The sequence below is a fragment of the Macrobrachium nipponense genome, chromosome 22, assembly GCF_015104395.2.
Source record: "Macrobrachium nipponense isolate FS-2020 chromosome 22, ASM1510439v2, whole genome shotgun sequence".
Classification (NCBI taxonomy): domain Eukaryota; kingdom Metazoa; phylum Arthropoda; class Malacostraca; order Decapoda; family Palaemonidae; genus Macrobrachium; species Macrobrachium nipponense.
The window spans coordinates 29,302,894-29,447,072 of NC_087213.1; the positions used below are offsets into that span (position 1 = coordinate 29,302,894).

Below are 144,179 nucleotides of genomic sequence, written 5' to 3' on the forward strand. Positions count from 1 at the left end.
TGGAGTCCACACACCTTAACTGTTCTGAATTATGACTAATTTAATGAAGATCTCACATTTATGGAAAAACATAATCTAAAAGGAAATAGTATCACTCATTATCACCGTTACAAGTACAGTAATCTATAATAATAACAAAATACTTTTTCAGATTGTTGAGCAGTTAACAGAGAAAGCTGTTCAGGGAGCTCGAGCAGTATTACTTTTTCTTACAATAGAAGACATGGAAGTAATGTTAACAGCTGTCCAGAAAGCTGTGAGATTAAATAGGCTCTTGAAGCATCAGATCATCTTTATAGGCACATCTACTTGGGGTGACCATCAAGAGAGAGTAAGTTATGTTATTATTCTTGACCATTTTTATGGAAATAGATTAAATGAAGAGTATTTCACAAACAAATATGCTCAAATTTGAAAGAGTTTAAATCACTAGAACATTTATTGCTTTCTGCCTTGTACAAAGAGTTTAAATCACTAGAACATTTATTGCTTTCTTGCTTGTACAGATTTAAAAATTTTCATTGAATTTGTAAATAATCAAATTGAAGAATTTAAATCTAGTGCTACCTATCAACCCATTAATTTGCATTCTATATTGATGCAAATTGCTAATGTTTGGTCAAATAGAGTTAACTAATTTTTTAGTAGCTGAAAAGTCTTTTTTCTTATATTTTAAGGTCATTCTCAAGACTAAGTTAGCAATGGAATCTTTTTAAGATTACAGTACATATAACATTGGAATGTGAGTACCGTTATGTAATTTTCATTTGGGGCTAATTCAATGAAGCTTTCTTGTTTCAATTTCTCCATGTCATTTCCTTGATACCTACTTTTTCTATTTCAGTTTAACAAATTTGGTGAAGAACTTGGAGGAGCTTTGGTACTGAAAGATGGACAGCAGGATGTGAGAGATTTTATTGCTTATTATCGACTAATGAATCCTGAGAAGAACACTCATAATCCATGGTTCAGACAGTATTGGAAACAGGTACTGATCTTGATGAAGCAATAATAAAACCAATGATAATGTATCATATGGCTATTTATGTTTGTAACCGTGGACATAATTTTTGTATGTGATTTGAAAAATATGAGAATTTTTCATATTTTTGGGGATTCTTATTGGTGGGTCATGTAATCACTTAGAAAATTGTATTACACTGTGCACTGATCACATTAACTGATTACGTAATTGTTAAAAAATACACGCAGGATAGTCAATAACTGATACAGTCTACTCAGAAATTTTTTGATTGTTGTTTGGGAGACATTTCATCAAAAACTTAATCCAAGTTATAATTACGAGATATATGTATCAAGAATCGAGTTTGTTCAGTACTTTACACCATTCACATCCAAGGCATTCAGTTTTGCCATATTTGTATGTTATGTTTCTTGATTATTCTTTTGATCAAAATAGCTAATTTTTTTAATCTATATTTTTGAGGCATCAGGAATGGATCTCAGCGTCAGCCTCAATATTACAGCTCTTATAAAATATATTTTTTACATTTAACTGATGGACTGATGGCTAATTTTTTTGGTGTGAAGAATCATAAATTTAATAAATCTTCAAATGCAATGATCATTACATCTCTATGTTAATTGTATGTATTCCTATCTGCTAGATCACAGTAGTTTTAGATTTTGTCTGTGTATAACACCATTTCCAGAAATAATGCTATTTCTTGTTTTTTCCTTGATTTTACAGCAATTTGGATGCATAGGGGCTTCTTGTGCCTCAAGAGCAGGTCCACTTCCCATAATACCTTATGTATCAGTGCCCTCTACACCAAGAGTAATCCAAGCTGTGTTCTCATTTGGTGCTGCTCTCACACAGCTACTAGAACATCTATGTCCTCATGCAGAAGGGAAGGTTTGCCCTGGTTTAGCTAAGTAAGTTTTGCATCTTGAATATTTCTATTTGCTAGTTAACTGCTTTGATAGTGTGCCATAGATTAGCACGGTAATCACAAAGATCTCCTAATCCAGTGGTATAGAATTTAAGAATTCATACTTCATGCGGGTCACTGCCATACATGCGTACTTCTTTACCTGTTGTAGTAGGTTATATCCAAAACAATATTGCATTATGTATTGTAGAAACTATTCGGTGACTATTAACAAGTGACAAATGGACAACTGATTTTGCGAGTGTATAAGACGACTATTAATAAGAGACAAATGGCCAACTGATTTTTGCAAGTGTTTAAGTCTACTGTTAACAAGAAACAAATGACCAACTGATATTTGCGAGTGTTTAAGTCGACTGTTAACAAGGTAATAAGGGACTAATGGTCAACTGAAACGCGTGTGGGCATTCTCAACAGAGGGCTGTTTTAGACTTCACTTCTAAAAATTCTGATTAACATAGTTCTCAATTGCCCCCCTAAGTCATGATGATCAATGGTCCTACTGCAATGTTTTGAAATTGAGTCTGTGGAGATTATAATGCCTTCATGGAGATGCCTTTCACAAAAAGCATTAAAGAAATAGTGTAAAGAAATAGGAATTTATGGGAGCCTCTGTTACAAAGCTCATTTTCCTTCTGTATTAAAAATAAATTACAGTAAAATATGATCAGACTACATTATATGTCAATTATTAGACCAAGATAAATGCTATTTGACCAAAATAAGGCCAACAGTGTTAAGAAGAATAGAATGGAAATAGTTGGATCTTGAATAACAATAAAAATATCATCATGTGTAGAAAGCAATATTGATAAAATTTTGTTAATGACTAAAATATTGACAAGCTAGAGATAATCATATTTAACTGCTATTAATCTAAAAACAAATTTTAAGAGCCGTACTTAGTTTACAATTGCAGATGTAGGCAGGTCTAGATTATCTTGCAGAATATCATGCATCTTCTTCACCATCATCATTATCATCAATGCTTGTAAAACCTCTGTAACATTCCAGCACTCACGTCTTTTTTGTGCTTTCACTGCTACTCATCTTCAGCCTCCTCACTCATATATCTGATCTAAGTAGATCTGGGTCTTCCAACTCTAACGGTGTCCAGATGTGTCCAGCTGATACAGTACAATTTTCCCAGAAGTGGTGTGACGCTCATGTCCAAACCCTCTACCACTCACCTTAAATTCTTGACAAGGTTTCTTAGGGATGGCTAAAGATGCAAGCTTCAGGTCACACAGGAAGTCTATTACGTTTCATATGAGCATGAATGCTGTAGTTTTTAATGCAACTTCGGTTTGAAAACATCAGACTTTTGATTTGGAGTAACATTCCTTCATTTTTCCACAATTTTGCTTGCTCTGCTAGAAAAAGTTATGCTGCTTGAAAAAAAGAATAAAGATGCTTACGTGCTTACAGCAGGTCCTCCTTGTTTGCTAGTTATACTACCAGGCAAGGGCATTTTAAATTCTGTAATTCATCCAACTATCTGAGGTCAGCTTAAGAACACATTATTTAAGCAATGTTAGATATCTATGAAATGTAGAATTTGTTCAGAGATGTTATTTTAGTTATACTGGATTTGTTTTAAAAGCTCAAAATATATGCAATTAACACGAGCCTTGATATATGGAAATAATGCATTGTCTGTTACTGTAACTTTTTTTCATAGGTGGCGACAAAGGACTGTTCTTAACGAGTTTCTCAGAAATACTGAAGTATCTCGAGTGGATAAGCCATCAGAATATTTCCAGTTTACTGAGAATTTCCATGGTAATGCCCCTTTGGAAGTCTACAATCTCAGAAAAGTTAAAACAGCAAGAGGGAATGAAAAAAAATATGAAAAGGTAAGTGTGTCATCTGACTTGGTATATTGTTGTAGTATTAAGGATGTGGAATTAGATAGGATCTACCTAAAAAATATTGAACTTAAGAAGACTGAACTTTCAATCTCCTTAAGTTCAGTGTTTTTTAAGTTTGGTTACCTGACATCAACAGAATGTGAAACTGAAACGGTAATTCTTGAAAGATATCAGCTATACTGTAGTGTTTCATTTTGTTAATTGATAGAGAACATAAGTAAATGTAAAATCTGGAGTGACAGTGTAAGAATATGCATACGTACTTGAATCTCTTGTAATATTACCATTGCCTACTTTTCATCCAGTTGATGTCCCCACTGAAATAAATCTAAAGGTTAACGCTGAGTGTGAGATTGAATCTTTTTGCCCATTACATTATTTTTATAAACATTTAAACGATTATTTTCAACCTTATGTATATGGTAATGAATATCCCCACTCCACAGTATTAAAAATTGCCCAAGTGAATCAAGTTGTTTCGTTTCGGGATTGCTGTGGTTTTTTCTAATTTATTTGTTATATTATTATTCATGATAATTTAGCATCTCTGTTTCAAAGAAATCGAAAGAAATGAATTGCAAATGTGAAAGTATTAGTTACAATGAGGCTCTTGTATTCATTGTCATTGTTCTGTGTTCATCCGTAGGTGGGACGATACGTCGACAGTGGCTTGACTTTTGCAAATACAATGGCTGAATACCATAATGGCAGCTTAGTTCGGCTGGATACTCTACCTTCTTCTTGCCTGAACAGCTGTGTTGCATGCAAACAGCATGACACCGACTATGTTATTCTTGATTCACCTGATAAGCTGTATGTCATTGCAACTTTCAATGTCCACAAAAAGGGTGAACGTCCTCTTGAATGTGGTCCTCTCGACGGAGACAAGGTAAGAACGATACTGTATCAATAGCTGTGTAGAGTCCTGTAAAAGACGTGATTACTTTGGTTGCCACAATCAACAGGTATATCTCTTCCAATACTTTATTATAGAAATTTTAATCTATAACTCTGTAATGCTTGTGAGATATATTTTGCTATTTATATACCTAAAGGGGTCAACTTTTTAATTTTTTTTTTTTTGCAAATTACACTCCAGGGAATCCAGAGTATTGAGGCATTACTTTGGATGTTAGATGGCATCAACTCGGACCCTGAGATCCTTCCTGGTATAACTCTCGGTGCAATCATTTTGGATGCTTGTAGCAGTAAAGAGAAAATTGTGAGGGATGTCACAAATTTCCTTACAGGAAGAATACCAGACAAGATGAGAGAGAAGGTAGGGGAGCAAGTGTCCATGCTTTTCGTCCCTTATTTACCTCACTGTCGTGAGCTTATATGCATGAAATATTTCATGATCTATTACGTCCAAAAGATCGATTATGATATAATTTTAATTATCCTAATTTTACAAAGCAAAATATCTCGTTCATCCCCGTCATTCACATTTGAAGCCAAACTATCATTGTTCGGAAATATTTCAGAAGATTTTAATTTTGCATAACTCATTTCATCACCTCATGACTACTCATTCTCAGGTACCATCATCCAGCAACATTGTTGGGCTAATTGCTGGAGGGTTTGAAGAGGAAGTCGGCCAGGTGATTGATGTGACTCAGCCTTATGGTATTACAACCATTGCCACCCAAGCCTCAAGCTCTACTTTTTCCAACACACGCCGTTTTCCTGTGTTGTTACGCCTTGCTCCACCTAATGATGTCACAGTAAGTGCCTTTTTTTTATATAAAAGTAGAAGGAATGGATGATTGAAGTTAAAAGGGAAATTTAGAGGAGGGTGGAAAATGGAAAAGGTTTCATTTTCTAAAAATCAATACTAATGCTTTTTAGAAGTTTATAAGAACCAGGAAAAACAGGAGGTAATGAATTCTTGAGAATTAAAGGCGATGGAAAGAAGTACAGTAGTCACATAACTGAGCAATACTTGAATATTGAGGTCTTATACAAATATTGTACTAACCTTTATATTTTGTATTTTTCTTAGTTTGCCAGTATGCCACGAACTAGATCTAAGGCAATAGGTATCTTGTAGGAACCAGCAGCTTAACTGTCAAAGGGGATAGCTGCCTCATTCAAGGGACTGTGTTCTTGGTTGAAGCTGGAAAACACAACAATGGACTTAGCTTCCAAGAAATCAAATGCCCACCTACCCCTCTCCACCCATTGAGCAGCCTTCCTACCCAAGAAAGTCCTTTACCAGCTAACCTCCACTTTCCTCCCTTAACCTTTTCTTTGTAAGCTCATGCCTGTGAACAGTTACTAACACGTCTCTCAGCTTATACAATAGCATTGCCAACTGCTCCCTTTTAATCCTGCCCAGCCTTCCCTCTCCCCAACCCCCCCTGAGAACTCTTTCCCTTGCCTCCCCAAATCCAAAAGCTCTTTGTCAGTGCTGGAACACTGCACTGTTACCAGTGCTTCTTTTTGTCCGTTTAGCGTTACCAGCCAGTGGACTGCAGCTATTAAAATATTTAGAATTTTGTGTACTGTACTATACATATATCTTGAATGTCTGGCAACTGATTTCATGCAGATAATGTCAGGTTGCAGATAATGTGAATACAAATAATCGAGGCATTACTGTATGTTTCTTAATTTCTGAGGTCAACAGGATCTCTGCTAATTGTTTATAAGCCATTGGTCGTACCTTAGCTCCCACCATTGAACCATATGCTTCCTCTCTTTATTCTGATAAGCTACTGGGGATCCCTAAAGATTCTTATAGTCTTTATGCAAGTAGTGCTAATAAAACAATAAATATATCTTTCTCATTTATTGCAGCTTCCTTTTTCTTGGTCTTTATGTTACAGATGTGACCTTAAAGGATGCTGACTGACATCTGCTTAAAGGGATATTTTCAAACCTTAAAATAGTGTGTCATTGTTATTGCATCAACTAGTGTGTAAGAGAGACAGGCAATCACCTCCTTCAAGTGATAGTAGATTTTTCTATCTTTTGGTATACTTTCAGTAATAAAAGACTAATGTGGTAGTTTATGTGACAACATTTCAGCCAACAGTGAGCTTATCTGCAGTTGTTTTTCTGGTATGCCTTGGTGATTACCTTACCAGTGATTGTTGCTTTGACGCCTGGCACATTTTTTGTTCGAGAACTTATTTTTGGATTCAAAGGCTTCCCTTTCAGAGGTGACTGTAGTTCGTTGCCATAACACAAGGCAATCTTTAGATTCTGTTAATATTTTCAACTTAAATATATTAATCCATTTACTCTTCATAATGACTAGAAACGTTTGTTTAAAAGTATTTTACTTTATCATTTTTTTCATCTGCTCTTTATAATTTTTTTTTAGTTTTCCCTTAAAGGTCTCTGTTGGTTAGATTAGTCCACACGAAGCCTATACCCAAAAATGTACAATACCTTATCATATTATTTTTTGTAAGTTGCCTTTAGTCAGGGACCCATGCTGGAATATAAAAAGAGATTAATCTAAACTAGCAAACAATTTTCTTCGTAAGGTAAATGAGAAATGTGAAGTTCAAAATGTGAAGTCCAAAATGGAAAAATTCTTTTTCCCCAATGCTAACAATTTATCAGATCTGCTAATCATGAAATTTTCAGTTGGTTGTAATGGTCGTTAGATTGCTGTATGGTAAGCATAAATTTTGTTGAAAGTTGTTTAGGGTTTCACTTTTCCTGTAAAATTGCTTTCTTTTTAAAGGCTCCATCATTAATTAACCTAAGAAGCAGATCAACTATTGTCTTGTGACAAGGATACGATCTCTATCTATCAGTGTCATACATGAAGTCATTAGTGATAATGTCTGTTTTCTATTATTATCATCCACTACTTTTCTTGTTGTTGTTTTAGATTAAGATGACCTTATGCCAGAACGAGCTCTTGCTCATAGAGCAGCTTGCAATGACTACTTTTACACAAATCCTACTATTCCATACTTTATATCTAATACCCTCCGTAGATCACATAAGCAAGTTTGTTATCAGAACTACTGTGAGTTTTGCGCGCAATCTTTGTGCTTGTAAAATCAGTCCAGAACTTATGTTAGATGTAGGTATATGGGGTACATAGCAAGACCTATAGATCTTGGTAAATAGTATGGCATAGAATTGTAAGGACTGGTGAAGGCTACACTACAGGGGAAGGAAAGAAAACTTTAATTATAATTATACCCATAATTTCAGGGTGCTGCCATCTCCAGTCTGCTTTTGTACTGGCGTTGGGAAGTCTTCAGTGTTGTTTACTCTGATGGAGGAACCTCGGGTGATGTACTGAAGCACCTTTTGAGAGAAACTGAAGCTCACAATCTTAAATACGCCCTAGCCGAGCCAATACCGATGAAGGTACCATCATATATATCTTTGTTATTCTGATAGTAAAAATGAATCTAATGTATGTATTTCATGTCTTCTTTACACCCATGAATGATTTTGACAGATGAAAATTCATTTCATTTTGAGGAATAATTATTTGAATAACTATGGTTTGATAAGCAGTACTGGATAAAAATTACTTTTTTGTCAATTAATCTGTGTAGAATTCACCTACTAAGATTTCCATTTCAGTTGTCGCTTATCTGAGGGGCACCTTTTTTTTTTTTCTTTTAATTAAGCAATCAATTCGGATAACGTTTTTTCCAGGTTGACCAAGTGAATTATATGCTGAATGTCTGGAATAAACTAGCAGAGGCAGCACAAGAGGGAGCACGTGCAGTCGTCCTTCTTCTGGAACCTCACCATGCAGCCTTGTTCTTGCAAGCTGCTGCCAGGCTTCGGGAGGAGGAATTGCTGCACACCGGAGACTTTGTTTTCATAATGGCCGAGTCTCCTTTGCCGTACATCAAGAATGAGTAATTTTCTCTTTTTATATTTTAATGGAGATCGGTCTGTGAGGACTTTGGTAGTACAGATAAAATTGGCACAATTTTGATTATATTATTGCAAATATATACGTTAGGTAATTAAAAGGCAATTTCCCAGTTCAATAGGAAATTGACATAATTTTCTGTAAAATGGCATGGTTATTATTGTTTGGCTGTTACAGGTAATAATCAGCAAATTGATAATAAGATAAACCATACTTATGAAGTAATGCTGGCACAGTTATTAATGGGTTTGGCTGTTACTCGTAATAATGAACAAATTGATAGTAAGATAAACCATAATTATGAAGTAATGCTGAGGATTCTTGTTGCATTGTTTGTAATTGTTGTTGCAAAGCTTTGAATAATTATGACTAATTACAGTATACAGTATGCTAACTGATATAAAATTAGTTTTAGAGTAGTCAAAGTAATTACGGATTTATTATTTACATTGTCATTTTAGTAATTTTGCATTTTTTTTCAATAGAAATGAGGCACTGGGTACATTGGTAGTGCAACCCATCAGCGGAAGTGTCAAGCCATTTCATAATTACTTCAGGAGTCTTTCATTAGCTAACCACACTGTGTATCCATGGTTCCATGAATTCTGGGCCCAGGTAAAGTATTTATGTCTTTGTTCTTCCCTAATTTATATATTAAGATAGATAATCCTCACTAACCGCAATGTTACATCATGAGGCCCCTCTACTGATTTTAAGCTTTTTTTATTCACAAACCTCATTAATGTGGTGCTCTGTTTGCTGTAACTTACTTTGAAATATATCTATGGTTATAATTTATTGTCTATAATGCATGTCTTCCTGAACATTTCATGCTTGACGCATGCATCATTGTGGATGCTGCTCTCTGGAATCACTGTATTGTACATAGTTCTGTACAAGCTCAGATTTTTACATCTTTTCAAGGCAGAAACCTAACAAACAAATCTACTTGCCAGGTATTCAACTGTCGTGGTGCTGCCTGCTTCACAGGAACTGCTCTTAATCTTGCTGGATATAAATATCGGCAGGCTGACAGTGTTGTGAGCACAGCAGATGCCATTTCAGTACTTGCCCGGGGTCTGGAGAGATGGCGAAGAGAAGCATGCTCAGGTACATAAAACTCAGTTGTGTAAATGTGATATTCAAATCTTATTTTGAAATGTTTACTAATGAGATAATCGATTGAGTAAAGTACTCGATAATCAGCTGCATAAAAGAATAATTTTAATAACGGTCAAAATATAAATGTGAGACTTGCTCTCTACACACAAAAATTCAAGGGCAGTGCACTGCGTAAATTGCGATGAATTCGACCTAAACAGAAATCCAGAGATGGGTATAATGTACTTGTATGTATACTTTTCACTCGTCTTTTTAAGGAAAACCTACTGGTTTCTGCAGTGAGCTAACTTCAGATGAAAGGTACCGGGAGAAATTGTTCCAGTACACTCGGTCAGTGACTTACAATGGTGTAGATAACCGACCTATTGCTTTTACTGTTGATGGCCACAATCGTGCTGCTACATTGCAGGTTTGTTATTATTACCTTTTTTCAGTTTCAATTTTGTACATAAAACATCCATTTAACAGGTCTTAGTGTACAATATTTGATCAAAATTTTCACTAAAGCCGAGTGACGTGCATTCATTTGTATGTCGTTCCTCAGTGGACGGATGGGTTGCGTACTCGCCTATCAGTCTAGTAGCCCGAGTTCGCTTCCCGCTGCTGCCAATGAGGAAACAGAGAAATTTATTTCTGGTGATTAGATATTCATTTCGCGATATAATGTAGTTCGGATCTCACAATAAAATGTAGGTCCCGTCGCTAAGTACCAATTAGTTCTAGCCACGTAAATAAAAATCTGATCCTTCGGGCCAGCCCTAGGAGAGTTGTTAATCAGCTCAGTGGTCTAATTAAACTTAGATATACTTAATTTGTATGTATAAAGGGTATATACTGAATCATGAGAGAGCATTATTTTACTATATGTGTATACTGAATTTTTTTCAAGGACTTTGTGATTAAAGTCATTAGGGAAGGATTTATACATTTCATTTGTTACCTCTTCGTGTGACAGGTTATGAATTTCCGTCGTGTCAGATCTCGAAATGATGGTGTCACAGGCTCAGGACTACTTCGTGTGGGAATGTATAATGAGGAGAAAGGCCTTTCATTAAATGGGTCACTGGTTGTTACTTACGATGCTGAAGGTGAAGAAAGGTCAATGTTAGAAGTGAAATCTCAGTGTATTGACTTGGCTGCTTGTGGAGGAGTCGTAGCTGCCCCAAAGCCTACTAAGAAGAAGACCAATCATTTACAGGTACTACATAGTCTACCAAACTATATGTGTTAGCACAAATTACAGATCCTTTTTATCCTGGTTAACCCGTTAATGCCCAGGTAGAACAGGCAAACAGTGCTGAATAATTGTGAAAAAATAAGTGATGCAGTAGTTAGCTGACAGGCGAGACCTGTTCAATTAACTTTCAGTTTATAACTCTGTTCAGTAACAAATGTTTCCTACCTCTTGATTTTCCTTTTACTTCAGAATTGGCAGGAGATAAAAACTGTAATTTTACTCTGTTCTAAACAGCAGTAACATTAAAATACGAAGCTACTTGTAATATTTTGACATAGAGGAAGGTTCTGTTACACCCGCACAAGCAAACATATTCATGTTTACTTTTGTGTGTGTAACTAGTTTCATCCACCAACCGTATTTAAAATGCAATTTAATGAATTTGCCTCTATTTTTATATAATGGACACATTTTACATAGTTCATTCAGCATATTAGTTCCACTATCTATTTTAGGTTTTGTTGAATATAGCATTGCATTTATTTATTTCAAGGCGGGAGCAAGGATGAATTAATGCTACATAGTAAGTATGTTTAAAAGTAATAAGTTCCATGAATTTCACTTAGCTTGCAGATCAAAAGGGAATCACATATACGAGACCGTTCTTCAGTTTTATGACCTTTCGAATTCTTATAAGGATCTGTTTATGATAATAATATATAAACCTTTCGTAATATATAGTCCTCCAGTATATTATATGCTTATTATTTCTTTGAAATATTCACAAGGAAGGAACTTTAACTTTTAGACTCACATACGAAAGTCACTGACATAGGCCCCTGCTCATGCGCATGCTGCGCTTTCATTTTTGCTCTCTATTGCAGTATATAAAGAACTGACTCCGAACTGTTTATGAATGTTTATATATGACATATTTGATCACACGCTACAGTCTATCTGAGAGGCCTTTTGTTGACAACTGATTTCTTACCATCTTGTTTAGAACTGTCTTTGATGGGTACTAATCTTTTTATTTTCTATTTAACAGTAGTTTTACATGTTAGTTTTACATGTTGCTTGAAAAGAAGTTCAAAACATTTTATGCAAAATTCATTCTAAGGCTAGTACTGTGCATTCACAGTAACATTTTATAGTTAATACAACAGCACGATATTTGACTTCATAGTTTCCCTCTAGATTTAGTTTATTTGTTATTTTAATCCTGTTATTACCTGTATATTGCATTACTACATCTGTATTTTGATATAGAGAAATCCTATAACTTCCCTGTTCATGTTTGACATTTTCTTTACTTTTTTTATGCAGATGTTCCCAGAGCAGAGGTTTGGTATCAGTGGTCTTGTGCCATACCATCACCAGGGCCAAACTTTCTTCACTTGTGGGGAATTCTTCAGTGAGGGAATTTTTCAAAATATTGCAGCTGTAGCTTATGCATTGAGCCAAATCAATAGCAACACAGTTGGAGTTGGTCTAGGGGCAATAATGTTCGATTATTGCGACAGAATTGAGCGAGCAAGGGAACGATTCTTCAGCTTCTTCTCAGGAGAGGCTCTCGAAAGTGATGAAAGCATCGTTTTAACTCCAAACAGAATTGTTGCGTCTATCAGTTTTGATGATGCAGCAGCAGAGGCCGTTTCAAACATTCTTTCTTCTAATTATATTCCTCACTTTAGCTCACCTGTTGCTGGCCAAAAGCTTGCTGACAGGGAAGATGAAACTATTCTTACCAGTGTACCTTCTAGAACAGCAGAACTAAGAACAATTCTTAGTATCATTAAGGCTTATAATTGGATGTTTATTAGTGTTATTTATGATAATGATGCAGATGGTAAATTTTTGATGGAGAAATTCCGCTCTTTTGCTCTGAAGGAAGACATATGCATAGGAGATTCTCTTGGCGTTCCAAAAAGAGTATCTGAAGAATATGCCCAGGAAGTCATTGAGACATTAGCAGTATCCTGGAAACCCAAAGTTATAGTATTGTTAATGGATGCATCAGATAACATCAGGACCATACTAAAAGTTGCTGAAAAATTGGGTGAAGCAGAAACTTTCTCTTTCTTGGCTGGCAGTGCTTGGGGAAATAAACCTGGTGTTGCTAAGGATTTGGATAGAATTTCAGCTGGTGCTTTGACCTTTACAATGGAAACCTATGATCTTCCCGATTTTAGAAATTTTGTTGCTAATATGTCCCTAGAAAATCATGAACCTTTCCCAGATGAATGGTTTGAAGAGTTCTTCCAAAATAAATATGAATGTAGGCTGTCATCAAGCGACAGAGTTCAACGACAGTATGTCAAAGAATGTCTCGGAACAGAGAAAACACACCCAGATGACATTGTCCAAGATCCTTATGTGTTTCATACCATTTTAAGTATTAATGCTGTAGCACATGGATTAGATTCTTACATAACTGAACACTGTGTGGATGCTGAAACTATAGATGACTGCAATATTGTCCAAGCTGAACTACTTTTAGAAATATTAAGGCAAAGCGAGCTAACACTGAACAACACAAATGATCCAAATTCCTTTGATCAGGAAGGGGCCTATGGGTATCATATATGGAATTACAGAAAAATTGGTAAAGAATATGGTTATGTTAATGTTGGGAAGTGGGAAAATAGCCTGCTTCGTTTGGAGAAGCCTAGCATAGAGTTCAAGATTGGCACATTCGCCCCAGATTCCTACTGTGATGAAGGAGTTTGTCTTGAGGTTTGTTCTTCCCAGTCAGCTGTCTACGCAGCTAAATCCCTTCCTAAACCTCTCCCAATTGAGCATAATTTTGGCACCGTATACGGCATAGTCACTAGTTCCTTGAGTCTTCTTGGCATTGTACTTATATTAGTAACAATTGTCTATTTTATGATGTCTTTCCCAACAGCAACAGGAACATCAGTCTTAGGATACATGATCCTTATTGGTTGCTTGATGTTATATGCTTCAAATTTTGCCTTCATTTTTCAACCGACTATTGGAACCTGCGGTGTTCGAAGGTTCCTTATGGGAGTTGCATATGCCATTGTGTTCTCTGCCATGCTTGTTAAGGTAATTCATACTTGGAGGGTGATCACTTACACAAACTCCAGTAATGAATCTGATAACTTTACCAAGCCTGGTGGACTTTTACTAGTTGCTTTAGCACTAGTTCTAGTACAGGTTGTACTTGGAGCAGCGTGGCTTATTTTATATCCCCCTAGCATTGATTTGCAGAGTGACCTATGGCGATGTACTCCTACTGAGCATTTTGAAGCAGAACTTGTAATTTCACTTGTATATGTTATGGTCCTCATAGCAGCAACCATTCTCTTCTGCTTTGAGACATGGCACGCAGATGAAAATTCAAGAGAAACCAGGTGGATTCTTTTAGCTTCCCTATTCACCTCTATTGCTTGGGTTGTGTGGACAGTGGTTGCTACCAAAGCTCCCATCCATTTCAGAGATCCTGCCATTGTCATAGGAAACCTTGTGTCAGCTACAGTTGTGTTGCTATTCTTATATGCCCGAAAGATGTATCTTTACAGCCAGTTAAGCAGAGATGTGAAAGATTTGGAGATGAGATCACATTATACTGCTGCGACTTCCTTGTACAATGCATCACTAAGTGCCCAAACTCACAAATTGGCTGATGGTTTGTCAAAAACTGGCACTGTAGACCTAACAGCAGGCATGCCCAATAGACAGTTTGTAGGTAAGTCATTTGTATTCAGATGTGGCATGAAATATATATTTATATAGGTTATATATTTTATTAAACTATTCATTTTTATGTTGATTCTAATAGGCCACATTCTTCACTTGTACATATTTCGATGTACAATAACTTCTGTATTTTTTAATATTTTAATAAATGTGCAAATACTACAGTAAATTCATGTTTCATATAACTTTGAAACTGATATTGTTTTGTATATTGTTTTGTAATTAAGTTTTCAGTATTCAGAAAGGTAACTTGAGTAAAGAAAGTGATTTAACCGAGATGAAACTAATAGTATACATTTTTTTTTCTTATGGGAATCCCGGTTCCTTTTCTACTGATGTTGGCTGTCTTCTGTAAATCCCTGGGCATGGTCTTCTTTCAAATATGTCTACTTTCCACCCTGTTGGAATGGGTTTTGTGGTTATGCCTACAGTAGTGGGAAGTACAGTACGTCTACAACATCATAATGGGCCAGTAGTTGGACGGGTATTGGGGCCCCCACATCCTTTGGTACCACTGCCAGGCATGCGTCCTATGATGAAAGTAGGAGCTGCACGTCCTTTAATGCCTAATGGGGCTCTACATCCTTCAGTTACGCCTAAAGGCATAACTCCTGAATCCTTACTTCCTCCTGGTGCTCGGAAAAAATAGATTCCTTACAACCAGCCAACATCTGCCTCTCTATGTGGTATGATAAGTAATGGGAATTTGGTTTTAATGTACACTTGACTTAATGATGCAACTTGGACACTGTAATGTATTATACAGTCTATTAGTTCTTTATGGAGTATTGGTAAAGGTACTTTTGAGAGAGCTAAGTATTCATTCCTTTAGAAATTCTATAACTGACATCAAGCCAGAAGATTTCATGAATTCCTTTTTCTTCATATTTCACTCCTAAATCCTGACACTCAGGCTTCATTTACATTAATAGCAAGTATTTCTTGTGTCTGTGAATTGGTACAATATGCTATTTTCAAAATGATATTACTAAGATTCATTTACAAAACAGCAAGCTTAAAAAATTTTCTCATAATTATTTCATAAATGTATGTGAATTTATTGATAATTTAAATCAGAATTTGACATAATCCTCATTGATACACTTGTATTACTTTTCAGTCAGAAATCACAGGGAAAAAAAGGAATGCAAATACTACCGTAATTCGTTTTTTCAATCTATATTTTTTTTAAATTCTTTCATTATAGTATTTGTTCATTCTAAAATTACAATTTTGAAAAAGGGTTTGTCTTTAACTTTTAGGATTTGTGATAATGACAAACTGCTAAATAAAAAAAAACAATTATAATGATCAAACGCAAATGTTATCTTGATTTTTAACAATTTGTCCATCATATTAGGTGACCAAGAGGTGAGCTTCAGGACTGTAACTTTGCCGCCAGAAACTCCTCAAAGTCGTAGGTCATCTCGTCATTCTACAACACCTTCGAGGCATTCCTTGAGGCTTTCTCTTTCTGACGAACTACCAGAAGATCTCACCTTTGATGTCTTTGAGTCTTCAGAGGAAGAGTTCCCAGTTGATGCTCATAATCTGAGCGATAATGATGAAGGAGCAGTTGCAAGCTCAGTTGAATGTAACAGGAGTATTGGGTCAGAAAAGAGATTGCCCTCCATCAGACGGGTTGGATCAAGGCAGATGTTGGTATTCCTGACAGATGGTAACACCATAGGTAAGTTTTGTCAATATTACCCAATACATGATACATGAATAACTGGAGGACTTCGAGATGCTCTGGAGTGACTGGTATTAGGATTGTGGAGGGTTTTAACTTTGCTACTTAATGATCTTTAGTTCATAAGAATTCATAGCTTATTAAAAGGAAAAAAAAATGACATTCTCTTAAGCAAGGCACTATGAAGATACTGGGTGAAATTACTAGATTTAATTGATGCTTAATGAAACCAATAAAGATAAGAATATATTAAGCAGTGATCAGAATGTTAACACATCTACAGCTGATTAAGCGTATGATGAGTCGGTGCCATAATGGGAATTGGTCCCAGTTATGTATAACTAAGCAAACAATCTAAACATCGTCCACAAGTGAGGTTTTAAAGGTAAAACTATTTTCACGCCTTCAGTTGCGTGCGTCAAACAAGTTCTCATGAAAACTGGAAAGATTTGAGCTGTAGACGTTCACCAAGGCATTTTGTATCACATGGTGTTGAGGAAATGACGTTTTTGTTGAAATATGGCATAGCTTAGCCAAATAAGAGAACAGATCAACATACTTCAACAGGAAGGCGATAAGGCTAGATGCATCTCTGGAATCAGAGTTAGATTTATCAATTACTGTACTAAACCAAAGGTTTTGCCATCTGAGGTGATAGCTAAGGGACTTTTTCAAGCCTGAAACAAAGATTACTCCCGAGAAGGTAGTAAACACTGCTATCTGCTGGCAGCCCCAGGGGAGGAGCAAGAAAAGTTCTGAATTAAGGTTTGAAGATGTTCATATTTCATAAGTATAAATTAATGTATTTTACTGTGAGTGCCCATCGCCCTACCCCACCGATTAGCCTCTCAAGTTCAGTTGCCAAGACTTAGGATGAATAGTATCGATGTTAGGCAGGGTGACACATGAAGCGGGTGATCTAGACGAGTGGATTGCGTGCTCGCCTTCTAATTTGGTAGCGAGAGTTCGCGCCCCGCTCTCTCAACATGGAATTAAAGGATTTTATTTCTGGTGATTAGAAATTAATATCTCGATATAGTGTGGTTCGGATCCCACAATAAGCTGTATGTCCCGTTGCTAAGTAACCAATTGGCTTGTAGCCATTTAAAAGTATCTAATCCTTCGGGCCAGCCCTAGGAGAGCTGTTAATCAGCTCAGTGGTCTGGATAAACTAAGATATACTTAACTTATCGAAGAACAGGCTATCCTAGCCCTAAAACAAATTTAGATTTAAGGTCAAATGAAACATGATGAAGGGATGACTTGTGTGAGATAATGAATAACATAAGTTAGCCTTCACAGCAGTGATTTTTTTTTTTTAGTTCCCTCTTAGCTTTGGTATGGTGAGAATTTTAGGAAGATGTCGTCACTTGTGGAGCCGAAATATCACTGTATATGGCTCCTTTGTTCATCTCTGTGTATGACTCTCTGGTTCAAAATTGCTAAGACAGGTTGGAGTGTGCTTTAGTTTATAAATTTACCTAATATATGCAGATTTCCTTATTTCTGCAAGAAGACTCTTAGATATAAAGTAATGACTATAGGCATGACTTTATGCTAAACATTGATTAATAAAAAGAACGATGACTTGCTAATTCCAGTGTCATGCATGCCGTTTCTCATGCCTCAATGTGGTACCCTCTGGACAAAGGACTGAGAGAGAAAGAGGCCAGTTTTTGTTATAGAAAGATATGTCTGCTTTGAATATTTTTCCAGATTATTTTGCAACTTACAAAGTAAGATGTCTTTATGAAGATCCAGGTTCCCCTTCTCTTTCCTGTATTTAATATGATTGAAGGAAGCTCGGCAAAACTACCTTTGAATGATAGAGCCATATTTTTTGTGTGCACCCATTTTTTCGGAAGGCAGATGAGCGGTGATCCAGGTGACAAAGTTCCAAATGTCGGAGTCTTCTCTTCACCTATCATAACAATAAGTGAACTTTAATTTGACAACATTCCTTTTGTTTACAAAATTTAAGAGTAAGTGTCAGACGAGAGAGAGAGAGAGAGAGAGAGAGAGAGAGAGAGAGAGAGAGAGAGAGAGAGAGAGAGAGAGAGAGACGGTATCCAAACTTCACATTAACTACTTTTTTTTGTTCCTACAGGTGATGTATCACGAATATAATCCGCAAGGGTGAAGAATAAGCAGTAACATTGTGATACCAGAAAATAAAAGACAAGCAAGATAATTATAATCCTCGTTTTATAGAAAAGTGAAAGAATAAACTTGACCGTTTTTAGTGTGGTAACCCATCGTGTTAGATTTCACCACTTCTTAGGAAAGTTTCGTTCCAACGAATGAAATTCAGTGCGTGTGAATGAGTGTAAATAGTGTATATTTGTTTCTGCATAGTTAAATGCAGATATTTGTATATATTTAAAATAAAATATTAAGATTGTTATTGTCCAGTTATTATTACAACCTTCATAAATGAAATGACTATGGAAATATATAAATGTTAACGTTTCCTTCTTTTAAGGTAAGGAAAATCACCGAATATGATTCAGGTTGAGGTAAATCACAACTTAACGAAGTATGAAATCAGCAGCTGTGAAGATTCTCTGGTAATATCTCATGGTTCATGGATAAAATGTGATGGTTTCCCACAAATGAGACCGATGGATCTCTAATTCGGTACACTCGAAGTCGAGGGTTGCTTGAAAATTGGATTTGAGGAACATTTTGCAAGGAAAATAAACAGATTCAGGTCCTTTCGCTGGTAAGAAGTGGTTATTGATCCATTAATTCTGCTTTGGGGAAGGATATTCAATGTCCTACAAAGCCTTAACTTTTTGTAATCTGAAATGCTGTTTCGATGTCATTCATGGTTGGTTTTCTCCAATAATAACATTATTTCCAGTATTTATTTAAATTAGTTGTCATATCAAATATTTGAAGTGCGCATCAAAGTTTTCCTAAATGTTAAAAATCAAAGTATTTCTAAATTTTAAAAGTATTTTTTGTATATCTTTAGTCTTACAGGTACACTTATTGTAAGGGTAAAATTACCTCTGACGCTAATAGCCCCGCTGCCAACAGATGTCACCACAGTATCTGTGACGTCACACTTTCTGAAAGTATCGCTAAAGACTCCTTGTTTGTTCCTCGGCTGGTCAGACAAAAAGTGCTTGTTTAATAATTATTTTTGTCCGGCACGAGGAAGGTGGTTAACTTTCGGCGGCTGAAAATTTGGAAAAGTTGTTAACAAACATTTATTTAATTCACATCGTCTGTTGAACTTCACATCTCGAAAATCAATGAAGAGGCATTGATATTGACAACACAAATAGAACTCAAGGTAGATCTAGTGTACCTATCCGCGGCGGCCCAGAGTATGGCAGTTGCGGTTTTTCTATGCAGTTTTACCTCCTGAACAAGAATTTGAAGTAATATTTATTCGGACGACTCTAATTTACCTTTGAACTCTATCCTACGGTAAAGGGGATTCCCATTGGGAACCGGGGTTTTGGGTGGGGACAAAACCCCAACTCTATCCTACGGTAAGGGGGACCCCCAGTGGGAACCGGGGTTTTGGGTGGGGAGAAACCACTTGGGGGGAGATTTTGCCGTGTTATTGTGGTATTTCCCACATTTATCACTTTTAAAAACACGAAATACAGGCGGAAATAAGAAATAACAAAACTAGCGATAGTGGAGCCGTTTCACATCCATATTCATCTACTACTACTACTACCACAACACTGAATCCTACTACGCATGCGCTAATGCTACTGCGCATGCGCTAACTGTAAGGGAGCTTTTGGCCTAAACTCAGACTTCTTAGTGAGGAAAGAAATGGGGGTTTACGGGAGGGATATATGTATTTAGCCAAACACGTTACAGTATGACCCCTACATTGCTACCGGACTGAGTGAAGGATTGGGTGGTAACAGGGTTCCCAGATTTGGCAGTTTCTCACCAAATTTGGCTTTTTTTCCTAATTTGGTGGGTAAAAATTCACTTTGGCTGGCTAGTGGTATTTTGGCTCGTTTTCAAACACTTTCTATTTGAGCTAAACACTGATCCCACGTTTGAGGAATCTCTCCCCAGATTGGGAATTTTTTAAGGTTTTCAGGAAAATCTGGGGAATTTCAATAGGTTTTCAGTAAAAAAACTTGTGGTAACATTTAAGCAAAATATGTAGATGGAATTAAAATAAAAATCACACACACACCAGATGACCACAAAACATGGCTGCCGATTCTCAGAGAACGAGCCTCATTTCAAAATTTCAATTCATTCTCGTTTTTTTTTCCTGTATTCTTATATTAGTTTATATTATAACTAATAAAAACTATGATGCCGCTATACAAGCATATATATGATAAAAAAAGATATGCATTTATAAAGATAAATATAACGCACATATATTTGCCGGTTATTTGGGTTGGTTTGGATTTCCATTTGGCGGGATTTTGGCTGGTTTCATGGTAGACTTTGGCTGGTTGGTAGTGGTGTCATCTGGGAACCCTGGCTGGTAACCATACGTTGAGTTACATAAAAGCATTTACTAATTTGTTGTTTATTAAACATGTTTATTGTGAATTCTAGTGTTTATTCCTTTTCCTTTTTCCATAGTATTTGTATAATAACTGTTTTGAAATATCCCCACCTAATCATTTCACCATATATAACTTGAAATATTATGTTATAATTGAGGACAGACACCTAAAAATGCCTACGTGTTGATATAGAACTCAGTTTTAGGACGTTTCGATACCTACCTACCTACCTACCTACCTGTTACGTGAAATTGCACATTGCGTTGCATATTACATACACACTCCCTATATCATTTATACACAAGTCAATCCCTCCCCTTTCCAGTATTCACGACTGGCTCTTTACGTTACACCATTTACAATGCATTTCTCACCGATACCAATACCTAGATTAAAGTTTGCCATTATTATTATAAAACCTACATTTAAATATATAACATATAAATATATAGTTTGCCATTATTATTATAAAACCTACATTTAAATATATTCCATTATACAGTTTTACAGACATTACAATTTACACCTCCCTTCCACTTTCCTTACTATTATGCAGTTATGTTACGTTACTTTTAACATTTTACAACACTTCCACACCCATCACAGTTAGGTTTATATGTCATTTTACCTACTGGGGGCCGAATCCCCTACCCCGGTTAGGCAACATACCCTTAGGTTTAGTTTGTTATATGTTGGTTTACCTACTAGTTTTACTTCCTTGAAGGGGGTTACCTGGTTAGGCTAGGTTGGTTAGTTCTTCAAGGGTGGATACCGGGGGGGGTTGGTTGGTTAGGTTACATTCCCTACTTGGTTACCTACTACGTTAGGTTTGGTTAGGTTACATTCCTTACTAGGTTAGGTTAGGTTAGGCCTTTAAGGGGGGGTACGGGGAGCGAAGCCCCCATGGTCAGGCAATATTCCCTACTAGGTAAGGTTAGGTTGGTTAGGTTACAATTCCTTACTAGGTTAGGTTAGGCCTTTAAGGGGGGGTACGGGGGGCGAAGCCCCCCTAGTCAGACAATATTCCCTACTTTAAGGGGTTAGGTTAGGTAGGTTACATTCCTTACTAGGTTACGTTAGGCCCCCCCCCCCACCCCCCCCCCCCCCCTAAAAATATTTCCCTACTAGGTTTAGTTGGTTACGTTCCTTATAAGTTAGGTTAGGCCTTTAAGGGGGGGAAGGGGGGCGCAGCCCCCTGGTCAGGCATGATTCCTACTAGGTAGGTGAGTTGGTTAGGTTTACTTTTTCTTTTACTAGGTTAGGTTTAGGCCTTTAATGGGGGTACGGGGGCGAAGCCCCCCTGGTCAGTGGCAATATTCCTACTAGGTTTGGTTTAGTAGTTGTTTAGGTTACATTCTTCTAGGTTACGTTAGGCCTAGTAATTCCCCTACTAGGTTAGGTTAGGTTTACGTTCCTTACTAATTTAGTTAGGCCTTTAGGGGGGGTAACGGGGAGGGGGGCGAAGCCCCCTGGTCAGGGCAATGGCTTCCCATATTAGGTTAGGGTTGGGTTAGGTTACATCCTTACCTAGGTTTAGGTTAGGCCTTTAGGAGTTAAGGGGGGGCGAAGCCCCCTGGTCAGGCAATTATTCCCTACTAGGTTAGGTTAGGTTAGGCCTTAGGTTTTACATCCCATTACTAGGTTACGGTTAGGCCAGTATTTCTTACCTTAGGTTAGGTTAGGTTCTAGGTTCTTACCGGAGGGTTAGGTTTAGGCCTTTAAGGGGGGTACGGGGGGCGAAGCCCCCCTGGTCAGGCAATGTTCCCTACTAGGTTAGGTTAGGTTAGGTTACATTCCTTATAGGTTAGGTTAGGCCTTAAGGCCGGGGGGCGAAGCCCCCCTTTGGTTTCAGCAATATTCGGGGCCTAGGCTTAGTTAAGTAGGTTTACATTCCTTACTAGGTTCGTTAGGCCTAGTATTCCCTACTAGGTTAGGTTAGGTTACGGTTCCTTACTGGTTCAGGTTAGGCTTTTTTTTATGGGGGTTTTTACCGGGGGGGCGAAGCCCCCTTGGTTCAGGCAATGTTCCCTACTGGTTAGGTTAGGGTTAACTTCTTACTAGGTTGGTTAGGCCTTTAAGGGGGGGGTACGGGGGCGAACCCCCCCTGGTCCCTGGCAATATTCCCTACTAGGTTAGGTTAGGTTGGTTGGTTTAGGTTTACATTCCTTACTAGGTTCGTTAGGCTAGATTTCCCTACTGGTTAGGTTAGGTTACGTGCCCTTACTAGGTTAGGTTAGGCCTGTAAGGGGGGTACGGGGGGGCGAAGCCCCCTGGTCAGGCAATGTTCCCTACTAGGTAGAGGTTACATTCCTTACTAGGTTAGTTAGGCCTTTAAGGGGGGTATGGGGGGGTGAAGCCCCCCTGGTCAGGCAATATTCCCAACTAGGTTAGGTTACATTCCTTACTAGGTTAGGTTAGGCCTAGTATTTCCCTACTAGGTTAGGTTAGGTTACGTTCCTTACTAGGTTAGGTTAGGCCTTTAAGGGGGGTACGGGGGGGCGAAGCCCCCCTGGTCAGGCAATGTTCCCTACTAGGTTAGGTTACATTCCTTACTAGTTAGGTTAGGCCTTTAAGGGGGGGAGTACGGGGGAAAAAGCCCCTGGTCAGGCAACATTGCCTACTAGGTTAAGTTCCCTACTAGGTAAGGTTCCCATCCCCCTGCTAGGTTAGGTTATGTTAGTTTGGTTTGGTTCTTCAAGGGGGGTTACAGCAGGCCCAACCCCACCCCTGGTCAGGCAACATCCCCTACAAGTTTAATTAGTTTTGTTATATGCTAACCTATGTTTAATTTGGTCTTTTGTATTTATTAAAACAACTATAGGCCCTATTACACATTTACCACCCAGGACTTAAATCCCCCACCCCCTCCTGGGCCCGGTATATATGTATTTGTATTATTTCATATTTTGAACCCATCCCACATTTACATTTAGTTCCTTAACTACCCATTTACTTTTATTACCCTTAACATTGCCAACCTATCTTGTTAAGTGCTTGTTCATTTACCTCAGCCCCACCCTGCCTCAACCAATAGCATCAAAGCATTTTTACTACTCCACCCCACCTCTCCTACCCTGTTTTCTACGGTCTAGCCTCCTGCCACCTCCTAACTGTAGAACTCCAACTCTGTTGAATCTGCCGCCATGACATCCACTGCTGCATCTACTTCACGCTCGCCCCAGCCCCTCACCAGGAACTCTTTGCCAACTTCATGTAACAATTGTTACATGAGTTACAAAGATTTTTCTGCCTTTTACTCAGGTAATTAAGATCGACTAATCGGTTTTTGCCAGGACCACGGCCTCCTGAGAAAGCAGGTCTTTTGCCCCGATTCAGTCGACTCCAAGATACGGGAGGAGAATGTATAACTTCGTCGGGTACTTGGCTGTTGCTTATTTCAAGCTGCATTTTGAGGAACCCAAGACCCGCCTCCACGCATTCCTAAAAGCAGCTGCTGCTTTGTACCCTCCACCCCTTTAAGGTAAGGTCCAAACATTATTCTTAATTATTATGTTTTAGGAAAGTGAGTGTTAGGCTTTCGCCGAAAGTTGCGTCAAGGTATGTTACTATTCAGTGGGGTGCTGCTAAGACAACTCGTACCTTCCACCTTACCCCGCCTACCCCCTGTGCGTTACCCCCCCCCCCTTACCCCCCCCCCCCCTTAGTGAACATATGGCTCCGTGGTGGTTGGGGATTTAAACATGGCGGCTCTGTTTACATTTCCTTCACCGTAACGAATACTTGGTACCTTCCTATAGGACCGTTCTTCGGTGACTTTGACTATGGCAATTGACATTTTCCATGTTATTTTAGTTGTTTTACAAGGGCTGTAAGGAATATTTTTTTCGTTTGGTTGGAACTAAACTTTAATATACCTTTGAGTTTGTTGCGGCTATTATGTAACTTTCAAAGGTCAATTACTGCTTAGTTACAGCCGGCCGAATGGATATTACTTTTAAATCTTGTACAGTAACTCAAATAACATAGGAATCAGTCAATTGCCATAGTCTAAGCCACCGCGGATTGCTTCTGTAGAAATACCGCCAAAGCAATATTAGTGACTTTAGCAGACTTAACTGATAGATCTGGTGAAGAAATTTGTTTCGTTGGCTAATTAGAGAGACGTTTCGTTCGCGAATTTGGGAATCCGTGTGTTGATCCACCTCATTCAAATGTGTAACTCCAGTTTAATTCAAATACACATATGACCGTGCCTCTTACAATGTTACTAGTGGAGTCATGATCTCAAGAACGCTGTAGCTTTTGAGAATGTACAACGTTGGGCAAACTGGATGGGTGCCCTTGTCTCTGCAAGCAAAGGATTTTCTAGAACTAGGAAGGGTACTCGATCAAATCTCACATATACTAGATAAAGAGGGGAATTGGATGAAAATCCAACCGAATGTAATTATTACAGAAATGCCATCAGTAGCATCTTCAAAGGAGAGGTGCCTGATAGTATACAGATCCGCGGACAGATCCTACACTTCCAAAACCATTACCACAAATAAAATGCATAGAATAAAAGTTGTCCAGAATTCTAAAATATACCTGAAAAGTCACTTATCTGACCAATTTACACCAAAATGCCATCCGCTGATATTTCCCGTGAAACGTATATTTTTCTAAGTACCCACTTGATGTGAACGGTGACATGGCAGTCGGAGCTCCCGTAGTTCTCAAGTTGGCCACAGTCAGGCGCTGTACGTTGGCCCGCCCCCAACGAGGGAATTTTAAATAAAACCAATCCTGTATCAGGTTAACCCAGGTCATTCCCAAGGGACAAGAATATGAATCATACACTCATACCTGCACTCACAGAATTCGCTATTTCTGTTGTTCACCACCGACATGGATAGGACACACCAAGTATTGTTCCTAAAGTGTAACAGCAGACGAGTTCGATATCTATACGCATTTGTATATTAGCCTAGTATTCTGATAGTTTCTATGCAACACTGACGAATTTATGAAGTGGTTGTATAGAGAAGGTTTACTTGGGGACTATTCGGGGTTATGTACAACATGCAACATAGGAAACCGGCGGTTCATGAAAGATGGGACAAGCAAGGCCACAGGCCAACCCATTTACATGTGGCGCTGTACAAACAGCAAGTGCGGTAAGAGGGGATCAGTTCGGCACGAGTCATTTTTTGAAAAGTCGCATTTGTGCCTAGAAACTATATTATTTTTTTTTTCACTAAGAAAACCCCACAGTGTGTTGTAAGGGATTTTGTTATGCCTCTAGAACCTAATACCATGGTCGTCGGACAGCAGCGACTTTGAAATTTGAATAAGGTAAGTTCCTAATTTTTGTTATCCTAAACTAGTGTTTTGGTTAGTTCGAAGCCAGTACCGAAGCACAGTGGGCACGTAGGAACATGCATGATGCCGCAATTTGTATGTAAACTAGTTTTTCAGTTAGTTCGAAGCTAGTACCGAAGCACGTGTTCAAACAGATCTATCGGTCCGACGGTGGGCACGTAGGAACATGCGCGATGCCACCATTTGTATGTAAACTAGTTTTTCGGTTAGTTCGAAGCCAGTACTGAAGTATGTGATCGAACAGTAAGGCCGTGGCGAACGAGTAAGGTGTTTAATGTTGCAGTTATGAGGGGATTTATAGCCTAGGCTAGTTGTGTTTTTTGTATGTACTGTGGCTAATTCTCTGTAACCCTTGTGGATAGTGCGCGCAGTGCAACATTACCTCTTGCCAGAACATACCGAGCTTGCCAAGAATCTTTAAATATGTGGATAAGGTACGAAGCGCCATTCCACCACGGCCTTACTGTAACCCATGGCTAGCGCGCGTGCAGCGCAACATTACCTCTTGCCAGAACATACTGAGCTTGCCAAGAATCTTTAAATATGAGGATAAGGTATGAAGCGCTGTTCCGCCACGGCCTTACTAACAGCACACATAAACATATTCACCGTTAACAACTAATTTATCAGTAATGCTGGTTAGTGGTAGCCTAGGCTAGTCTGTCATTTACATGTAAAGTAGTGGCTCAGTTATGTATGCGAAGTAAGGGGTCCTAGCATCTAATTTAATGTCTGTTAGTGGTAGCCTAGGCTAGTGGTTCAAAAGTTCTGCAAAGTAAGGGGTCCTAGGCTAGCCTAGGTCAACCTTGAATGTAGAGTAAGGGGTCAAACTTTTGTATTCAGAGGAAAGGGTCAGCAGTAACAAAACCGTAAATATGTAAATTTGTCTCTCAAAACCGGAAATTGAGAGTTTCGGGTGACATGAAAGTCCGAGGCTGCTTCCCCCCACCCAAAAACCCTGGTTTCCCACTGGGTCCCCGTTTACCATTTGATGTTTTTTAGGCTTTATTTTTATTGGGTCAACTACAAAAACGTTGTTATTAGCAATTATACTGTTCCCCTTCTCATTTCCAAATATGCATTATACATGTAGTTACTTGAGATTTCTTCCCACGAAAATCGATTGTCCGCGGATATGTAGTCGCTCCAAGGTGCCCCAAACTCCAGATTGACACGAATGGAGGATATTCAAAGAAGGAAGGTCCGTTAGAATTTTCTCAACCACACACTGTTTTCGGGTAGAAATTAACTGGAACAACCAGGCTGGGAGTGTAATGGAGGCAAATCCATTAAACCAGTTCAAGATGAGGGTAGATCTAAGCTGTTGTACCACGGCGAACTAGACTATGCCAGGTGACGTTTTCCTATACAGTTTTACCTCTTGAACAAGAATTTAAAGTAACATTTTTTCAGCTGGCTGTAATTAAGCTGTAATTTACCTTTGAACTCTATCCTACGGTAAGGGGGACTGATGGGAATGTGGGGTTCTGGGTGGGGTAAAACACCTGGGAGAATTGCCGTTCAACTCTATCCTACGGTAAGGGGGACCGATGGGAATGCGGGGTTTTTTGTGGGGTGAAACACTTGGGGGGAAGGTTTTGCCGTGTTATTGTGTTATTTCCTCTTATTTATGACATTTGAAACCCGAAATACAAGCTGAAATAAAGCGATAAATAAACCGATAATGGAGCCGTTACATACCCCAAATCCACTGATGATTACTGCTATTACGATGCTGAATTCTTTTACGCATGCGTCAATCCTAGGGCGCATGCACTGTGATATAAGGGAGCTTTTGTTTCGCGCACACAATTCCTAAGGAGATAAATGATGGGGGTTTTGGTGAGGGGCACATGTATTTAACCAATCATGTTGCATTATTAACCCTACACTGCGACAGGAGGTTTTGGGGGGATTCATGCATTGTCCTTTTCCTCATTTGTTTTGTAATTGTGTAATATTTCAAGCTTTTATTTCTGTTCTGTTTATCATAGTATTGTATATGTGCACTGACTTGTTCTCACTTCATAAAGTTGCCCTATATATCTTACAATATTACGTTACAATTGAGGGCATGCCCCTGAAAGTCTCCTGAGGGGTGGGACTAGAAGGAGGTTTTAGGACGTTTCGAGACCTTTTCTGTCAATGACGTGAAAATTGATGGTATTACATTTTTACATTTTAGACATTCCAAATTACACATGCATTTTTTCTCCTTTTTTTTTTTGTATTTACTTTTACTTGCCTTTCTGATCCATAACAATTTCTTGGATAACATTTTACTTATTATATTTACTTTCATATTGTATCGTCTTTCTTAAGTGGGGTATGGGATCCCCCCCCCCCACCCCCTCCGGATCTTGGTTATACATTTTACTAGGTTAGGTATAAGTCCTAACCTATATGCTACACTAATAAGACTGTTTTTATGTAAGAGGGGGTTAGGGGGCAGAGGTCCCCCGGTCAGGTAACATGTTCTATCCAGGCCCCCCCCCCACCCCCCCACCCCCCCCCCCCCCCCCCCCCCCCCCAACCAGTAAAGAGGTAACATGTTTCTACTTAGGTGCAGGTTTGGGTTAGGTTTAGTATCCTTAATCTTTTATGCTTACACTTCTTAGATTGTTTTTATGTAAGAGGGGTACGCGGCCCCCCTGGTCAGGCAAAACATTGTTACTACTAGGTTTAGGGTTGTATCGGTAACCTATTATGTAACACTTCTAAGACTTGTCTTATGTAAGGGGGAGGTACGCCCCCCCCCCCTCCCCCCCACTCCCCTCCCCGGTCAGGTAACATGTTCTACTAGGTTAGGTTAGTATCCTAACCTGTATGTTACACTTCTTCGTGCTTGGAGAGCCTCCTGACAGTCTCCAGGCATGAAGATGAAGCATGTGGAGCCTCTGATGGGACCGATGAAAATGGGGTTGTTTGAGAAGATCTGGTGTCTCTGGAAGACGAATGGGGGGCTCCACCAGTGCTTCCAGTAGGTCGGGAAACCACCCCTTCTGTGTCCAGAAGGGGGCAATCAAGGTGAGATCCAGACGCTTGGTTGCCCTCACTTTGTTGAGGACTGACCACACCAGAGAGAACGGAGGAAATGCCCATAGGCTTGAAGTTCCCTCCAGTCCTGCAAAAAAAGCGTCTGTCCCGGCACTCTGAGGAGTCTGGTAAGGGCGAAAGAATATCTGGCACTGGAAAATTTCGTGGGGGTGGGCAAACGAGATCTGCAATCGAATGTACATATAGCCCACTTGTTTCCTGAGGCTGTTGAAGACTTCCTGGCAGTGTCCATTCCAACCCTTGAACTTCGTTCGGTCTCGACAAGGCGTCTGCTAAGACGTTGTGGTGGCCCAGGATAAACTGAGGGACCAACGTAATCCCCGTCTTCTGCCCAACACAGGATTGATCCGGCTTCTTGAGTGAGAAGATCCGACTGTGTGCCGCCTTGGTTTCTCAAGTACGAGACTGCTGTGGTGTTGTCAACAAAGATCGCGACAACCGACTCCAACAGTTGATCCTGAAATGAAAGAAGGCCTAGGTACACTGCCCTTAGTTCCCTCCAATTTATTGACATGATCCTCTCTTCCTCTAACCAAAGGCCCGAAGCAGCTTCAGAGCCCAGGTGTGCGCCCCAACACTGATCCGAGGCGTCTGACCAAAACATTAGGTCCGGCGGAACCGAAAGAAGAGACGTCCCTGACTTGAGGCTGTGAACTTTCATCCACTAACAGAGATCCTTCCGACATTGTGGAGAAGAGGCGACTATCGTGTCCTCGGACACGAAATCCCACGACTGGCGAAGTGTCGACTGAAGGGACCTCATTCTGAGACGACCTCCTGGAACCAGTTGAATGAGGGATGACAAATGGCCCAGGAGAGTCTTCAAAAATTCTTTGATCAGACTCAGAAGCTTGTCTATCCGTTTCTGAGAGGGAGAAGCTCTCAAAATCTGGGAATTCAAAACAATCCCCAGATAAGTCATGATCTGGCAAGGGATTAGATTGGACTTGTCGAAGTTGACACGAATGCCCAACTCGACACAGAGACAGAACTATCTCCCTCGACCGGAGACATTTCTCTTGAGATTCGGCCTGGATTAGCCAATCGTCCAGATACCGAAGCATCCTTACATTTAACTGATGCAGAATAGCCGAAACGGGAGCCATCACCCGAGAAAAGACATGTGGAGCAGTGGTGAGGCTGAAACAAAGGTCTTGAACTGGAAAACTCCCGAGTCCGTGAAAAACCGAAGGTAAGGTCTGCTTCTTGGATGGATGGGGATTTGCAGATAAGCATCCTGCAGATCGATGGAAATCATCCAGTCCCCCCTCCAGACGGATGAAAGAACAGTCTGGACCGTCTCCATCCTGAAATTGGACTTTTAATGAACTTGTTCAAGACCAGGCACCCGAGGCCTTTAGAACTACAAACACCCATGAGTAAAACCCGGGAGGAGGAGGAGCTCGCTCTATGGCATCCTTCTCCAAGAGGGCCGAAAGCCCCTTCTCCAAGGCTTGACCCCTGATTGAGTGAGGGGAATAACTGCTGAACTCGAGAGGACGATTGGAAAGTGGAGGTCTGGAAACAAAAGGGATCTCGTAACCTTCCTTCAGGACCTCCATCACCCAAGCATCCACTGCTCTCCCCTGCCAAGCTGACCAATGGCGGGAGAGACAAGCTCCTACTGCAGTCTCCAGGCGAGGTGATGACTCCTACTTCCGAAAATTCTTACGCAGAGACAAGGAAGAAGAAGGAGGTTGTCCTGGAGGTTGAGCTCTTCCTCTACCCTTAGAGCCACGCCAAGAACCTCTCCCGCGTTTCAAAGGGTGAGCACCAGAGGATGAAGTAGAGGCACCAGAAACCTGAGATGTACTCTGGAAAAACGAGCCAGGAGGTGGTTGTTGGGCTGGAGCAGAAGGTACAGATCTGGCCCTAAACTTACGCTTACTCCTTGAAGGAACGGGAGGAGGACCAGAGGAAAAAGCTCTTGATAAGGCCCAGTGAGCTTGGGAAAAGGCATCACCTTGATGTTCCTTCAAAACCTCAGAAAGCACAGACATATCGAAAAGGGAATCGCCAAAAGGAGAAGAGGACAACAGACGGGTTCTCTGAATCTGATACAGAGGAGGGTAACTGCGACAAATGCAGGTTACACCTTAGAGAAACAAGAAAGGCCTGCATTTGAAGCAGCAAGCTCGTTCTGATGTACAGAAGCGATTGAAATGGATGAGCAGAATTTCTCAAAAAGAGGAGCATCAGGAGGAACAAACCCGGAGTCCTTGATATACATTAAAAGCCCTCTGAGGACCCACATATTGAAGGATTGAGCTTCTTGTAAGGAGCTCATAACAGACTCCATGGCAATAAAATCTTCAATAGAGAGAGACCGAAACCTTAGAAAGCAAGGGTTGACCCGAAAGTCAGACAAAATCAAGATTTGGTTTGGGGGGGTTGGAAGAATGAAGTATCATCCGCCACCTGATAAACTCCTCTCCAGTGTCGTAGAAGAGAAGAGAGCTTCCTCTTCCCTTCCCCGATCACCTTCGAAAGTTTAGCGGCAACGTCCGCCCTCACTCTCGCGAACCTCTGAGCAAAGGGAAAACGTAACAATTCTCGCGACCGGGAAGGACCATCAAGAAAAATCCCTTCTGTAATACAACGAGGCGGAGGCTGCTTCTGCTCTTTAGGCCTCGCCTGAGGAAGAAAACTCAAAATTAAATAAAAAAGTTTCTTGAACTCTACATCATAACCTCCGTTCAAGAAAACATCATCATCACACCATCTCCACCTCTCGCTACCAACGCCACTAAACAGCACTATCTGACATTGCGGTTTTATTGCCAAGTTTTTCAGTAATATAACTCTGGTCAAGCCAACTCAATCCCGCATATCTTCATTGTAGTCAAACATCGTAGGCTGTACAGATGTTTCCCCGTGCTGTCAGGATTTGCTTTATTTCTGCTTCGAGTTTTCTCTTATAACCTTCCTGTCCTCAGGAGGCGTGTCCCTCGCTAGCTTTAGGGTTAAATCTTGTTGTTTTTCCCAGTTTTGCCATCTTCAGGTCTGGGCTTTTTAAGTTGTATTTCGCTTTGCTTCCAGAAAGATCTAGGCACAAAACTGGACGGAACCTCTGCCCTCAATTCGATGGCAGTGTTCTCTTCACCCAATGGGGAAATTAGTCAATCTTTCGCCCAGTTCTTGGGTGGATGAAGGGACTCCAGCACATATAAAAGGCGAGATAAGATCCTGCAAAATGTCAGAGACAAAAGTTAAGTACCTGGAAGATTTTCGTATTCGAAATTCTTCCATAACGAGAGTGAGACTGTGTGTGTGTGTGTGTGTGTGTGTGTGTGTGTGTGTGTGTGTGTGTGTGTGTGTTGTGAGAGAGAGAGAGAGAGCCGAGAGAGAGAGACGAGAGAGGATGGAGAGAGAGAGAGAGAGAGATAGACGGCCGGAAGAGAGAGAGCGTGAGAGAGAGGGAGGAAAGAAGAGAGAATTGTTTTGTAAATAATACAGCCCAGGGGATTATTAATTTTGACAAATACTGATCACGACTGGAGGAAATATAATCAATGTTAATAGTCTTTCTGTAAAGGTGGCTAAAACATAAGTCATTAGAGTGACTCTTCAAGAACTTAAGCCATAAAGAATGATACCAATAAAATGGATTGTGCGGCATAAGTCGGCAATATTAAGTCTTGAGGGCGAATAAGCATGTTGGGTGACGGAAATTAAATCCCATTACACTGTGAATGTAATCTGGGGAAGGTGGTCTGAAAAGTTTATGATGAATTGTGATATTTTGTTTCTGATTCAATTAAAATTGGGTGAATTTAAGAGTGCACTGTTTATTTCATTTCGCTTATACAGTGCTTACATCGTAAACTGCATATTTACTTGTAATCTAGTCTAATAGTTCTGACAAGAAGTAAAATGTAGGCAATGTTTTCTTGAATCTAATTTGCATGGAAAACTCATTGTATTCGTGGCCGTTGCTTCAAAGTATTCCCGGTCCCGGTAGTGGGGTAGTGCCATCAGTGCACCTCATGCGGTGCATTGTAGGCATTACTTAAGGTTCTTTGCAGCGTGCCTTCGGCCCTTAGTTGCAACCCCTTTCATTCCTTTTACTCTAGCTCCTTTCATATTCGCATTCTTCCATCTTTCTTTCTTCCCTCCTCTAACAATTGATTCATAGTCTAACTGCTAGGTTTTCCTCCCGTTACCGTTTCAAACCTTTTACTGTCAATTTCCGTTTCAGCGCTGAGTGACCTCATAGGTCCCAATGCTTGGCCTATGGCCTAAATTCTATATTCATTTCAATTCGAAGTATTCTGCATTATATATGAAAACTTAAAACTACTATCGTTTCCAGAGGCCGTGTAATAGTGTTTTTCCCAAATATCTAACAAACCGGCTTATGAATTTCCATGAAACTACAGCAATGAATGTTTCAAACATTGACCTAATTTTTGGTGGTACAATGAATTGACAGATGTGCTTAATTAAGCCGTTTACTCTTAGAAAAAAGAGGAACTTCTTCCCCTCCTTCAGAGCGTTTCGAAGAAGTGGTACTTAATGACGTAACTGTGACGCAGAGGTTCCCCCAACCTTCCTTCGGTGTTTACACCTATGGCTATCCTATTACTCCCCCTCCCCCCTTCCTTCTTGCCTTCTTTCCTTCATTCCCATTGTTATTAGGCTACCGAGTAAATCCCTGTTAGGAAAGACTGTGTACTGCACATATAAAATGAGCCGGAAGAGCAATAAAATGTTCTATGGTGGTAGATAATGATTAGATGGTTAACACAAATTATCGAACATAATAGAAGAGGTTTAAAACAGGGGTGTGGAAACGCACTGAGAGATATTCAACTCGGACTCCTACAAATTTTAGATTTGCGACTAAAAAAAAAAAAAAAATAAATAAAATAAAATAAAAACATTAGTAGAAATAGAAAACAATTTTTTTTCTTGAGTTTTATATTTGGAATGATGTTATTGGGGCAAGACTGGAGCAGGATTCAGAAATAATTTCACCGACTTCGACTCCTACCTCAGAGCCCTTTTAGTACATCCAAGGTAATCATCGGCAGCAGTTGTAGTAGTAGCTCTGAACTATTTCATATAGATTCGACTTTAGTCATGGCAAATATGTTGCTTTGTCCTCGCCATTGCAAAACTACAATTGCGCTGAAACTCTTCACCATTTACAACAGAGAGAAAGAAAGAAACCGCCTGAAAATTAGTATAAATCGGTAAGAAAAGTATGACTTTAATAAGTACATGATATATTGCAATATACTGCTAGCCATATATATATATATATATATATTTGTTTATTTAAATGTATTTATTTCTTTTTCCTACAGGCCATGTGAACGAGTTGCTGATGCTATGGGGATGACTCCGAACGCTGTCCGAGTGTTGGTGAGCCTTGGACAGAATCCTCATCCACCTGAAACACCACCTGCATCATCAAATACGTCGCCTCTGGTCTTTGACAACTTCACCGTTGGTTCCATTAGGAGACATGTGCACAGCATGTTTGCTGCTAAGCGATTTTTCACTATTGCCACTTTAGCGGAAAATTTAAAATGCTAAATATCATTCCTGAAGAAACATCTGAGAAGGCAGTATGGCGAATCCTCCATAACATGGGTTTCCAGTACAAAACATCCCAGCGGAAAATGTACCTTAAAAAGAAACTTTGGACGTCGTTTGCCGCCGAAATGATGCTCTACTATCCCTCCAGCAACATCGTGATGAAGGAAGAGAAGTAGTGTATGTCGATGAGACGTGGTTTACGACGAGAATGCAACATAGCAAGGAGTGGGTGGACACCTCTCAATCTGTCACCAGTGCCACCTACAGCCGGCAGGTGCCACTAGGAGAAGGAGAGGTGTTTGTGGTAGTAGCAGGTGGTACAGCTAAAGGTTTTGTAGAAAATTCATTTTTATGCTTCCCTGCGAAAAATAAAACCGGCGACTACCATGGAGAAATGAATTCAGAGATATTTATTCGGTGGCTAACATCACAGCTCCTGCCGTCGCTTGAGGATCCTTCGGTGCTGGTGCTAGACAACGCCCCATACCATAGCCAATTGACAGGAGATAGCCGATGCCCAACAACAGCTACAAAAAAAGGATTTGGTTAACTGGCTCAGGTCTCGAAAAATACAGTATCCAGCTCACGCAACACGCCCTGAGCTTCTAAAGATATGCCGGGGCAACCGGCCGAAACCAATTTACATTGTGGATAATATAATCCGTGAATGGGGCTATGAAGTGGTTCGCTGGCCCCCTGCCCATCCTGAGCTCAACGCCATCGAGCAGGTGTGGGGCTGTATGAAACGACAAGTGCGCTCCTCATTGCAGCGGTTTACCTGTGCTGATCTCTCTGCCAGGCTTGAAGAGGCCAGGCTTGCTGTAACAGGGGAGACGTGGGCTGGCGCTGTCAGGAGATCAAGATATTTTGAAGATGATTACTGGCTTTCAGATAATATTCAAGACAGTATAGATCCGGTCATCATCAACATTGATAGTGACGAGGAAAACGATCTTTTCCTTGAGAGTGATGATGAGTAAAATGTATGTGTCCATTTCTTGTTTTTTTTTTTTTCATCCCTCATATATTTATGCTTTCCAGCAATTGGTGATAACATTATTTTGGAAAAGCAAAGCTAATGAATACTTTGATACGAGTATATCAGCTTGGCATGTAGACAATGCCAATGGATTTCTCAATATAAGGTTGATTGGTTCATTAATTGAAGTCTGGTATAATTCCAGTGACAAAGTCGCAATGATATTTGTCACATACCTTTTAAGTAACAAAAATAGGTACTGGTAATTATAACGTAAATAAATATATAAAACTATAGGTTGAAATATAATAAATCTTATGTATGTATGAACACACACACACACACATATAATATATATATATTATATATATATATTATTATATATATATATATATATATAGATCAAAATTTATCAAATGGCCGATGTCAATGCCCTTGTATGAAACATCTTTTAGAAGTCTACCTTCTAAGGAATTCAAGCTGCTGCTACTCTGGTGAAATTGATATGATAAATTATATCAAACAATGCGCTCTGTCATTTTCTTCCTGGCAATTGATGTATCGAGTAACCTGTGTTGTATGGAAGATGAGTCCTACGGCTTAACCTAAAGAAAACTATATTTCTATTGCTTTACCAACACTCGCTTGAAGTGCGAAGTGTAGGGTTAGCATGGCTTCTTTCGTCTCCTGTCATAAGTCTCATTCTTGATCTTCAATGTAAGTGAGTGGGTAAGATATAAAAGGTTGGTCTTGTGTTTAGGTAAAGTCTAAAGTCACGAATCACATTACCAGGTATGCTGAACTTTTACTGACAAAGAATTTCGTATTGCTTGGGGTAGGTCATATGACAATTATCCATGGAGTTAAACAGGCGTTTAACAATTCGGGGGATGGGAGGTACAGGGGAAGAAACGATATACCAACGTCACTGAGGGACGTCATCACTTTTGCGAATGTGTGGGTGGCTAAGACTGGCTTTAGCCTCATTTTCTTAAGTAAAAAAGTTAATGAAACGTAATTGGCAATGCACAGTATTTCCCAAAATTAAGCCATTGTATGAAGCGCTCCCTGCTTTGATATCATGGAAATCCATCAGTTATTTTAGGAGTTATTTAAAAAAAACACTATTACATGGCCTCTGGAAACGTTTAGTAGTCTGCGTCTTCACTAATCACTGTTGAATCCCCGTGGTGACAGCACTTGTTAAGCTCACTTCAAGATATGTTTCCGATTGGAAGAATTTTGTTTTGTCCTTGTGGGTCTACAGAGGAAGGAGGACCATGTCCATGAGTCTTTCATTTTTATAGTGTTAGATCTTAACTTTAAATATTTTCCCACTTAACCTTAAAATTACTAAAATGAAGGGAGCCTTCAGTTTCGAGGACTAGTGTGAAGGTCTTTCTTTTTGTGTGTCATTCTTACTACATTATTGTATTAGTTTCATGTCTTTCCAACTTTTATTCATTTCATACCTCAGTTTATCTCGCTTGTGGGAATATTGCCGTGCATTTTTCCTCAGTAGGAAAGAAAGGTAGAACTGTTATTCAATTTATGAGGGAGGTGGTTTGATGATAGGTGGAAGGGTCCGTCTCTCAGTTTCTCGCCTAGTCTTTAATCTACCTCAGTTATGTTCTAGTCTTCTCAGGTTATGTTCCAAGGAGTTTCCTTTGTGTACAGGGCCTGCAAAAGCTCGTTATTTTCATTCTGTAAATAAGCAGATAAATAAATGCTTTATTTACCAGAATGTCCGAGGTTTGGAAATTGAATGTATAATTTGGATCCCTCTTTTCAGTTTGGGGTAGTTTTACAATTTGATCCCACACTAAAGGAGAAAATAATCGCGGGTAGCCTTGATATGTTGCTTAATTAGCCTTATCCAATGTAGAGCAGTATTGCTATTCCCAGTAACTTGGACTCCTCGTTTCAGACTGATCAAGAAACAGGAGCCAATGTACAGGATCTGAGTGAAACTTTGAAAATAAACTCAAAGAAATCTTTGATTTCCCTAGCAAGTAAAAAAAAAGAACCATAAAGTGTTTCAGGAACTATAAAACTTTCCAAATTGGTATAGTACTGACTATTGAGGTTGAGAATTTAATTCTGGATTGCGAGTGCTAAGAATGAGTGTTAAGAAGCTTTTACATCGCTTTGTTTTATAACTCTGGTTATGCCGGCATTAGTCGTCAAAGAAAGTAAACAACTTTAGAAATCCATATTAAACTATTTTCTCCTTGTCGCCAGAGACTTCGTTGCCTTTGACAATAAATACAAAGCATGAAATATTCTTAAAAAGAAGTGGGTGGGGAAATAGCATGTGGTCAGCGACATTCGTGCTGACAACCTGGTAATTATTTTAATCTCTGATTTTGACTCGTAGTTTAATGAGTACAATTTTAATGACGTGTGCGTCAAATGAGTTTTCATGCACGGTTAGTAAAAGAAGTGCAAGCCTTAATAGTTGAAATAACTCTTCTCTCTCTCTCTCTCTCTCTCAGTTGTCATATGACTAAATAAACTGAGGTGTAACTTTACTGTGATACTAAGAAAGCTATTTCTATCTTTCAGATAAACACTCCCATTTGCAGTCTCTCTCTCGAAGTTGTTCCCGTCCTTCGACAAACACAGATGAGGAATCCGATTGCAACGAAGTAAGGGCCAAGGGCAATCCTGTAGATGATGATGGTTGTTACAATACATCTAATACATCAATCCTTAGCTTTCTTTTAACCATAGAACCTACTAATACCCTCGTGTGAAACTTCAGTTTTGGTGGCTGGGCAGATTGGAAAAGTTAATATTGACTATTTATAAGATAGTTTAGTTATTAATAGTTTTTATTCCCTTTTAGTTGTAGTTCTCACTAAATTTGAAGATAGTACGCTTGCAAACGTAAAGGTGAATTGATCGAATTCTTATTGTAATGCATTTCAAAAACGCTGAAAATGCCATTCCCTCAGATGCACAAATTTAGGAACTGAAAAAAATCCCAGAATTATTCGATACTTTCTAAGGGGTACAAAATATCAAAGTTGTTTCAATATTGTGAACGTTTTCTATGGGACAGAAACTATTGTTAAGTAGTATGACATATGAACGGAGGGATACCGTTAATCACTTGACCTTGCATCGGGCGGGGGAAGATTCCCCTAGAAATCTACATAAATACAAAGTCTTAATTCTAGATGGCTTTATAAATGTGATCAAAATCATAATATGAAACGAATTTCTGTATTCTGAGTGAAATGAATGGAGGGCACCTGGAAACTGAAAATTTTAAAGGTTGCTAAAACACTGACTGACTTCATGAAAATTTTTTGGGCGCCATTTCAGACGTAGAGAAGAAACATGCAAAGACTAACAGGGCTAAATGACGGCTTTAGTTCGACCATGATATTAGCCATTGTTTGTTTGTTTGTATGGTGTTTTTACTTTGCATGGAACCAGTGGTTATTCAGCAACGGGACCAACGGCTTTACGTGATTTCACTCTGAACCGTGTCGAGAGTGAACTTCTATCACCAGAAATACACATCTAACCCTTAAGTGGAATGCCCGAAAATCGAACTGGCGACCACCGAGGTGGCAGGCCAAGGCCATACCAATCACGTCACTGAGGCGCTCAAAACAGTTATCAAAAATAAGGGCGTGAAATGAGTTGAAGACCGTAATTTGAATAGCTTAGGAATTAGAAAGCGAAATACAATGTCGGAAGAGGAAGAGTTTTATAGCATTTATTCTTAAAAATTGCCGTAGGATATTTTAGGATATGTGAATCAGAACCTGAAAGGATGAGATCTGAAGAGTGGAAAAGCGCGAGAAAATGAATGCTGGCCTTTGAAAGTCACACTGTGAGTTTGCCAGTGATATTTCTTTCTCTTTATTATGGAATTTCTCGCAAGCAGTTAAAGTCGAGTTTGATAGTTATCGTCTTCTCTTAACATTCCTAACAGAAAATCACTAACGTGGCAAGGGTGTACTGTTTTAAGCGTTTTAACCATTCTTACATATGTAACGAGAGTTACAAGCAATGAACGCAGAAAAAAATTCAGTATTCCTCTAATTTACACAGAGCAGTTAGTAAACAGCAGTATCAGAGTCAAGAAAGTACGTGGCTTTTTAGATGAAACTAAAATACGGCTATAGAGAGAAGCAATGCTTTCCTTTTGTTTTTATTAATGCTCAGGATATTCCTACATTGCTATTGCAAGTTTCTCAAACCGTGGCTTAGTTTCGTTCTCCAAAGCAACTCTGATTAAATTAACGTGCTAACGCGAATGAGGTTCATCACCTTTACCGAGGTCGGTAATTGTCACCCAGACAGAAAACACATCATCATTTTATGCAAGCTTTATCCCAGAACACTTTCTTCAAACTGCTTTTCCTTGTGAAACATCCGGCTAAATTCCCATGATGTCTACGTCGTTTTTTCTACTCCTCTGAGATGGTGCGCAGCTGGCCCGTCGCATCCTGCATGCACGCCATATTTGACTGGATAAATTCCTTGAGAATGTGTGTAAATGTTTATCTCTCTCTCTCTCTCTCTCTGTGTGGATAGGGGCCAATTGGCAGCTCCACACGATAACCCAACCGCCCATTTTTCACATTTGATACAGTTTTCTGGCCAAACATGACACACCTGTGCTTCGTCAGGCTCCCTATTCTCCCGACGAGACTCCGTGTGACTTCTGGCTTTTCCTCCGAACTGGAAGTGGTCCTGAAATGGACCAGAATTAAGTCCAGAGAAGTCATCACGCAGAATGCGGCGGATCAGCTGTGAGCCATCTCGAAAGAGGCTCGAGTGCCTCAGTGGCGTGGTCGGTATGGTGTTGGAGTGCCACCTCAGAGGCCGCGAGTTCGATTCTCGGGCATTCAACTGAGGAGTGCGAGATGTGTATTTCTGATGACAGAAGTTCTCACTCGACGTGGTTCGGAAGTCACGTAAAGCCGATGGTCCCGTTGCTGAATAACCACTGATTCCATGCAACGTAAACACACTATTCAATCAAATCTAAAGAGGCTTATTCCTCCAAGGTTCCGGCTGTGCTTCCGGAAGTGCATAACCATTTGGAGAAATGTGTGGCAGCCCAAGGGGACAACTTTGAAGGAGATTGGTGTAAAATTATTGTACATATCTGAATATGAGTATTTTTTACGAATAAAGGTCGGATATTTCTTTAAGACACTTTCCTGACTAGGATCTCCTCATCTCTTATCATATGGACCAATCCATTTCACTCTTTTCCCCAGCCGCTAGACATCACATCTTTTTGTGACTTCATTTTTATTATAATTCATTATGATTCGTATTTTGGCAATGAACCTTGGCATAACGACGCCTTTTCAAAATCTCTACTTCTTTTCTAGCGCTATATATCTGTTGATTTAAAGTGGCATACAGACCCTCTGGAAGGAATAAGCTTTTGCCTTGCCTAATTCTATATTTATATTTAAAATTGGTCGCCGTTCCATCGAGTCTCTCACTCTCTCTCTCTAAAGAACCGCATTGTTTGACCTCTCACAGGACCTGCTCTTCTACCACAACAACATGTTCCACTTCGCTCTCATTCCCATTCTCAATTTGGGCATCAAAAATCTTAATCTGCGTATAGTTCGTAATCACGAGCTTAAAGCTTTTGGAGAACATCACTGAAAACCTGGCTTGAGTTTTTGAAACCTGAATAGAAATGGATAGATTTTGTGCATTGTGTTTTGTGAAGAGTTTGCCTTCTTACCTTTCTGGCAATATGGAACCAGACTACTTGCCTGACAATACATTTTCCTTTCTTTCCAGTCACCATCAGCTTTGTTTTGGATATATTGATTTCCAATTTTCCCATATCCATTTCGTAGAGAAGTGAGAGAGGTGTATTTCTGGTGGTAGTAGTTCACTCTCGACGTGGCTCGGAAGTCACGTTAAGCCGTTGGTCCCGTTGCTGAATAACCCCTGGTTCCATGCAACGTAAAAACACCATACATACATACAAACAAACAAACATATCCATTTCGTTCTTCAATCTTTTAAACTTGTTTAAGCTCCTTTTACCACCACCTTAACTGCATGTAACAGGTCCCAGGAGCCTTTTAATCTGCACTCATATTGTAGCTAATTCCGTCACTCGGATAAACAGGAAGAAAATTACGGTTGAATCTTGGTCAATACAAATCGGTAATTCTTAAAAAAAAAAAAAAAAAAAAAAAAATCAACTCTTCTACTGTGGCACAAGTAAATGGTTACCTCAGGATCTTTACGGTGTCGTCGCCTTAGGAGGATAGTGCCGTCAGTGGGCCTTATGGGGTGCACTGTACACATTACTTAAGGTTCTTTGCAGCGTGCCTTTGGCCCCTAGCTGCAATCACTTTCGTTCCTTTTACTGTACCTCCTTTCGTATTCTCTTTCTTCTTCTTACTCTCCAGCCTCTCCTAATAGTTGATTGATAGTGCAACTGCGAGGTTTTCTTCCTGTTACACCTTTTAAACCTTTTACTGTCAATTTCCATTACAGCGCTGCATGACCTCATAGGTCCTTGTGCTTGGCCTTCAGCCTAAATTCTATATTCAACTCAACTTTTTGATGCATCCCTTTTTTCTTTGTAGGTTATTACTGTCATACTTTTGTTTCTACTCTAAGGATTATATACATTTCTTTATAAAGTTTTCCTATGTTTTGGTCGCCTTACCGCTGAGTGAAATTTTGGCTCTGCATTTGCTCTTGAGTAAATCGCTTGTTATTACAAATGGTCCTGGGATTTCTCCTTTTGAGTTGTTTACAAGGGGCCATGTAAATTTTTATTATAGTATCTTCTGTGTCACGCTATTAGTAAATATTCTCCAATTCGGATCTTTTTTTTCTATTATTAATTTGATTTTCAGAATACTGCCTTGGTCGCTAAAAGTGTGCACGTTTATCTTCTCCATATTAATTTTTCGTAAACATTGCTTATTTCACGTCTTGTCTATTCTGAGATTTTAGTAATTCTTTTTTTATCTTTTGCTGTGAGGGTTTCCATCGTCTCTTCTCTGGTCCGTTTTCTTTGATTCGGCGACCAATACGCTTCCCCCCCCCCCACTCTCTCTCTCTCAATATTCCGTTCCTAATATTGCACCGCATGATAACTGATGTTATATTTTACTGATACTTTCTTGATACAATATGATTTTTTACCGCCATTTTTCATTTTCATGTTTATTATTATTTTGGTGTCTTCAAATCTCCTCATTGTGTGTTGTACTGAGCATACCTAGCATGGTCTAAGCAAAATCCTTTTATTAATACTGATTAAACTCATCCTAATAAAAAATGGGTAGTATTCAGATTCGTCGGCCAGGCCTCGTAACTCCCTCTGCCCGGGCCACCAATCCCTCCGCCAAGGTAAGTAGTTCCACCCAAAGCAGCTGACGTCAACCAAATATTTTCCATATCATTAGGTGCCACTTGATTTTGTGGTAGTTCTTTTCCTTATTTCCTGACAAGTATATAAGCGCTCATATTTATTCTAAACAGCCTCTCTGCCATTTCCTTACACTCTCCTATTGTTCCATCAGGTATGAGCTCAATTTTACTGAAATTACTTTCTATCTGTTTGCCCCTGCAATTAGTCTCAATCTCTGCTTTCTAGAGGAGCAGTTGTGCAGCAGAGAGCAGTTTATCTCTTGAAATAAAAGTGAAGTGAGCAGGACTCGTGACGAGGGATGTCGGAGGTGAGAGGTACCGAGGCTTCAGTAATGTTTGCTCATACTCACAGATAACGAATATCATTGATAAGGACAAGAAAACTAGGATCGTAAGGAGGAGTACGTGGACCATAGAGCTTAAACTCTAAACTCCTGAAAAGAAGTGAAAAGAAGACTGTCATAAAAGGTATTTCTATTTACAAGTAAGATCTAAAGGGCTATATTCCCTCAGCTTTCAAGAGTAAAATATAGCAACCACTAGAAGAAACAGGGCTAATTTTGGAAACTTATAAAATTGTAAGGATTGCTGTGTTTCGTTCTTACTGTGTTTTTTTTTTTTTTTAACAAGAGGCAGGCATTGCTTGCTATATTTGACTTCACTAAAAGGAAATACAAAATTTTAGTTGACTCTATATAAAAAGCATTTATAATAATAATAGAGGGTCCTTTCCCAACTTTGGAGTTTAGAGTCTGTTTCAGGTATTTCTTCTCAAGATCCAAATTTTCTTGTCCTTATCAGTGACATTCATGATTTGAAAATATGGACTTCATTTACAAGATATTTTTCTGACCCTTGACATCCCTGGCCTCGAGTGGTTTTAACCTGTTTTCTTTAAGAATTAAATGAAGGATTTCAATACGGGTTCATTGACTTCCCTAGTTAGTCTGGTCGCCTTTGGAAGCTTAAATTGGTTATTTTAGCTCGAGAAAAATGATTTAAATTCCAGTACACGGTTGAGGGAAATAAGAGATATATTAGATTTTGCCATTCATCACAAAACTTTCAGTGACTTGTTTACTTTTTTAAGAAATATTTGTAAAGGAAAGGTTACCAAGGAATGTATGTTTTGATTAAAAACCTATTCCGCAAGACTTCTAAGAATCACTGCAGGCGTCACTAACACTCGGTATCTTAGAAATCGCCGACGCCGAGGTCCAGAAGGAGTCAAAAAAAAAAAGCCTCAGTGGCGTGGTTGGTATGGGGTTCGCGTACCACCTCGGTGGCCGCGAGTTCGATTCTCGGACATTCCATTGAGGAGTTGGAGATGTGTATTTCTGGTGATAAAGTTCACTCTCGACGTGGTTCGGAAGTCACGTAAAGCCGTTGGTCCCGTTGCTGAATAACCACTGGTTCCATGCAACGTGAAAACCCCATACAAACAAACAGAATGAGTCAACATTCAACAGTGCATTGTAGGCATTACTTGGGGTTCTTTGCATCCTGCCTTCGGCCCTAGCTGCAACCAAGGTCCTTTAAATAGTATATTTAAAGGACCTTGGCTGCAACCACTTTAATTTTCATTACTATTACTGTACCTCATTTCAAATTCTTTTTCTCCAAACATTCAATCTTACTTTTCACCCTCTCCTAACCATTGAATCATAGTGCAACTTCGTTGTTTTATTCCTGTTACATTTCCTGTTACGTTTCAGCGGTGAATGACCTCTTGGGTCCCAGTGCTTGGCCTTTTGTTTAAATTCTCTCTTCAATTTTGTGAGTCGACACTTTACCTATTTAGACATTATGAAAGAATTGTGCATAAATGTTGCGGTATAATGAGTGTGAGATATGGTGGTGGAATAAGTGCCATTAAAAATGCCGAGTGTCTTCCGCAAAGTGAAAATGAAAACTTATGTTAAGATTATAAAAGTGAAATTACTAGTCGGGATTTAGGTTCTTTCGAAAAAGAGAGATACGATACACAGAAACTTTGAGTTTGCGAGGACGACGTAGAAATTTTTCAACGAATAGAAGACTTAGACATTTTTCAACGAATAGAAGACTTAGACATTTTTCAACGAATAGACAATGTAGAAAATTTTCAACGAATAGACAGAGTAGAAAATTTTCAACGAATAGACAACGTAGAAAGTTTTCAACGAATAGACAACGTAGAAAGTTTTCAACGAATAGACAACGTAGAAAGTTTTCAACGAATAGACTACGTAGAAAGTTTTCAACGAATAGACAACGTAGAAATTTTTCAGCGAATAGACAACGTAGAAATTTTTCAGCGAATAGACAACGTAGAAATTTTTCAGCGAATAGACAACTTAGAAAGTTTTCAGCGAATAGACAACGTAGAAAGTTTTCAGCGAATAGACAACGTAGAAAGTTTTCAGCGAATAGACAACGTTGAAAGTTTTCAGCGAATAGACAACGTAGAAATTTTTCAGCCAATAGACAACGTAGAAAGTTTTCAGGGAATAGACAACGTAGAAAGTTTTCAGGGAATAGACAACGTAGAAAATTTTCAGGGAATAGACAACGTAGAAAATTTTCAGGGAATAGACAACGTAGAAAATTTTCAGGGAATAGACAACGTAGAAAATTTTCAGCGAATCGACAACGTATTAAATTTTCAGCGAATAGACAACGTAGAAATTTTCAACTAATAGACAACGTAGAAATGGAGGACATAGGTTAGGTTGATTCTGCAGGATGTCTGTCTGTCCAGTTGTTTACACTATCACCAGATTAATATCGAAAGTTGCTCTTCATATGATGTACACACAATTGCAGCTTAAGTATAGGAATCTTAATGTTGAAATGAGAAGAATCACGTCTTCTTTGGTAGTGGCGATGTAGTGTGTTTAGCATGATAGTTTTATTAACATTAAGTGAAATAGTAACTGATAGCCTGTCGCGTGAAGAGATAGTAATACAGTTTTCTTTCTTTTACTTAAAAATGTTCAGAGCCCAATATACAGTGTCTCCAATTGCAATATTAAATGAGATCTCTTAAAACAATGTTCCTTAAATTGTCTTCTGTGCATCACTTCAAGCCTACCTTAGATTTTTTACTTTTTATTTTTACCTGACCAACCATCATACAACATTTACCATATATTCAATAACAATTTTTTTTTATCTATAGCCATACACAATACTTGGTCAACTCAGTCATTAACTTTCAAAAAATGTTTTTGTAATACAAATGCACCTTACGAAATAAGTTCGTCATTTTTAACTCCCACAACATTTACTTTATATATGTATTAAACAATAAAAATTTTCTTTGATCTGTAAGCATACACAATACTCGGTCGTTAACTTTCAAAATATTTTTTGTAGTATACACCTTAGGAAATAAATTCTTCACCTTTAACTTATAACACATATACGCCTTAGGAAAGTTCTTCACTTGTAATTTATAACACAATTAGTATGTGTAATCCCGCCCCCCCACCCCTCGCTCTCAATCTCTTGACTATAAAGGTTCTACAATGGATGCAGCATTGGAGAAGTACTTTAGAGGAAATAACTTTTGTGAACTGGGGCATAATTCCTATAAGGAACATTAGTAGTGTAGCGTTTAAGTAGTAGTCATTAGGTTTTTCATCCAGTACCACAATGCTTCCGTGGCATCTAAGCATACATATAGCACTCACAGGAAAGGTGAGGAAAATTCGGGAACACAGAGTTTTCGTCTATTTTTCAAGAAAAGATCATATTAAAGAAAGGAGGAAGGGTACTATACTGTTTTTTCATATAAACAAGGCATGATCCGACCTTCAGCTTACTCAGATGCGTGCAAGATTTTCCCCTCGCGTTAGTAGTAAGCATTGTTTCTAACTTTTCATATACATTAAAACATGTTACAATCTACACTCAAAATCTACAATCTACACTTGTTTCAACAACGTAAATTCGAATAAATATGCCATATTTTATTAAAAATATTTTTTTTGTACTGTTTAACATGCACATTTATTTTTCTACATTCTTATTCTAATGAACAAATCATAAGTATCCTATCATAAAATTCCTGTATCTTTAATTTACGTGAAACTCCTTATTCAGACCTTTTTAGGCTCTGCTATAGACTTTTCCTAACCCCCTTTTTTCAGACAGTTTGTTTTTGCCATAGAGCTTTCCTAAGGCCCCACCAACGCAACAACAACAAAGTAGTTGGTAGGCATACTCCCCGAGTAAGCGAAAATGCATAAGTTAAAATCAACTGTACAGTTGCCAGTTTTACAAAAGTAAGTATTACAACAACCAGCCAGTTATTATAATGATCAATTTGCAAATTATAGTAGTTTGTATATAATAGCGGACGTTTTCGTCCTACGAACGTAAAAGTTCTTTAAACTTTTAAGTTTCGTTTTTTATTACATTATCCATAGTATAAATCTCCGGGTTAAGGTTCATATCAAGTATACCAATGAATCCTAATACTTTTATCAGTTTAAAATATGGCCAGATGTATACAATAATACTTTCATCAGTAAAATATAGCTCGATTTATACGATAATACTTTTATCAATCTAAAATATAGCTCGATTTATACAATGTTGTCGTATCTTTCCAGAAGATTGATTGACTACAGTGATGAAAGTGCACATTGCGAAGTTCCAAGGGATCCAGCAGCTAAAGGAAAAACTTTCAACAGCAATAAGAAGAAATTACCTTGATTAAAATCTTCCCATATTTAAAGACGCTAAAAGATAAGACCAACCTGAGAAACCGTTGAGGCCAATCGTAAGCTCCGAGTGGTCATTGTGATATAGCTTCAATAGAAAATAGTGTTGACTTAATTGACAAACTGAGAAACGAAGGTTCTAAGTTTAAACTCATTAGTTTTGACGTGAATTCATTGTTTACAAAAATTCCCAGGTCCCATATCAAAACGTTGCCTAATATCTAGTATAGATATCCTTCGTGCTGGCTGACGAAAGTTGACGATATTCTCGCTCGCTGACTATTCAGTGAAAGGACTTTGGTATTTTTGAAGCGTTTAGATAATTGTTTCTCGTCCATTATATTCAAAATAGAAGAAAACTGTATTCCTTTTCTAATTGTTCTAATAACATTGCAATTTAATAATAAATCCACTCAAATTGTTAGATATGTATAGATTATTTCTCCATCCATCATTCATCCGTTAAATTAACTGTTATTTAATAGTATGTTCCTTACAGTATGATCAGAGTTTTTGGTGGGAGAAATTCCCAGTATTAATGTAGTTGGTAAAAGGTTATGTTACCCAACTTATTTCGTAGACGCTGCATTAAGGAAGACTAGAAAGTATATAAGTGGCGCAGGGGTTAAAAGGTTAAGGAAGCCTTTATACCCTCGTAAGACAACAAAGATAGCAGTTATTTCTAGATTACTGTCGATGAAAACGGGTTGTTTTTAATACATACTTTTCGTTTACTCGGGATTAAGCCTACAAACTGTTATTGTTCTTGTTGGGAGTTAGGAAAGGTCTATAGAAGAGCCTAAAAAGGTCTAAAAAGGGTGTTTCTCGTTGAGTAACTGAAAGTGCTGTTAAGTAGCTGGTCTACCAACCAATTCTGGTAAGTATGCGGTCTACCAACCAACTTCTGGTTAAGTATGCGGTCTACCAACCAACTTCTGGTTAAGTATGCGGTCTACCAACCAACTTCTGGTTAAGTATGCGGTCTACCAACCAACTTCTGGTTAAGTGTGCGGTCTACCAACCAACTTCTGGTTAAGTATGCGGTCTACCAACCAACTTCTGGTTAAGTATGTGGTCATACCAACCAACCAACTTCGGTTAAGTATGGGTGGCGGTCTACCAACCAACTTCGGTTTTAAGTATGGGCGGTCCTAACCAACAAACTTCTGTCAAATCTGTTAATTGGTTTTAAAATTTAAGAAATATAACCTAGATATGGTAACTGGGTAGTAGACCTGCCAACTACGCAAGAACATTCAATGGCTTTAAAATTCACAACTTACCATTTTAGAATACAATTGTTTAGGTAACTACTCGACATCCTTCAGCAGTTCTATTCATTCAGTCATAACAATTACCTTGTTTAGAATAACCTATAATATTTTAAAAGTTTAAAACCTTCCAAAACCTTTATATTTATAGTCAAATGCTTAAATTTTAGTTTACTGCTACTAGAGTCAGAACATTGCTTGGAAGTAACCTCAAGTTTCATCATGGCATGCTAAAGATTTCTACAAGATAATTGAAAGTGAAGAGAGTGCAGTTGATTTTTTAAGAGACCATAATCTGATAAAATCAATACAAGATGCTGATCCGTGTCACAAGTGTGGATCTGTAATGCAGCAAAAGAAAAGAAAAGGGATCGAGTTGGTGATTTTAGACCAATTTTAAGATGCCCAAAGAAAGGATGCCAAACCTCACGCTCTGTCAGGGTCGGAAATTAATTTTTTCATTACACAGATCTTAATAACCGTGTGAACTGCAGGTTAAAATTGTGAAATACTGGAGTTAATTTTCCATTTTATATCAGATACACCTGTGGAAATTACCGTCACTCTAACGGGGCTCTCCCAAGCCTACAATTATAGATTGGTTCAATGTGTCGTGAAGTATGTGGATGTATACTTTCAAAAAGGGAACAAATGATTGGAACAGTAGAGGAGCCAATACAGATCGACGAGGCCCGATTCGCAGGTCGAAGAAAATACAACCGAGGACGACTATTAATCGGTGATGCTGCCCGTCATCAGAAGACACCGATGCTTATATGCAGAATAGAAATCACGGAGCTAGAATTAGTGGACCCTGGGTGTTTGGCCTAAAAAGGGGTTTGGACTGCAGATACTTTCAAGATCATAAGCGCGATGTAAATACTGATACCAATAATTCAGAGGGAGTGCCAGGCTGGATTAGTTATTCATTCAGATGAGTGGCCTGCATATGGCTGCCTAAATACCCTTGGATATATTCATCAAACAGTCAATCACCAAAGACAATATGTGGATCCTACAACTGGTGCGCATACACAGGCAATAGAACGTTCTTGGTTGGATGCTAAAATTGATATTGTAAGAAAGAAAAGTGGTTTTCCTACTCATATGCTTCAATCTCATCTAAACTATTTTTGTTGGAAAGTACTAAGAAAAACTGAAAATTACTTGTTTAAATCCTTCTTTAAAGATATTCGTACGATATATGCTCAATAAATGTTCTTTGTTTTTCTTTCTAGATTTTTTTTAATCGTGCACGATAAATTCTTTTATACTTTATTTATGATGTTCGTACTGTAGACTTTTATATGTCCAATAAATGTTCCTTGTTTTTTTCTAGATTTTTTATGCCCCATAAATGATGTTATTTCTAGACCGCATACTTAACCAGCACCTACATACGGTGGGTAGACCGCATGCAGCAGGTAGACCGCATACTTAACCAGCACCGATGAAGGGATTTTAGGATAGGATATTTTATTTATTTACTAGAATGAACATGTAAAAAATAATGTGCATATTAAAACGGTACAGAAAAATAAACGGAAGCTCGGTGCCTCCGAATTTTTCCTTTCACCTTTCCTGTGAGTACATTGTGTGATTAGCCTTTCTGTTGTAGTGTAGGTAATACGGTTGTGATGTCGGAGGGTATGTACTGAATGTAGAAAATATAACTTATAAAGGGCACATTACTATACTGTGCCTTGGATGTATGTTGTGGCGTACTTTGCGATGGAGAAAACTAAACCTAAACAGTTCACAGAAGTCCCCTTAGCACCAAACATCCCTGAAAGCATAATTATACACAGGTCATGGAATAAATGCGTACTAGGGGAGCTAAAACTTTTTTTTTTTCCCCACATGTAATGGGTCGAGATTTTGTAAAGATTTGAATGGTCATCTTGTTCAAAAGTACTATATAGTACGCGTAACTTAATGTTTTTTTTCTTGTAGTAGTGAATAGCTTTCCTTGTGAATTTAGATAAAAAAAAAAACAGGCGACTGTAACAGGCAAACTGAACTAGGCTAGGTAAAAATTAGCTGGTAACCGTCTTTAATCAATATTTGTCTTTTGTGGTAAGGAAATTTAAGAATGTTCATGATCGATTTTAGAAATATCATTTGACAAAGTATGTTCATACTGATCGATTTTAGAAATATTTGCCAAAATGTTCACGATCAATTTTAGAAATTATTTGACAAGATTTTAGAAATATTACTTGCCAAAGAATGTTCATGATCGATTTTAGAAATTAAGAAAATTATTGATTTTAGAAATTTTAGTTATATCATTTGACAAGTATTACATATTTTTTGACAATGTTTATAATTTATTTCAGAAATTTAACGGTTAAAATATTATTTGCCAAAGTTCATTTCTTTTAAGGGCTTCGAAGTTAATGCTTAAAATATTTGACAGTTCATTTCATTTGCTCACTTCTTTTGAGGACGTCGTCTGTAAACACTAGATTTTACATCTCCGCCCCAGATTGGCCGAAATATTCGGCGGATTTGTCTCCATCCCAAAGTAGATCCCAATCTAAAGGCCTGTCCACACGAGCGGGCCTGATCGGCGTGCTCCGGGACTGACAGGCTTACCTGTGAATGTTGTCCACACGAGTGAGGCGATGGAGAGGTGGGCGTGCCCGACGATGTCAGTAGTGTGTTCAGTGGGGTACGATAAACATGGTGACTACCGCAAAGAAGATGATGATAGCGTAGCATGATAATTGCTTTGTGTGTGATGAAAAAGAAGAAAAAGAAAATATGGTGCAAAGAATGGCTCAGTAGAAGAAATGTATATGATTAACGTACGTCTGCCAGGGTCGAAGCTCAAGCCATCAGGGGGCACCATGGTGGTTTTGCTACTAGACCCATCGGGCAATTTGACGGTTTGCCCGTCAAGGGTGTCCGTTAAGGCCTGTCCACACGATCGGGCCTGATCGGCGGACTTCCCCTCTAACGGGCACACTTGACGGGCAAACCGTCAAATAGCCCGATGGGTCTTGTAGCAAAATCACCATGGTGGTGCCCGATGGCTTGAGCTTCGACCCTGGCAGACGTACGTTAACCATATAAATTTCTTTTACTGAGCCATTCTTTGCACCATATTCTCTTCTTTTTTATCACACACAAAGCAATTATCATGCTACACTATCTTCTTCTTTGCGGTAGGCACCATGTTTATCGTACCGCACTGAACACGCTACTGGCATCGTCGGGCACGCCCACCTCTCCATCGCCTCACCCGTGTGGACAACATTCACGGATAAGTCCGCCAGAATTTGCCCGTCAACCCTAGAGCACGCCGATCAGGCCCGGTCGTGTGGACAGGCCTTTAGAGGGGAGGTCCGCCGATCAGGCCGGTCGTGTGGACTGGCCTTAATAGAAATGGAAATATAGTTTTGATGTATTGGCGGCACCTGGTGACTGACAAAGGAGAATTAACTTGAACGTAAAAAGCCCCTTCCCCACACTAGGCAAATGCACGGCAGGCAGACGACGATCACGAGTATGGTCAAAGTCACAGTCGCTTGCCTGGGGTATGTTTGATCTGATAACACGGTTTAAAACCTAAAAAGAATTGCAGGCATATTCGAGTGCCTTTCGTAGCTTTGCTCATTTTTGAAAATACAACCGGCCACACAATAAGACTTTCCTCTTGAGTTATTTGATAGTTCAGGAGAAGGAAATCTCTAAGCATCTATGCAGTTTATTTATGTTTACATATGGTTGTAAATTTGATTTTATTATACATACATAGATGTAGTATTTGCCAGGAGATCAAGCAGGTTATGCCAACCCCGGCCTACAGAAAAAAAGATTATAATAAAAGTCAGGCGTCCAGAAAGTTTAATATTTTGCCCTGGATTACCAGGCGTCATAATTTCAGAAACACACATTGCTCCGACACAAGCAGGACAACTCATACCCTACCAACAAGTATTTCACCAACTCGTACCTTTACATTATATGAATAAAGATTGATTACAATTTTCAAGGAATATTTTGTGTATTGGTTTAAAAATTTAATGTTTTCATTATAAGAGGTGGCATTATTGCAGATTTTGAACCAGCAGTGTGGCAGGCTCTCCGTCAGGTCTTCCCAGCAAAGATGCTCAATAGACACCAGGAGCTTAGACTACAGGTAAGATATAAGCAATATTTATAAACTGCATTTTGCAGTTACTTGTTAAGGTGCCGATTTACCAGAGGTGCTCTAGCCAAAAGGTCGAGAAAACCAAACATTGTATTAATATCACAGGACAAAAATATATTTAAAATAAAACATGAGCTTACCAACTAACAAACATACGGAAAGATAAGAAAAAGAAAAAAAAAACAGGTTTGTAAAAAATTTCATCTTATTTGATCTTGATATACGTATGACATTTTTTGTTTATGCATATGTATGTATTTAAACGATGCTTAATTAATTTCCGCCTACCCTCAATAGAACGTCATCTTTAAATTCACAAGAAAACTGATGGCTCTTCCATTCTTACCAGGGGAGCATATCCGCCCAGCGTTCAATAAGTTAAGGAACAGACCAGCACTCCATGGGAACCGCTCGTGCAGTACATCAACGACACGTGGATTACTAGTACCGTTTGGCCAGTCGGGTCGTGGACAGTATATATATGCAGCCAACCAGGACTAACAGCGATGTGGAAGGCTGGCATCAACAAGAAAGTGGGTGACGAGAAACAGCCATTCTATCTTCTCATACCAAAACTACACGTAGAGGCCTCCCTCCTGCCAGTACAGATGAACATGGGCTTTGAGGCCAAGTTTACCAGACACCAGAGGTCTTCAACAAAATAGATTAAGGTAAAGATTTTCGATCTGTGGGACCAGTACAGCCGTAAGACAATAACACACAGCAACCTTTTACGTAGTTGTAGCCAGTTAAATGGACCATCTCCAGACCTTTAAAGACACTTCTGTCAACTGACTTTTTGGTATATTTGATATATTAACATTTTAATATATGTTATTATGTTAAAGATGTTAATGATGCAATAAAGATTAAAAACCTTACGCTATCTTTATAATTCATTTCCAATTGGTGGGTTTAAAATTCGAAGTTACTATTATACTGTTATGCCGGTAGACTATGTAAAGGTACGAATTGGTAGAGTACGAGTTGGTGAAGGTACAAGATGACATTGATTCGCTCCGACGATCATCTTTCTTTCATCAGTCCCCCTCGGTACTATTTTTAAACTTCCGACGATCCTCTTGCTTTCATCAGTCCTCCTCGGTACGATTTTTAAACTTCCCACTATACTCATGCATTCATCAGTTTCCCTCGGTTCTCTTTTCAAACTTCCGACAATCTGTTGTATTCATCAGTTTCCCACGGTTCTCTACCTGTAAAATGGGAGAGTTGATTAGTAAAAATGAGTCGCCATAGAATTTAATTAGTAACTACAACATAATACAGCAAAATATAAGTTGTGCTTAAAGTAGGATGGCAAATGAATGAAAGTTTCTTCCTGACAATATATATGTAGATCGAGATTGGATGCGCAACAAGTCAAGGCGACGACGCGACAATGCCTTCCTTCTCCTATCCGCCGTTGAGGACGATTAATGTGGCAGAGCAGTCTATTCTCGTCCGAACTTGAGGCGCTTTTTCATAAACAGATGGAGCTTGAATGCACAAGAAATTCTAAAGAGATGAAGTTTGAATATCCAAGAAAATTCCTTTATAAGGCTTTGATTTTTTCAAAACAAAAACTTTTGAAGAAATGCATTAAAGTGCCAAAATATATTGAATGCAAGAAATTCTAACAGGTGGGAGCTAGAATATCCAAGAAATAGTTCCTTTATAAGTCCTTAAAAAATTGAGGAAACTCATTCAGTGCCAAAATATTTTTCAAGACTAAAAACTTTTAAAGAATCGCATTCGAAGTGCTGAAATGTTATATATATGCATTATACAATGGACAAATACTGAACATAAAACTAAATCTTCCCCCATATGACACAGACAAACTGGTACCCTTCCCTGTTAACTATAAAATCAGCATTTATGACCACACACAAAGGGGCTTTAACGACTGACTGAAATAACGAAGCCTCTTGCAACAGAAAGTGGGCTGTAGCACATTCTCCCTTTGTCTCAAGTTAAAAGGCTGTTTAGTCTATACATATATTATAAAACCAGTACTAGAATTAATATTTATGGACTAAACAGCCTTAAAATTATGATAAACCAAACCGGCAAATGAAAGACTCCTCTACATCAAAAGAATTTTGAATAGCTATACGATTCTTCAACTGTTTATGGGCAGTGGCATGCAAATCCTTCAAAAATCGATGTTACTGGATCTGTTTTACAGGACTAGAACTTAATTCTTCATCTGTTTACCCGGACGAGGCTAATCCTTGTCATCTGTTTGTAACGTACGAGACTAATCCTTCATCTGTTTACGGACGAGACTAATCCTTCATCTGTTTACGGACGAGGCTAATCCTTCATCTGTTTACGGACGAGACTAATCCTTCATCTGTTTACGGACGAGACTAATCCTTCATCTGTTTACGGACGAGACTAATCCTTCATCTGTTTTAGCGGACGGTGACTAATCCTTCATCTTGTTTACGGTCGGGAGACTAATCCTTCATCTGTTTATCGACGAGACTAATCCTTTCATCTGGTTTGACGGACGAACAAGACTAATCCTTCATACTGTTTTACGGACCGGAGACGACTAATCCTTCATCTGTTTTACGGAGCGAGGCTTAATCCTTCATCTGTTTACGGACGAGACTAAAATTCCTTTCATTCTGGTTTAGCTGACCTGAGGCTTAATCTTCTTCTCGTTTACCGGACGAGGACTAATCATTCATACTGTTTACGGACGGAAGACTAACTCCTTGCATCTGTTTTCCGGACGAGGCATAATCCCTTCCATCTGTTTACGGACGAGGCTAATCCTTCATCTGTTTACGGACGAGGCTAATCCTTCATCTGTTTACGGACGAGACTAATCCTTCATCTGTTTACGGACGAGGCTAATCCTTCATCTGTTTACGGACGAGGCTAATCCTTCATCTTTTGTTTAGCTGGACGAGGCTTGGATCCTTCATCTGTTTACGGACGAGGACCTATCCTTCATCTGTTTGACGACTATGGCCTTACTCCTTCATCTGTTTACGGAACGAGACCAATCCTTCATCCTGTTTTAACGGACGAGATCATCTGTTTTACGGACCGAGACTAATCCTTCATTCTGTTTACGGACGCGAGGCTAATCCTTCATCTGTTTGCGACGAGGCTAATCCTTCATCTGGTTTCCGGACGAAGGCTAATCCTTCAGGTCTGTTTACGGACGATGGCAAATCCTTGATTCCTTTTACGGTCGAGGCTAATCCTTCATCTGTTTACGGACGAGGCTAATCCTTCATCTGTTTACGGACGAGACTAATCCTTCATCTGTTTACGGACGAGGCTAATCCTTCATCTGTTTACGGACGAGGCTAATCCTTCATCTGTTTACGGACGAGGCTAATCCTTCATCTGTTTACGGACGAGGACTATCCTTCATCTGTTTACGGGACAGCGACTAATCCTTCATTCTGTTTTACGGACGAGACTAATCCTTTCATCTGTTTCACGGACCTCGGCCCTAATCTTCATCGTTTACGGACGAGGCTAATCCTTCATCTTGTTTACGGACGGGCTAATCCTCATCTGTTTACTGGACGAGACTAATCCTCATCTGTTTAACGGACGGGCTAATCCTTCACTCTAGTTTACGTACGAGCTTAATCCTTCCTCTTTTTAACGGGAACGAGCTAAGCCTTCATCTGTTTACGGACGAGACTAATCCTTCATCTGTTTACGGACGAGACTAATCCTTCATCTGTTTACGGACGAGACTAATCCTTCATCTGTTTACGGACGAGACTAATCCTTCATCTGTTTACCCGTACAGAGCTAATCCTTCATCTTTTACGGACGAGGCTATCCTTCATCTGTTTAAGGACAAGGCTAATCCTGCATCTGTTTAACGACGGCGAATCCTTCTCTTTTTTACGGCCAGGGCTATCCTTCATCTGTTTACGGACAAGGCTAATCCTTCTCTGTTTCGGACTAGGTAATCCTTCTCTTTTTACGGACCAAAGCTAATCCTTCATCGGTTTAACGTACGGTCTAATCCTTCATCTGTTTACCTGACGAGCTAATCCTTCATCGGTTTACGGACGAGACTATCCATCTGTTTCCGGACGAGGCTATCCTTCATCTGTTTTATCGCCCGATGCTGTCCGTCATCTGTTTACGGCCGAGGCTATCCTTCCTCTGTTTACGACGAGGCTAATCCTTCTCTGTTTACGGACGAGCTAATCCTTCAATCGGTACGGACGAGACTACCTCATCGTTTACGGACGCGACTACTCCTTCATCTGTTTACGGCGAGACTAATCCTTCAATCTGTTTAAGGACTAGGGCTAATCCTTCATCTGTTTACGGACGAGGCTAATCCTTCATCTGTTTACGGACGAGGCTAATCCTTCATCTGTTTACGGACGAGGCTAATCCTTCATCTGTTTACGGACGAGACTAATCCTTCATCTGTTTACGGACGAGACTAATCCTTCATCTGTTTACGGACGAGGCTAATCCTTCATCTGTTTACGGACGAGACTAATCCTTCATCTGTTTACGGACGAGACTAATCCTTCATCTGTTTACGGACGAGACTAATCCTTCATCTGTTTACGGACGAGGCTAATCCTTCATCTGTTTACGGACGAGCTATCCTTTTTTTTCATCGGTTTCGGACGAGCTAATCTTCATCGTTTACGGACGAGCTAATCTTTCACTGTTTGGGACGAGACTAACTTTTAATCTGTTTAGGACGAGGCAATCCTTCATTCTGTTTAGGACGAGGCTAATTCCTTATCGGTTTTTACCGGGACGAGGCTAATCCTTCATCTGTTTACGGACGAGGCTAATCCTTCAACTTCTCTGACGTGGCTGTTCGGGTCCTCCCACGTTTTTATAACAGAAAACTTTCTCTCTTATTACAGATATCAAATATTTCCGTTACGCAGAATTCGAAGTCAGTTACAAAAATTCATGATTGATAGTTTTTAATGCAATAACAAGAAACAATCAATTTTCTATCAACATGCCCTCTCATTTTGGTGCTATTGCCGATATTTCAAACATCTCTACGTGCGTTGTTTAAATCCACGGATACGCCGCTTAGATGACCTCCAAGGAGCACTTTCGTAAGTAAAGAATAAATTGGTAAACAAGGAAATGTGAAATAAAGGACGACATAGTGAGAAAATAAACAACCGTATACAGACAGATTCTCTCTCTCTCTCTCTCTCTCTCTCTCTCTCTCTCGTCTGATCTCTCTCTCTCTCTCTCTCTCTCTCTCACACAAAATAGATGGGAAGCAATGACTAAATATTGCTTAAATACGATGTGGCACACAGTTTTGGCCTCTCTCTCTCTCTCTCTCTCTCTCTCTAAAAAGAGAGCTTTGACTTTTACCTCAGTGGTGGTGTGGAAAAAAGTTTTACTGATAAAAACTTTTTTACGGGTATTTTTGTCTTAAAACTTAAGATGGTCGTAACTCGTCGATGAAGATAATATAATATTGGTCGTCACTGCTAGTTGTAGATATAATATAGCCGACAAAGAAATCTTTAATTCGTAATTCGAAAATTGAACAAGAAATATATCTCTTATCTCTAGTATTAATTAAATACTTCTAAAGTGTCATTATGTAATAATGATAAATGTGTCCATCTTAACTATTTTGTCAGTTCTTGTAGATGTTAAAATAAAATAAACCAAGTTTTAAGAGAGAGAGAGAGCGAGCAGGGCGGAATAGGAGGATGATGAAAAGCCCTTAAATCCTAGAAATTATAGCTTCAGGGTTGTCTCAGACATTAAAATGTCTGTCACACGTGTGTCAGTCGTTGCTTTTGTAAAATTGGCAACAGGGCAGATCTTTAAACGTCGGGCCTCGTCGTGGTGGCAAAACTATAAACCGTCAACTGTTTATGTGCGAGGCTAATCCTTCGAGCTACAGAATCTTGGTAAAATAAAAAACCACCTTATGAATAGCTGTCCATAAAAAAAGAAAAACAAAATCTTAAAATTCGTACATATTCAAAACTTACATTGAGGCTATACCATGCCGTCTCCACCCTACCCTTCTCCCTCCCTCCTTATGCATGAGTATTGCGGACTGAACTGCTTTGCAACTGCATGAAGCCCACTTATATAACAGCCTTCTATTTGAGCGACTAATTTTAGTGCTTACATAACAAATGAGAGAGAGAGAGAGAGCATACATATGTAGAGAACATGAAACTTTATCTCAAGATCTTTGTCAAGCAATTGTGCAGGAATCACACTGGAAAACACACTGGAAAAAGCACGGTAAATGAGAACGCAACTAAACCGAAAACAGGTCTTCCGACCTAAAACTATCATCATAATTGCAAAGAGTAGCACAGAACAAACTCCCGTCTTTATCAATAAGTGCCAACTGAGAATACTTTAACGCGGAAGACTTTTTCGGTTTGGGCGAGCAGCGTTTTTGTTGGCTACGTTCACATTAAGGCCCCGTCCACACGGTCGAGCTTTGGTCGACGAACTTTGTCCGATGTGACGTCAGAAGCGGAGAAACAGTAGGAAAAGTCAGAACTTTACCGCAGTTTCTCCGCTTCTGACGTCACATCGATCAAAGTTCGTCGAGCAAAGCTCGGCCGTGTGGACGGGTCCTTAAGGTGCGTCCACACGGTCGAACAATGTCTGACGGACAAACATTGTTACCATATCACAGGCGAAGCAGGATGACGTCATAAGCGTTGAAACGATGGAAGTAGATCTGGCTACAAACAGTGGTACCAGATGAGGTTATTTGCCAATGCTTTTACTCTGCTCACAAGGTAAAGACCGGCAGACAATTGTTAATTGGTAACAATGTTTGTCCGTCGGACATTGTTCGACCGTGTTGTGTTTTCCAGTGTTAGCAATTTAGAATGACTATTAAATAACAAGTGTGTTGCGCTTGAGATTTTGAAAACCCCCTCCAGGAGCTAATAAAAGTTGGCGACTTATTTAGGCGAAAACTCGGAAAGAGTTACTTTTGACTGGAACACTTAAAATCTCTCACATCAGCCGCAATATTTGCAAACAGTTTTTGAAGGCATTAATTAAGCAATCCATGTTGTCTACTTATCCCAAGCCAACTAATAAGACCTCCCCTATTAAAAGCAGACAAGACAAGAGACCCGTCTTCAAGCACATGTAGGCATAATGGTGCTCATTTGTGGCAACTTACTGAAATTTTGTTTGTAGGTTTTCTTACGTTGCATGGAACCAGTGGTTATTCAACAACGGGACCAACGGCTTTACGTGACCTCCGAACCACGTCGAGTGTGAACTTCCATCACCAGAATTACACATCTCTGACCCCTCAACGGAATGCCCGAGAATTGAACTCGCAGCCACCGAGGAGGCAGGCCAAGACTAAACCGACCACGTCACTGAGGCGCTACTTCGACTGAATCCTTCCCACCAAATGTATGAGAAGAAAGATACTATCTATACCCAGGTTTCATCGACAAGGGACTAAGTAATTAAGTGGACCGGATCTGGTACTCGAGTTGTAATTAGATACTACAGGATGTTTTCGTAAAGGGTTATTTACTTCATAATCTTTAACTGGACAAGGAAGTAAACTTACATAATGCCAATAAGCTTTGTTAAGTGTGAAAAAACTGATGTCAAAAGTAATAATTCATGTTTCTTGTACATTTTATGTATGAGGTATTAATCTGTGATTGTTTGGATTGCACCAGATTTGAGTATCTGTAAAGGTACTTCATTTGTGAATGGTTTAGGTAAACTTTTAAGTTTATTAAAGATTTTGATGATTTGACTAAATATGTAAGTTTGATGATTTGACTAAATATAAAAAATTATACATTAATATATGTACTAAACTTTTTTTAAATTTAGTTTAAAATAAAAGAAAAAACTAGTCTATAGACTTCACGACCCTTTTAAGAGCACATAGCACCAATCAATAGAAACTTGTGATACCGAGGTCAATTATGGCTGGTTGATAGCAATTAAGACTAGATACAACAATTCTTGGAACGTACAATACAATTCTGAACAGGCGGCTTATATAAAAACTAAACCTGGTATTTTAAATGGGTAATACATTTTCAAACTTCAACGCTAACGTGCCATTCTTTTTACGAAGCGCACAAGCACACAGAGAGAGAGAGAGAGAGAGAGAGAGAGAGATAGCCAGAGAGAGAGAAGATGAAGGAGAGAAGACCGGAGTGAGAGAGAGAAGAGAGAGAGAGAAGAGAGAGAGAGAGAGAGAGAGAGAGAGAGAGAGAGAGAGAATTTTTTGAAAATAAGGAAGGAGTCGAGAGACAGAGCCTCAGCTTCACACTGTGAAGCTTAGTTGCGAATGACTATGATGAATGTTAAGTCTATTATGGAGTGAAACGGCGCAATACAAAACAACAACACGTATGCCAATAGAAATGATGCAGAGTTGTCGGATATTGCCCAGTCAAGAATGAAGCCAGAAAAAGAGGGGGCAGGTGGGGGGACAGGGCGCTGACCAAGTTACTACTATTCCACACCGTCAAAGTGGAAAGGCAATATGGAAGGGCTTGCCCCAAGGGTAAACTTCCATGAAAACACACGACCTCGCTGGAAAGCCCTTACGAATCCATTATACTTGGTTAGTACTCTGCTTTGATTAGCGAGCACCAATGAAAATCAGACCCTTGAAACTCGCAATAGACCTCAAGACACTAGTATTCGGGTTCGGGGCAGTGCATCACAATATGAGCTATGCAGTGAATTTTGCAGACTCCAAATAGAATTGTTCATAAAAATTCAGCGAAAGTGTTGCTGAAACATGGCCAAAGTAACCCGCAAAGAAATCATGTGGAATAATACACTGGCCATTGAAAAAGCTTGTGTACAGCATCTAGAAAATCACCTTAAGTTTTGGAAAGTTCCAACACCCTTGCAAGCTCACGTAACCTCACAGGAGGATGCTAACTCCAACACATCCACTTCAATATGAAGTTTTCATTATAAAATGATATTGTTATGTTACAATAAAGTTTCATACATACTTACCTGGCAGATATATACATAGCTAAGACTCCGTCGTCCCCGACAGAAATTCAAATTTCGCGCCACTCGCTACAGGTAGGTCAGGTGATCTACCAGCCTGCCCTGGGCGGCAGGACTAGGAACCATTCCCGTTTTCTATCATATTTTCTCTCTTCCACCTGTCTCCTGCGGGGAGGCTGGGTGGGCCTTTAATTGTATATATCTGCCAGGTAAGTATGTATGAAACTTTATTGTAACATAACAATATCATTTTCATACAATCAACTTACCTGTCAGATATATACATAGCTGATTGGCACCCTTTGGTGGAGGGTAAGAGACAGCTACTTTATGGAATAGACAGGTAAACAACATATGTTGTAGGTATAAATAAAACCTTGGTTCCTACCTGATAGGTGTAGACTTCCTGGGTGTTTGCCCAGTAGTCTGCATCACCTCAAGAAACTTTAGCGAGATATATGATCTATGGCCAAGAGTTCTTGTGGGTCTGCCGAAGGGGTCTTATCCGCTTACTCGGCAGAGCCTGAAAGGACTTTGTCAATGGGTGCTGATCCACTTATATGACAATACACCTTATTAAGGAGCACACAACCAATCCCGACCACCTGATCCTAACCACGTTAGAAATAAAGATTGTTCCGAGTTATCCCCGAACTCTTCACAACAACCATAACTCAAAAAACACACTACGCACACATACATAATTTTCTAAAAAAAATTTTTATACTCTTCTAATTAGATATGACAAGTCTCTTACTGAACAACATAGACGGCCGCCCGTGCTAAACCAAGTCCTTCTTGTTAGAAGAGACTCCAGACCATATCTAAAAAGAAGGAAAGTATATACTTAAGGATTGGTGTCGGCTCCCGTACCCAGGATCGTATCCGCCGATACGAAAGGACCCAGAGAAAAACACTTCTCATAGGTCACACGAACGTCTTTCAAGTAATGAGATGCAAATACTGAGTTGCATCTCCAAAATGTCGTATCTATGATGTTTTTAAGCGACATATTCTTATGAAACGATAGAGACGTTGCTACTGCTCTCACTTCATGAGCTTTCACTTTCAACAGTCGAAACTCTTCGTCAGGACAGACCTTATGCGCGTCTGTAATGACGTTCCTCACAAAGAATGCCAGAGCATTCTTGGACATCAGTCTTGTGGGGTCTTTTACCGCGCACCAAAGACCTTGCCTAGAGCCTCCCATCTGATGCTTTCTCTGAAGGTAGAACTTCAGAGCTCTTACAGGGCATAGAGACCTCTCTGCTTCTCTTCCTACGAGACTCGATATGCCTTTGACTTCGAATGACTTAGGCCAGGGATTCGTGGGATTCTCGTTTTTAGCTAAAAACAGGGTCTTAAACGAGCAAATAGCTGAGTCTCCCTTGAATCCTACTTTATCCTGCAGAGCATGTAATTCACTAATTCTCTTTGCCGTAGCTAAAGATAACAGGAATAGGCTTTTTCTGGTGATGTGTCTAAACGATGCCAGATGAGGAGGTTCGAACCTTTCGGATGAAAGGAACTTGAGAACCACGTCTAGGTTCCAGTTAGGAGGGACCGGTTCCTTAGACTTTAAAAGTCTCCAAGGACCTTATGAGATCGTGGAGATCTTTGTTATCTGCCAGATCTAATCCTCTATTCCTGAAGACTGCCGAGAGCATACTTCTGTATCCCTTTATTGTGGATACAGCTAGATGAGATTGCTCTCTCAGGAATAGAAGGAAATCCGCAATTTCCGCTACAGAGGTAGTGGAGGAGGACAACTTCTTAGTTCTACACCACATTCTAAAAACCTCCCACTTGGACTGATATACTTGCCTAGTGGAGGTTCTGCGGGCTCTCGCGATCGCGCTTGCAACTTCGCGAGAAAACCCTCTCGCTCTGACGAGTCTTTCGATAGTCGAAAGGCAGTCAGAGCGAGAGCGGGAAGGTTTTGATGATACCTATTGAAGTGTGGCTGTTTGAGAAGATCCATCCTTCTTGGTAGGGATCTGGGAAAGTCTACAATCCACTCCACCACCTCCGTGAACCAATCTTGAGCCGGCCAAAAGGGGGCTATCAATGTCATCCTCGTCTCCTTTGAAGCCACAAACTTTTTCAGTACTAGTCCCAGGATTTTGAATGGAGGAAAAGCATAGACGTCTACGTGAGACCAGTCCAGCAGGAAGGCATCTACCATAAGAGCTCTGGGTTCTTCCACGACCGAGCAAAAGACTGCCAGCCTTTTGGAGATGAATGTGGCGAAGCGATCCACATGAGGGGTCCCCCACAGAGACCAGAGATCTTGACAACCTCTTCGTGTAGGGTCTCCACTGTATGAAGGACCTGGTTCCTCCTGCTGAGTCTGTCCGCCCTCACATTCTTTACTCCCTGAAACGAACCTTGTAAGAAGGGAGATGTTCCTCTGAGACGTCCAAAGTAAAAGATCTTTCGTCAGTTCGTAAAGGAACGAGGAGTGAGCCCCTCCTTGTTTTCGAATGTAGGCAAGTGCCGTGGTACTGTCCACATTTACTTGCACTACTTTGTTCGAAACAAGAGGTTCTAGACTCTTCAAAGCCAGGTGTACGGCGAAGAGCTCTTTGCAGTTTATGTGCCAAGACACCTGCGCTGTTTCCCAGGTGCCTGACACCTCCTTCGAGCCTAAAGTTGCTCCCCAACCTTTCTCCGACGCGTCTGAGTACAACACTAGGTCTGGGTTCTGGATTTTTAGAGAGATCCCTTTGTTCTCTTTCAGAGGGGGCAACCACCATTCCAAGTGCGATCTTATCTCCACTGGAATGGGAAAGGCGTCTGAAAGTTGTCCAGTTTTCCAACTCCAAGACCTCTTGAGGAAGAATTGAAGCGGACGTAAATGAAGTCTTCCTAGTGGGAAGAACTGTTCGAGCAAGGAAAGGGTCCCTAGAAGGCTCAACCATTCCCTCGCCGACGTCTGTTCCTTCCTTAAGAAGAGAGAGACTTTCTGCAAACCTTTTGCGATTCTCTCTTGCGAAGGAAATACTCGAAAACCCCGAGAATCCATCTGAATCCCCAGATAGACTAAGTTCTGTCTGGGGGTCAGCTGTGACTTTTCGAGGTTCACGAGTAATCCCAACGCTCTGATCAGGTCTAAAGTTAATGTAAGGTCCTCCAAGCACTGTCTCTGATCTGGCCCTGATGAGCCAGTCGTCCAGATACAGAGAGATATTTACTCCTTTGAGGTGAAGAAACCTCGCCACATTCTTCATCAGGCTTGTGAAGACCTGAGGAGCTGTGGAAAGGCCGAAACACAAGGCTCTGAACTGAAAGATCCTTCCCCCCGTCATGAAACGGAGGTACTTCTTCGATGAAGGGTGGATCGGGACGTGAAAATAGGCGTTCTGGAGATCTAGAGACACCATCCAATCTCCTTGTCGCAATGACGCAAGAACTGAGGCAGAAGTCTCCATCGAGAACTTCTCCTTCTGAACAAATTTGTTCAGAGAGCTGACGTCTAGTACTGGTCTCCAGCCTCCCGAGGCCTTCGCAACCAGAAAAAGGCGATTGTAAAACCCTGGGGAGTTAACCCTGGGGAGTTTTGATCCAGTACTAGTTCTATCGCTCTCTTGTCCCACATCTGCTCCACCATCGATCGAAGAGTATCCCTCAGCACAGGATCCTTGTACTTGGCTGTTAGTTCCCGCGGTGTTGACGTCAGGGGAGGAGTGATCAGGAAAGGGATACGATATCCCTTCCTTATTACAGACATCGATGAAGCGTCTGCGTTTATAAGTGCCCAGGCCTCCACAAATCCCAGGAGCCTGGCACCTACTGGTGCTTGGAGGAGAGAAGCATCACTTTCCCTTTTTAAAGGGACGAAAGGCAGACCTACCTCTCTTCTCAGGAGCCTTCCTTCTTGCGGGAGCTCTGGAGGTCGGGCCACCTCGAAAGGGCTGAACTGATGTACTCGGTCCTTTCTTGTCCGTTGCAGTAGCAGGTTTCTTCTTCCTTGCTGACTGCGTCAGAAGGTCTTGAGTCGCCTTCTCAGTTAATGAACGAGAAATGTCTTTCACCAACTGAGAAGGTAACAAAAAGTCTGACAAAGGAGAGTACAGTAGCGCTGCCCTCTGAGAGTGGGACACCGCTTTGGTCAAAAAGGCACTATACACTGTCCTCTTTTTAAGAAGACCTGCTCCAAATAAAGAGGAGATCTCAACCGAGCCATCTTGAACCGCTTTGTCTATACAAGACAAAATACACAGAAGGACTTCTGGTTCGAGTCCTTCAGAATCATGGGCTTTCTTGGACATCACCCCAAGGGACCAATCTAAGAAGTTGAAAACTTCCAATACATGAGAGAGTCCCTTGAGGAGATGGTCCAGTTCTGAAATGCCCCAAGTTATACGGGCAGAGTTTAAACCTTGTCTACGTGAAGCGTCAACTAAGGTCGAAAAGTTCGCTTCTGACGAAGACGGAAGAGAAATACCCATATTCTCTCTCGTCTGATACCAAATGCCTCTTTTACCAGCTAGTCTCGCTGGAGGCATGCAGAAGACCGTTCTTACCAACTCCTTCTTCGACTTCATCCAAGAGTCTAAAGACTGAAGAGCCCTCTTCATCGAAATGGCGGGCTTCATTCTAAGAAAAGACGAAGACTTCTTCGTCTTTGCACTCGAGAAAAGAGAGCGCGGAGAAGGAGGAGAGGCAGGAGTCAAGTCGTCTCCATACTCCTCTAGAAGCAAGGCTGTCAAAACTTTATAGTTCGACAGTCCTTCTCTTCCCTGATACTCCTCCTCCGAGTTTACTTCTAACTCGGGGTCTAGATGAGTCTCCGCTGACAATTCAGTACGTCTTTCCTCTGGGGGAGACAAACTCCTGATAGGAGAGGGGCTAAGGGAATGATATTCCTTCCTCTTCACAGCTTTAATAGTCTTGGAAGGCGCCAAAAGCCTAGGCTTCTCTCCATAAATGGATGACGCTTCCCGCTTGGATGACGCTTCTCGTCCGCCAAGCGTCCTGGCTGACGCCTCCCGCTTGTCTGGCTGCTGACGTCTGGATGACGCCTCGCGCCTGGAAGACGCTTCGTTCTCAACAGGCGTCCTAACTGGCGCCAATACTTTGGTTGGAGCCTCGCGCTTATAAGCCGCTTTAAATGACGCTTCATGCCTAGAAGACGCCTCACGTCTATCTGGCGTTACGTGTCTGCCGTAAGATTTTCCCGATCTCGCTCTCGAAACCGAAGCCTCTGCGATATGTTTGGAAGCTTCACGTCTGCATGACGCCTCTCACTTTGCAGGGGAGAGAGGAAGAGACTTCTTGATTGGAAGAGCAACGTCCTTCCTACGAGGAGGATCCCTCGCTAACACTCCCACCAAAGAGGCTAGTTGCTCCTGTACTGCCAAGAGAATCTTCCTTGAAGCTTCTCCCACGTCATCTTCCATCGGGGGAGAAGTAGGAAAGTGTTCTTCCACGTCCACGTCGGGTGACGCTGACGCCACCTTCGCCTTCTTAATAGACGAGGGTGCTTCATCTGAGAAATGCTCCGGGCTCGAATCTAATTCAGGTTCTTTCAAATGCCGTTTCAGAGGCCTAGATAAATCCGACTCCTTCCACCCTCGTTTAGGAGAGGGAGAGGACGAGAAACACTCACGCAGGACGCTTTTTCTAAAGCGCCCCTGAGCAGCCTGCAACGAAACAGAGCCTGCTGAAGGGATGTCTGACCGTTGGGGATTCCCCACGACCTCCTTAAGGCTTTCGACTTTCCTTCTCCTCTGGGCATGGGAGCTTGGAAGAGGTCTAGGCCTGGGAGCGTCGCAGGGACGATCAAACGCCCCCTCCACAACACTGGGAGAACTCACTTCACTGTAATGCTCACTTTCACTAGCCTTACCTTGTAAGTCCGCCATTTTGGACTTCATCTGCCGAATTGTACCTTTCAGATCGGCGATTTCCGAGGCCGATTCCGAAAGTAAAGCTTGTGAATTAGACAAATAGGGAGAATCCAAATCATCAGGATTAGAATAAGGATCAATAAAAGGCTCAATAGGCCTTGTACTCACACCTTTCAGACGTCTAACCCTATCCCACTCTAACTTCTTCAAATAAGAAGTTAAAGTCTTCCATTCTTCTGCATTTAATCCCTCACATTCATGACAAGTATTAGTAGCAGAACACTGAAACCCCCTACATTTACGACATACAGTGTGAGGATCAACCGAAGCTTTCGGTATCCTCACCCTGCAGCCTACATTCACACACATTCTCACACTCACATTTGAATCAGACATACTGAGAAAAATCCAAAAAGCAAGTCCAAAATCAGTCCACAGTAGCGAATGCCAAAAACACGATCCAGATACGTCACCAAAAAGCCGATAAACGATGATCAAAGGATGAAATAAGAATCTAAGTCAGGAGGTAATAGCAACAATGTTGATACCACCGGCGACAGAGAAAATATGATAGAAAACGGGAATGGTTCCTAGTCCTGCCGCCCAGGGCAGGCCGGTAGATCACCTGACCTACCTGTAGCGAGTGGCGCGAAATTTGAATTTCTGTCGGGGACAATGGAGTCTTAGCTATGTATATATCTGACTGGTAAGTTGATTGTATGAAAACTAATATTGTAATACTTACCTTAACACCTGAATTAGCCCTGGTCACTGACCAGCCCGAACTATATCCCCACAGAATTACCCACAATTGGGTAATTTTTTTTTTTTAACTACCAGCGTTACCAATGCTGCAGGTAAACCCCCTTCTACTGAGTTACCTGGACCTGCCGGCAGAGCGCTCTCCCTTCAATTGCACTAATCACTAATCTTGAAGAGGGGAGGAGGGTGGGAGTCATTCAGGTGTTCAGGTAAGTATCACAATATTAGTTTTAATGAAAACTTCATATTGCAATACATCACCTGAACACCTGAATTGGCCTGATTAACAACATTTAGAAGGAGAGGGGTTCAATCACAATCAGCCCGACCACTTACGCAATCATGCGCAAGGTATCAAGCTTCACCTACGATGCATTATAACTCACCCGTATATTCAGTTCTTTGGACGAGAATGCCGGCGGAGAGAGTACCTTGTGTCAGTTTCATCTCTGTCCAGATGACCTCCCATGTGGCTGCTTGGCCTCTCATGAATGGAGGAGGAGCTGCCTGAGCAGCTCCTTCAGGTTCCTTGTTGATCACCGCTGGCGAAGAAGTACGTCGGGCGCGTCGTCGTCGTCGCCGTTCATCCCTGCTATCTGCCTACCTATTTTTCTCTTTGTAATGTGTGCCGTTAATGAAGAAAAACAAAACTGGAAAAAAATTTTTTTTTGCTAATCTACAGACCTAAGGCAATAATCCCCTCCCCCCTCTGTTCACTAATACTCGATGTACAAACTTATCGAACTACCGCATTAGCGGCTACGAAAGGTCCCAGCGAGTAACCATCCATCGAAGTGAACTGAATGTCCTTAAGATAGAAAGACGTGAAGACAGAAGCTGATTTCCAAGTTGCTGCTTCCAAAATCGATGATACTGAATAGATCCTTAGGAAAGCCGAAGAGAAAGCTATTCCTCTAATGGAATGTGCTCTTGGGTGAGAATCGCTGCTGCTGGGATTGGCAGGAACGTTACCTGAAGCCTGAGTAATAACTTCCCGTAGGAAAAAACTGACCGCATTCTTTGAAATGCCTCTAGGGGGATTCCCCGGTGACACAAATAACGTCCGCGGATGAGGCAAGAGCTTTTCTGTGCGTGCTAAATATGTCTTTAGTGCACGAACCGGACAAATGCGCATTTTCAGTTCGTCGTTCCCAACAAAATCTTCCAGAGAGGAAACTTTAAATGCTCTCGGCAGGGGAATGGTTTCCGATTCTGATTTGGTGACAAATTCCGGTATGTACGAGAGAGATATCCCTACCGGAAAACGATACTGTCCCAGATACTGCTTGTATCTCTCCCACTCTCTTCGCTGTAGCAAGTGAAACCAAGAACTCTGCATATTTAAAACTGCTGCTAAATCCCACAAAGGGGCCCGAAGCGGTACCATAGGGCGTTCAATTTTGAGCGACCTTAGGAGATTGTGCAATACCCTGCTGTTAGACAACTCCGGGAGATGAAACTGGAACGTACTACTCAGCATAGACCTATATCCCGTTATAGTCGAGTATGACAACTTCTTGTGTTTCCTGAGAAACAGGAGGAAATCCGCAACCTTCGCGACGGTAGGAAGAGAGATACTATGTCTTCCTTCCTACACCAGCTCCTGTACATTGCCCACCTAACTTGATAGATTTTTTTAGTAGACTTTCTTAGACATAGTGAAAGCTGGTGAGCCACTTCCTTAGAGCCCCGTACTGCGCGCCGCTCGCTGGATAGTCTCCACACAGCTAGGGTGAGCACGTTTCCCCCGAAGGGGGGAAACGCGTACACGAGTGGAGCATTCACATCTGTAGTGCACGACATGGGATCCGCTACCGGGGAGAAGTAGGTTGGAAGTCGAAAATTCAGTCTTGTGGTGAAAAGGTCTACTGTAGCCGGCCATCTCTTTAGCAAGAGCTGGACTTCCTCTTGTACTAAAGTCCACTTGCCCCCTAGTACTTCTAGACTGACTCAGTGCATCCGCCAACACGTTTAGTTTCCCCGCTATGAACTGGGGAAGGAGAGAAACCTTGTGCGATTCGCACCACCGAAGTATCCTTTGTGCAATCATATTTAGCTTCACCGACCTTGTTTCCCCTTGTTTCTTCAGGTAAGCCAACGCAGTCACGTTGTCCGAGAAAAGCGCTACCGCTTTTCCCCTAACCAACTCTGAAAACCGTGTTAATGCTTTCTCTACTGCTCTCAACTAGCGATAATTTATCGATTCCTCCTGATCCGGATCCCTCCAAAGGCCTGAGTTCCCTCTAAGGTTGCGCCCCAACCTTGATCCGAGGCATCTGTAAATAGATGAACGTCCAGAATCGGGAGGGCCAGACTTACGCCAGCAGTCAGGTGAGATTTGTCTGACCACCACCGAAGATCCTCTAGGCAGGAATCGTCCCAGATTACCACTGCGCTCTCTTCCCAAAAGTCCCAAAGATTCCTGAGACATTCCTGCAGAGCGCGCATCCGGAGAAGAGATCCTGGAACAATAGATTGGGAAGTTTCCATGTGGAATTTCGTCGAGACCACCAGTTGATTGAGACCCGACAAGTCTAAAATCGGTCTCCATGAACCTCCCGTCTTGGCGGTCACGAAAATCCAGCTGTAAAACCCCGGCGAAGGGGAAGCAGGTTCTATTGCTCCCTTCTCTAAAAGTGACCGAATCTCCGCTGCCAAGGCCATACCCTTGATGGAGAGCACGGAATAACTGGCCCGGTGAATAGGAACATTGGATAGGGGAGGTACGGAACAGAATGGACGAGGGCAACATCTAATTGCGAAAACCCCTCTTCGCTGCTGAAGGCTTCAAAGTTACCTTTGTGGAAGCCTTAGCGGAGAACCGCACCTTCTTAGGGGACCTAACAGGAGACCAAGAGCTGGTACACTTACCAGGTGACGGTATACGCGCACCCTTAGGGGATCTGACACCTTGTGCCACAACCTGTATCATCACTTGTTGCGACTCTACTGCTGATGTTGAAGAGACAAAGTTTACCATCGCCGCAACTTCATCCTCTTTGAAGAGTTTGTCGCAGAGTGCGAGGGGCGCCCTGGACAGGGCCCTCTTATGGATATCTGGGAAATGGGCGGGAAGATGGCTCAAGAATAACTCTCTCCTCTTCTTCCCAATAAAGGTAGTACCGGCCGCTGCGACATTTGCTTGACGAGTCAATCCCATCGAAACAGATGTGACCAGATTATCGAAAAGGACCGGGTCCGGTGGAATGAACCCGTCTTTTCAAGAAGCCCATCAAACCTGACAACATCCACATCAAGTGTGAGAGCGCTTTGGACTGGTTCCGAAAGGTGCCCTCCAAAATGGTCACTTCTCTCAAGGTGATTCCTACCTGTCTAGACGACGAGGGAACTCTCGCTAAAAGCGCCTCTACCGATTCATTCAGGGGAACTCTTTTACCCGACGAAGGGTTACCCGTTACTCCATACACATTCTTCCGGGATGAAAATAGGAGAAGAATCCTGTCTACCTGAACCCACTATAGAAGTCAACCTAACATCCGCCTCTCTCAAGGACTGCTCCACCCGACCAAACCAGGTCAACTTACAGGACGTGCGAGGTATTGAAGGTTTTGTGGAATATAATTCCTTGAACATTGCCTGAATAGGGTGTACTGGATCTTTCGCCACTCTCGACTGAGGGAACAAATCGTGAATAAATTGTACTATCCTTTTATATTCACTTTCTCCCGCTTGGGGAAAACTCTCTTTCACGATAGGGACTAATTCTTCCAACGACTTTTCCCTATCTGGATCCTCCGATCGGAGAGGAGCAGGACAAGACAGGATGAACTTCAAACTTAACCGACTGCAAAGAGGGGGAACTTTTGAAAGCACTGTCTAACCAGAACTCTATAATTCTGAGACAAACCTAGAATATTAGCGTTATACTCTGCCAAGTTAAATGTTATTTAATCAAATTGGTTACCACCAGCCCCTGAATCTGTAAAGGGACCCCGCTGGGAAGGAAACTTTCGAAGAAGAAGGGATGGCCTCGAAATTTTCAACAGGTCTCGCTTCTGATACAGACTTAATGGATGACTTAATATCCTACGGAAAACACGAGGACAGAAACAGAACTTCCATCTGATCCAATGCCGATCCTGTAAAGATAGCCGAATCTGAACCCGAAAGGCACTGCTCTGGCAGCTTCTCATCCTTAACCTCTACACTATGATCCATAACAGTCTTGGTCTCACCTATTGCTAATTCACACTTTTTACTTATGCTTTTAGGGGAAAGGGGGAATTCTGCTGCTGATACTGCCTACTCCGCGCCAGGGGGGGCCGGCGGATTCTACCCTTTGGGCTTGCGGTTCCCCATAACCCCCACCACCTGTTAGGGCTTGTTCTGGAACAGGCAGGAGAGCTGAAAAAGAGCGGTTAAAATCCACACTCCTATTATTATCCTTATCCTAATTCAATTTTGTCAACAATTCAGTAAAAAGACTGGTTATACTTGATGACAATTTATCCTCTAATTTCTTGAATAATACAGCTTCTAAACTATCTTCTTCCACTTTCTTAGGTTCTGTCACCTTACGCTTATTCTTCGACTAGAGTTTTCCTATGTTTTAAATATTTCTCCATCTGGTCCAATGACCAGTCCCTACACTCCTGACATCTCTGTTTGACCCCACATTGTACCTCCCTACAACTAATGCAACGTGAATGTCTGTCATGTTTCAGGGTACTCATCTGCTTCTTGCAGGCAATACAAGGTGCAGCAGATGAGGATGACTTTGAAGGTGCAGCCGGGGAAGTTTCTTTCTGAGGCGTGTCCATAATAGAAAAGTCCAATCAACGCTTTAGTCAAATCCAAAATCCAGAAGAGGCCCAAATGAAGTCCAAAACGTAATCCAAGGTTCATCAACAAAACAGCAGGTTAATCTGTGGGTCGGGCTAAAGACCAAAATCTTCGCTTGAGCTGGGAAACTTCCTAACGCTCGATCGAACAAAAAGCAATATAAGGGAGAGCGCTCTACCGGCCGGTCCTGGCAACAGCGTTGCCAACGGTGGTACAGGTAACTCAGTAGAAGGGGGTTTACCTGCAGCGTTGGTAACGCTGGCAGTTTAAAAAAAATTACCCAAATGCGGGTAATTCTGTGGGCATATAGTTCGGGCTGGTCAGTGACCAGGGCTAATTCAGGTGTTCAGGTGATGTATTGCAATATTAAGAGTAGATGAAACTTACAAGTAGTCTCAATAGTTTAGTCTTCATAGAAATTGGCAATAATGACGCCGGAAATCCCATTAACTAAGTTCAAGGCAAGCAATTACATTTTTTTTGCTTGGGTGTCTTGATCACTATTACGCTAGACACACAAGAACTATTAGAAACTTGATTAACGTATGTAGTATGTAGGCATTTTGGGACTCAATAACGATTGCATATAATCCTTGAAAATGAAAAACCAAAATAATTTGAATATTCTGCAAAAAAATTAACTCCTCTCCGTTATATATAGTCAGACACTGAAATGGACTGATGTGTTTGGCCTTTCATACAGTTATTAAATGCTATAGGAAACTACTAAAGTAGTACAGCATTATTTTTCACTGAACTTTCATGATGGCATCAGACTACATTAGCCTTAATTTTGAGTGCGGGGTTGAGTGTTCAATTTTAATTACATGGTGATGTACCCGATTCACTCTTAATAAACTATATACAGTACATGTGTAATCGATCTAGAACTTGTGTTTTCTAATCATGGTACCTTGCTAACAGACAAGACATTCTTCGGCGATACCCTCTAGCTACTAATGGGATCAATGAAGTCATAAAACTATAATTCTTTTGGAAAATGAAGGTAGGAAAACTTCTAAAGCGGGAGGAAACTGTGAGGAAAAATGACTCGGCAGCAAAGAAACTGGTAATCTCTTTCAATATCGTATCTTTACTACACACCCAGCTTCGAAACGCATGTTTAACTTACGTCATCAGAATCTATAGTAAGCGTGAATGTCGTTAAGCCTTCCAGAATGTCGGTGGTATTATTATTATTAACGGCGAGGTAACATTCACTGCTTTGGTCAACTGCTTTCTAAGGAAACAAAAACAGTTCCTCTGAGAGAGAGAGAGAGAGAGAGAGGAGAGAGAGAGAGAGAGAGAGGAGAGAGAGAGAGAGAGAGAAATGTCTGCTTATCATGTTCAAGAGAAAAATAATCACAAGGATTTTGCACAAGGTAGAAACAAATGACCACGAAGCGTTCTTCGTGTTATGAAGTAATTTTCCATAATCCACATAACACTTTCAGACATATGGAAAGCAGAAATGACAATCGTTTACCTGAAAAACTTCAGAGGGACAGAAAAAGGCAACGTCCACGAGCAATGATGTTCAGACCAACAGATCAGAAGAACAGCCAAGAAAACATACCAAGAGAAACCACTCATCAAGCAACTATGTCCACAAGGATACCGGATAAGAAGATTCGTCATTTTGACGTGCTTGCGGTGACCGGTCAGTATTGCTCTTGAAAAATCAATAGCAAAGTTAAAATCAATAAAGTTAATGTACTGAAGTCATACACAAAAGCTAATAAATATACATATAAATATATTATATATATATTTATATATATATATATATAAATTATATTTATATATATTGATATATATATATATATATATATATAATTAATATATAATATATAGATATCTATATATATCATATATATATATATATTATATTAGTATATATATATATATATATATATATATATATTATATATATTATAATATATATATATATATAATATATAATATTATAATATATATATGTGTGTGTGTGTGTGTGTGTGTGTGTGTGTTACAAAAGCCTGACATTACAAATTAACTTAGTACAACAAAAGAGAGCTAATGTAGATTCCTTAAACACAAAACGGGACAAGATTTACCTTTTATTTAAAAGCAAATCTTAGAGAAAACTTAATCAAGATACACTTTAACCAACGAAACCATTCAATTACTATTAAAATTTATAATTAATATATTTTAGGTTAAGTAATAACTCTACGCTCGTGGAAATGACTGAGCTTCGAACTCTTGGTCAAGTTGGAGGGAATGAATGTTTGGGCAAGGCACACGTTTCTATGCAACATAATGAATTGGCAATTATCTGATCAGCTCAAATAGACGTAACCAAATGGTCCACGAAAAGCATACAAGTCACTAAAAGGGCAAAGATTTAGTTGCAATGCTTGCAAATATCACCTCATACTAAAAGGAAGGGGAGGCGGCGATCTTGGCAATGTTCAATCGTGAACGTGAGGCAGCTGTGGTCGTGGAATGCATGTCGCAGCTGCTCTATCTCATCCTGGGAGTCGGCGCAAATGAGTTTACAGGGACCCCGACACTCCTTCCTTAAACATCCCAGAACATGCCCTTCGAGCCCTGCTGGAAATCTGCACTAAGAAGGCCCCTTTTGCTGATCACCGCAACTATATGTTCACCCAGACCGACGGCGTGGCGATGGGATCTCCCCTTGGGGTCCTTTTCGCCAATTTCTATATGGGTACCGTCGAAGAGAGGGTCTTCCAGATTTCCAGGAAACCGAGGATGTACGTGCGCTACATTGATGATACCGTCGTCTGCGTCGACTCCCAGGATGAGATAGAGCAGCTGCGACGTGCATTCCACGACCACAGCTGCCTCACGTTCACGATTGAACATTGCCAAGATCGCCGCTTCCCCTTCCTTGACGTCCTTGTCGAACAGCGAGATTCCGAATTCAGCACGAGGGTGTACACGAAGCCGACGAACCTGGGAATGTGCATGAACGGTGAGAGCGAGTGCCCTGAGAGGTATAAGCGCTCCACCATCAGCGCCTTCGTCAGGAGTGCCCTCTCACACTGCTCCTCCTGGTATGACACATACTGAGTTGGAGCGCGCCGCCCAGGTCCTCGTCGACAACGCACACACCAATCGTGCTGTTGATGAGTCAATAAGGAAAAGTATGGAAGCCTGGTACCACCAGGAACCCCGCCCCGACGTTGCACAGCCCATCAAGCTTTTCTACAACGGGCACTTCCACCGGAGGTACAAGGAGGACGAAGAAGCCCTCAAAAAGATTATCGAGGAAAACGTCAGCCCCGCCGACCCAGACAGAAATATTAGGATAATTATATATTATAAAACGAAGAAGACAAGCAGCCTCGTGATGAGAAACAATCCTTCGGCGCTCTTGCAGGATCCCTTGAGGATGCCTCGGCAAATACGTCGGTATGACCTCCATGCGTTTCTCCAAGCAAATCTCCTGCCTCGCCCAAGGAGGAGCCATATTCAACCACGCCAGGACTGCTCATAAACGGATAAAAAGAAATTATATTATCCCTAATATCAAAATAATAGATCATACAACGGATCCCCGACGTCTGCGCCTGACGTTCATCCCCAGGAACACTACTGTGGCGCTCGCACGAGAGAATCCCTGAGACTTTCGAGGCGAGATCCACGGCTTCGCCCAAGACCGGCCCGACCAATGAGAATGCAACTGTAGGTCCGAGCCGCTATAAATACCGTTCCGCAATCTTTCTTGCTACAGTCTCTTCAACCGAAGATGACCTACGAGAAAGTCGAAACGTCACGTGATACCAGCTATACCAGTCCTTAAACCAAAGACGACCCCGGCCCGAACTGAACTACGCCTACGGAATAATACCGGCACTGACGACGACCCTTGCTTGACCTGGACCTAATATCCTGTTCTAATAAAAGATTTCTTCAGCATTTACAATTTTTGAAAATTCCCAATATGAATATTTGCCAGTTACTCAGAAACATCGCTGAGCCTGAGAAGCGAATTGTAAGGAAAATAGAAAAAACAATATATAAAATCAACTCGCTTAATTCTGCCATCCTTTTTAACAGCATTTGCCTAAAAGAAGGTCTTCTACCAAAATATTATTATTATTATTATTATTATTATTATGCTGAAGAGACCAACACACTAATTTTTGAAGGATGTATTCTTGAATGGTAAGTACAATGCAGAAATCAAGGCATTTGGGGCCAAAGAGATGAACCTGTTCTAGCTAAAAATGCCATTATGTGAACTATGGGGATCAGAGCTTCCCACAGGACTTAAATGGTGCAAATATTCCTAGTCACAATAAAAACAAACCAAAATGATCCTAATCAGTTTAACCAGGTAAACCCCTAAAGTTAATAATCATTATGATATTAACTTCTAGGGCTGGCCAGGAGTGCTTGTGTTTTTATAACATTCATCCATGTAAGCATATAGGAAGACAATGTCAAGTTAAAGCCTTGATGGCCGTGTCCTAACTCAGTGTTGAAGACTGACAAAACAGGAGTCAAACGTCGAGGCCTCAGAAATGCCAACTAAATAAAATAATTTGGTATATAAGAGCAAGATGTCATAACTGGCATTAAACTTAAATAATAATTTAATGATTAGAGGGTCGAACCTAATCGAGTTTGCATTAATCAAGTTGACGCCTACTGATAATTTATGCGTTTTTATGTAACGGTGTTCATTATTATTTGGCTATAAATTTATTCCCTTCATTTTCTCAGCAGAAGTGTAGAGCCGTCAGTGCACCTCATGGGGGTGCACTGTAGGCATTACTTAAGTTCTTTGCAGCTTGCCCTAGCTCCAACCCCCTTTCGTTCCTTTTACTGTTATCTACTTTAATATTCTCTATTCTCTTTCTTCCGTCTTACTTTCCACCCTCTCCTAACAAATGATTCTTAGTGGAACAGAGGTGTTCCTCCTGTTACACATTTCATACATTTTACTGTCAAATGCCCTTTCAGCGCTGAATGACCTCATAAGGCCCAGTGCTTGGCCTTTGGCCTAAATTCTATATTAAATTAAATTCAATTAATCAAATTCATGTTCTTTAGAACTTAAAATTCCCTTTTATTTTCCTTGGCATTGTTGTTGGTTTATTTCTACTCTTGACCTTCTACTTTAGCAATGTCTAATATCTACTACACTGTATTGTGCTTTGTAACTAAACTTCAAAAAAGTCTCCTTATTTCAACCACTAAAAGACTCATTCTGCAATCCCACCATACACTACTTTTATTCCTTGTTCTCCACACCTTTTCACTCCAGATTGGTGATACCTATTCCGGAAACTGGCAATCTGTTAATTTTAGGACTTCAATCGCCTTATTTTCGTGATATAGACACTTCAGCATATTACAAAAATTTGAAAGGCAAAATATTGAATTCTAATAATTTGTTAAGCCACCATGTAATGCTTTATTATTTCAACGAATTTACGAATTAACATTGGTGAATCTTAAAACTAAGGATTCAATAAATTTCACACACACACACAGAGAGAGAGAGAGAGAGAGAGAGAGAGAGAGAGAGAGAGAGAGAGAGAGAGAGAGAGAGAGAGAGAGAGACCTACAAAGGATTAACTTCTAAATATCACGGAAGCTATATCGATTTATAAGGATTCAAACTGAGATAGCTGCGACGATTCTAGGAATATCACGGCATATGTAACAAGAGAAAACTAATAAGCGCTCATTTTAACTCCGCCTCATCCTGAGTTAGAAAAATTCAAACGATACCGCAGTGCTCGTGTACGCTGTGAATGAGCACATGGGTTTATACCAAGACCGTGGATGTGTACCGGTGTTCGCTCGTTCGCTTCCAACTTGCGCTGGTTTAATCCGCCCATTCAAGTCAACGACAATGATGGTGGGTGTACCTAACATTCTTGAAAACGGGTTTTCATGCGCTGAGCTCTGTTACGAGGTAAATCCGGAAATAATCAGTAACGACCACCTAAACCACAGGCACGTGGGTGAACAGGAACCAAGGTCAGGTACAAACACGTATTTATTTCGGAGGTATGCATTTATAAGCAGTCCTTTGTACACTTTTAAAAGCAAATAACTAAATTATCACAAAACCTCATGGTCACGACAAAACCAAGGAACTACAACTTGCCCGAAAAAAAATACTCATATGCTAACTTATAAGTTTCTGACCCTAATTTCCATCCCCCTAGGGAGGTAGAGGATGTCATCGCAGCTCCCCGTCGGACCCTAGCTGAAACCTCTCATTTTATTACTGTACCTCCGTTCATATTCTCTTTCTGCCATCCGACTTTCCACCGTCTCCTAACAACTGCACCATGGTGCAGCTGCGAGGTTTTCCTTCTGTTACACTTTCAAGTCATTTAACTATCAATTTCAGTTTTGGCGCCGAATAACCTCATAGGTCTCAGCGCTTAGACTTTGGCCTCCATATTCTACTATTGTCCTAATTTCTACTGACTTGTTCTTCATCATTATATCACCAAAGATTTTCCAATGTTGCACTGAATCGTAGCTTGTTTGTATGGTGTTTATACGTTGCATGGAACCAGTGGTTATTCAATGGAATGTCCGGGAATCGAAATCGCGGCCACTGAGGTGGCACGCCAACTAATACCTACCACGCCACTGAGGTGATGCAACGAATGGTAGCGGTCTGGGTGCGAAGTACTATTTACATCATTATTGCCTCCACACACACACACACACACACACACAGAGAGAGAGAGAGAGAGAGAGAGAGAGAGAGAGAGAGAGAGAGAGAGAGAGAGATTCCCGTTCACAAACCAGTTTTTCTAAGGGAACTTATAATATCTGGGCAAAGATCGGGTTGTTTGAATAAAAAAAAAGTTAAGTTGTATGGCGACAACGAGTCTAATAATGAGTATTAAAACTGACATACACATGTATCCAAATGTATAAAAACAGAAAACATGTGTATTTATGTACATTTAAGGATATAAAATCATAGTCTGCATATAAATGTACACCAATGTAATAAAATAGAGGTAAAATATCTATTAATGAGGATGAAAAAGTGGTTTATTTTATCATGTGTATTCTTACGAACGATTGAATTTAAAGAGGCAAAATGCCTAAATGCGTAATTAAGGTGGAACCATGTCTTAATGCGCACGAGAGCCCAGAGTTGGGTTATGATGCAAAACCCTGCAATGACCGGAAGGCAAAAGCGAATAACTGTGTCCAATGACATAAAAACGAGAACTGATACACAGAGGGAAACAAATTATTGATACGCATGTTGACAGAAGAGGGACGTGTATTCATATGGATAAGTGGGAAAACGCATTATTGCATAAAATACATTATGAATATGGGAAAATCTTATGAGAGTATAAGTCAAAACGAACATTAACAGCTATAAACTGAACACTACTACTGGATCTTTCCTAGATAAGCTACCTCTATGGCTTGTAACCCTGTATGTGCCCACCTTTGCGGCGTGTTTAGTACAAGACCAAGACCATTGGGAATTACCATAAAAAAAGACTGTAGATATAAAGACAATAGGCCCACAAGAAATATTAGTTAGATAACAACCGCCAAACACCCTTGGGGGTCACTGTCTAGGAAAGATCCCAACTTATATTCATGAGCAATTAAGTTCAGACAGTAAACTTGGCAGAGCAAGAAAAGAATAAGCTATATCAGAAAATTCAACAGAGGTGTTCCTGACGGACCAACTGTCGGTCTCTGAAAAGAGGCAAGTACGGACGACCATCGGGCTCTAATTTTAGACAGACTTCGTCAAGCAAGGAGTTTCGTTTTACACAGAAACGTTCGATGTTTATGACCTTTGAGACTTCGAAAGGTGGCTCTACAAGCAGGAGACAAAATTCTAAACCACAAAATTCACTAAACACTAATTAATGTCAGTTTTGGTCACTTACTTTTCATTTTCTCTACGCTTATGTAGTTCCTCCAAAATAAAAATAAAAAAATCCTGCGATGCTGCCTGAGAGATTTCTCCCAAAGTCGAAACCCTCCCCAATTCTCAAGAGGGGAGCCCAGTAGCTGTTGTTCCCTTAAAACTACTTACACTAATTGCAATGCTTTATCCATTGAGTTAAGTGTGCTGGGGAGGTGAAACGTCCCTATTTTCAATGTAAAAAGAAATGGAAAGTCTCAGGCACAAATGACTTTACATTACAAGTGAATACCCACGTGTGCCTTTTAACTTTTTTCAACTGTGAAATACTTCACCACCTCTCTCTCTCTCTCTGCTTGACTTTTCGCCTGGTACAAATGTGCCACCATCAGCTTCATTTTGGATTCTATTTGTTGCCATGTGTTCTTCAATATCTGTGCAAATTGGTTTGGATTCTATTTGTTACCATGTGTACTTCAATATCTGTGGAATTTGGTTTGGAATTTTCCACGATATCGTAACATAGGCCATCACTGGGGTAACTTTCAAGAGTGTAAAATGAATAAACTTTGTTCACTCATGAATAATGGAGCATTTCCCAACAGGAACAAAGAGATCAATACCCTCATCATTCCCATAAAAATGCACTTTCATCCTCAATAGCACTAAGGGAGGCCACTTTACCAGCTATTCTTTCTGACAAGCCCCAATTGTAACTCATTCAGCAAGCAAAAAGTTTCCTTTCGCTAGAGTCAAGAGACTTGCCGAGCATCATTTCGACATGAACTCTGAGTCTACAAAAGAAATGGCAGGAAGGTGGGTGACTGATGAGCTTCGGGCCGTCAACTTCACCGGCGCACTTTCGGCTTATGAGGTATAAAGAGGGAGTTGGGGTGGTTGGACAGCAAGATTTAAAGAAAGGCAGCGGTAATGTATATAAAGTCTTAGGCTACGGACCGAGGGGACACTGCAAAACTTGAATAGTGCCTACAGTGTACCACGTGAGGTACACTGACTCCTCCCAGGAAGGAAGGACGAATAGTATTACAGTTATTGAAAAATTTTATTTTCAAACCGCATAATTCAAAGGGGAATCAAAGCAAACTTGGAAAGAAGTCCGCTGCATTGGTACTTCATGATATCCATAAAAAATAGGGGAAGCTACAGGATCAAGTTATGACACCTACTTATTGGAACCGTGGGCGAGAGAGGTGGCGGCATGTGTGGGTATCAATATACGTAATTTACTTTACTACTAAATGAAAATTAAAAATGAATGGCTATTCCAAAGGCCTAACTTGTGTGCTTAACTTGAACTACTCATAGGTGTAGCTGCAGTTTTTTTTGTGGTCACAAGTGTTTCAAATGGACTAACAACTCGAGATACATTCATACATTTCACAAAAATGGTCATTTGGACGTTGTTTGCAAATCCCATCATGTTAATGGGTAGAAAAAAAAAACACACTGTTCTCGCTATCAATGTCCTAAGAGCAAACCACATTTCACCGTTTCCAGTGAATACCCAACTTCAACGAAATTCATTAGCCCAGCTCTCTATTTATTGACACTGTAAACAGTAAATTCTGTGATCTAGAAAAAAAAAGAACCCTCTCGGTGATCCTACCCACAGAAAATTCAGTGACCCCCACTAACACCGAAATGGAGAACCAATAAAGCCTCAGTACCCCGTAACTGCTACTACCCAGTCACACATCAAATCTTTCAGACTTGACTCATGATTTCCTGCTAGGGTAATTGTCCAGGAGAAGGCCGCAACCATTTTTCAAGTATTAACGACGAAAAACGGCAAAAAACGACCAGATTGGTGTTGCACATCGCATAGAAACATGAGGAAATGAATAAAAAAGAAACTAAGAGTTACTCTTACACACAAAATCTAAGCATAAACCTACTACTTCAATTATGGGCAGTGGGAAGCGGGTTTTTTTTTTTTTTTTTTTTTTTTTGGGGGGGGGGGGAGGAGAAAAGCGATTTTTGGGGCACTACCGAACCTAATACAACCACCTAACCTAACCTAAGGCCCTGTATCGCCTGTATCCCTACCTAGGCCTAGCGGGGGGGGGGGGGGGGGGGGGTGGGGGGCTGCGACCCCCCTTAAGGCCGCAGTGATTCTCGGAGCACTACCGAACCTAATACAACCACTTAACCTTACCTAGGGCCCTGTACCCCTACCTAGGCCTAGCGGGGGGCTCCGCCCCCCCTTAAGGCCACTACCTAACACATCCATCAAACCAAATCCAAAGTGAAGGTACTGCTGTATACATCGTTATACTACCACCATTATAATATACTCTATAAATTAATGAAGCTTACCTTAAACTGTTGGTTGATAAAGATGTGCTGCTGCTTTGAGGAAAACTTGAAGCCGTTGCAAGGTTCCCTGACATGCAACGTAAAGTAGGAAGCGGCCAGGTACCCGACGAATCCACTAGTTTTTCAGCAGATTATGCACTCTTCATTATCATCATGATAATTCACTGAACGTAAATTTTATTTTTCACTACAAATTACGAGGAAACCACAACAGTGCGGACAGCGTAGTCTCTTTTTGCTACCACAAATTTGCCAAAAGTTTGTCTTGGCTAATGAAAGACCTCCGCCACACGTAACTTACAATCAGTACCTGTCACCATCTCTGAATGGCCGAGTTGCTTGTTTTTCTAGGAAACATTGTTACTTTTGATAATGTATATTTTACCCAGAATTTTACACAAAAATGATTATACCAAATTGGAGTCCCAATGCACCGGTAATTGTTTGTTTGTATGGTGTTTTTACGTTGTATGAAATCAGTGGTTATTAGCAACGGGACCAACGGCTTTACGTGACTTCCGAACCACGTCGAGAGTGAACTTCTATCACCAGAAATACACATCTGCCCTCAGAGGAGTGCCCGAGATATGCAACGGTAATGATTTAGTACAAAGTCATTAATGAAAAACTAAAAAAAAACGAATGGTTCTTACCAAGTCCTAAATCGTCTGCTAACTTAACTATTGATGGGCGTAGCTGCAGCTTTTTGTCCAGTTGCCCAGTTGCGGAATGGTTTATATGACCTAACACTAATTTCACTTTCCTTTCACTAAAATGTTAAATTCTTAAATCCCCTTGTTAAAGCAAATGTTAATAGGAAGAATATTCCCATAATCTAATGTTCTCGTACTCAGTACCTGACAGCAACAGACTTTTCACTGTCTAAACACATTGTGCCTATAACCAATGCCCCATGAGATTTCACATAGCCTACCAACGCGAAATTCATTAACCCAGCTCACAAAATTCAGTGACCCTAAGGAATTTTTTTAAGGTGCCCATGGAAAATTCCCTGACACCACTTACTGACCAAAACTACAGAAAATTCACTGAGCCACACAAAAATGGAGTACCAATTGTCTCGAGAACCAATAACCTACTTTTACCCTATCACATACCAAACTTTTCTGACTTCATCGCGATTTCATGCCAGTTCTGGAATACTATGCACAGGGAATAATAATAAAATTTACCTGACATTTTAATTTATCAGCCTAAACCAATCTCATCCTAAAAAGAAATACATTTGGAAACACTGGTTATCACCCATTTTGACTAAAAATTGAACACACTTACTTGAACTATTCAATCCTGATGATAGATAATGCTGGCTTTACGTTAACAGAAGATTCAACTACTATAAAAAAAAAAAAAAACGAAATTTTGTTTTCCACGATAGGTCACGAGCAAAATCCACCAGCGTAGGGTGTCATGGGTTGTCCAGGACTGAGTCACTGATACCACAAATTTGCCAAGGATTTTCTTGGCCAATCAGAGACCACCAACCCTAACTTGGAAGCAGTTCCTCTCACCTTCTCCGATTGGTTGAAAGTCTCTTGTTTTGGCTAGGATAGTTCTAAGCCAATATCTCATTGGCTGGAATGCTGTTGAACCAATGCTCCTAGTCGTTGGTGAGAACAGCAGTAGGTAATTTCCAAGCATGTTCATTTCTCAGTTGCTTTTTCTATGTTACAGTGTTACCTTCGATAAAGTATGTAAAATTATATATACATATTTTACGCATAAACATCATACTAAATGGGAGAATGAATGAATTCAACAACATGGTAAATGACAAAACAAGAAAATTGACTAGAGAGAAGGATACTTGACTTCCTTAACGAGCGAATAACGGCACATCCAAGTGCATACTGCATCTGTACCTACTTTAGAGACAAACACCTGCTAAGTCGTATATAAACTTTCCGTCTTTTCCGACGTTTAACAAGTTATGTGGTTGTAAATCCATCAAGACTAAAGGACGCATTTTATTCAGTTTTTTGCAACAATAACAGTTGCTTCAAATAGGTCCCCAGTTTTATTTTTGTGTAAAATTTGACATTAAGCCGTTGATCGATGCACGTTTCCCTCAATTATTAATTTTTTCCTTTATATACTAAGAAATTAAACTTTTTTTTGTTTCTTGAATGTCAACAATGGTTGAAATGGCACTCTTACTTCTGTGATTGATTTGAACGAAGTGGTAAAGCATGTCCTGATTAGTCAACGACTGACACGTCACATCCTTGTCAATGTAGATTTAATACTGATATGAAATTCACAAGTTACTCCCCCTAATCCCTATCTCTCTAACACACTCGGTATCGTGTAGGCCTTACTCGATACAAACACTCGTTGAAAATCGGTATTAAAGCTTGGATAAGAAAGGATCCGTCGACCTACTCTACGGTTTCTGCCTCATTACCATGCAGACTGAATACTTTTTGCAGTATAACTCACTATTACCTCGTCTATCTGATACCGATATCGACTTAGTAAAAGTGTTCCAGCAAAGAAAAGAGGCATTACACTATTTCTTAAACAATGCTATTTTAGATTTTTGACTATATATTGCAGTCTGGAGTCTCGTAAGTAACCATTAATACTTTTGTCGTACATTTCGCTATTATTTCGTCTCATCTTATACTGATATTCAGATGGTGAAAAGGTATTAAAATTATGTGAGAGTTGTTACTCAATTATTCCAACAATACTAATTTGAATGACAGACTATTATCGTTTGGACTCTAAATCCGTTTTCTATCGCTATCGGAGCCGCCAAGAAAAAAAATCATTATTTATGGGTAACTTCACTACAATAAACCTACTCTTTCAAGATTAACTACAGGAACCTGTTACCATGATGTATAGTAACTCTGATTAAAAAAATCAACGCTTTAGATTATCAGAAATTTAGTCGATGAACTACCGCACTTAAAATAACAGAAATCAATGCATTTGACTTGGAGATGAAGCACATTCAATTGAGTTTGATCGTGTGGAATTGAAGGCATGAAATGCTCGTTTTCAAAAGGGCCATTAATTGCCATACAAGATTAACTAACTATTGCTATTAGAGACCTACTGCGTAAGTAAGTACTTATTTCTTTAACCACTTTGCTGTAAGCTAACATAGTGTCAGCTTTATCATACAACTGACTTAGACCTAGAGCATAAGGGCTCTTGCAGCCAAATCTATGGAAAGCGGGCAATTGTCCTACACGCTCACCGATCCAATTTACAAACGTATCAACGAAGTGGATAGCATTGAATATTATATTTGGTTAAATGCGCACTGAATGCTCCTTTGATGTGCTTCCAAGGACGTACCAGATCTGTCTAAATGGGGAGTACTAATGAAATTGTCATAGACGGTTGGAAGTAAATTCTTGGGAACATAATTATTAGCAATACATGAATTAGATATAATTTATCTTTATACTTATAAAAAAAAAAAAAAGACTCCTTAAGGCAAGTTGACCAAATATCGAGTTTCAATGCACTTAAATGAATGGGCAGATAGGAAGATATAGTAGCAAGAATTAATTGCTTTTTACAGATAACGATATCACAAAAACTTCAACAAATCATTTATTTTCATGACCTCTATAGTCCATATATTTTGCCATATACACATTTCTTAGTGAAACTTCTCATCTGTTGATAATTATCAGATAACTCGGCACGTTCCAAAATGCATATTTTTTTCTTTGACATAGATTGCTTCTCTGTTTAATATCAGTCAATATTAGTGAAAGATAAATATACTATTTTCTGAATATCGGGTACCAGGTAGTTCGACAAGTAATTTTCTTGTGATAATTTTAACTGTAATGGGTATTTTATTGTTTCAGAAGGCAATTCTCGAGCCTTGAAACTTGTAGTTTGAATATGCAAAGTTCTTGAGAGATTAACAAGTAATTCTGATTATTTAAAAAAAATTTCCTTAAAATATTTCTGCTTTAATAAACCTTTGTTTTGTTATCAACGACAAATACTAAGATTTATGTACATTTTGTAAACTTTCTTTGTGGCACTTAGTTTAGATAGGTCCTCTGTTTATTTCCATCTGTCCATCCGCCTGTGGTGTTTGCGCATGGTAACACTGCATCCCGGGCTTTAAATAATATCCTATTTCGAATATTAACGGTGTAATTCGCATACAATAAATTATTAAAACACTTTTCAGTTGCAAATGTACACCCAGATATCCTTTTATTTACCTAAAACTTACATATAGCGTAACTATTTAAAGCCCAGGACGCAGTGTTACCATGCGAGAACACCACAAGCAGATGGACAGATGGAAAAAACAGAGTATAATGTAGTCATCTACAACACGAAGGGAGACAGTTGTATCTCATCTTGCATTTCCCTTTTATTTTGGAAATACCTCTTCACGTTTTTTTTTTTTTTTTTTCAAAGAAACGGACCTAAATCGTCTCTGAAAGCAACAGTTCTGATCCACGACAGGTAAGGCGTCATCTGCAGGTTCACGAAGAGTCCTGGGTCTCTGCGGCCAACACAGCTGAAGCTCCTAAACTCGATGCCAACCAGGACGTGGCGGTTTTCGGCGTCCAAGTAGGCGAGAGCTCCTCCGAAATTGCCCTGTGGAAAAAATAGAATAGAATACAGGATTTAGGACAAGCGCTGGAGCTAATGATGTCATTCAGTGCTAAGGTGGAAACTGACAGGAAAGAAGTTCGAAAGGTGTAAACAGGAGAAAAACCTCGCAGTTGCACTATGAATCAATCGTTAGGCTAAGATAGAAAGGAAGATGGAAGAAAGCGAATGTGAACGGAGTACAGTAAAAGGAATGAAAGGGGTTGCAGCTAGAGGCCGAAGGGACTCTGCAAAGAACCTTAAGTAATGTCTACAGTGCACTGCATGAGGTGCACTGATTTGAATCTTTTCACTAAAAACTCTGTGAGAATGCTATCACTAACCGAAGAGAAATTTTGACATTAGGTTTTGGTTAGGTAAGATTACCGAGCAGGAGGCAGATTGACTGTCAGTCAGCGATGCCGTTTTTTCTTCACAACATTGGCTTTTAGCAATGTTACCATCAGCAGTTCTTGTGATTTTTTTTTACGTTATACATGATTTAATGGTTAGAATGCGTATTTTCCGATGAAGAATTATTTTCCGTGGCGTACAAAAAAACACGTCACTAGCTTAACCCTTAAACGCCGACTGGACGTATTTTACGTCGACATTTTTTGTCTCTCGGGTGCCGACTGGACGTATTTTACGTCGACATACAAAAGTTTTTTTAAAAATTCGCGGAAAAATACTTTTAGGCCTACCAGCCGAAAACTCTTGAATCACGCGCCTTGGGGGATGCTGGGAGTTCACGGATCAAGGTGTTGTTTTGTTTACAATCGTTACGCAGGCGCGCAAGCGCGAATTTCTTTCTTGCCGCACTAAAAAGTATCTGTGACACATCTCTGAAATTATTTCGTCACTTTGACATAATTTTTGTACCATTTTAAATTAGCCGTTACATAGAGTATTATATATGAAAATGTGCGCATTTTTATGTAGAATACAACAAAAAAATACTCATGATTGTAGCTTTTATCAGTTTAAGATATTTTCATATAAATAACGATAAGTGCCAAAAATTTCAACCTTCGGTCAACTTTGACTCTACCGAAATGGTCGAAAAACGCAATTGTAAGCTAAAAACTCTTATATTTTTGTAATATTCAATCATTTAAATTAAGTTTTGCAACTAATTGGAAGTGTCTAGCACAATATTTCGATTTATGGTGAATTTATGAAAAAACTTTTCCTTACGTCCGCGCGGTAACTCTTCCGAAAATAATCATACATGCGATTGTGGTAATGTTTGCACCATTTTAAATTAGCCGTTACATAAAGTTTTATATATGAAAATGTGCGAAATTTCATGCACAATACAACTAAAAACAACCCATGGTTGTAGCTTTTATCAATTTTGAAATATTTCCATATAAAAAATGATAAGTGACAAATTTTCAACCTTCGGTCAATTTTGACTCTACCGAAATGGTCCGAAAAACGCAATTGTAAGCTAAACCGCTTATATTCTAGTTAATATTCAAGCATTTTACCTTCATTTTGCAACAAATTGGAAGTCTCTAGCACAAATATTTTCGATTTATGGTGAATTTATGAAAAAAATAACATTTTCTTTACGTCCGCGCGGTAACTCTTCCGAAAAAATCATACGTGCGATTGTGGTAATGTTTGCACCATTTTAAACTAGCCGTTACATAACGTTTTATATATGAAAATGTGCGCAATTTCATGTATAATACAACAATAAATAGTTGAAGGTTGTAGCTATTCTCATTTTTCAAAATATTTGCATATAAATCACGATAAATAGAAAAAAAACCACGTTCGGTCAAATTTGACTCTACCGAAATGGTCGAAAAAAAACGCAATTGTAAGATAAAACTCTTACAGTCTAGTAATATTCAGTCATTTATCTTCATCGTGAAACAAATTCGAAGTCTCTAGCACAATATTTAAATTTATGGTGAATTTTTAAAAAAAACTTTCCTTCCCTCCGCGCGCGGATTCTCCGCCACAAATCTCCGAAATGCGTAAGTCCCATTCTCGGAATATTTGCTCCGTTTCATATTAGGTATTTCATAGAGTTTTATATATGAAAATGTGCGCAATTTCATGTAGAATAAAACGAAAAATATTTGAAAGTTGTAGCTTTTCTTATTTCCGAAATAATTGCATATAAAAAAAAATATATATAAAAAAATTCGACATTCGGTCAACTTTAGCTCGTCAGATATGGTCGAAAACTGCATTTGTAAGCTAATATTCTTACAGTATAGTAATATCCAATCATTGTCTTCATTCTGAAACATATTGGAAGTCTCTAGGACAATATTTAGATTTATGGTGAATTTTTGAAAAAAATATGTGTTTACGTAAGGCGCGTTACGAATTCATGCATTATTTTGTGATAATATTTTCTCTGTGTTGCTTTTATCGTTTTACAATGTGTTATATATCAAAATGATTGCAATTTAGTGCACATTACAACTAAAAAAAAAGAAACTTGTTACCTTCAACCGTTTTGCGCACAGCGCGATTTGAATACAATTATATATGAAATTTCGTTTTTGCGCTATCATATATCGCATTATTTATATATGATAATGATAATTTTTTTCATTTCTGATGGTAGCATACTAAACTTCAAGCAATGACAAAAAAGGAGCCAAAAATGAACTCTTAATCTTGAAACTAAGCGCGCTGTGATTTTTTGAAAAAAAATATTTTTCCGCTTACGCGCTCACTCTCAAACCCCTCCGGCATACGGGGGTCTTTTTTTATTTACCGCTCCGGCGTTTAAGGGTTAACATAAAGTAGCTTTGACGAAGAAAAAGAAATTATTTCAATAAAATTCATTTCTATAAGTAAGCAGGATATGTTTTAAAACTATTTTCATGATAAAACATAAAAAGGCAAAGTGAAGAATTTTCTTCCTCAGTGCCGTGGCCTGTGGTCGGAAAAGCCGCAGAAGGTTGCCAGATGTCACCAGAAAGTCATACTAGTAGACGAAATTCCTCAAAACGGTAACTCTGCCTGAGTGTCAGTTGCAAATTCCCGGAAAGTGAAATGATCGGCACCGAAACATCATCTAGATTTCATCATATTAAGTGGCTATTCTCGGGAGAATAAATCACTTCGTTGAAAATTAATAACTTTATAACGTCTTAACTTTTTAATCTTATAACCTGAATTTAACTGTACTCAACTTCTGAATTCTTGGCTTAAAGCCAGACTTAGCGACTGACTGGCAAAAGTCAACTGGAGAAGTGTACTTACAGTTATCTACAAGTACATTATTCACCAAATAATCGTCATTACTGAGGGAGCAATTGCTTCAGAAGAAAATCCTAAAGGCCAAAGTAATTATCTCACCATATAACCATTCTTGGAAATCATTAGTTAAAGGTTTTGGGCTTTATATTTGAGTTACTTATTAGTGCTATATACCAGTAATGAGTTTTATTTGTTAAAATGAAAGATTTTCTTTAACACCGATGCTCTGCATTTATTTGCATGGTGCGTAGTTTTCAAATAGAGATAGAATGGCAACAACAAGGGAAAAAGCCTTTCAAGTCTGATTATCTCCGCTGGTTGGAGAGTCCAGAGACCTACACCAGGCTCTTTACACTTCATCACACATATGATCACATTTTTGGTAAAGGATCGTTTTAGTACAAAAGCAGGTTCATCTAAACCAGTATTTCTTAAATTTTCTTGTGCAGCGGACCCCTTTCATTAAAATTATACTCATGTAGCGGACCCCTTATTATGATAACTTTCCTCTTGGGTTTAAAAGTGTTTTCAATGTATAATATACAGTACTAAAATCGCTACTGAATTTTTTTTATTAATAGCTTAACTTCAACATAAATGTTTACATTTTACTGAAAATAACTTTCACAACATCATTAATTTTGCAATTTGGCACACAAATTTTAGCGAACTTAACAGCAACGCTTCCTCCTCACATTATCCTGAGGACCCCTTGGAACATTCCACGGACCCTGGAGGTCCGCAGACCACACTTTAAGAAACGCTGATCTAGACCAACCACCGGCTTTGAGCTGACGGTATGCTATATATTGCCATCCGATATCATGGAAGCCAATCATGATTGGCTGCTCATGCTACTAGGCACCCACCACAAGTTGCAGTATCAGCTGTGGATATTTTCCGTCAACTTAAAAAAAAATAGCGGGTTATTTTCTGTAATGAAATGATTAACGAACTAGAAAAAAAAATAGTGATCACATGACAGAATGATCAAAGGTGAAGTGGTCGTAACTTGTCTGTTCTATAGTAGATTCACAATACCCGTGCATCTGATGTCTAGGCCAGTCCCTTACGAGGCTCTTGATTGGCTGTTGATAAGCCAATCACAAGGCTGGAAACTCTCAGTCTCTCGAGAGAGTTCACGTAGGCAGGATGTATGTTCCACCTTCCTTTCAAAAGTATCCCTCAGGAGAGCTCGGAACACAGATGGTGCCTATGTGAACTCTCGAGTGAAACTGAGTTTCCAGCCCTGTGATTGGCTTATCAACAGCCTATCATGAGCGTGGTAAGGGACTGGCCTAGACATCAGATGCACCGTTGATGTGAATCTATTATAATAGGTATAGGTACAACATTTTCCAAATGAAAAAAAAATATATATATATAATCATATTTTTGAATAATTACTGTTTACACTCTCACTAGTTGACAACTCAATGGAAGAACAACTGATTACCTAAATGCAACTTCCTTCACTTGATCTGACACCAAGTATCCGAATCTATTGTTTGCTCTAGTGTCAACTTAAGGGAAGTCAGTCATTGTCACTCCAGAAGGATCTCTTAAGCTTACACCTGTATCCCCTTTCCCATCATTACCTGACACGCAATTTCGTCGCCGCGGGGATCCCCCGCACACAGCGTGTCCTCCCCCATGCCGTTAGGAAACAGGAGATCGTAGTCCTCCTTCCGAGAGTAAATGTAATTGCATTCCCGTAGCGGATACACCCTCAAAGCGGTCGTGTAGAGATGAGACAAGTATGCGCCATCTTGGGAAAAATAGAGGAAATATACACATAAACGAATGCATCCACACCCAATGTATATATGTACGAGCATACATTGTCAAACGTTTCATTACATCATACTTTACTGCACTTTCTGTGAATTTTTGTATACACGTGAAAAGTGTTCACAAAAAGAGCCTGTTTGGGGTTTATAAACAAAACTCGACTACTTAGTATAAGATACATCCGTACATGTTTTATATAACACTAACAGACAGCATTATATGCCCGGCTGTGCTAACAAATATATGATTAGAAAAGTGTATAAGTAGATAATTCCTTGAACAGTGATAAACATGATGGTTTAATCTGAAAGGACATAACGCATTCAATAACTGCTTGTCATGTCTGTTAAGTACCGAACTGGGAGTGCATTTCAATAGCACCATCAGATGTTGTCTGTTAAACCTCGTGTGGAAGGTTCAAGGAATAGGGAATGACGAGTAATTGAGGAATGAATATTTGTCTAAGGGGATATTTTGTGTGTGTGTGTGTGTGCGTGCGCAATCGACATTCTTGCATCGAACTCCACCATAGACCAAAAAGTACAGCACAAGTTTCCGTCACTTTGCTCCTTTAGTATTTGTCATGAATCAAATTTTCGTCGACTTTGGGAGTTTAGTTAAATATTATTTTTATCCTTTCTTTTAAATGCGTCAGTTAGTTTTCTTATAATCGGGCAGACAAAGAGCCAATCAGAACAGACATATCTCCATAAGTTGAGAAAACGCCCACCTGACCAAGAAGCGCCCCAACCCGTTTGAATGACAGGTCTGTCTTCCAAGTCTTGCTGCCCAAGTGTCCCCCACGGAAGACATGCAGGATTGACATACCTCTGGAAAAGTGAATAAAGTCGTATCTATGTGAAATACATTGGCAGGTGACGTGTCCTTAGCTTTGCCTTTAGATCACAAATAATGTTCTAATGCAAATTACTGACGGTATGTCTTAATAGAACTAAAATCTTGCCAACATAGCATGTTACACTTCCTACGATAAAACATAGCTCTGAGTTTAGATTTCCTAAGTATCTTTGCAATATCATGGTACAATGTATGTTAAGATAGTTGCAAATTTTTCTCTGCATCCGCAGTAAAGTGAATCATATTAGAATATTGCCAAGTTTCACAAACCTAAATTCCTTATTAACAAATACTTTCTCACAGATTGACAGCTTTAGATTCTTTATAAAAATCGGCAAGATCCAAGGAGAAGATTTCCTTGGACATACAAACCCCCAATCTAGCCCTGTAAGTAAGTTTGATGAGGGCCAGGTCGTGGTACCCCTTATACAGGACGTAATCGGGAAAAGGCACGACCTCCTCGACACCAATGTCTTCGTGGGATGCCAAGTCGTACTCGTCGCGGAAGTCGTACTCGCCAAGTCGTACCACCACTGACGACCACATCTGATTTCGATAATCATAGGAATCCGACCTTCCAGTTCCCCTGCAGAAGGGACTGATTAGAAAGCCGTGACATTTTGTCTTGAAGTATATATCGATCAGCACATTACGGCTAGATTTCTAATTTGAAAAGAAAAATTGTGCAGTATGTGTATATTATTGTATGTAGTTTTACACACGCACTTCTGCACACACACACACACACACACACACACACACACATATATATAGTATATTATATATATATTATATATATATATATATATAATATGTATATATATATATATATATATGATATATATTATATATATAGATATATAATATATATATATATATAATGTATATATATATATATGCAAAATATATATATATCTATTATAATAGATATATATTTATATAATATATCCAAAATATTTTATCGAATTAACTGTACCTTGTTCCTATCGAATTCAGGTTTATATATGAACGTTTGTCGCTTATACAATTATTACTTTATTTTCACAATATAATAATAGTAATAGAGATGATAATAACAATAATAATTATAACAATAATAATCGCCGTGTGACTGAAGAGGCCTCTCGGAAATTCGGCAAAACTCATGTCTGTCCTGTACCTTCTCTTCCAATCTCATTGTTCTTATCAAAGTAGGCGTGGGTCCCTCAATTCTTCTGGTGCCCACAGGAGCACAGGTGACACTTTCATGTGCTTTTCCCTAAGGTCCCCTAAAATTTGATGGGTTCTGGAACTGGGAAAGCCATTGCCATCTCATTTACGCTATTATCTAATCTATAAATGAGACTCCCATTATTTTCCTTATGGTATCATTTTTAACTCTGACTGCTAATAGTACTCTTCTAAAAGTCTTCTTCTGAATGGGATAGAATTTTATATATATATATATATATATTTATATATACATGGATGATATATATATATATATATATATATATATATATATATATAATATATATATATTATATATATATAATATTATCATATGATATATATATATACTATATTAAAAATATATTGTATATATATATAGCATATATACTATATATATTAATATTATATATATATATATATATATATAATATAATTATATATTATATATAAATTTATATATATTAACATATATATATATATATATATATTATATAATATATATATATTTATATATTAATATATTAATAATATATATATATGTGTGTGTGTGTGTGTGTGTATGCATACATAACATATAAGCCACATTTACAAGCGTGAAATGTGTAAAAAGGCAAAAATGCTAATCACGTTTCGATTACGTCGAACGACTGCATGCAAGAGCAAATTGGCAATATTAACTTTGCAGGATGCCTGGAAATAATTATAGCAGAGAAAGGCCGAGGTAGTTGAACAGCTAAATTGTCCTGACCTTTAAAAACCATCTACAGCGTCCTAAGCAAAGTATAGGCTACAGTAAGTGGTAACTAGCATATGAATATTTTCATTTCCTTCGTTAATTTGATCTCCTATTGATCCTGGTCAGTTATTAATTAAAAACTATTTACTGGATTCACCCTCTCTGTCTGTCTCTCTTTCTCTCATATACATATACACGTACATACACACACACACACACACACACACACACACACACACATATATATATATATATATATATATGTATATACATATATATAGATATATATATATATATATATATATATAATATATATATATATATATATATATATATATATATATATATATATATATATATATATATATATATATATATATATATATATCTATATATATATATATATATATATATATATATATACATATATATACATCTATATATATATATATATATATATATATATATATATATATATATATATATACTATTTCATATTTCCAAAGACTATTTCTTGAGGAAAAAATGAGGATTTTCTCAATAATGGTATATAAACTGGGCAGACGATCGTTAGTTTCAACAAACCTTCACCAAAAAGCTTTACACAAGAATACTCATCCCTAGATTGCTGAAATCCACAGTGGTTTTTAAATTTACCGAGCACAGAAACGGCAGCAGCAATAATGCTAATCATACTAATAAAGAATCGTAATCTCCTGGAAGTACTCAGAGAGAGAGAGAGAGAGAGAGAGAAGCAGAGTCGAGAGAGAGAGAGAGAGAGAGACACTCCTCTACTTACCATCTAATTAGAAAGCAGTGAGCAGCAGTTAAAACCCACCGCTCATTAATTAATGCACCGTTGCAGATCCAGTTGATATAATCTCCGTCTTTCATTCCAATTAAAGCCTGGAAGCGAGAAAGGAATTACAATGAAGTACGTGAAAAGCATTTTTAACAGCATTCTAAAGTAGGTTGGAAATTATCTGTGTTAACAAGGTTTCCACGGAATATATAATATATATATATATATATATATATATATATATATATATATATATATATATATATATATATACATACTATAATAAAAAAAACGTTACGCTACCCTGGAAGTAATATCGAAGGGAAATTATAAATGATAAGTGTTTCGACACCTAGGTAGCAGATTCGATGCACCAACGGCAACTACCTCCGACTTCAGTGACGAGTACTCTTGCCATTTGGCTGACAACCGTAAGAGCACTTGATTATAATTCCCCTTTGGTATTATTTGCGAGGTAAAGAGAATTGGATATTAAACGGTATTTGTTGCATAATGCCTGTGGGTATAAGACACACACTGCACACACACATATATATGTAAATATATATATATGTATATGTATATCTATATATATATATATATATATATCAATATATATTATCTACAATATATCTATAATATATATATATATATATATATATATTTATTTATATATATTTTATTAAATATTATATATCATATATATATATATATATATTAATAATATATATATAATATATAAATTAATATTATCTATTATAGTTTATTTAATTAATCTATATATATATATCTTATATATAATATATCTAATATAATAATATATACACACACACATACATGTGTGTATGCGCATCTCTTATACCCACAGGCATTAAACTACAAATATCATTTAATATCCAATTCTTTCTACCTCGTAAATAATACCAAAGGGGAATTATAATCAAGAGGTTCTTACGGCTGTCAGCCAAATGGCAGGAAGTCGGAGGTAGTTGCATTTGGAGGCAAGTGATTGTGAGCGAGGAGTTTAAATTCTGCTGATGTTTTTTTTTGTTTTTGTTTTTTAGACACATATAAGATATAATGTGATGGAAGTTTTCTGCACGTAAGGTTCATCCTCGATTCAATATTGAGTGGATGCGAGTGGTTTTGTCCACTTTAGCTGCTACCATTCAAAGGAAGTGGCTTGTAAACATACTATATATAGGGAACTCGGAGTGGAACGGGATAGTGGGGAAGGACGGGATATGGCACTGGAGACCTTTAGTGCCTGGCGGAGAGGCGTTGAACTATACCTACAGATGGTCGAGAAGAGCGGCAGCCATCTTGACCAGTTTGACAGTGACTTCTGAATGGAACGATTGTCAGTTTTGCTTTTTCAAGATTTTTGTAACTGGTATTTTCATACCAAGGTAACTTTCTAATTGTTACTTCTAGGCTATTGTGTGTAAGATATTGTTAGAGTGTATGTAATTAACTATAAGTTAAAGGTATAGTCATTATAAATACGTCAGATTTTCGGTTCGGTAGTCACTCATAACCTAAAACGTGCTCTCGGGGTGGAACGGGATGGGACAGAATGGGATAGTATCCCGTTCTGCCCCGTCACTTTTTATTGGAATAGGTCTGTCATTTTTTTTTATGTTATTCCAGATGGTGCATACGTACGTTATGAATACCGAGAGACAAAAATGGGATGTAAATGCAATGCAGATGGCAGTTGAAGCTGTTTTATTGTCTGAAATGGGGTTATTGAAGGCTGTTAACCAATATAAGGTACCGAAATCAAACCTTGAAAGATATGTAAAAAATTCTAAGAACAATCCTGACTATAAGGTTGATAAATCAGATGTATTTACACCGGAACAAGAAGAAGAACTATAGACAGTTTTAATGGATAAGCCAACTAGACTTTCCCTATCCCATTCTGCCCCGTATGTGGGGCAGAACGGGAAATTTGCTGACTGTATTAGTGAAAACTAAAAAAAAAAACTAAAAATGTATTTATATACTTACTTTTTGTATTGCATATGTTACTCAACTATATAAAGGAATGTTTCATACATTCAATATGTTTTTCTTTTTACTATCCATTTAAAAAAAATTGTTAAATATTAAGTATCCCCTTCTGCCCGTATGTGGGGCAGAACGGGAAATTTGCTGACTTTTTTTGAAGACTAAAAAAAACTAAAAATGTTTTTATATACTTATTTTTGTATTGCATATGTTACTCAACTATATAAAGTAATGTTTCATACCTTAAATATATTTTTCTTTTTACTATCCATTTTTTAAAAAAGGGTTAAATATTAAGTATCCTGTTCTGCCCCGAATTCCATATAGTATGTTTACAAGCCACTTCCTCTGAATGGTAGCAGCTCCAGTGGACCAAACCACTCTCATCCACTCAAATATTGAATCGAGGATGAACCTTACATGCAGAAGACTTCCATTACATTATCTCTTTCATGTGTCTAAAAAAAAGTATCATCAGCAGTGCTTAAACTCACAATCACTTGCCTCTACTAATATCTCTTACACTTAATTTGACCAATACTATCTCGATCTCCCCCTCTTCCTGCCTCTAAGGATTCTAAATTTATATCGTTTTCGCTAACCTACTGTCCGTCATTCTCTTCATGTGACCAGGCCAAAGCAAATCACGCCATCCATCATTATAATTAAGCCTAGCTTTCATCAGATTTGCGTGTCTCTACATTTCTTCATTTTCAAACTTTCCACGCCACATTACCATTGAGACATTTTACCTCGCCATCATCCGCCCTTTTTCTTTTAACATCAATTCAAAATCTACACTTTACTTCCAAGAAGGAACTTTGGCTCAACAATATCTTCAATTATTCCTGGTTTTACTTCAACTGCCACGATTCTCTTCCAATGAGGAGAAATTGCTGCCTTGCTTGTTTCACCTCCTGTATGAATCATCTCTTGATTCATTTTATTTCACCATCCATTAAATTACTTTTAAATACCTGTATGAATGAGCAACTCAAATTCTTCCACTCTTCTAAATAAATGATTGATTAATCCCTCTGAGGTCTCTTTTATCTTCCCGACTTGAGTCTTGCTAACACAAACACATTTCATCCTCTCTATTATCCCCAGCGTGTCTTCACTATCATCAATCAACATTGTATTTTTTTTAGCTTTAGCCTGACGTCTTTCACCACACCATCCAAAAAATATTACACGACCTAAGACCAAGTTTGGAACCAAATTAGTCCCTTCCCGTCTACTTGTTATGATGTAAACTTTGCTTCTGTAATAAAATTTTCTAATAACTGAAATTTGCTTTCTACACTAGACAACTTCAACTTGCTCAGCGAACAGCATCTTATCAACTCTGACGCGCTTTCTCAGGGTCAATGAATGACCCACACATCCTCCTAGTTGCTATGTTTCTATTATTCTTCCCCACAGGCTAGAAATGTGTGTGAAGTCTCTTAGATTCATTTTTAAAATAGGTTCTAAAACCATTAGGAAACGCGCGAACAAGTCCACCTTCGATGAACGAAGCAATTTCAGATTCTTCGGAATGACTCTTCTTGATTTACTTCGTCATGCACGTAGGAAGTTACTAACCTGAACTCATTTATAGAAGAGCTCTTTACGTTTTTTAAACAGCATTCCCAAACGGGAGATTTCCTAACGAGAGAAAAATAACCATTGAACAAGGAAGCAATTAATTGTGGGTTATACAAAGGTTTAACGCACCGCATAAAACTTCAACGGAGACATTTCGCAGAACTTCACGGGAGAATGTCGACGTTCTGTCTCCGTAGAAATCTGGTTGACGTCTGTTGGGAACAAAGGAGATGAATGTCACTTTTGGTAAGAGCTGAATATAGAATTTAGGCTAAATACCAAACACTGGGACCTTTGTGGTCATTCAGCGTTGAAACGGAAATTGACAGTAAAAGGTTTGGAGGGTGTAACAGGAGGAAAACCAGTTGTATTAGGAATCAATTGTTAAGAGAGGGTGGAAAGTAAGATGAAGAAATCGAATATGAAACACGGTACAGTAAAGGAACGAAAGGCATTGCTGCTAGGGGACGAAGGCACACTGCAAAGAACTTTAAGTAATGCCTTCAGTGCACCGCATTAGGTGCACTGACAGCACTTAACCCCCCTTAGGGCGGCTCTTGGTATGTTGCTTACGTTCTTGTATTATAATATATATACGTGAGAGCTATGATTTCCTCCTCATTGGTATGCAAATATCAGTTCTCAAATCACACAGAAATTACGAAGGTCTTTCATTCCTCCTAATTCAAGATGTCTGTCACTCAGGCGAGAGACCTGCTCTCTGGTATCGATCTGACTAGAAAATCATGTTTTAGAAAACAGACAGTTCAAGTTAAGATCAATATTTGAATGCCTTTTTGTGACAAGATAAATATGTAAACCCTTTTTCATGATGAGATCAATATTTGCATTCCTTTTAAAAGGTAATCAAGAATTTGAAAAACTTACGTTTTTCGGAACGAACCCTCGAGGTACCGCGTTCTTCTAGAGCGACCGCGACCGAAAACAGGCTCAGGGTAAGAGTTCCCGCAAACTGAAAAAAAAACTATATTACTAATAACATTTTGACAGCAGATATAACTGGATAGAATTTCCATGGAATTGGATTGAATACAGAATTTGGGTCAAAGTCCAAGCACTAGGACTTAAGAGGTCATTCAGCGCTGAAACTGAAATTAACAGTAAAAGAGTTTGGAATGTGTAACAGGAGGAAAACCTCTCAGTTGCACTATGAATCAATTGTTAGGGGAGGGTAGAAAGTCAGATGGAAGAAAGAGAATAGAAAAGGAGGTACAGTAAAAGGAAAGAAAAGGGGTTGCAGGTAGGGACAGAAGGCATGCTGCAAAGAACATTAAGTACTGCCTACAGTGCACCGCATGCAACTTTCAGAACCTCCAGTCTGTCCTCCTACACACACCACACAAAACCACACGCACGCACAACCACCACACACACACACACACACACCACACACATAACTATATAATATATATATTAATATATATAATTATATATTATATATGCCAGTATCACTGCAGACATGTAGCCTTCTTTAAAAAAAACTACAGATACGTTAATGATACTTGTATATAATTCAGTAACCACAAAACAAGAAAATTGCCTTGATATTGGTCTTCCTAATTACTAAGTGAAGAGGTTACCAGAGTTTAATTAACAAATCCAGTCAAATTTATCCCGAATGAATCCCAACGGATAAATGTCTACAATCACTCCTAATTGAGGGTCAACAACTACCCGTCAAGTGAGGAAATAAATAAAAACAAAAAAAAAGTCTTGACGTTCGTTGGCCCGAAGAGAAAAAGAAAAACAAAACATTAACAAACAAAAGGGAATAACCGCCAGGGGCTTATAAAATATTGAAAGCGTAAACGTAGGAGTATTGACAGTTACTGATTAATGGTGCTAATATGCAATAAATTTGCTGGAAAATTAACCCTTGAATCAACGAAACCCAGACTGCTCAGTAAATTGCCAAATGGATGGGATTATACATTTGCAATTTATACGTACTATAATTATATATATATTATTATATATAAATAATAAATGTATATATATTATATATATACAAAGAGAGAGAGAAGATACACACACACACACACACACACACACACACATTATTCTATATAATATTAATTTATATAATATATATTATAGCTATATATATACGCATTATTACAAAATATATATTTCCCAGATAGGTGCTCCCCTCTCCCTCTCTCTCTCTCTCTCTCTCATGTATCTTTTCATATAAAAACAACATCAAGAGCGAATCAACTTCAATATGGGTAGCCGGGAATTTCATATTAAACATTTAATCAAAACTGCTGAATTGAATTTTTTTTTTCTTACCAAAGTTGGTTCTCGGTGGGGAGATCTGAACAACATCCGTTTCCTTATCAGAAATAAAAACTAAATAGTCACATCAAATAGGTAGATATAATTGATTTAGCTGCTTGTAAGCAAAGTTGATCGATTATTCAATTATCTTGCAAATTTATGTCAATCTACATTCATACGTGATATGGAACATTTGTTTATGAATAATCTATTCTCTTTAAAAATAAATACATCTAAAGAATAGTAACCTTAGTAGGTGGAATTGCTGGCCCTTATCCAGTAACATTATTTTGGCATTAGCAACAACAACAACAAAATATACAGAGATAGGAGAATGACAAACAGATTGGAGGAATGGCACAACAAACCAATGTACGGATAGTACATGAAACAGACTAAAGAACTGGCCAGCGATGAAACATGGCTATAGCTACCGAGGGGAGTACTCAAGCAAGAAACAGAACGAATGCTAACAGCGACACAAGATCAGGCCTTAAAAAACCAAGATATTGCTTCAAAGAACGAATAAGATGGCGAAACATCTCAACCCAATTGCAGGAAGCTTTACAATATGAAAAACGAGACTGTAAACCAGCCATAGCAAGCCGAATGCTCCGGCCACAAAATTTTGTACAGAAAACCCAATAGAAAAAAAATTAGGTTTGGAATTCGGCAGCAGGAAGCCCTCAACTGGATCCTGTGCAAGAATAACAACCAGCTAGCCTTATGCAGTAAATAAGGATGGTGCGAACACCAACCCGAAGGAGTGATATAAAGAAACGATCAGGAGCCAAAAATCCTCTAGGGCACTATTGGTTATCAGAACAGATAGGCGGGTGACACGCCCGTAAAGACCAGAACGCTGAGTTATCCCTTTGGACTGACTGAAAACAAAACTCAAGGAAGAAAAGTATCGCTCATTGAGGTCTCAATCCATGCGGACATCAGGAGTAGATGAGAAAGAAAGAGAAAAAAAAAATGATAAGTATTTCAAGACCTGAAAAATAGAAAAAAATAAGAAAGGATATTGGGCGGTAAATGTCAGTTGGAAATAATGTACCCATAACTAAGCACGATCCCAACGATCCCAAGAAAAGGGAACCTTGAAAAACTAGATGCTGAAGTAGCTCCAGGACTCATGCAGTAGTGTGCTCCTAGGAACAGCGCACATAGTAAGTAAAGTGATGGTCTGTTAAGGAGGCAGGATGCAGTCCGGAACCCCGCCCACACTATAAAAAAACCACCCATCGAATAAGATGAGTGCTGATAGACTGGCCAAACCCACGCCCCCACTTTCGCAAAAAAATTATTATTCATTATTATTATTATTATTATTGTAACTTTATTATTATTATTATTATTTATTATTTATTATTTTAAAATATGAAATGAAATAACCACACAATTACAAGAATAAATTGCATTATCTATAAATTAACTATATAATTATTGATTTTCATTATACAACAATGTAATCACGCTACTGTGAACTTCCTCGCAATAATATTGATGAGAAAATTCCCCTACAAAATTATGAAGTACCAGCTTATCAGATTACGACTACAATATCGTCTTAACATTCTTTATGAAGCCAGATTACTGCCTGCCCCTTTTCTTGGATGATGTTTGCAAAGGGCCTATGTTATACGCACGTAAAAAGAAAAAAGTAAATTATTACACTTTCACAGAAGAGAGAGGGAGAGATCCATTATCTCCGTTGGACTTTTGTTCTGAGTTACATGAAAGAAATTCTCATTAATATCCTTCTAAGTATCAAAGTCTTTATACTCTACTTTGCATTTTATGCACTACCTAGGTCTTATTACCTTGCTATCCAGGCTGTGTCATCTAGGGATTAACCCTATCACCAGGGCACAATGGAATTAAATTGTAATAATGTTAACTTATGCTTATTGCTTACTTATATCAGTCATTATTACAAAAAGAAATACACTTGTTGATATAAATCATTTAATTTACAGATCACTTATTAATGTTAGTCTTCTTTTTAATAATACTATTGATTTCAGGTCTATTTTAAATGTATTATGATGTAAACAGAAATTACTAGATTGAATAATGTGTACTACTAATTTTACTTCAGCAAAGCACTATAATAAAAATACCAGTACACCAGAAATTAAAGTGGGTACTCAAATTTATGTTCAGAATCATGTACCGGAAGGTCCAAATATAAAGGTTTCTCCCAAATTCACTGGGCCATATAGAGTAATAGAAGTGTTCAAATTGAACATATATAGAGTAATTAATGAAAGAGGTCTAAAGGAAAGGGTAGTTCACTGGAATCATGTAAAGGTAGTGAAAACAGATCCATGGTCTACTAAAGATATGGAACATAAGAAATGAAAACACTGTAGAAAATTCAATTACAACAACAGAAAGAGTTAAATATGTGTCTATACATATATGTAAATAGTGCTGGACTGAAAATATCATAACTATGATGTATATAGTGCAATTATATGTGTCTATTTATATAAAAAATCTGATAAAGTCTATTTTTGCAGAGGCAAACATGCGGCTCATCATAGCACTAGTTATAATTGAACTCATCTCTTCAGAGGTGGAGATAAGAAAAGGTCCCTTCCTTAAAAGACACGTCAAAAATGATCAGGGACCTAGGAATAGTTAGTATAGACATCTCCAAAGTGCTCAGAAATGAAAGTGAACTAAGAGAAATCCAAAATGGTATTAAAGCAATCCTACAGAAGAGTGATAATAACAGTCTAATCTCATTATTAGAGAAATTATACAATGAGATAGAAAACAATATTCGTGTCAGGTCGAAAAGATCCCTCTTACCCTTCATTGGAACTGCTTTAAGAGACATTAATACAAAACAAACTTAAGAGTATACATTGCATGAGGCAGAAATGACGGGATACCGGGTGACTTCGAGAAACTGGGAAGCTTCTTCAGATGCGGAAATGAGGAGAATAATAATAAATATTGATTAGTGATACAACCTTCTGAAGTGCGGCTTTGTAAATGTTTCGTCACCTGATAATAAAAAGTAAATTGGAGAGTTCATAAATGATAAACCTGGTGATATATATATATATATATATATATATATATATATTATATATATATATATATATATATATATATATATATCACCAGGTTTATCATTTATGAACTCTCCAATTTACTTTTTGTTATCAGGTGACGAAACATTTTCAAAGACGCACTTCAGGAGGTCGTTAATTTTCTTGAAGCTGTTGAAAAAGCAGCTAAAGAATTTTCCTCTTATAATAAAGTACTTCACATTTACCTCGTTACATTCAAAACTTCTTACCGGAGTTCTCCAAAGAACCTTCAGATAAGCGCAGCTGATAAGAACAAAAAGTCCAACCCTTCCCCCGCCCCCACCTCCCCCACTCCCCCCCACCCCACCCAAGTGCCAAATTAGCCTCTCTCGGAATATGAACAGCTCAGGCTATCAGCTGTCTTGGCAGTATCAAAATCATTCATGCATGTTCCATCAACAGCTATTATAACACACACACACACACACACACACACCACACACACACACACACATATATATATATATATATATATATATAATATAATATATATATATAATATATATATATATATATATATACTATATATATATATATATATATATATATATACTGAGAAAATCACAGAAGTAAGCACGTGATTTTGTTATTAGCTAAAGCCACTGGGAAAATTTGAAAAAGAAAAGACAGTGTCAGTATTCTGTGTATTTAACACTTTGTGCCCCGAGGATGTGTTAAATACACGAAAGTACTTGGCTCTGTCTTTTCTTTTTCAAATTTTCCCAGTGGCTTTAGCTAATATATATATATATATATATATATATATATATGTATATATATATATGTATGATATATATGTATATATATATGTATATGTATATATATATATATATATATATATGTATATATATATATATATATATGTATATATATATAGAGTGAAAACGGGACTTGCAACAAGTACTTGAAAATGTAGTATGAACTACGAAGGTACTTGTTCCAAGTCGTCCCTGTTTTCGCTCGCCATCCTACATGGATTTTATATTTTCAAGCAGGCAGACTTTCGTGCTATATTGGATATATATATATACATATATATATATATACATATATATATACATACATATATATATATATATATATATATATATATATATATATTACCTAAAGCCACTGGGAAAATTTGAAAAAGAAAAGACAGAGCCAAGTACTTTCGTGTATTTAACACATCCTCGGGGCACAAAGTGTTAAATACACAAGAATACTTGACACTGTCTTTTCTTTTTCAAATTTTCCCAGTGGCTTTAGCTAATAAACAAAATCACGTGCTTACTTCTGTGATTTTTCAGTATGTGTGTGTGTTATACTAGCTGTTGATGGAACATGCATGGATGATTTTGATACTGCCAAGACAGCTGATAGCCTGAGCTGTTTCATATTCTGAGAGAGGCTAATTTGGCCCTTGGGGGGGGGGGGGGGGGGGGAAGGGTTGGACTTTTTGTTCTTATCAGCTGCGCTTATCTTAAGGTTCTTTGGAGAACTCCGGTAAGAAGTTTTGAATGTAACGAGGTAAATGTGAAGTACATTATTATAAGAGGAAAATTCTTTAGCTGGTTTTTCAACAGCTTAAAGCCAAGTGTTAGTGTTTTTATTGCTAACTTTGATATAGCCCTGGAAATTATCAATATGATAGAAATAAAAGTTTATTGAGCTCATGGAAGCACATCGATAGAGTGGAAAAGACGATTGTGAAAAATCTTTAACAGGGCATATTCCATATTGCTCTAAATGACTTATAAATAAAAAATAGTTAGATATTAGTGGCTGAGAAATGTGCACAATGTCTCAGCGCATTGGCGTATGAAGTTGTGAAGACCAATGATGAAAAACAGCGTGATAAAGAATATGTCGAATTTATCTTTCTCGTTTCTAATGATGATGTGACTCGCAAATAAGTGAAGTAACTTGAATGAACTGTGAATAAAAACGATTAGGATATCTGAAAAAAATGTGTGACAGTTAAAGACAGATCTCCGTGGTTCAGTGGAGCTGGAGCCAGAGATAAAGAGGAACACATAATTAGTAAAGAACCATTACAGTTATATAGTAAGATGGAGGAAAACCGAATATAATGATGAGAAAATCAGCTAATTGCCTAAGGTTACGAATACACTTCAGTGACTTCTTGGATAAATGAATACACTTCAGTGACTTCTTGGATAAATGAATACACTTCAGTGACTTCTTGGATAAATGAATACACTTCAGTGACTTCTTGGATAAATGAATACACTTCAGTGACTTCTTGGATAAATGAATACACTTCAGTGACTTCTTGGATAAATGAATTAGTAATGAAAAAAAGAGCCCCAAATGGTTGCAATGATCACGTTTAACCTAAAACAAAACGTGTTGGAAATTGTAACATTTTTTGAAAAACGCCGAATGGGATCATTGCTGTACACGACATGGGAGTAACACTATCGAAGTTTGAAAGTGTTGAAAAGATACTTTGCAGATTTATTTACCTTCTCCACGCGGGCAGCAACGCAATCGCCGGTGTATATCACAGAATGCGGCTAACCTGCTTTTGGACGGCCTATATTTGTCCTCTGTGCAAGTTATGGAATCAACGCACTTCCCAACGTCACCTTCAGGCAAACGACAGGTGTCTCCTTCTACAGCTTCTTTGCCTTGCTGGGGTATTTTGACATGACCTGGAAACCCATGACAATTCATTATTCTCACTGTGGTTGAAAACTACTATACTCCATTATACAGGGTGTCCATAAAGTCCCAGTGCCATTTCAACATTTATTGCTCATAGAGTAACGCAGTTTTTTTCCGTAGAATGAAGTGCTCTAAATGTAAACTTGAGAAAATGTAGAGCATTTTACAAAAAACTGCATAACTCTTTGTTATATAATTTCTGAGCAATAAATACTTGTAATGGTACTGGAACTTTATGGACACCCTATACTTTCCGCTTTTATGATAAATATGTCCTGAGGATCTTTCAGTTATCGTAACGAGGAATCCTCTGAATACAGCATTCGTTCTTACTTTGCATTGGGGAATGAGTTATCGAAATATGCTAAAATGTCAGTGGTATTAAAATACTAATTTACCACTTTATCACAGAATAACGCAGGTCATATGTCATTTGATTCTTCACTGTGACAGCCAGTGACAAAGTATTCAGGATGCCACACCAGCAGCAAGATTGGGTCATGTTTTTTGTGATATTTTGACTTAAAGTTGACCCTACTTTGGATCTCAGACATACCTTGTGGTGTAAGGCAGCAAACGAGGAGAGAAGGTTCATGACAATATTTGATATTTGTTAGCGCTGTGACGTTCTGAGCTTTTGCACATTCCGAAATTCCCCAACACGTCCCATGTTCGTTGTCCGTGGGTGAACACGCGTCCCCTCTCTTGGGCTCTGAAGTTCGTTCTGAGCACGTTGAAGGAAGAAGGAGACATTGTTACTTTTCTCACAACGCATGTGAATGTTAATGGCATATTACTAATGGTGAGCGAATCTGTAGTCTGTGTTGTAAGAGCTCGTTTCTCCTCAAAGGAGCAACTTGGCAATATTGGTCAACTTTATAGGAAATATGTGAAATTTCCCAATCTTTCATCAGATCAACATTTCTCTATGGGCCAAAAGAATGTTATGTAAAATTTATACCTTCCTTTGGGCAACAAATTAATCCGCCATCTTGGTCACAGTATGTCATCTCCGGTGATACCAATGGCCTAGTATTGTCTATTGCGCAGGACAAGCCTTGAACACAAATTCCAAATTGGCTCTCTGGCAAAGTACAAACATCACCTTCTTTTTGTTCCTTTGGCGAAAGGGGCTCCTCTGGTGTGCCTAAAATGAAATAGAAATAACGGAATTCTAAAGTTAAAATAGTTTCTTAGATCTAAAATTTACATTGCTTGTGATAGGGTGATAGGGACTTCTGTCATCAAAGCGTTCACTCTGCACACAAAGTACACTGTTTAAACAACGTTTTTCTCCGAGTTTTGAACGTTACTAGGGGTAACTTCCTCGTCTTTAAAGTGAAGTCAAAGCGGCCTGCTGGAGGCGGCTTTACCCCAAAATATAGAACCACTATTACTCAAGAACACACACAAACACACACAGGGAACAATTAGATAATAATGGCCTCAGTCAAGTAATTTAGGAAATTTACTCCCAAGCCATATATATAATCTTTATTATTTTGAGAAATTCAGTACTCAATTTTTCGGACTGTTTGTTTATAAGCAGCATTATGACCTCTTTCATCATAATATGATATATGGTAAACATGTATCATAAAAAGTGAGAGGCACCATTAAGGACTGCCCGGACACCAGCTGTTCTCCAAGAAAAGAACAGGTAAGGATACATGGCCAGTCCACCGCATTCAGCAACCTAGGACCACTCCCAAAAGGAGAAAATCTCAATATTTAAGAGGATGTTGATAATTTGAGACATATTTGACTTGGTAATAATGGAGGCACTTCTCTAATTTAAGAAAGTCAGCCACTTTTCTCACACATCATAAAAATGTTGAAAACAGTCAACAAAGTAGTTAGTGGGAAATCAAACTAGTATTTCACCCAACATCATACGGTTCAACATTAGTCAGATTCGTTCTCCATTGCCAGTCGTTGGCTTATTTTCAACCTGTTTGTGGTATGGTATGCTTGCGATAAGTTATTAAGGTTTGTTTATGACATGTCTTATTGCAGTTATCAAAACTGGATCACATTCAAAGTTCTAGAAAGGTTTTTTTTTTATCTTATTTTTATATCCCCGTTCTGTATTTTCTATCACTACTCTCGATTTTGTAACTATTTATTTACTGTAAAAATATGTATGTATGTATGAATGTATGTAGGTTTATATTCTAATGAACTTGCTTTAGTTTCTTATTCAAGTTCAGATACAGGTGAAAAGAAACAGGAACCCCGACATTATAAATATATATATATATATATATATATAATATATACTTATTTATTTATATATATATATTATGATATACATATATATATATATATATATATATATATATACATAGATATATATATATATATATATATATATATATATATCTATCATATACTATATATATATATATATATGATATATATATGTATATATATATAAATATATATATACACAAATATATTCGAATTTGTGTCACTAAGCATATCTTATTTTTTAAAGAATAGAAGAAGGCCAAGCGCTGGGACCTATGAAGTCATTCAACGCAGAAACGGAAAGTGACATTTAAAAGGTTTGATAGGTTTAACAGGGGGAAACCTCGCAGTTGCACTGAGTCTATTATCAGTAAGAGGTGGAAAATGAGATGGAAAAAAGAGAATATGAACGGAGGTACAGTAAAAGGAATGAAAGGGGGTTGCAGCCATGAAATGCCACGGGACAGAACAATGAAGTACAAGAAAATTCCAAATGAATCAGTGAGAGAGAGAGCGGAAGTTACGTATGGAAGAGAGGCTCCTCCAACCGACTTCGTTAGTATACTGTAGAAGGCATAAAAAACCTGGAAAAATCAAGTAAAATATTAGCAAGAGTTTTTTTTTTTTTTACGATTACCTCCGTCTGGACAGCAAATAGTAGCGGTAGGGCGGTCGCAGAAGACGTAATCCTTCAGGCTGAGGAGATGATCCAACACAGGACAATCACCAATGTCTCTGCAAATGCCGTTGGTGTGAGTTCTGTTGAAAGTACATCTCTGGCCATGGGCAACAGGGATGGGAACCTCTGAAAAGGCAGATAATGCATGTGATTAAAACGGCTTCTCCTTTTGGTGATAGTAGTACCATCTCGTCTAAAGTAAATAAAAGCGGAAAGAGGAGATTTACAACAATTTACTGTTAAGCAATACAAAGTTGTAACTATTTCATATAACTTAGGCTGCTGATAACTTTATCGTACAATATGCAATATGTAAGGTACACAGGTAGTGAGATGGTAAAAAAAATCGTCAAAGAATATAATACATCTATTCATTTATCAATTAATTCGTCAGTTAATTTTAAGAGAAGTGAGTGCTCTAAAAGCACCGTTGCACCTGCCATCCATCCTTTAAAATGTTAAACCCCTGTGGAAGAAAATCACACTGTCTTTTGCTTCTATTCATCTACACAGTAGAATCAACAACAGACTGTTAACCTCTCATACTCGCATTACCATTCAGTACCATATATCACAAATTCTTATGTTACGAAGACACTATGGGTCTTTCGTTCTAACTAATCTGCCCGTCGAACAAACACTATATAGTTCCTACAAGTACTGAGAACGCCCTTGACTTGTGAATTAAATTCCCTTTTCACTAATTTATTATCTTGCTCTGCTGTATATCTTACCAAACTACTCCTAAAATCTTTTTATATATGCTAACTTATTTTTGTTTATCGCCATAGTTTCTCCATATCTACATGTTACAAATACGACCTAAGAACGCCTTATATACCAACGAAATAAAAAATCTTAACGAACTTTTATCTTGTTTCCTTAAGGTACCTCAAAGTACCACACTACTTTCATGAAGAAGAAGAGTGGGGTCAGCAACCCTTCTTAAGGACTCTAGTATTTTGAATCTCTTTCTAACTGCTCCCCAAAACTTGCAAAAGTCAATTACTTATGTTTCTCCGCCATCGTTAACATTCATCACCCAATCTTCTTGGCTTCTACTGTCTTAAGGACTTTACTCTAATTAAAATTCACCCTCAATTTTCTCATCATACCAATGCTTCATTTCAGAGCAGCCTCGGCCTTTTTCCCTATGACCTGACAACATCAGCCATTCCACTGTCCATTTACACCAAGTTCCCTTCACTATTCTGTAAGTAACTTGTCTTTTCTGTTCAGTTGTGTGCATTCAGCAGTCACGAAATCAAAACACACCGTTGTCACTCCTCATCTCCACATTGCTACAAGAACTTCAATTTTGTCTTAAAATTACCTATGCAAACGTCATTTTTCACATTTTTATTTATTCATTTTTTGTATAAATCAATAAGTACTTCCGTTGGAATAATCTGCAATACTATTCCTCAGGAGGACGAAGTTTAGCTGCTTCTTCAAGCATGGAGTGTTCCTTGACGAAGATTCTTCTTGTCCAAGATCTTTGTCACACCGGTAAATTATCCCTTTATATTATTTGTAATTCCACGCATGCTTTACTCTTTCAGGCACAACCTATTTCACAACCAGGATCCAGAAAGTCCTTTTCTGGATCCTGTTCACTACAAACATCTGACCATTACACAGTTTTTTGTTCTGAAAAAGCCTATATTCTGGGCACCTTCCAGTTTATGAACACATTTCCAGCAAAAGCCCTTATAAGCACAACCTCAGATGGCACTGTGAAATCAGTCTCTCTCTCTCTCTCTCTCTCTCTCTCTCTCTCTCTCTCTCTCTATAAGGTTAATTAGGTCAGTTACCTCCTTTCTTCGGACAGCAGACCCCACGTCTCCCGTCCTCCAATTTGCAGAATATTGGAAACTTGGCTAGAAATGGATCTTGCTCAGCAGGGCAGTTGGGCATATCTTGGCATATGCCCACACCAATATCCATATGGCACTTTATATCTGTCTTATATAATGCTTGGCGACTTGTTTCCCCTGAAAGAGAAATAGAGAATACTGAAAACAAACTTAATCCTCAAACCTTCTACTACATGACTTTACAGTATGTATATATATATATATATATATATATATATATATATATATATATATATATATATATATATACATATGCTTTGTATCCATCTATATATATATATATATATATATATATATATATATATATATATATATATATGTAATTCAATCTTTTTAATTTCCAGAGCTTAATCAACCAGCCCATTTTTTATTGGCCTTCTTCGCTTTATCACTAAATTCCAACTAAAGAGCCTGTACTGGGCAAATTACTTTGAAATAAATGAATGTTTTAACCACTCAAATCTTCTTTTTGTACGGATTATTTCGCCCATTTGTGAATATTCTGTCCTCTATCTAGATACACAATCAATTTTCTTAAACAAACATTGCAAAACTTTTGGATTTTAAGTCTGCCAACTTTCTGTCGTTCATCCGCTCTTAAGTTTCTCTTCCATTGCTGTTTTTGGGAGGCATACCACTCGCAACATTTCACATGTCTTTTGCTGGTATTTCATCTACAACATACTGCATTTCTATGCCAATATCATTATTTACTTCTTAGGAGAGCTCATTCGTTGGTCCATAAAATATTTAATACACATACACATGCACACTCACATACGCACACACACACACACACATATATATATATATATATATATATATATATATATATATGATATGTATATATACATACATATATATATATATATATATATATATATATATATATATATATATATATATATATATATATATATATATATAAGTTTATCACGAAAATTTGGAACGTGACGAATATATAAACAAAGGAAGGAGCCACTTCTCTTCGTGGCTTTTTATATACTATATATATATATATATATATAATATATATATATATATATATATATATATATATGTGTGTGTGTGTGTGTGTGTGTGTGTGTGTAATATATAATATTAGCAGGAACATTTCCGGTTATTTAGCACTTATGACAGTTTGAGTGGTTGGACAGCAAGATAAAGAAATCCATAAAATAAAGATGAAATACAATGTTATAGAGATGGAATTGGGAGAAAACCAAACAGCTCCAAAGAATTAATTAATAATGAAGAGGTATTGTTTGTTTGTATGGTGTTTTTTCGTTGCATGGAACCAGTGGTTATTCAGCAAAGGGAAGAGGTATTGGATAATAAAACTGAAGAAAGGAAGCGGGAACGGAGGTCAAGTAAAAGGGACTCTGCAAACATCCTTTGGTAATGCCTACAGTGCAACACGTGAAGCGCGCTGAGGCCTTTATGATGGATACATAGGGGGTGAAAATTTTTACAAAAACAGCGGACGTAGACCGAGCCAGTATGTTGCATAATGGATGGCGACTGACCGCTAAATTATTCAACTTGCTGTGGACTATTTCATGTCTCGTGCGAGTGCTCAAGGGTATGGGGGCTATTCTTATGCTAAACAGCTCTTTTTGTTGTAACGAGACAGTTGCTGGAATTGACGTTCACCCCTTTTCACACATTTGGTTTTCTTTTTCTCTTTAATTTTGTATGTCAGTCTATTGTTCACCTGTCAATTTTTTTTTTTTTTTTTTTTTTTTTTTTTTTTTTTTTTTTTTTTTTTTTTTTTTGAATTTTTTTTTTTTTTTTTTTTTTTTTTTTTTTTTTTTTTAATGAGCCTCGCTGGCATCCGGCCGGCTTCATTAAACCAGCCAACTATCCAATAACCAACTCTCAATTTTCTTTTTTTTCCCTAAAACCGCAGGTGGGTGAATGGGAACCTTATGTTCAATTTGTTCCCCTTCGTGGAACATAAATGAGGTTGCATATGATTCCGTTCAAAACATCATTGCAAATGTCCTTGGTTTCCGTCGCCTCTACTCGGCTGAGCTTTAAGATTAAGTTGTGTACGTGATTTAACTTTCAACTCGGATGCTCATTTTAATCTACAACTTTTCTTGTGCTTTATTATTAACATTATTTAAATTCAAAATTCTAATAGCGATGACTTTTCTAGACTTAATTATGCCAATATTGCCAAATGTATCACCTGTTTTCATGGAACTGCATTCGGAAGCATTTATTCATGTGGTATGGGTGTAAGAATGCTACCACCGTAGGTCCTACGTGTCGTAAAAGGCATACTAAAAGGATAGTTGCTGCCTTGCAGTCTTGCTTTTTAGCAAAAGGCTAGGCCCACTGCCAGTAAATGTGGAAAATGCTGCCTTGCAGTTTTACTTTTTTAGCAAAAGGCTAGGCCCACTGACAATAACTGTGGAGACTTCTAACTTGCAGCTGGCCTTTTTAGTCAAAAGCGAGGCCCACCGCGCTCTAAATGCACTGCTATTATCCAGTGGTTAGAAGTTCATGACTGTAAGGCCTATTTTTTCGATCTCGACTAGTTTTCTTTAGTACGTAGGTATCAAGTTCCCTGTTTAATCCTTTCACATCTACTTTAAGCTACCTGATTATTATTCTTCCCTGTATCATTTAATTTCGTTTACGCTTAAAGAACGGAAGAAAACATTTCTAGAAAGACCACAGAGTTACTTGAAGTCAGTCTCCAACCTTCTTTTACTTCTAAATACTTTCATGTGAGTAACGGAAGTCCTTCTTTTTCTTCTGTAATAATTTTGAATATCAGTGATATGATTTGAGGATGTCAGTTGCTACTGAGAACTCGTTTTCAGGAATGTAAACGTTCATCTATGTAAGAACAGAATCCATGTAGTTTTAATCATTTTTCCTGTTCTGTATCTACAGAGAAAAACAGCCTGCCGAAGGTATAGAGGGAGTTTATAGAGACAAATTCTAAAAAATTTCATTAGATATCTTCCAGTAAGATGATGCTTTCCTGGAGAAGACTAGGAAATCATACTAAAGTATGTAGATGGACCAAAATGATAAAACGCCAGGCACGAACTATTAAAAATAGCATGCACGCACTCTAGAGGTGCACTGACGGTACTACCCCACTACGGGGTCTTGTCCATGTAATCAAGAGACTCCTCGACCCTCGACAGAAATCGTATGGGGTGTTGTTGCGGTCTGTTAGGACTACCGAAAGAATTTCTCTCAATGAGTTGAAAATTGGCAATTAACTCCTCCCTTTACAGCGGAGTATTTAGTTCCTTTCCTCCAGGAAATCAAATCAGTTACTTCTGCCTGTCTCTGTCTCCAACTCCCTCACTTTTCCCTCTTTCTCCTCCCTAATACCCCCTCAACTCTCTCTCTCTCACTGTTCCCTCTTTCTCCTCCCTAACAGCCCCTCTACTCTCTCCCTCACTTCCTCTCCCTCTTACTCTTTCTCTCTCCAACCCTCCCAGTCTCTTTCCATCTTTCTTCTCTCTAACAGCCCCTCTACTCTCTCTTCCACTTCCTCTCCCTCTCTCACACACACACGCTCTCTCTTTCTCTCACTTCCTCTCCTTCTCTCTCTCTCTCTCTGTCTCTTTCCTTCTTTCTTCTCCCTAACATCCCCTCTACTCTCTCTCTCTCTCTATTTCTCACCCTTCCTCTCACTCTCACTTTGTGTGTGTGTTACCCCCTTCCTTACTCCCACCCCCTTTGGTGCCATTGATACCGTACCCTCAAAGTATTCTTTTCTGGATAGTAAGGCATATACTAAAATTAGGTATGAGAAATTTGTAAAGTTACTAAGTCTATGGTCATAACAAGCCTGTTTCATGGGCAGAACAAGACCCATTGTAAGGATGCCCTTCCTTCCGCCTTTGGTGCCCTTTGGAGCCAGTGATCCTACAACCCAGGGTCTTTTTCCAGATAGTAAGTCATTATACTAAATTATGTTAAATGAGATTTTAAATGTTACAAGTTTTCTATGGGTTTCATTAAACAAAGCCTTGTTTTTCATGGGCAGAACCAGCCCATTGTAAGGATGCCCTTCCTTCTGCTTTGGTGCCCTTTGGAGCGCATTGAGCCTACAACCCCCAGTGTTCTTTTTCCAATAGTAAGTCATAACGTAAACCAGTTTTTTTGGTTTTATATTGCTCCCCCAGTGTATGTGGAACATATATACACATATCAATTTATATATATATATATATATATATATATATATATATATATATATGTATGTATGTATATAAATAAAGGTGATGTCACGGTGCCTCAAGTAAAGGGTCGTGTAGACCGAAAGATCTTGGCAATTCTCGTCTTTTCCTTTTCCTCCGTGGCATCACCTTATTTATACATAGCATCACGTTTTATATATTTTGTGATTCAAGTTATTCATATATATACTTATATATATATATAATGTATATTATATTATATATATAATGTATGTTATATATTGGTTGTATGTATATATATAAATATTATTATATATTAATATATATATAATATATATATTTATATAGTATATGATAAACGTACTTTGTGTTTCGTTCTAACAGTAAAGGAAGCCCACCAAAAAATGAGGCAATGGAAATGCATTTATAAGCATTCGGAATTGAGCATTCCCCTTCCTCTTTCAGATACAAATGCTTTCAAGAGGAAACCCATATAAAGAGGAATAATTTAGTTAAAATAGTTGCAAGTAGTTTGAAGTAAACGGAAACCATATTAGTTGTCAACAAGTTATTACTGAAAAGTTAATTGCCCAGAAAAAAAACTGTAAAATTTGGTACAGTATACTTTTAAGGATTTTATGTGTGTGACCTCTCTCCCCTGTAATTGAAATGGATTTGACAGGAAACCTTACATGGTAAAAGCCATTAAATTGAGATCTCTACTTTCTGAGGGCCATTCGTTAGGTTCAATGAAGTCATGAGTATTGGCTCTGAGCCAGGCAAGTTTGTAAAATACATATTGTAAATCTAAAATTTCCTGGTTTGTTGTGGGATACCCTGTTGTATTATTAAAGAGTTGTAATGTAATATATACGTATATATATATATATATATATATATATATATAGATATATATATATATATATATTAATATATATTACATGTGTGTGTGCGTGTGTGTAACAGAGACGACGAATTTGTTAAAACGCCAGCAATTATATATAAACGCTTACTTCAAAAAGCTACAGTTATGACTGCTATAGCTTTTAAAAGGTCGCTAATGCCAGTTCATCATCTGCCGTTATATTCAGCAATCGCTGGTGAAGTAAAATCAAGTGGGCTATTTGACAGAATCTAAAACTCATAAGTTATTTATTTATTTATTTTTTTTTTTTTGCAAACCATGGACAAATACCACAGCTGCTTCAGCAATAAGTATCTTGAATTTTCACTTCCTCATGAAATACATACTGGTAAACTGGTAGAGCTATTAACATCTATAGCATCACTAGTCAGTAACATGACATTGCAAATTAGATTTAGCCTACAAAATCTGTCCTCATTCCTAATTTCCTTACTAGGACTAAGTGCTGACACTTTATAAGCCTTATCTGGCTACGAAAAACTTTCCTCATTACAAAGTCCCTTACTAACGGCAGGAACCCTGTAGAGTTTAATAACATGATACTGGGAAAACGGAACCATCCACTAACCTTTCACATGAATCGACGACAAGGAAGTAACACATGCTATCACTAGAAACTTGAACGTCGATTTCTTGTTTATAACCTGCTGAAATAATCGTCGTGTGGTCGTTAACAGGTGAGCAAGTAACGTCTGTACGTCCATAATGCCAACTTGACGTAACTCCAGTCTTTACATTTCAACACAGTAACGCCCTCTTTGTAGGCACTAGGCACCTCTCGACTCGTCATTGTCCGTTATTAAAAAAACATAAGTGAAAATAAAACCTCATAAAGCATGCGCTTTTCCAAGTGGACAAGTCGTCCATGACGTCTAAAAACTGACCAATAAAAAGGCTCATAATGAGTGACGTCATTGTTCTCCTGCCCATTAGCAGAAGCCACACGTTGGAGAAATAATGACGTCATCTAGATTTTCCCTTTCATCATAGTCCATTGTTCTTGGATGAGCGATGCGCGATAAGCGATTACATGTGAATGCTGTAATGACATCCTGTCACTGTTATGAACTGGTCTGCCAACCCGTTAATGAACATCATGGAAAGCCTTTCTAAAACAAACTCAAAACATATTTACTTTAGGCGTGATTTTGAGCCCTTCTATTTTTTTCTTACATAGTTCGTTTTTATTTACTTAATACGTAATGGTTTCATTATACTCCCCGGAAACTACACAGAAAGTTAGATAGAAAAAAAAAAGCCTCGAATTTTCATTTTCTTTGTGTATGTGGACGCTATCTGGATATTCACGCTTTGCTGATGAGTGAAAGTTCCACATACAGTGCAAGACCGCCACCCCATAAAGAATGGCTTAATTACTATTTCGTTTACACACACACACACACACACACACACACACACACACACACACACACACACACACACATATATATATATATATATATATATATATATATATATAATATATATATATATCTGTAAAATCAGTGATACATAAAAATCAATTTCTAATATATACGAAACGGAAGAACAGAAAGGAACTTCATACCTGCCTACATCGCTAATTGTTTAATGATGCATGCTCTGTTTCCAAGGTCAGGAACTCAAAGCTGCTTTAATTAAGTAAAACAATAGGAGTCTGTCCTAAGGATCAGACAAACAAAAAAGATTGACCATATCTTCTCCGATTCTTTGCCAAAGAAGACGAATACTCTATCTTGTGAATTTAGCCACAATCAAATAAACTCTGTCCCTTGGATCCCTGTAAATTAGGAATCCCTGGTAATAAAAAAAAGGTTATCCTGCTTACTAACAAAACCATTATTGCTCTAAAAACGCTAGAAACGCTATGTGGAGCATTCTTACTCTCCCTATCTCCCTTTGTTTCGAGTGTGTGCATTTAGAACACCGTTCTCCGGTGTAGGTGTAGGTTTTTGTTTCCTAACATTACCAGCAATGACTTGGAACATCTACGGGTGGTTGTTGTTGTTGTTGGTATGGTGTTTTTACGTTGCATGGAACCAGTGGTTATTCAGCAACGGGACCAACAGCTTGACGTGACTTCCGAACCACGTCGAGAGTGAACTTTTATCACCAGATACACATCTCTGACTCCTTAATGGAATGCCCGAGAACTGAACACGTGGCCACCGAGGTGGCAGGCCAAGACCAAACCGCCCACGTCACTGAGGCGCTATCTACGGGTGGTCCATTGTTTGTCAATTTTTTAGAGAACCTTCGCTTTCGTAATAATGTGAAGATACTTGATTAGAGACGGAACAACAATGCGTACTGTGACGGGAAAACTATGAAAAAATTATTAGCAGCTGAAAAGGATTTCTGTGGCACTAAAAGTACATCGTACATACATTTAGTGTTGCTATATGCTTGTGAGTACTAAGCGTTTTCAAAAGCTTTGAAATCTCTACAACTGAGTGAAGGGTGGTTCTGTGAATTTCATACCAAGCAGGAAGCGGTTAGAGAAACAAAAACTTCAAATTCATAAATTAATGAGAAGGAAAAATAAATTACTAACAGCAATGACAATTTTTTTGCAATCGATTATAACATTAAAAAGTTCTCTACCGCCACAACGTGATTGGGCTATATTAGGAACGTATATATATATATATATATATAATTATATAATATATTATATATATTATATATATATATTATATACATATATATATACAGTGGTAAACTCGACATACGAAAGGCTCAACTTACAAAAAACTCGAGATACGAAAGCATATATGAAGATTTTTCTTGCTCTACATACGAAAATAGTTCAAGATATGAAAGGTTGTTGCTGTAAAGTCCGAGATTCGCCCGAACCACCGATAATAATTTTAAAAACTCGTGCGCCGCCAACTTAGTAGACTCGCCACCATCCTCCCACTCTCCCATTGGTTCCTGATGCTAGTCACCACCATAAGATCCTGCTCTCCTATTGGTCAGCATCTCTCCCATTGTGCTCTACGTAGTGGCGTGCTTTTTCGGCCACTTCGCGGCATTATCGGTATTGTAAGCACGCGGAATTTGTTCGTTCTATATGATTTCGTTTATTAACGTAAATTCGTTAGTGATTTCGTTGTAGTACTACTTCATCGTGTTGTGCGAGAACTTTACTTCATATGTACACGTACTACATAACTTAATTACGTACTGTATATACGTAGTCATGGGTCCCAAGAAAGTTGAAGTAGGAAAGAGGAGGATGTTTTCTTTGGGGAAAAAGATGGAGATAATTAAAAAGTATGAAGCTGGCATGCGATTGAGTGTGATCGCCAAGGAATACGGCCGAAATCATTCGACAATAGGCACCATCCTTAAGCAGAAGGATGCCATCAAAGCAGCTACACCTTCCAAGGGCGTGACTATTTTGGCTAGCAAGAGGAGCCACATGAACGATGAGATGGAAAGGCTGCTTCTTGTCTGGATAAAAGACAAAGAAATCGCTGGTGATACAATAACCGAGATGGCAATCTCCCACAAGGCCAGTGCTATTTTCAGCGATTTGATTGCCCAGGCCGAAGATGATGGAGGAGAAGGGACATCGACGCCAACCCCAGAGTTCAAGGCTTCTCATGGGTGGTTTGAAAAATTCCGTAAACGGACTGGCATCCATTCGGTGGTATGGCATGGGGAGGCGGCCAGCTCGGACACGAAAGTTGCCGAAGCCTTTATTAAGACGTTCGACGAGATGACAATCAAGGAAGGCTACAGTTCTCAGCAAGTCTTCAACTGACGCCAGTGGGGATTGCAAGGTGAAGCTCCTTCTTGTGTATCATTCGGAGACTCCTCGAGCCTTCAAGGCCCACAAAGTGCTTAAGGAGAAGCTTCCAGTTATGTGGAGGGCTAATGCGAAAGCCTGGGTAACAAGACTCTTGTTCATGGAGTGGGTAAATCTGTGTTTCGGCCCAACTGTGAAGAAATTCTTGGAAGAGAAGCGCCTCCCTCTGAAATGTCTGCTGTTGTTGGACAATGCCCCTGCTCACCCTCCTGGCCTCGAGGAAGATATCCTAGCGGAGTATTCGTTTATCAAGGTTCTTTATCTTTCGCCTAACACCATCCCTCTCCTCCAGCCTATGGACCAGCAAGTGATATCGAACTTCAAGAAGCTGTATACTAAACATCTTTTCAAGAGATGTTTCGACATCACCAATACCACAATCCTCCCCTTACGTGAATTTTGGAAGGAGCATTTCGATGTTGTGATATGCATCCGACTCATCGATCAAGCTTGGCAGGAGGTTTCGAGGTGAACCTTGAATTCTTCGTGGAGGAAACTCTGGCCTGATGCTGTATCCACCCGAGAATTCGAGGGATTCGACGTGGGCGAAGCTGGTGCTGCAGGTTTAGGAACAGTTGACGATCCTGAAACTGTTTCGCAACCAGATCTTGACGAGATTGTTGCACTCGGCAAGTTCATGGGGCTGGTTGTCGACGAGGACGACATCAATGACCTTCTCGAGGAGCACCAAGAGGAGCTTGCAACGGATGACCTGAAGGAGTTGGAGGCCATGCAACATAATGTCGTTCAAGAAGAGTTCTCTAGCAGTGGCGAGGAGGAGGAGGACGACCCTATGACAACGGCAGAAATTAAGGATGCTCTAGCTGCTTTTCATAAGGTGCAATCATTTGTAGAAAAGAGACATCCTGTGAAGGCTTACACAGGTCGTATGCTTGCACAGTTTGATGACGTTTGCCCGAGTCGTTTCAGGAGCATTGTCAAAAGCAGGCAGAAGCAATCTTCCTTGGCTAGTTATTTTTTAAAGAGGCCTTTAGTAGGAGTAAGCAAACAGGAAGATCCAAGTGATACTACGAAAAAACAGAAAGTTGAAAGTGGTGAAGAAATTGAAATTTTGTAAAAAACGTAAATTATAAAAAGTAAAAGAAATGTAAAAATAAAAAAAAGACAAAAATATTTTAATTTTAAGTTTTTTGTAAAGTTAAGTGTTACAGTTTTGTTAATGTGTTTCGTAAAATTTAGTTTATGTTTCCTGACATTTTTTAATGTGTTTCGTAAAGTTAAGTGTACGTACTATAAGAACTTTTCTGCCACTTGTTCTCCTCCTCTGTCGCCACTTTCTGAGATAGCCTCACTCGAAAGGTAAGGTTCCACATTTTACTACATACGTGCGTATGTACATACAGTATTTCTTGTATACCATGACACTAATACAATTTATTTACAGGTATACGTACATATTAGTACTAGTACGTATTAAGTTAGGTACTGAATGGTCAAAATTGTTGTAGTATTTCATTGTTTATAGGTCAATTTAGCTTTATTATGAAATTTACTGGGGTGTTTTTGTAGGGCTTGGAACGGATTAGCCATTTTACATGTAAAATGCGGTTCAAGATACGAAAAGCTCATGATACGAAAGCTGCCTCGGAAGGGATTAATTTCGTATCTCGAGGTACCACTGTATATATAAATAAATAAATATTTATATATATATATATATATATATATATATATATATATATATATAGATATATATATATATATATATATAAGGGATGTATTAATCAGGATTTTCTCTGCCCAGTCTTGATTCTATGTTTAGGGTATGTTAGGTTGGTTAGGTTAGGTTATTGTACTGGAAAGGTGATTTAAACATGACCTGAACTTGAGAATAATGATACATCTCAGGTTACTAAGTATGTGATTAGAAAATGATTCTTTATTGATAAAGTTTACAAATATGTGTTAACATGAAATGGACAGAATGAGTGATCAATTTTATACAGTTTAGTAAAGATTCATAGAAAGGCCCACTGAAATGAGAGAGACTCCAAAAGCTATTTTGCGGCTAAAGCAGACGCAATGTATACTGATAGCACTGGGAGTTGTACCCGAACCCTTACCTGGACTTTACAGCAGATACATTTTTTCTGGACATACTTTTTTGATGAATAATTTTTGGCTTTGGAATTGTCATTCAGGTTTCACAGTTCTCTTTCGGAGCTCGTGAGGCAAATTTAACTTAAAAAGTTGCGGTTCCTGAAAAAGAGTACTTTTGCATTAAGCATTAAGTTTACAGGACACTTAAAATGAGAAGCACTTGTGACTTGCCGAAATGGCGATACAAAATAGCCTTCGAAAATATTTTTCATTAACGATCTTCCATACAGAATAGTTTAAAATTTGTACCATTTCATTATTGCAATAATATCACTTAGTTCCACTGACTGATTCGAATACCTAGACCTTCTCTTTCATATTTTTTTAAATTTCTTTTCAAAGATTTTTCTAAAACTAAAATGAGAAAAAAGGGCCACAGATGATTAATTTCCTTAAGGGTTCTTCGTTACACACTGTTCGTAAAAAATGAAAATCATAACTCATATTAAAGAATGAGGGAATCGACGTTAATGATGGATCCCAAATGAGTTCAACAGTAATCGAGGGTAAATTGAACTTCAAGTATATACACATGAATCTTATATGCAGATTAATTACTTTTATGTATTCAGTAACAAATATCACAGTAACACAATATTTCACTCAACTAAAAGTGTGATTGGAATATGGGTCACTTCCGTCCTTCGTGATCACGTTATTTTCCTTCGTATCCTTTTATTCGTCGCACCTGGAAGTTTATATATAACGTAGCACAATTGTGAGGTGGAGCCACAAATCGGGTTAAAAGAAGCTTCAGAGACGGTTGTTCTGGTTAACTTTGATCCCATTTCTTTTCACAGAGATTTTCTGCACGACTGAAATTGTCACTGCATCAAGACAAACACAACATGAACACCAGCACGTTTAAGTCCACGCATGAAACAGAACAATTATGAAAATTATACCAACTACTACATATCCACACAAACACCAATGTACGTATCCCAAATATGTCTTCAGCGTGTCGATAGCAATCGTCGACATTTGCTGGATTGATTGAATATAGACTTTTAGGCCCAAGGGCCAAGCACTACGACATATGAGGTCATTCATCGCTGAAACGGAAATTGACAATAAAATGTTTGAAAGGTGTAACAGGCGGAAAATCTTGCATTTGCACAATGAACCAGTTGTTTCGAGGGTGGAAAGTAAGATGGGAGAAAGGGAAAATGAAAGGAGGTACTGTAAAAAGAACGAAAGGGGTTGCAGCTAGGGGCCGAAGCACGTTGCCAATAACTTTTAGTAGAGCCTACAGTGCACTGCATTTGGCGCACTGACTGCACTACCGCCCAACGGGGATCAGATTTGCTCATATCTCTCTCTCTCTCTCTACTCCCACCGACATCTGATCGTGGTTTGTGTTCCTAAATATTTACACGAAGACCACCGAAGTCTGCAGGGTTTAGCGTGGTTAATATCTGAAAAACTGGCAGCTTCTTTTCAGAGAAGTTTCAATGGAGGGGTAAATCCTCCTAAGTAAAGATCTCCAAGATATATATATATTATATATATATATATATATATATAATTATATATATATATATATATAGATATGTATATATATATATATAATATCAGTATCTCCCTTGATAATGGAATGGAATATAAAATTTCAGCTAAAAGCCAAGAACTGGGACCTACGAAGCCATTCAGCTCTGAAAAGAAAACAGAGAGAAAAATGGTGTCACAGGTGTAACAGGAGGGAAAACCTCAAAGTTGCACTATGGAACAGCTGTCAGGGAGAGGGTGGAAAGTAAGACTGAAGAGGGAATATGAAAGGAGGTGAGTTGCTAGGGGTCGAAGGGACGCTGTAAAGGACGCTAAGTCACGCCGCCATAGTGCATTGCGTGAAGTGCACTGACGTGACGGCCCCCCCCCCCCCCCCCCCCCCCCGCCCTTCCCCCACCCCCCCCCATGAGGATAGCCGAACGGATAAGTTCTTGCTTGCTCTGTTTCGAATCCAAAAGGCAAGTTCGAATCCTGGCCAGTTTGGATGGCCTCACCTTTAGGTGTTAGTTATTCCCAAGGCAAAGCGAATCCAGCACTAAGAGCTATTTGTACTTGGTATACTACATGTATGAAAAGCGTTGTTTGTTGTATGTATGTGACAAATACGATGTCAGTACAAGTCTGGAATCCAGACGAGAGATAACTGTCGATATCAGCCCACACTGACTCTTATTTCTACTTAAGTTAGGCTTTATGTATGCGAGCGGGATTCTTTGTGCATGAAAACGACATTCATGAACCTGAAAATGCTATTCTGAAGTTGTGCACTTGACTACATTTGGTTATCGATGCTTTACTTTGAAAGATGGACGAAACTGATATCACTAATCTGTTCTAGGCAAAACTTGTGTGTTCTGTAAGTCTTCTTCAGTCTCAGTCCTATTGCACAGTGGTAGTTCAAAAAATGTCAAGTACTAGTCATAGCGTTCGTCGATGACATTTTTCCTTCTGTAGCAGACCCTGGAATTTCTGCCAGAGGATCTCCGGGCCCTCGTCAGCTCCTTCAGGGGCACCAGTTCTCGGTCAGCCACATCTACTGTACCATGCTCGCCTACTGCTGACCTGGCGTGGTGAATGCTGTGAACCTTAACTCGCCCATTCGGCCTGGGTTCATCTGGCAAATTGCTCTCTTCACTCTCTTTGACCCTTCCGCGCCCAGGTCACTGGGTCCATTGGCATTCATAACGGGAGCAGGTGAACGCAGGAGCACAGGGCTAGAGGTGCGGATAGATGACTTGGTGTTTATGACGCGGACCTCCGTCTCACTTGGCATTGGCGAGTCAGTCAACTCCATTTCTATGCGCGTCCTGTACGACGCCCAAGGATTTCCTGCAAGAGGGAAGGCCCTGTGAGAACGCTGCAGCACCTATTTCATTTGCAAGAAATTAAAAGAAAGTAGAGTTTCAGTCCTTAAGTAGGGGATAATTTCATGCATTTACTTGTAATCTTAAAGTGCTGGTTTGTTATTAGCTTGGGCAGGTAACTTCTTACGTCATTTTATGATAATTTGCAAAGTAAGTTTTTGCTTGGATTTTGATGGTTACAAAAGAACACTCGATGAATAATGTTTACACCAGTAAAGGATATGGTATATAGTCATTCTTCTTATATAAGCTGTAAAAAGGCGTATTACAAAATTACTGAAATAAAACTGCTAAAAATCGTCCATAGCTCTGCTACTGTAGGTCAGTTCTTAAAAGCGTGTGATATCTGTACAATTGATTTTATTCTATAAGACACAAATGACTGATCAGTTATATAGATTAAGGCCTAAGGCAGAACAGAGGGTCACTGTGTTTTATTTCTACAAAACAGACTCAGCCTTTAGCATGCCATTTAAAATAAAATTAATACCATTATTTTCATGAAGTAAAATCTTGTTTCATGAAACAATCATGTTTATCAGACCAGACTGCAAAGTACTTCTATCTTCTCTCAGAAAATTAATGTTTAGTGGGTTCTAATTTGTGGTTTTTAACGACCCATAAGTCTTGAAGTAAAATCTTCATGCAAACCAAAAAGGTCTCCTTTGTCCCATTCAAAGGAACACTTACAGAGATGTGTGATTGTTTTAGATGGAGCGGTCTAATTCCTTTATGCATGCTGAAAATTCCAGAATTTATACCTTACTTAAAAGAAATAAAAAATTCCTTTTGCCCTAGGAAGTAAATAACCGTTTTATACAGACTACTTTTAACACAAGTAGAATACAAGAAGAATATCATTGTTCTTATCACAATAAGATGAGTTACTGACCTGATTCCAATGAGGCTGGTCTAGCTTTACGGCTCCACATTGCACAGAAACGCTGCCTCAGGCTCCTGAAGCGCTTACGCACAGGGGAAGTTGACAAGGTGTACAAGACAGGATTCACCGCGGCATTTAGGGGCAAGACGAAGACGGCTATCCACGAAAATACCTATGTAAAGAAATGAATGTTAATAGTCTTGAACTCAGCATAATGCATACTGTGTGCTCAGGCTAGTGACTGCATAGTCAACTAAGAACAATATTACTATATATGAATAAATCAGAAATGGTGGAATATACTCAGCTGATTCATCTGCGTGGCAAACGGGGAGTAATAAAATCGAAGGTATGAAATGGTATTTAAAAAGGTGATGTTGAATGGCGAAAGAGTAAAAAGTTGTTTGGTCATGTAGTGAAACATAAAACGGAAATTGACGAAAAGAGTAGCTATAATTCTTAAGTCCTCGAAGGGAGAAAGAGAGAAACCGAAGGGCAGATCTAAAAAGTGTTTGTTAATGGTGCAGTAGAAGTACTATAACTAAATGCCCTCTCCATCTTGGGAAGCATACTATAGATATGTTGAATAAGAATGAATGTATTTTTACATATAATAAGGGGATCGACTTGGCGCTAATGAATTTTATCTATTTATTTATTTATTCTTTTTACTTAGATTTCTCAGGTAGATTTGAAAATGTGAAAGTTTTCTATGTACAGGTTTAACCTTGAACCAGTATGCATGTTTTCTTCTGAAGTCACTCTCTCATGGAGTAAACGCCCCTTTTTTTTTTTTATTAAAAAAAAAAAAAATCTGTCGAGTGGATGAAAATGATTACTTCCCATCCCATTGCAAAACAGTCCGTAGATGCTGCAAACTTATGCTACTTTAACTTTCGCCTAGCAATGATAACTATGCAGATGAAGGAGTCTGTCCAGAAGCCTTGCAAAAAAAATGTAAATAATTCATATCGCACAGCATTGGTTATCGTTATAATAGAAATAAGGAAACTACAGAAAAGTATTTTTTTTTATACTGAATTAGCGGATGCTGAAATAAGGATTTATAACGAAACGAGACTTCTGCTGCAAAATTTCTTCCATCGTAGAGAACTGAACAACTGTCAAATTAATAGAAATCTGTCAATATCAACGTAGTTTCTTACGGCTCATCGGAAAAAGTAAAATGTTACCAGATATCTCTAAAATTCTTTGAGTTGAAATGAAAATTGATATATAGTATCTTTCAGAGGAAACGAATTAACTAGGGGAAAGAAACCATTTTTTATGCAACATGTAAAAATCATTGAACAATACAAGCATTGTAGTATTTTGCAGAAAAAAGCCAAAATACACGTCAAGTAGGAAAAGCAGTGTATTTATCACATTTCATACCGCTATACTTTTATACGGCCTCTACCAAAAACCTAAAATTTACGAACCTTTGGGGGAACGGCCACCCCGCAGAGAGAAGCGATCCCCAAGACGATGATGGGAAGCCAGCAGGCAGCATCCGTCGCAACGATGAGGGTCATCCTGGTCGCCATGCCGCTCTCACCAGGTCGCGCCACAGGACCTGGGAGTGCGGCCATCCTGATTTCTTGAGTGACCGTGTACATGAGGGCGTAGCTGACCGCGATCACGACAAAGCTCAAAAGGTTCAACGCTGCAATAAAAGAAATCGACCTTGGATTCAGCTCTCAAACTTATTTTTTTCATTGTTGATGAATATTATTTCTTCAAGTACTTATGTAGCTGTATATATATCTATAATATATATATATATATATATATATATAATATATATATATATATAAACTGTAAATATGTGTATGTGAGGGAAATTAGACGTTGATCAGAGGAACCTAAGACCGAAGAAATTAACCAAAAATTCAAAAAGGTTTGCAGTAAATAAAAGGTGAAGAATATCTACAGTCATTCCAAATCAGAAACAGAGGCTTTGTGCATGATGTATTTCATTATAAGTTACAGTACCGTACTGTACATATACATACTTTATAATAAAATGTGGAAAAAATATTAATACAAAAATACTAGAAAAAAAAAGGAATTGACAGCAAAGTTCAGACTACCTCTCTCCACACACCTCCTTTCCCGCTGTTATCCCTACATTAAGGGGTCGGTTGCCTGATGTGCCTTCTCCACTGCCTTCTATCAAAGGCATCATCCACATCCCACACTGCAATTCCATTCCATCCCAGCCAGTGAAACTGCTTCCCTGCTCCACCAACCGTCAACAACAACCCTTTCCCCAAGTGAGTTTCTACACAGCCTTACTGTCCCCTCCCCTCCAATGGCATCCAGCCATCTGACCCTTCCCGCCCACCTTGGAAACTTCTCTGGGTCTCTCACAGGTCCAAAATTCTTTCTCAGTCTCTTAATGAGTGTAAGCAGTGTTACCAACATTTCATTAGGGCGTGCAACATTGCCTGCCCTTAGAGAATAGTTTTTCAATTTTCTAAAAATTCATGTCTATTATAAATATTTGGCCTCTGGTCCATGATCCGGTTAACTGAGGAATTATGATATATATATTTTACATAGATGTATAATATATATATATGTATATATATATATATAATATAATAATATATATATCCTATATTATATATATATTAATGTGTGTGTGTGTGTGTGCGTGTGTGTGTGTGAGTGTGTGTGTGTATTACACACACACACAAACATATATATTTATATATATATATATATATATTATCATGACTATTCATTCTAGATTCTGTCTCCTTTTATTCATTGTTTACCCTCGTTCTCGACGAATGTATGGTCTAAGCGCAACCACTAAATTTCAAACATCCATTTATCCGAAATAAGGGGAAATATCAAATCTTTGGGGATTCAACAATAATTATTTCTGTGGTTCCAACATCCAGTAATATTTTCTACTGAAAGTGTTTAATCTGTTGTTAGATTATTAAAGTATCACCTACCAGAGCGATACTCTACAATGTTAACTACTGTTTTTAATTAAATCAGACTTCACTCTAAAACCTTATATTATGAGTAAACACAAAAGGCGCTTCTTGAAGTTTAAAACAACGGAACTAACCTGCAGTTTGAATTAATGATAAAGATCACCCATGAAAAGTCATATCTGAGACCTGAACACTCCTCTGGATTAAAAGAAAAATAATATGGACAAACATTGTTGTCTGGGGTTGTACCAAGGATCTATCTAACGTTAACAACCAGTTAAAGCAGTGGTTTCCAAACTTTTTTCTGTCATTTCCCCCTGCACCCAGTTCAACCATCCAAATTTCCCCCTTCATGTGTATGAAGGAAAGAATAGTTAAAACACACTGTGACTATTTACAAATTTATTTTTCAAATGTTCAAATATACTGGTAAACATATAGTTACAGAGTAAAGTGGATAGAGAGCGGGTAGTAACAACTAACTGCATACCCATAGAGAGCGGTTAGTAACAAATAAAAGGACGTTTGTTTGCTCTTCTACTTTAGAATTAAATTAGTGAGAGGGGTGATTTTTTTAGTTTAGTAGGTAGTGTAATTATTTCCCTCCTGGTAGCTTCTAAATTCCCCCCATAGGAAAATTTCCACTGAATTCAAGTGTAAAACCACCTACCAAGAAATATAAAGACGGCATATTCCCATCCGTTGGGCTTCTCATTGGTGATGTGGAGGGGAAGGCAGACTCCCGAACGTCCGTAGAAGTTCTTGAAGTAGTCCAGGTGAGTCAGGGGAAGAGCAGCCAGCAGTGTTACCAACACCCAGACGCCACCCATTACTTGTTTTGTGATCTCTCCATCAAAAAGATGGCCACCAAATGGAAATTTGATCACCATGAAGCGGTCTACCGTTATAACTAGAAAGCATAAATTGCTGGATAAGGCAATGTGTAAATCATGGCCCCAGGAAAATAGAAAACATGCGAATTATGAGTTAGAAAATGGTAGATCTGAAAACGTTATAGTTGCAATTCATATTTGTACCATCCTTTCAAAGAAACTGGTACTACTTCCATCTACACACACACACACACACACACACATATATATATATGTATATATATATATATATATATATATATATATATATATATACATATATGTATGTATGTATGTATGTGTGTATGTATGTATATAGCAAATACCACAGGAAAATACTAAGCAGAAATCCAAGCGCTTTCATCTTTACTAAGATATTGTCAAGAAAACTGTGAAGGACAACCAATAAACTCTCTCTCTCTCTCTCTCTCTCCTCCCAAACCCCCTCTACTCTCTCTCTCTTTCCTGTTAAGAAAGTTGCTTCAGTTACATTGCCCAGCATTTTTGACAATTGTTATTTCACCACTTCTCACCCCCATTCCTATTGGGCCTGAACTTGGACTTGAAGGGCATCGAGAGAGTGTCTATTCATCCCAGCAACCTAAAAGGCTATGGCTTAGTCACTAATATCCATAATTTTTGACATTTTTTTCGCCCCTTTTCACACCCGCAATCGGGTCTGAACTTAGTCTTAAAGGCTGTCACTATCTATAGCAGCCACCTCGAAATTTATGAATTTGACACTGACATTTGTAGTTTCTGGTTATTTTTATGTGTCATCGCCTTCCCATTCCACCTTCTTCATCAGGGACTGAACTTAAGACTTATAGGACATCGGGAGTGTCACTATTCATCTCAGCAACCTCAAAAACTATAAATTAGACACTTATATCTGTCCTTTTCAGTTATTTTTACATGTTATCTCCTTCCCACCCCTTCTCAGCCCCCATTCCTATCAGAACTGAACTTGGACTTGAAGGCCATTGGGAGTGTCACCATTCATCTCAGTAACCTAGAAAACTATAGATTAGACACTAATATCTGTAATTTTCAGTTAGTTTTGCTTGTCACCACCTTCCCACCCCTTACCACCCCCACCCCCACCTTCCTATCAGGGCTGAGGTTGGACTTAAAGGGCATAGGGAGTGTCACTATTCATCTCAGTGACCTCAGAAACTATGGATTAGCCACTAATATCTGGGGCTAAAATTGGGCGTAAAGGGCTTCAGAAGTGTCACGATTCATCTCACCAACCTCAAAAGGTATGAATTAAATACTAATATCAGTCATTTCCAGTTATTTTTATGTCGCCCTTACCCATCAGGAGTGTCACTATTCCTTTCAGCGACCTCGAAAACTACGGATTAGACTCTACTGTATGTTGTTTTCAATTATTTCTGGATGTCACCCACTTCCCACCCACTTTTCATCCCCTCCCTATTGTGGCTATGGCTTGATTATTATTTTGAAGTAATAGAATTAGCACCAATAGCTTACATTTCAAAATTGAATCAGATTGGCCCCAAAATAAGAAATTTACATTCTGTGAGAGCAGAAATAATAACGTTTTAGTGGGGGTTATATTAGTTTATAAGAAAATCTAATTAGCTTATTTGAATCTTATGTTTGCCTAACCTCTGTGACAAATATCATACTACTTGGTTCACTGGTGTAAACATTCACTTTTAACAAACAGGCAAACAAACAAATGCGTTTTCCCATTTATATCATGGATATTAATAGTCATCTATCCTTATATACAAACACAACACACACACACACACATACTATATGGTTAGAGGACTACGCCTTTCATATTAGGTACTTTTACTGGCCATTATCAAGAAAGGTCTATTTTATTTTCCTTCAACTTTTCATTCTCATAAAACGCTCCTTATGACTCTCATTCTAATGAACGTGGAATCTTGCCTCACTGTCTCTCACGTTCATTGCAAGCTTCACAAGATAAAATAAACAAAGTGCTCTGGCTTCCAACCTTACTTATTTGTGGCCAACCCTACCATCAGAACCTTTGGATAAACATTAGTCACCAATCTTGGCATTCTTTGAATTTCTGTGGTCTGGAAACAGACTCTGATAGTCAGTTTTCCTCCTCAGTAAACTAGTTGCCCGTTGGTCTCTAAGTTAAACACCATGAGCTTTTGTCAATTTGCCTGGAATTCCTGAATTCCCGCGAGTTTATAGGTATTATCCTGGTGTACAGAAAATGCAAAAACCTTGTTTAGAGCATTCCAGTTCTCTCCACATACCTGTAAGAGTGAAAACGGAGAGTTCGGAGGAAAAGGTGCTGATAAAACCAGCCACTTGGCAGAGGGAGGACGACCTCCAGGAAACCTCATAGGCTGCGTAGACGCCCCGGTACTGGAGGTCGACCACCGCCACAATCAGAAGATAAACTCCCATGAGAAAGTCGGCAAAGGCTAAGTTCACGATTAAGAAGGAATGTACCTAGGGAGAAACGAATATAATGAAGAAATCCACAGTGATGTCAGTGTAATCTATATTAGGAGGAAATGGAGCAGATTCTTGATGTTCTCGTTTATATACATTTCCAATATATGTTAGCAATGACATAATTTTGGATTTTTTCACCATTTTAGTGACTCATGCGATTATGTGATTTTCATTGTTAATAATAATAATAATAATAATAATAATAATAATAATAATAATAATAATATAATAATAATAATAATAATAATAATAATTAGTCGTATTACTTTGAGGCGATTCAACAGTGAGTATATCTAAAAAAAAAAGCAGTTACTTATTACGGCAGGTCCTGTATTTAAGAAGACATACCAAGATTAGTAAAAATGCCTCGGAAATTGAAATGCCAAGGATGAAACCACCTTTTTCTATACCTATCTGCCTCACAATTGAAATAATAACAGTTTATGGATATCTGTACGGTACAAGATCTACAAAATTCTTTTGGCAATTGATACAGTTTTATCTAATTCTATAAGTATGAAAATGGTCGCAACAAATTATTTAACTTTTACAAAAATCTCTTCCTGAAACACCAAGGAAAAAAAAATTTAAGTACTTCCACTGGAAAAGTCACCGTAAAAATTAAAATTATACCTTTGATAAAAATATCGCATTTGGAGGAAGAAATATTGTATATAAGAGAGAAGCATATTACAGGACTGTTTCTTCAGGAAGAAATATAATTGGGGAGTACCATCATTGCTTTACTCTTCAGCAGAGACCATTAAAACATTGTGTCCTGATTTCTAGTTTCCTAAAGAGAGAATAACATTTTAAGGTACGTGTTGAAAAAAACAAACAAATGACTATAGAGTACATGTTAAACTTTGCTACTGGGAAATTTTTGCCGCGCTATCTTATGCCATAGATGGGATGACAACAGTGCTGAAGATTTTTTTGAACGAGGGAAATTTTCATAGGGAATGGATGAAAGGAACAGTTGTTAATTGCATGAAGACTGCCTGACTTGTGTAAAGGCACAGCATTATTTAGCACGCTTCGGAAAGTGTACGAAAGAGTCCTGATTGAGAAAGCACAATAGACAAGCACTCAAACTGTTTAATCAGCGAGTCGTCTCTCATATCAAATAACTCCTTTTCTTATTCCATAAGTTACACCAACATCTCCTGCCCTTTGTCTGACTTCTCTAACCATTCCATCCACAGGAATATTATCCAGCCATGGAAGTATAACGTATCCTTATCTAAGGACTCCATTTTACACCTGACGGTTACCGCTCAGCCCACCTCCTGAGATTCTCCCGGAAGCTTCACTTCTTGAACTAGATAACTTCCTCACCTTCCAATTGGCATTACTTTCATGGGGCACATCGGTGCCAGGCAAATGTCAAGCAATTTCAGGAATTTATTTTAGAATATTTCATGAAAATAAATTGTACCCATATTAAACCACCGAGACACGCCATATTAAACGAAGGAAAACGGATACTAGATACGAAAGAAATTAATGTAATAGGAGAAAACGTAGTAAAAAGGAAGTAGTGAAACTCACCTTATTCCCACTGGAGTAAATGCTCCTCCAGAATATGACGAAAGCGTTTCCAAAGAGAGCAATGAGTCCCAAGATCCAGATGCAAACCCGAAGGACGGCGTTTGACATGAGGTCCTCGCACGAGGAGAACTGGTCAGTCTCCGGCAGGCAGGTCTCCACGTGGTCGACCAGACAACACCAGCGCCATTCGTCCGTGGCTCTGAGGAGGAGGAGGTGGAGGTTTCGGGCCATCTTTTATATACTTATGAGAACTAAAATCAATATTCAGATCAGTAAGCAAATAATATAAAAGATCAAGTAGTTTGAAAATGAAAAGGAACGTATAAGACTAACTTAGACCATCTACTGATTTCATTTTTTGGAAAGTGTATGAAAAACAAAGAGAAATGCAGAAACTATTAATCAACAGGAGATCCACAACTCAAAAAAATAAATAACAAATAAAAAATTTATTAATTAATAAAAAAAATACTTAACATCTCACTGATTTCACTTTGCGACGTAAAGTCCATAAGTGACTTAAATTCGGTTCCTTATCAGATCTGGACAATGTAAGTTTGAAAACTGATCGAGGGGAGAAATCCGTATTCTATAAAATTTCAGCGAAGTGGTCACACTTAACATTCATAAAAGGCTCGATAACACCTTTCACGCTGGTCTTAAAGGTGATGTCTTTAGTACTCTGCAGCAAGGATGGCCTACCTGTGGCGCATTGGAAGATTACAGGTGGCTCACTGAACCCCAGGGATAATAAAAGTATAACCATAATGATGAAGAAATAAAATATTTGTAATAATAATAATAATAATAATAATAATAATAAATAATAATAATAATAATAATAATAATTAGAAAAAACCACAAAATTACTGTGTATAACGTGTTTACTTATAAGTTTTTACATTTTATAAGTAAGCATTTTATAAGTAAACACGTCATACACAGTAATTTTGTGGGTTTCTTTTTCAAACTTTAAAAGAAAACTGGAAGAAGTTTTTGTTTGGTTAATAATAATAATAATAATAATAATAATAATAATAATAATAATAATAAGCGAATACAAAATTAATATGAATTTAAGTACCTTCTGGCTAGAAATGAGTTTACTGAAATCAAATTTCTTCTAAAACAAAGTAATTACCTCTACCGATTTCGTTGCTCTATCAGCATCGATTAGTCTTTAGTAAGCGTCATCTTCGTTTAACAATAATCCGTATTTGTTAAAACGAACATGATGAAGTGAGAGGCAACTTTACAGAATACTACATTGAAAAAATCAGATTACTTACTGCAAGAGGTCTTTGATAAACAATCGTTTTAGTGATATTGCTTAAGAGGGAGACTGCATACTTGCATTAGCTAATCCATTTTCACTCACTGAACAAAACAATCCTGAAGCTGCCTAGTCACTTATGAATGGAGCTTATTGGATTGATAACAAATTCAGTAATGAAACTGAGATTTGATGAATTTCCCTCACTACCAAGTGCTTCTGAGATCATTCATTTTTGGCGATCTTTACCCAGTGAGCGTTTTCTAGATACAGAAAATTAGCCCCGAGTTCTATCTAAATTTCCATTTATTTAAAAAGTAATTATCAATTTAAAATCTAGATAATTCTATTATGAGCAATTACTTATGAATTAATACAATCTTAAGTTAGCTTGGAAAAGGATAATTGATATTCAACGAAGTTTTGGGAATGAACGTTCAAAGAGAGTTCATGGTATCTACAGACAGGCACAAATTCACGTGAATCAAGACTACAGCAACATTATTTTAACAAACGTGGGAGAGGAAGAATCCTACAGAATATATATATTATATATATATATATATATATATATATATATTATATATATATATATATATATATATATATATAGAAAGAGAGAGAGAGCGAGAGAGAGAGACGAGGAGAGAGAGAGAGAGAGAGAGAGAGTTGTGGTTTAATAAGACTATTTACAAATATAAACATGAGATTAACGTAAGCATGCAACGATGGCCGGGAAAGTTTCAAAGGGAGAAACAGAATCCTAACATATTGAGAGACAAGAACATACATATATGCATGCACACACACATATATAGGCTACATATGTATACATACATACACACACACACACACACACACACATATATATATATATATATATATATATATATATATATATATATATATATATATGTGTGTGTGTGTGTGTGGTGTTGTGTGTGTGTGTGTGTGTGTAGTATCTACTGGTCATTTTTACCAGAGTAACATATGAAATTGTAATGAACACAATTTCCTCTTAACTTCTCACATTCATTGCTTTTTTTTCATGCGCTTGTCACTACAAACCTTGAGCTACAACTTCAAAGAAATTTGAAGAAATCCTGCTGTCAGGTAGCGGGAAACAAACCCGTGATACCATAATCACCAAAAAGTGGCGTCCTCGTCGGGATTATAGTATGGACATCAGGATTTCGTCAAATTTCTTTGCAGTTGGAACTCAAGGTTTGTAGTAGTGACAAGCGTATCCAAAAAAGGAAAAAAAGGCGAAGAATTTGAGAAGATATGAGCACATTGGGGCATTACAATTTCATATATATATATATATATATATATATATATATATATAGACACACAACGAGAATAAAAACGTACACTTACAAATAAGAAAGTAGCGAAAGGCTCTGGAAAGTCTTCTTGCTGAGTATGGCTAACTGGTTCTTCGTGAGGTCCCTGGGAGAGAAATCAAAACAGAATTATTGTATTTTTTTTTCTTTTGCGAAATGCTCTCTTCGAACCCCAATTTCTGAACTGGAAACTTTAAATTGGGTTTTCTTATCTGGAATGGGCCTCTTTTTTTTTTTTTTTTTTTTTTCTTCTTTTTTTTTTCACGAGTGAGATATATATAAGTGTAGTAACTGAATGCCTTAATCAATTCTTAAAAAGCAAACACGAATGCTAAGTCATTCTCACCAGATAGAGAACCTTAACTCTTAATTCACTCTCTCTCTTCCTTTCTCGTATTTAATCTTTAATTTCTACGATTCAATCCTTATGTCATTCAATCGTAATGCCGTATTTATTTCTTGACATTGGCCCTTCGGTAAGATACATTTTCTCTCCGCCCTAGTGAATGCACATAGAACGAAGGCATAATTAAGTACTAAGACACTTGGTAATTTGATGATTAAAATACGTAACTGATCGAGAGAGAGAGAGAGAGAGAGAAGAAGGAGGGAGAGCAGCGAGAGAGAGAGAGAAGAGAGAGAGAGAGAGAGAGAGAGAGAGAGAGAGAGAATTACTCAAGAAAACGCACATTTCACAGCTTGTACGGAATAAAAACGCTCCCGTTTTTCCTAAAAACATTCAAGAAATCCTCATAATTTCAATTGAAAACGCCTCTTAATGCCTCATTTAGTATTATTCTTCTACAGTGTATCAATGATGTTCGAAATTTGGATTATCAGTAACCCAAAATGTATTGCTATACGACAAACTAACTAAGGAATGTCATCTTGTATATTTAGCTTAGGACATTTGACATCCAGCGGACCAAATCACAGACGTCATTACCCAGTTACTTCTTGTCACGTGATCATTTTAGCTTCACAAACATTACATCTGAGAGTAGCAAGTAAGAAATGACTTAAAGCTCTTGGATATAGAAAAGGAAACCTTATAATTTCTAAAAATGAATCCGATAGGTATTAGGAAATAAAAAAAAGAATTGGGCAATAAAAATGAAAAATAAAAAAAATGGGAAATATAAAATTGGGCAACAAAGAATGGGAAATAAAAAATGGGACAAAAAAATTGGGCAATAAAAAATGAAAAAAATGGGAAATAAAAAATTGGGCGATAAAAAATGGGAAATAAAAAATAAGACAAAAAATTGGGCAATAAAAACGGGAAATTATAAAATGGTATTAGAAAGGACTAGATTATTTTTATTTGCCTTTTATGAATTTAGATCAGCCTTGTTTTTCTAGGTTTAATTACTAGTTTTTAAGAATCATTTTGTGGCAGAATAGCCTTTGTTTTGGATGAGCATTTGTTTATTTTATTTTTGAAATTTAAGTGTCCGTTGTCTCGTCATTTTAAGTGTTTAGCGTAAAGTGCTTAATTTAACGTTTCTCAGTGTGGTTAGGCGCCTCCTCCCCGTTTGTTTATATTACCGAACTATCGTTTTAACGATTGTTTCTTCTTTTTTATATACACGAGTGTTTATGAACGCGTCTTGGTGATGTCTGGACGTTGGTGCTCGGACAGGTCAGTTCGGGCTTGAGCACTCCCTTGATATCATACCTTGAGCAGCATACTTATTTGGACTTTGGAGGACGACTATTTGGCTGTTTATCTGGACGACGATTCTTTGGATTACTTTCTTTGGATCCTCGCCTTGGTCTGTTGTCTGCAGGTTCTCTTGTCACCTGCGACTCGAGTGTCTCCTGCCTCGACCTGCGGCTCGTGTACTTCGAGTAGAGACTCGCAGGTGCTCCTGTCACCTGCGACTTGAGCCAGTCCTGCCTTTCCCTGACGAGGAGGAATTCCCAGGGAATTGGTGCCGTCGCTTTCTTCTGGCACTTTCGTCTCCATTCAGCTGCTGTGGTTTTGGGAGCTTGCTAGCTCGTGAGATGGCCTGTAGGGAGGCTGACGCCAGGTAAGACAGTCTCTCTCTGATTTTCGTTTGGGATCGCCTTCCCTTTATGGTATTACTCTGGCGTTCAGGACCTGCCCTGTTAGCTGATTTGGCGAGTGGATCACGGCCCTAGTTTTGTCTCTCCACTGATACATCCACTGAAGTGAGAAGAACTATACATCCTTTTGTATTATTTAATCTTATATATATATATACATATATATATATTGTCATATTTGCGTCGAGACCATATAACGTCATTCAGTAGGTCTATTATAGACAAGGTTTTTGTATGCTTAGTTTTGTGTTGTTTGATAGGTAGGATTTATAATGGTTTTCCTGTTTTATTACTCTGTCTTCCTCTTTCTTGGAATTAGTAGTTAGGGTAATTTTTGGTGGTGGCCAGCCAAATTGTTGATCCAATCAACTTTATTATTAATAACGGTTATTTCTCCTGTCTTTGTTAGGACTTAGCTTCTTAGTTTTAGGGTATCCATGTGTTACTAATGACTGGTATTTGTCCTTCCTGGTTTATCAAGTTATGTTATTTGTCATCCAACAAGGTTGATCTAAATTGTGAATTTAAGTATTAAATATTGTTAAGTTTTCTTGAGTGTTTGTTTCCACTGACCTTTAGCACTGAGTTACATTTATTACTGACAACAATTATTATAATAAGAACTTTTATAACAACCCCAAGGGTTGTAACAAATAGGGAAATATAACATTGGGCTAAAAAAAATGGGAAATAAAAAAAGGGGACATAAAAGATTGGGCAATAAAAAATGAGAAATAAAAATGGGAAATAAAAATGAGAAATAAAAAAATGTGAAATAAAAATTGGATATCAATCTTGCTTTGGCATAACTGGATATTCCAGTTAAGCTAACGATAAATTTACTTACAATTTCTGCAGGTTTCGTAGTCCTGTAAAGACTGCCTCGTCCAGAGAAGTGAGGTCATTGTCGGACACAATTCTAGGGGAAAGTAAGATCCAAATGGTTTAGTTCCCAGAACGTGAATGCATATATTGCTAGCAAGCAGGAACTCTCTCTCTCTCTCTCTCTCTCTCTCTCTCTCTCTCTCTCTCTCTCTCTCTCTCTCTCACACATATATATATAAATATATATATATATATATGTATGTATATATTATATTCGTATATATTTGTGTGTATGTATACTTACATGTAAACATACCCACACACGCACACACACAATATATATATATATATATATATATTAATATATATATATATATATATATATATATTATATATATATATACATATATCTATAAAATAAATTGTAAAGACTTTGTGACTAAAACGTTTGGAAGTTAAATAGAGATCTCATGCACATTCGTAACCTATTCCAGAGACCCTCTCAGAAGGGACCTCAGAAACGTAACCATTAAAACGTGAGGATTTGCAAATAAAAACGTATCTCAATTTCACGCTCAACAAAAGCCTTTTTATTTGCATTTCTCTAGATCCACTCACTGACTGAACTAACTGGACACATGCGGGGCAGAACCACTTCATCCTCCTGGTGTTATCATTGCTTAGGAAGTGGGGACAATTCAGCGTTCCATATTTGCTCTAATCCAGGGGTTCCTAACCAGCCCCACAATGAATTGTCCAACACGGTTCCATAACCCCATTGTTCAAGACCACTTAAGTCCTATTTGTTGACAATATAACTTAATACACTAAGTTTGATACCTACTTTAGGAATGATCAGCTAGGAATAGAACATATAAGAAAATCAAAAGCATTTATAGTTTTATATAATTATTTCTTTACCAATGTAGCGAAATATATATTGACACAATAACATCAAATATACACAAATATCCCAAGATCAATTCACATACCCCCAGCATGTGGTTCTCATACCCCCAAGGGGTCTGGATACCCCCTGCTACGAACCCTTGCTCTAAGCCATGATGCAATGTCCATCTTTGATAAGCATTTCCTATCAGTGAATTTTCTATGTACAGCACAACCAGGATACAATAGAATGTACATTTTAGGCCGAAGGCCAAGCTCTGGGACCTATAAGGTCATTCAGCTCTGAAAGGAAAATTGAAAGTTAAAGGTTACAAAGATGTAACAGGAGGAAAACTTCGCAACGTTGCACTATGAAATAATTGTAAGAAAAGGGTGGGAAGTACGATGGAAGAGATAGAATATGAATGGAGGTACAGTAAAAGAAAAGAAAAGGGTTGGAGCTAGGGGCCGAAGGGACATTGCAAATAACCTTAAGTAATGCTTATAGTGCATCGCGTGTGACGTGCACTAACGGCACTACCCTCCTCCCCACCTATATATACAGCACAACCAGCTCCAAAGAATAAGAAAACGATGTATAGTACGGACATCATTATGGTCAACACCAGCAATCATTTACAGAGCTTGGAAATACTCACTTCCAGAAAAGCCAAAATTTTTCGAATCCAAGGCTGCAGACTCCAATGGATGAGGACTGCTGGACTCCTCGCTCGCTCGCTCTCTCTCTCTCTCTCTCTCTCTCTCTCTCTCTCTCTGACGTAATAATCCATTATTTCCTTCTCTCTCTCTCTCTCTCTCTCTCTCTCTCTCCATTTTCTTCTCTCTCCTCTCTTCTCGCTCTCTCTATCTCTCTCTCTCTCTCTCTCTCTCTCTCTCTCTCTCTCTCTCTCTCTCTCTCATTAAAATAGGAGGACGTCACTGTCAAGTCACTGCTCCTTTTAATGGATGCATCAGCATACTTTGAAACACATCTAGGATACAGTCCCGTACTCGTGGCCTTATCGAAATAAAAGGGAAAACTTTCCATTCAACTGCCAGGTAAACTAGAGCAACAATTATTTGATATTTATGGGCGTTGAAATCAAATGCTTACGATTCATGATACAATTAGTAACAAGTAAAAATGCGCCGTCGCTTCTTCGGTGCAATCAAATTTTCTGCACAATGTATAATGCAGTATGAAACTCTCAGCCACGACTTGGCACCTTTTAGTTGCTCACCAGATGCGGTCAAGTGAAGATGCATTGGCGGCTGGCACCCTCTAGCGCAGCCAGACGCACTATCCATGACTAAACTTAACCTTAAATGAAATCAAAACTACTGAGGCTACAGGGCTGCAATTTCGTATGTTTGATTATTGGAGGTTGGATGATCAACATAGCAATTTGCAGTCCTTTGGCCTCAGTAGTTTTTAAGATCTAAGGGCGGACAGAAAAAGTGCGGACGGACAGACA

The 144,179-nt window shown here is 38.5% G+C and overlaps 4 protein-coding genes, 2 long non-coding RNA genes and 1 pseudogene across 8 annotated transcripts in view; 2 read left to right on the forward strand and 5 right to left on the reverse strand.

Annotated features, from left to right (window-relative positions):
* Positions 1-18,764, forward strand: part of LOC135198560 (uncharacterized) — a 130,147-nt gene extending 111,383 nt beyond the window's left edge. For 2 of the 3 annotated variants that reach the window (XM_064226258.1, XM_064226259.1), the window contains exons 16-31: positions 152-331; positions 845-988; positions 1,712-1,896; positions 3,595-3,769; positions 4,431-4,673; positions 4,884-5,063; positions 5,323-5,508; positions 7,964-8,122; positions 8,420-8,628; positions 9,131-9,260; positions 9,602-9,755; positions 10,025-10,176; positions 10,723-10,965; positions 12,271-14,656; positions 15,099-15,353; positions 16,028-16,165. In XM_064226258.1, the coding sequence (XP_064082328.1) occupies positions 152-331; positions 845-988; positions 1,712-1,896; positions 3,595-3,769; positions 4,431-4,673; positions 4,884-5,063; positions 5,323-5,508; positions 7,964-8,122; positions 8,420-8,628; positions 9,131-9,260; positions 9,602-9,755; positions 10,025-10,176; positions 10,723-10,965; positions 12,271-14,656; positions 15,099-15,316 (4,944 nt within the window). In that variant the 3' untranslated portion in view covers positions 15,317-15,353; positions 16,028-16,165. Of the gene's footprint in view, positions 1-151; positions 332-844; positions 989-1,711; positions 1,897-3,594; positions 3,770-4,430; positions 4,674-4,883; positions 5,064-5,322; positions 5,509-7,963; positions 8,123-8,419; positions 8,629-9,130; positions 9,261-9,601; positions 9,756-10,024; positions 10,177-10,722; positions 10,966-12,270; positions 14,657-15,098; positions 15,354-16,027; positions 16,358-18,467 lie in introns of those variants that run through there. The other variant, XM_064226260.1, reaches the window with a different exon arrangement.
* A 15,407-nt stretch (positions 18,765-34,171) lies between these two features.
* Positions 34,172-35,776, forward strand: LOC135198363 (uncharacterized; annotated as a pseudogene).
* Positions 35,777-53,120: 17,344 nt separating this feature from the next.
* On the reverse strand, positions 53,121-85,535 carry LOC135198561 (uncharacterized). Its single transcript, XR_010310836.1, has 2 exons — positions 85,231-85,535; positions 53,121-54,512 (listed from the first exon to the last, which is right to left on the reverse strand). It is a non-coding gene; the product is annotated as an uncharacterized LOC135198561 (long non-coding RNA).
* Positions 85,536-87,957: 2,422 nt separating this feature from the next.
* On the reverse strand, positions 87,958-99,454 carry LOC135198225 (serine protease snake-like). The gene is made up of 6 exons (XM_064225798.1): positions 99,425-99,454; positions 97,167-97,273; positions 94,792-95,005; positions 94,292-94,391; positions 93,369-93,538; positions 87,958-88,542 (listed from the first exon to the last, which is right to left on the reverse strand). Exons 1-6 carry the CDS (start codon positions 99,452-99,454, stop codon positions 88,354-88,356), a joined length of 810 nt encoding a protein of 269 aa, XP_064081868.1. The 3' UTR covers positions 87,958-88,353.
* Positions 99,455-100,915: 1,461 nt separating this feature from the next.
* On the reverse strand, positions 100,916-103,134 carry LOC135198364 (uncharacterized). The gene is made up of 3 exons (XR_010310773.1): positions 103,086-103,134; positions 101,661-101,745; positions 100,916-100,984 (listed from the first exon to the last, which is right to left on the reverse strand). It is a non-coding gene; the product is annotated as an uncharacterized LOC135198364 (long non-coding RNA).
* Positions 103,135-108,643: 5,509 nt separating this feature from the next.
* On the reverse strand, positions 108,644-119,463 carry LOC135198226 (uncharacterized). The gene is made up of 6 exons (XM_064225799.1): positions 119,328-119,463; positions 113,597-113,776; positions 111,741-111,908; positions 109,815-110,000; positions 109,410-109,577; positions 108,644-108,840 (listed from the first exon to the last, which is right to left on the reverse strand). The coding sequence occupies exons 1-6, from the start codon at positions 119,461-119,463 to the stop codon at positions 108,644-108,646; spliced, it is 1,035 nt and encodes a 344-aa protein (XP_064081869.1).
* Positions 119,464-126,619: 7,156 nt separating this feature from the next.
* Positions 126,620-144,179, reverse strand: part of LOC135198562 (G-protein coupled receptor GRL101-like) — a 125,667-nt gene continuing 108,107 nt past the window's right edge. Inside the window, exons 19-26 of the mRNA XM_064226262.1 lie at positions 141,839-141,910; positions 138,956-139,027; positions 136,303-136,501; positions 134,547-134,745; positions 132,075-132,314; positions 129,893-130,116; positions 128,460-128,622; positions 126,620-127,532 (exon numbers count right to left, since the gene is read on the reverse strand). Of these exons, the coding sequence (XP_064082332.1) occupies positions 127,255-127,532; positions 128,460-128,622; positions 129,893-130,116; positions 132,075-132,314; positions 134,547-134,745; positions 136,303-136,501; positions 138,956-139,027; positions 141,839-141,910 (1,447 nt within the window). The 3' untranslated portion in view covers positions 126,620-127,254. The remainder of the gene's footprint in view (positions 127,533-128,459; positions 128,623-129,892; positions 130,117-132,074; positions 132,315-134,546; positions 134,746-136,302; positions 136,502-138,955; positions 139,028-141,838; positions 141,911-144,179) is intronic.

Coding starts and splice junctions, on each gene's coding strand:
- LOC135198226 (XM_064225799.1), bottom strand. CDS start 119,463: ATGGACGTACAGACGTTACTTGCTCACCTGTTAACGACCACACGACGA. Junction 109,578..109,814: donor AATTTGTTGCCCAAAGGAAG/GTATAAATTTTA, acceptor CAACGTGCTCAG/AACGAACTTCAGAGCCCAAG. Junction 108,841..109,409: donor TTGCTGCCTTACACCACAAG/GTATGTCTGAGA, acceptor ATGGGTTTCCAG/GTCATGTCAAAATACCCCAG.
- LOC135198225 (XM_064225798.1), bottom strand. CDS start 99,454: ATGGATAGTAAAAAGAAAAATATATTTAAG. Junction 97,274..99,424: donor AAAAGAAAAATATATTTAAG/GTATGAAACATT, acceptor TCTCGCTTCCAG/GCTTTAATTGGAATGAAAGA. Junction 94,392..94,791: donor CTTACAGGGCTAGATTGGGG/GTTTGTATGTCC, acceptor TCACTTTTCCAG/AGGTATGTCAATCCTGCATG.